Source organism: Protopterus annectens, chromosome 6.part0 (assembly GCF_019279795.1).
Source record: "Protopterus annectens isolate FY-2018-M chromosome 6.part0, PAN1.0, whole genome shotgun sequence".
NCBI classification, from domain to species: domain Eukaryota; kingdom Metazoa; phylum Chordata; order Ceratodontiformes; family Protopteridae; genus Protopterus; species Protopterus annectens.
In genome coordinates, this window is record NC_056737.1 from 1949697705 (window position 1) to 1949841883 (window position 144179).

Consider the following 144179-nt stretch of genomic DNA (forward strand, 5'->3'; position numbering starts at 1 on the left):
ATAAGAGTGCAGACTTTGACCCTATTAATTTAAAATGACTGGTTTGGAGCCCAAGTGTTAAGGAACCACATACATATGCCTAATACCAATTAAGAAACACTAGATACTATTTCAGTGCAGAATAGTAGCCATTACAGCAGTTCAAAAATGCAACTTTAAACTTTAAAGAAGTGCAAAAGAAAAAAAAAAACAATAAAAAGCACAGTAAACACTCATGCTATAATGAAAATAAGAAATGTTTCCAGATGTTTACATCTGTAGAAGGCACTGGCATTGCAAACACCTCTGTGCAAATGTGCTGAATTTATACCAGCACTAGAAATATAGAACACTGACTACTGAGCCCTATGGCCAATAAAATGACTACACTAAGAGCCCTTTTGTGTGCTTCCCAACCGAGATAGACCATGCAAATACCTAATGCCACTAGTTGAATATCCTAGTCCTCTTAATGTAAAAGCACAGTAAAAGAGTGACCGGAGCTAAACACTACAGCAAAGAAACTTAAACTTAAGGAAAGGCAGTAAGTAATTCAAGATAAAAGCAGTGTACTTTAGATAGCTTATACAAGTGTGATTATTCAATAATTCTCTTTGTAGAAATGATCCAAGAGCCACTCAATTGTGTAGAATTTGTAAAGTCACTAAAAACAAAGTATGCTGATTAATAAGCCCTCTGGGCAATACAACTACTACATGCAGGAATCTCGAGCATGTTTCCCCAACCTATACAGACCAGGCTACTACCCACTACTACTAGATGGAAAATCTTCTGTCCACTAGATGCAAAAACCTAGAAAAGAGCTTACTAGGGTGTAAAAATATACTGCTTAATCCAACAGCTAGTTAAGTAATGAATTCAGAGCTACTAAAATCAGTAGAACAGACAATAAGAGGCAAAGTGCACTTTTTATCAAAATAAGCACAACGAAAGGCAAATAAATAATTTAAGATATCAACAGCAGTGTAGAAAGTAATGAGCTTATAAAACTCAATTTGCAGTAAGGGTGAGTAGCTTAAAAATCATGAAGATTAAAAAAACACATCAACGAATGTAAGTGTAGGTTTCTAAAAAAAAACAGCAAGGAGTCACCAACAATCCTTGTAGTTTTTGCAGGCCATGAGTCTTATCAGAAAAGACAAGGCCACAGATATACTCTGTGCATATAAGTATCACCCAAGAAACAAATTAACCAATTTTAAAAAGCATGTGAAATATGCAGCCTGTGTAATTTATGTGTCTGTCTGTCTGCTACATAGAACAAAAGCAGCAGGCCAAGCAGATTTTTTAAAAAAGAAAACAAAATGGAACAGATAAAACAGAAAGAAACTCTATCAGTTTAAGCAACTCAAAGACAAAAAAGGGATTAATTTCCTTACCAGCAGGGAGTCACCAACAGTGCTTCTAGTTTTTGGTGGCCTCGAGTCTTATCAGAAAAGTTGAGTTTTTATTATGGGCATCTGGTGTGATTCCAGGCACTCATATGTGCAGAGCAGAAAGAGTTGCTAACCTTTTTATTTTGATGGCTCTGCCATTTCTCTTGTCTGGTACTGTGAGAAGATTTATAAATTTGTAGAAGATTCATAATAGGGCATTGCAGCCAGTTTCATCTCTTGAATCCCACTTTTTCTTAAGTTTCCCAGTATAAGCACTTACAAATGGTGCTGGTAATCAGATGATTTCAGTTAGTTAGAAATAGGTTGTGATGCCCACCACTGCTACCAATATGTGATCGCCGCCAATATACACTGGACCAGTAATCAAGGAGCCTTAATCCTCACCACTGACACTGGAGAGGGACATGCATTTGGAATACAGATGGATACACTCAGTATTTCCAGATGCAGACCTCTCTGCATCAAGTACAATTTCCCTTAAGACCATACAGAAAACACACTCAGCTCAGGGTCCAGATGCCTCTATATCTGTCTCCCTCCAGGTCCCCATTAAGACTCCCCACTGGTACACCTGTAGGGTTAGATCTTCAGCTGAGTGTCCAAGCCAAGTCCTCCAGCACCCTTTCTGTAAACCAGTGCTTCATGCCCCTGCCCCAAGTAGCTGACATACTAGATTTGGACACACACACGCACACACACACATACAAACACGCACACACACACACACACACACACACACACACACACACACACACACACACACACACACACACACACACACATTAATACTAATACAAATGGTAGTAGCTCACCAAGAAAGCTAGGCCTTCTGCAGTGACCCACACAGTGTCACCAAATAAATATAAGTACTCTCAAAGGTTAGATACTTTCTACAAAGACCAGCCACAATAAACATTTTAAATATATTTAGCAATAAATAATAAAAACATGAAAATAGTGAGCCCTTTTGTGTGCTTCACAGCTGAGATAGACTTCAACAATTGGCTAAGCTTCTGGTGCCATTCTAAGGGGATCCAGTATCTGTCTGCCTGGGATGACATGGTCGACAGACCACGATGCTTTGCAAGAGATGGCCTGCACCTGTCGCCCCTGGGATTCCGGATACTAGCTAAGGCTCTTGCCACCCCTATAGTGCCTTTTTTAGGCAAGGTTCAAATGCTAAATTCACCACTGTAACAGGTACAAGCAAGCAAACTCTAAGGGTAATGCTACTCAATGTTAAAAGTCTAAACCTCAAAATGCACTCACTTGAGACCCTCCTTAAAATGGAGAACATCGACATCTGTGCAGTGAAAGAGACCTGGTTCAAGGCTCCAGAGAACACCCCTGCATTACCAGGCTATAATTCATATCACACCTTTCGGCCACCTAACCTGGACTGAAACACTAAATGTGGAGGTGTGTCCATATTTTATTTTTTTTTATTTTATTTAACATTTGTTGACCGGGAAAGTCCGACTAGGTTCCACAGATCCTGTTTTCAGCAGAGGCCTGGGGAAAAACACTCCAGAAGCATGTCTTTGGAATGTGGGAGGAAACCGGAGTACCCGGAGGAAACCCACGCGAACACAGGGAGAACATGCAAACTCCACACAGAAGGCGCCCCAGCTGAGAATCGAACCGGAGAACCTCTTGCTGTGAGGCAACAGCATTAACCGCTGCACCACTGCGCAGCCCTAAGGATATCATATGCATTAAGGATATCCACACCTCCAGGCTAGTTGCTCAATATAATACATCTGAAATTATCCAAGGGCAACAAACACAATCCAGGTTGTAGTTTGTTACAGATCCACCACCATGCCCCAGGATTCCCACTCTTCATTTCTTAAGATACTGGAAAATATCAAGATACAACCCAATACCTTAATTATGGGTGATTTCAACTGTCCCACCATCAACTGGGAAAACTACTCATGTACCAACTCATTCGCTCAACATTTTCTGGAATTCATAAATTCCAATGCCTTGGATCAGCTTGTCCACACCCCTACCAGGGGCAGCAATATCCTGGACCTGGCCATTGCCAATATGAGTAACCGGAGTTCCACACCAGAGGTCAACTCCTCACTGGTCAGATCTGATCACCAGCTAATCACCGTAGACATTCATATCCAACCCCCACCCACCATTAAGGAAACCACCATCAAAAACTACTCCAAAGCCAACTTCGTGCTTCTTAAGACAGAAGTGGCAAACTTCACAATGCCCATGCAGATAGAAAATAGAGGTACAACTGCTGACTCATACACAAATGCACTGTATAAGCATATACACAAGTGCATGGGTCATGCCATCCCCAACAGAACCAAGACGCTATCCTAAAAAAAGGAACCCATCTGGTGGTCCCCTGCCATAAACAAACTCTACAACAGAAGGAAGAAGCTGTTGCAAAAAAGAGTAAAATGCCAAGATTGGAAGAACTCCCTGGTCAGCTTCAGCAAGAAGCTGAGATCCCTCATAAAATCCTCCGAAGCCAGTTATGAAAATAAAGTCACCACTGATTCCAAAGATAACCACAAAGCATTCTACAGCTATGTCAAGAATCTCAATGGCAACACTCAGATTGGCTCTGAGCTACAGCACAATGGCACTAAATATACAGAACCAACAGATATTGCCAACATCCTGGCAGATAGGTTCCGTGCTAACTTTACTCCCCTCTCACCCTCCAAAGGGCCCATCTTAATACCAGAAGAATGCAAAGCCCCTGTAATCATGGATGAACAAGTAAAGACCACACTCTCCAAAGCCAAGAACACAGCATCCATGGGACCGGACAACATCCCAGGCTGCATACTGCATGAATTACAGAATGAACTGGCACCCCACCTAAGTACCATGTTCAATCATAGCCTCACCTCAGGCTATGTGCCTACTGAATGGCGCACAGCAATGGTTATCCCACTCCACAAAGGGGGTGCCACCATAGACCCCAGAAACTACCACCCCATTAGCCTGACAAGCTTGGTCTGCAAAGCCATGGAACATATTCACAGATTCACAGATTAGTACTAGGATAACTACCCTTGCGAGCCATTTTAAACCTAGACAATTATCCCTTGTGAGACTCAAACCCTGCACCTTATGTTTGTAAGGCAAACACCTCAACCATTAGGCCACCCTCCCAACCCTTGGTCACCCTGCCAAACCTTAATCATCTTGGAGCTTATAAACAAAGACATAGGTAACCTCCAAACCCTGGACCCCACTCAGTTTGGGTTTGTAAAAGGTAGATCATGTCTACTAAACCTGATTGACTTCTTTGAAGTGGTCACTAGAGCCATAGATGAGGGCAAGGTAGTGCACACAGTCTATCTTGACCTCACCAAGGCTTTCAATACCATCCCCCCAATCTGGAATTATAGATAAACTCACTAAACTGGGCATAAATCCCTGTCATAAGATGGGTGGCCAACTGGCTCAATGACAGAACCCAAACAGTAAAAGTAGCTGACTCCAAGTCTGACCAGTGACGAATGGAGCACCACAGGGTTTGGTCCTGGACCCTCTCCTGTTCAGAATCTACTTCCCTGAAGTGCAGGCCAACACAGAAAGTCTTTGGCTAACAAAGTTTGCAGATGACTGCAAACTGGGAGCCATAATAGAATCACCTAATGATGTAGACATTCTACAAAAGGACCTCACAGAGACAGATGCTTGGTGTCAAAGTCATGGCCGCAAACTCAATGCCAAGAAGTGCATTGTCATCCCCTTTGGGAAAAACTCAGTACCCGTGAATTACCACATAGGCGGTAGCTCAGTGAACACTGAAAGTGTGATAAGAAACCTTGGGACACAGGTGGACAATAGTCTCTCCTTTGATAACCATAGCACCACAGTAGTCAGGAAATCCTTCTATGTGGCATACCTCATCACAAAAGGGTTCTCCTCTAGAAAAAAGGAGGTCATTGTTCCTCTCTACTCATCCCTCATCCGAACCATTATAGAGAACAATGCCCCGTTGGCATGTATCTCACAAGACACCTACAACAATTGGAATGGCCACAGAAATATCTCACTAAGAGGATTACTGGCCTCAAACAGATGTCATACGCAGACCATCTCAAAAAACTCCAGCTGTACTCCATCGCATATCACCTACTCAGAGGTGATCTCTGCCTGACATACAAAGCTATGTCAAACCCAGACTTGTTGGACATGCTGCACTTAAAGAAATACCAATCTCTCTGAACCACATGCTCCAGGGACCTAAACCTTGTCATCACAATAAACAGAACATGCTGGGGGATAGATTTCTGTCCCAGAGACTTCCCATACTCTGGAACAAACTTCCCATTCATGTCAAGCAAAGCTCCTCATTGGCCTTCTTTAAGAAAAATCTTGACGACTGGATGGGAAATAGAAACTTCACCCTGGGGATCACTTCTGCAGCATTGCTTGACAGAGGCACAGGAAAATAATTTTCTTCAGTGGCAAAAGCCAGGGAAACATTTTGGCTAGGCTTATATAGGCCCCAGGGCCAATAGCCTAATACCTACCTATGAACCTATGAACTTATATATTCACAGTAAACCACAGATTTCAAATCACAAAAAAAATATTAAAATTAACATTGATGGACAGACACTTACAAATAAAAACATTTGCTAAGCTAAGCTTCACTATATTCCTGACTGAATTTAAGAGAATTTTACTGTTCCCTATTTACGTTACTTACTACTGCAAGATAAGATGTTGTGGGTGAGGGTCTTTCTAGTCAGGCTTCCAAAACAGAATACTCAATACTCTGATATTTCTCTTTGTAATATCTGAAATATAATTTTGAAGAGGCCTGGCAGAATGACCTCATCTGGTCACCTGACTGTAGGTTCTCACAGTACTCCCATATGAAGTTGAGATAGGAAGTTAACAGAACCAGCTACAATACACATCCATATGTTTATGGCAGTGCCTGGGGTCTCTTGTCTTTTCACTCAGCTAATGAACAAATGCTCTTCCCAAGATCCAGTGACTCCGGTTCTGTTCAACACTGTGGAGTACCTTTTAAGGGTTTAACAGCTCATCTTCATTTCCCTTATTTTCTTAAAGTTAACCTCTGTTGTGCCAGTATCCTCTATTAAAACATACATTTAATTTAGCTGCAATAATGCATGTACATTTCTCTTCATTTCAGCAGGGTGCATTGTTGCTACATTTCAGCACAAGCAAAGCTCACAATTACATTTTCAGCACAAGCATGTGTAGAAAAGCAGTTTGATATACATATAACATACAGGTATAATACATTTGTAACACAAGCATCTTGTATAAATCAGTTTGATATTCAAAGGACATATCATTTTTTACAAACCTCCAGCTGCCTATGCTGGCACTTGCCCACATCACCACATCCTCCCCCCAAAGACTCAAGCTAGTTTTTTAAGTTCCATTTTAGAAATATGGCTTGAAAGAAATAAGCCTATCTGGGAATATATTACCCCATTCCCTGTCTTGAGAGCCCATCTGCATTGGCATTGCTGACTCCACTACGGTGTTGTACTGTCATGTCATATGCCTTCAATCCTAAGCTCCATCTGAATAACTTGGCATTTTGTTGGCTAGCTCTATGTAGCCATGTTAAGGGATTGTGGTCTGTAACTACAGTGAATTTTCTTCCATACAGATAAGGCTGAAGTTTCTGCAGTGCCCATACTATGGTTAGACATTCCTTTTCTACAGCTGCATAACATTCCTCCCTGGGTTGGAGTCTATGGCTGTGATATACCACTGGGTGCTCTTCTTTTTCTGAGGAAACCTGGCTAAGTGCAGCCCCCACCCCCATGGTTTGAAGCAGCCACCTGCACAACAAATTATTTTCTGTAATCTGGACTGGGTAACACAGGGGGTCTCCTCAAAGCTCATTTAAGCTTCTGAAATGCTCACATGTTGGGGTCCACACTACCTTATTTGGCTTACTTTTCCTTGTCAGGTCTGTGAGGGGAGCAGCTATGGTACTATAATTGGGGACAAACTTTCTATAGTACCCCACTGTCCCTAAGAATGTCCTCACCTGATTTTTGGTAACAGAGGTAGACCATGCCTGAATGGCTTTCACTTTTGCAGGTTCTAGCCTGATCTTGCCACTCCCTACTCTATGCCCTAGGTAGGAGATTATGCCATACCCACCTGACACTTACTGGGCTAAATGGTCAACCCTGCCCTCAGCAGTCTGCCCAGCACCTCCCTCCTCCCTGACATGTTGAAGGTGCGCTTGCCAGGAATGGCTCTAGATGGCAATATCATCCAGGTAAACAACGGCATATACAAGCCAAAAGGAATCACAAAGGCTGACCTCTCTCTGGCATTGGGAGTCAAGGGCACCTGACAGTAGCCCTCGCTAAGATCAATAGTGGTCAGATACTTAGCTCCACCCAGCTGCTGTAGGGCTTCATCTGTTCTAGGCATGGGGTAAGCATCTGACTCTGTGTGACTATTTAGTTTCCTGTAGTCCACACAGAACCTGATGCTGCCATCCTTCTTTGGTACCAGCAACACTGGGGAGGCCCAGGGACTGCTGAACTCATGGATTACTCCCAGTTCCAACATCCGCTGAATCTTCTCCCTCAGAGTCTGTCTGACTCACTCAGGCACACAGTAAGGGGCCTGCTTTATAGGTGTTTGGGACCCTGTATCTACATAGTGTTGCACCAGGTGGGTGCACCCTGGTTTCCCAGTGAATATGTCCCCAAACTCCTGTAACACTGCTTGGATTTTTCAAACCTGGGTAGAGGATAGTCACTGGGACATTGTTACCCATTCTACTGAGGTGTCAGTCTGAGCCTCATTGAGGAGATCCCCCCTCAGACTCTTCCTGCCATCCACTGGAAATTCTCAGCACAAGGGCCTCTCTGTAATGGTAAGGCTTCATCATGTTAACATGGCACAATTTGTGCCCCTGCCTCCTGCCTAGCACTTCTACCATGTAGTTAACATCACTGACCTTCCTTACCACCTTGAAGGGTTGCTCCCAATGTTCCTGCAGTTTATTGTGTGTGACAGGAATGAGAACAATCACCTCCTTCCCCACAGCATATGCTGTGGCTCAAGCATTCCTGTCAAAACAGACTTTTTTCTGCTGTTGGGCTCCTGGCAGGTTCTCCTGAGCCAAGCCCATGAGCTCTGTAATCTTGTCTTGAGGTTTAGGACATATGCCACAACAGGCTCCTTGCGGGATTCACACTCACCCTCTCACTCATCATGAATCAAATATAAAGGCCCCTTCACACTATGCCCATACAGCAACTCAAAGGGTGAAAAACCTGTGGATTCCTGGGGTACTTCCCTGTATGGAAATAAGAAATGGGGCAAATATTTGTCTCACTGTCTTTTAAACTGGTCTGCAAATGCCCATAGCATGGTATTTAGCGTAGAGTTTAACCTCTCCACAAGACCATTAGTTTGGGGTGGTAGGGGTTGACTTTAGGTGCTTCACCCCACAGCACCCCCAAAGACAAGCCAGCAGGTTTGGCATGAAATTGACACCTCTGTCAGTCAATATTTCTTTTGGGAACCTACCCTGCTGAAAATCTCTAGCAAAACATTTGACACTTTCTCTGCCTCAATGGAGGCCAAAGCCACCACCCCAGGATATCTAGTAGCATAATCCACTACCACCAGGATATACTTCTTCTCTGTGGAACTTGAGGTATTCAGAGGACCCACAATATCCATAGCTACCCTCTCAAATGGCTCCTGAATCACAGGCAAGGCATCAAAGGAGTTTTGACCTTGTCTGCTGCCATACCTACTTTTTGGCACTGCTCACAGGTCCTGCAGTACCCTGTTACATCCCTGGCAATCCCAGGCCAATAAAAGGTCTGCATAATACATCTCTTGTTACACTTTATGCCTATATGACCTGCTAAAGGAATGTCATGGGCAATGGCTGAAAGTGCCAGATGGTAGGTTCTGGGCACTACCAACTGCTGTATCACCTCACCTTCTAGCCCTCTCTCAGGGATCCAGTCTCTTTGCAGTAACCCTTTGGTCCAGTATACAGAATCCCCTATTCCATGAGACTCAGGAACCACTCTAGCTACCTCCCTCAAGCCTTGTAATGTAGAGTCTGAGAGCTGAACCTGCCTCCACCCTCTCTCTTTGTAATTCTTCCCAGCTCCCCTTCCATATGAAGTCTGGTATCTTTTGACAGTGGTGCCTCACTGAAGCCTGGGTACTACTACTCACCTCTGCCCATGCAGTCACTCTGTCCAAGGGAACATCAGTACCCACCAGTAGCTGTGGCTCACCTTTAGTTTCACTGTTACAGGGTAGCTCCCTCCCTGAAGTAGCCACATTACCAGTCCTGGGTGCAGGTGTGCAGTCTGTCTGGGTTTCTCCCCAGGCTACCAGACCCACATGCCTGTCTCCATGCCTGAATGCATGTCACTGCATTCACACAAGGTACTGCATTATTAAAATCATTCCATATCAAGACATCTGCAGTGATATCCTCAAACACATTGACTTGTTTACTTCCTTTTCTACCCTCCCACTCAAGGTGAACCCTGGCCAAAGGCATTTGGAATGGGATCCCTCCTAAAGCTCTGACTGGTGTGGACTGCCCAAGCAAGTACTGCTCCTGTTTAACCACTGCAGGCTTCACAATGGTTATATCAGATGCTGTGTCTCTCTTGGCATTGACCTGTTTCCCATCCACCAAGATTGAATATAAACTCTGCTGGTAGTTTGCTACCCCTGCTGTCTCCAGACAACTTAACAGTGGAAATATGTTATTCCCGCTTGCTGACTCCCCCATCTTTTGTTCCCCACTTTGCATCTGTGGACATCTATATGCTACATGACCCCACTGGTTACATTTAAAACATTTACCCCTTGATCCTTGCCATGAACTAGTGGCTTTTCCTGTTACTGGCTAACTCTGTTGGGATGGTTTAGGCTGCCCACCATAGGTTCACTTATATCCACGTTCAGCAGTGGGTATCCTTTTCCTGTGCAGTGATTCCCCGCTTGCTAGGTATAGAGCTCCCTTTTCCCCCAACTCATCTGAAGAGTTGCATTCCCTGTTTTCCAACCAAATTCTTGTGTCCTCAGGCAAAGTGCTTAGGGCTTATTCCCCTCACCAAAGGGTCTGCCAGCCCTTGGAAAGTGGTGACCTGACACTCACTTATCCATGTATGAAAATAAGTGCTTAGTTCAGCAATACAATCACATACACTTTCATCTACCTTGAGTCTGTGCTCACAAAACTTTTTTCTGTAAGCTTCAAATGTTAACTTAAAACATTGCAATAAACAGTGTTTCACTTTTTCATAATCTAAACAATCAGTATTAGATAATTTAGAAACAGCAGTTACAGCTTTACCATGGATTAAGTGGGTGAGGAACTGTACCTAGAACCCTCGGTCAACATTATATTGTTTGCATACTCTTTCAAACATATGAATAAAACTATCAAAATTATCACCTTCTTGGTATTGAAGAAGAAGTTTACTGACATTTATTTCTTCTGAGGTATGGTTACTCCCTTCCCCATTACCTCCATGACCGCAATGAAGAGTCAATCTTTGCTTTTCATGTTGCCTATGCCTCTCATTTTCTTCGGCTTCCAGATGTCTTAGTCTCTCTTTTTCTTCAGCCTCCAAATGCTGCAGTCTCTCTGATGACTCTAGTTCCAAATGTTTGGCCTCCAGTTAAAGTATCTTTAACTCTAGACAAATTTTTAAGTCCTCTGAGGAAAAGTTGAACTGTCCTGTTTCTGAGAGGTGCAAGTCCCCATCAACAGACTGGTTATCTTCCTGGTTGCTCTTCTGTGCTGTAGCTGTAATTAAGGCTGCATTCTTTTCCCCTTTAGTCAGGTTGACATGCCCCAGTCTTTTGGCTTGGCATATCTCAGCCAACTGCTTCCTTGTCAGCTTGCCATAATCCTTTGCTTACATCCTTGCCTACTCTCCCTGACTGAGCTAACAAAAAGTAAATAAATAAAGCTATTGTGATATGAAGCTCTGAATGTCTAGTGTGTGACTGCTTGAGAGTACTAGCACCTTCTTTAGCGACCACTGCTTACAGGCTACAGGAATTCAATATCCACACCACTGTTCAGCAACATGTGAGCATGCGATCGTCTCACCACTGCCAACCAATATGTGATGCCCACCACTGCTACCAGTATGTGATGGCCACCAATATACACTGGGCCAGTATTCAAGGAGCCTGAATCCTCACCACTGACACTGGAGAGGGACATGCACTTGGAATACAAATAGCTACACTCAGTGTTTCCAGATGCAGACCTCTGTGTATCAAGTACAATTTCCCTTAAGAGCACACAGGGAACACACACAGACCAGGGTCTGGATGTCTCTATATCTGCCTCCTTCCAGGTCCCTAATAAGACTCCCACTAGTACAGCTGTAGAGTTAGGTCCTCAGCTGAGTGTCCAAGCCAAGTCCCTCCAGCACCCTTGCTATAAACCCAGTACTTCGTGCCCTGCCTCAGGTAGCTCACATAAACGCACACACACACACACACACACACACACACACACACACACACACACACACACACACACACACACACACACACACACATCTATAAGGTAGTCATCACCATCACCAGACACTCCCAAATCAGCTACCCTAAGGCCCTTAACAAAGGGTGTCCAATTATACTGTGTAATATTAATACTAATAAAATGTTAGTAGTTCACCAAGACAGCTAGGCCTTTAGGAGTGGCCCACACAGTGTCACCAAATAAATATAAGTACTCTCAAAAGTTAGATACTTTTGACAAGGACCAGCCACAATAAAAGTTTTAAATATATTTAATAATAAATAATAAAAGCATGAAAATACTGAATATATATGTACACAGTAAACCACAGAGTTCAAATCACAAAAAATACTGCAATTAATATTGATAGACAGACTCATACAAATAAAGAAAAAACTCTTTAAGCTAAGCTTCACTATATTCCTGAATGAATCTAAGAGAATTCTACTGTTCCCTAGTTAAGTTACTTACTACCACAAGGGAAAATGCTGTGGGTGAGATTCTTTGTAGTCAGGCTTCCCAAACAGAATACTCAATACTCTGAGACTTCTCTTTGTAATATCTAAAATATAATTTCGAAGAGGGCTGGCAGAATGACCTCATCTCGTCACCTGATTCTATGTTCTCACAGTATTCTCCTTTGAAGCTGAGACAGGAAGTTAACAGAGACGGCTACAATACACATCCAAATGTTTATGGCAGTGCCTGGGTCCTCCCCTCTTTTCACTGAGTTAATGGACAAAGGCTCTTCCCCAGACCCAGTGACGCCGGTCCTATTCAGCACTGTGGTATACTTTTAATAGTTTAACAGCTCATTTACATTTCCCTTATTTTCTTAAAGTTAACCTCTGCTGAGCCAGTAGATGTTGCTCTTCATTTCAGCAGGGTGCACTTTGATACATTTCAACACAAGCAAAACTCACAAATACATTTTCAGCACAAGCATCTGTACAAAATCAGTTTGATATACAAATGGCCTACAGTTCTAATACATTTATAACACAAGCATCTTATATAAACCAGTTTGATATTCAAAGGATGTATCATTCTTTACAAAACTCCAGCAGGCTCTGCTGGCACTTGCCCATATCATCACATAGGCTATTCTGGAGTAACTGGAAGAAGATATCAAACCCAGAATAGTTTTCTTCCTCCCATTCTTAGATCTTCAAGAAAGATTCATTCTACTTCTGTACTGAACAGCTCAAGAAAAGAAAAGTATGGCTAAATTAACGTTCTTTTGGCAGTGAGAGAGAAAAAAATACTTTCAGAAACCCTGCATCTTCCTTTATGTGCTCTATTTTTTATCCAGTTACTAAACTGTACTCTGGGTATAGACAGTTTTAGCCAGTACAGCAGAACAATTACTTTAGAATTCACATAGTCCTGGCTTGGAGAAGGCATATCGACTTGAATAAAACATATGACAAAGTCCCAAGAAAGCTGATTTGGGCAGTTCTGTGATGGTTCAAAGTCCCAGAAACATTCATACAATTAGTGCAGGCTATGTACAAGGACCCAATGACTCAAATATGAACAGTGTTCAATCTCACAGAGAGGTTCCCAGCGGGAGTGGGTGTGCACCAGGGTTCATTTCTGAGCCCACTGGTGTTCATACTGGTGATGGATTACATTAGGAAACAGGATGGAGGGGACAGATCAACAAAGTCGCCATATACAGATGATGTGGATTCACAAGCAGACTCTGAGAAAGAACTTCAGCAAAGGATAGAGGAATGGGATGCAAAACTGAAGGCAAGTGGGATGACATTAAGCATAGATAAGACAGTGGTAATGGCAGCAAACTGGGGACATCAGAAAAAGCTAAGGAATGAGACAGAAGGGAAGATAGTGGAACAAGTTAACAGCTTCAGGAATCTGGGAGGGGTGTTTAAGATGAGGGGAAATCAGAATGAGGAAGTCAAAGCTAGAATCTGAAGGGCTGCAGCCAACTGGAATAGAGTCTCAGGTGTAGTCTATGACAGAAGACTGCCAAAGAAGCTGAATAGTAAGGTGTACAAGATAGGGGTGTGACCAGTACTACTGTATGTTACAGAAACCTGGGCAGTAAAGGCAGAGCAGATGAAGAAGCTAGAGGTAAAGGAAACAAGGATGTCCAGCAACGAGGTGGATGGATTGTGTGAGAGAAGATCTGCGACAGTCAGGCATGAGTGTCGAAGAAGGCAGGAGTGTGGCATTGAATTGAGACAGATAGCAACTGTTAACATGATACCCCAACCCCATGTAGAAAATGTAAAAAGAGGGGACTGATTATGATGAATGATGATCATATAGTCCTGGGTCATAGGTGACCATTGTTATATTTGTAGCAACAGTGGCATAATGAGGTGACCATTGTTATATTTGTAGCAACAGTGGCATAATGTTAACAAGAGTGTGACATAACCAGACATTGCTTCTTGATTACTGCTGAAAAGGGACTTTGCATGCAATGGGCCTACCAGGTTAACAAATAGGTATTCATATTCATATTCATATTATTATTATTATTATTATTATTATTATTATTATTATTATTATTATTATTATTATTACTATTACTATTACTATTATTATTATTATTATTATTATTACTATTATTATTACTATTATTATTACTATTACTATTATTATTACTACTATTATTATTATTACTATTATTATTATTACTATTATTGATCATTATTACTTTATTAATGTCTGTCATGTGTTTTGTGGCATCTGTGTCAACAGGAATTCCCTAATGAGAAGTTTGGGTTACACTGAATTAACCTCTTGATTTTGTCCCACTTTCATTAATAGATTTTGCATGCCTGAGAAGCATACAAAATGCATGAAGCAAGTTTTTAGTCCTTTTGAAAGAGAAGGCATCAGTCCTTCCTGCTTTTCAGTCTAGAACCCCTGCAGAAAACAGAGGTAGTTAATTGCTTCTTGGATAATAGAAGATTGTCATGATGGGTGCCAGTTGCATAAATAATCTTTTATATGTTTGCTATTTGCATGTCAGATACAATTCCTTACTAACTGACTCTGCCTTTCAGCTAGATAGACATGCAGCACGATTGAAGTAATCACTGTTTTTGTATGACTCAGTCCAAGAAATATCACTTTTTCTCTACTTTTTTATTTGCTTATATTTGTAGTTATTTTTTTGCAGTTAGTATTATCAGTATGAGAGATGATATGAACCTTAAACCCCTAAGGGACTGTCTCTTGCATATTGCTTGGAGGCTCAGGAAAATGAATGAAGCCACTCTTTTGCTTTTCCTAGTAGCAGAAACACTGTGTGTGTGTGTGTGTGTGTGTGTGTGTGTGTGTGTGTGTGTGTGTGTGTGTGTGTGTGTGTGTGTGTGTTATCCTGCAGTCTCTCATACAGTGTGGCAGAATATAATAGCACTAAGTGTTCTATCTGCATGTCTTTGGAATTTATGAGGAAACTAAAAACACCAGCAAAAACCTCCACAAATGTGGGGAAAATTGTATTTATTTATGTGACTGGATTTTTTAATTGAAGCATAACCTCATGAACCGATTCAATCAAATATGCTCAAATTTGAAAGTACTACAACTTACCATGAGGTTATATAACACTGAAGTTTGTTATATTAATTGCGGGATGAATGGAACATTGTCAGTGGGGAGCTTTTCCAGTACCACACAAAATAAATTTGTTGGTTTTAGCTCATATGATACAACAAGCTTGTAGGATTATGGATCACTGAACCGTACATCAGTCAACATAACCACAACTAGGGGGAAGATCTAAACATCACAAAGATGGTATCCCAGCAGAGAATTAATCTCTGGGTTTCAGAATTGTGAGGCAGACACAGTAAGCATTGTGCAGCTATGCTGCCCCCCCCCAACTTGCAAAGAAGTATAGTGTCTGAGTTGTCACCCTTTGCAACTTTGGATGAATAATCCCATTACTGCATTGTGAAACAAAGTATTTGCCTCATTCTAGTGTGCTGGCAAGTATTGCTTGAATTATGTTGTACGGCAATCATCCAAGAATGTGTAAACTGACATTTTCATAGATCATAAGTGGACAGACCTCACAATTTTCCCTATTTTGGAGGAACATCCTTACTTTTAGGCCTAATTTATCCTTGCACATAATGCACCTATATTAGGAGGTACAGTATGTCTCTATTTTTAGGCTTTATTTACTCCTTGAAACAATTTTCTGAATCTCTTCATCACACATGATTTTTGAGGCTGTCTGTTACACAGAAAACTACATATTCCTTTAAATTCCTCCTCTGTTTATTGAGCCAAGAAATGTCTCTGCTGCCTTGACAGATAGCTGGAGTCAACAATTTCCTTCTTAACTGTTATTAGTAGAGTAGATACAAAGGCCGTCTTAAGTTATTGAATCTTATATGGGATGCACCATCATATACCCAAAGTTTTACATTTGGTATGGTATGTGTCTACATTATGCAGATTGCTTTGTATACAGAAATAATTATACATAGCAATTGTCTTTAACCTCTTAACCCTTCGAAGAACAAATGCATCCCCAAGAGCCCAGTTAAAGGAAATACATCTTCATTAACAAATAAATAAGGCATGTTGACATGATAGATTCATGTGTTTCCATCTCTGGAACAGACATCCACTACATCAAGCATACTAGCACAATTGCCACCTTCATTGCAAACCTACATACTTGGATGTGTAGCCTCATATTCTCTCCAGGTCTATCATGTATTGTCTTCTTTGAGGCAGAAGGGCTCTTTTGAATACATGTTATTAACTATGCTTGTGTCTGAAGAATGATTGCCTAGTGCATACCTACAAATCTATGAGCCTTCAGTGAAGTCAGTGAGTCCCAAGTACATTACATATCCAGTTCTTTACACATCAGGCACACGTCTTTGGTAGAACAAATGGAATACTTTCATTTAATTCTAGTAAATCAGCAATACTCCTAGTTTTCATATATCCAAAGATCATTCAATTAAGATAGCCAGTGTGTCTCAGGTCAGCCATCACTGACAAGGTCTTGCAGTCTTGACTAGAACCTTTCCATATTACTTCCATTTTGACTGACTACAAAAACTGCTTTCTTCCTTTCTAACATCTTCTTAAAGACCAATAAAATGTTCATTTTTTTCCTTCTTACTTATTGTAATGTGGTTGTAGAGTCCTCTGCAATATGTGCCACATGCAATGAGCCCTAATCGCCCTCATGGAGCTGTGGCTGGAGCTTACCTTCTGGTGCATAAAATGTAACTGCTTTCCCAGGATGGTTAACTCTGAAGCATGCTAGATACAACAGTTTAACTGTGTAATTCTCTCTCCTGCACAGCTTCATTGCATTATGAAAAGATGCTCTCTTTTGCCCTGCTTCAGCTGAATAATCATAATTATGCCACCCTCTTGCTTCTGCCAACGTTATTTCTTTTCTAAGAACCTACACTTTTCACAAAAATCTGGAAACAAAAAATGGATCTAGGAAAGTTCACACAAAGTTACTGTGGAATAAAAAGCTCTTCTGCCAATATATCTTTCATGAACTCTACACGCAATTCACTCCCTCAGCCCTTTCAAGAATACCTGTGAAGCATAGATGTTTACACCTGTGCACGTCCTCTATACCTACAATTTTAGTCCATACAAATTCTAGTATTGCTTCAAGGAGGATATTCTGTGTTTCTCCAACATCATGCCCCCTTGAAATCCCCCGGCTGGTCAGAAAGATAACGCAAGGGCTCAAGGCTACTTCCATTTCTTCCATCCTCTCATTTGACCTTTTCTTATAGTCCAGTAAATCACTATTAATCTTGTGCAGATCTAGCATTATTGACTCAAATCTACGCATCTTCTCCCATTCTGCACATCGCCTTTTAGTCAACAAATTCTCCATGTTACTTACGAGACAGTCCTCCTTGACCCAGGAGCCAGCCTGACCTTGTTGTATCTCCAATCTGCTAAAATCATTGGTATCACTTTTTTTTGATTTCTTTTCATCTCATAATCAGAATTAATAAATTGTGGCATGATAAGAGCCCCAAAGATGAATTTATATTGGCAGTTTCCATCTTACACCATCAGACTTACAGTTCTGATCATGGAGGGATGGAGAACACTGCTCAATCTCACATGTTCTTTGCTTAACAGGCAGTCTCTAGCTGTGCTTAATTTTGGTTTACAGTCCCTGAGCTTGGTGGATTATATGAAGCATTTGACTGTTACTAGAATGCTTGGGTGCCAGATGAGGATTCTTAACAGTTATGGAGAAGAGATATAGCTCCAGAAAAGGGATCTGTTAACCTTATCTGTTGGAAGAGCTTCAATTACTTTTATTTTTTTCTGTATTACCATTTTTATCTGCTGTTCATACAGTGATGAGCTCAGGTTTACAAAATGCTAGGAGAGCATCTCCAAGGGATTAACAAGCTGTTACACTGGTGGGATGTCATAATGTTGCAGAAGTGAGCATTGCTTTTTCTGAACAAACTGAAGACTAACCATATTAAAAAGGTTTTGAGCAAAAATCTTAAAAAATATTGCTGTAGGGAACATTGTAACAATGTGGATATTTTATCCCACCTCATTTTTTACCAATCCTTAGTGAAGGGTAGCTATGTTGACCTAGTGAAGTAGAGTCATTTTATTGAACTTATACAGTGAGGAGGAAGTTGGACCTCCTGGGAATTAATGGGGTACATTAGATTAAACAAAACGTATACGAAATACTCATCCACTGTCAAGAAAGAAAGCAAGAAAGAAAAAGAGAGAGAAATACATATAATCTTTGACAAGTTAAAACCATATTTTTCAAAAGGGCCACCTGACTTGCAGAGGAAGAAGTGATTATGGAATTACTTTTTTTGCACAGTACCTGTCATTTTTTTCGATTCCAAAGGCAGTTTGGATAATGACATATTTCCTTGTCTTCTGGATACAGACAATAGAGTTTCAGAGACCAGGTGGTAAACAGCTAGGATTAGGTATTAAGAGCTTCAAAATGGTATAGACCAGCCATTGGGGATGCACTGGAGTCAGCTGATAATGGTCATACAAGCTTGCAAGAGAAAACAAGAAATACATATCATAGCTCTCCACGTACGAGGTAATATCGTAGGTTTGGTGAGCAAAAAAGATCCGGCCTTAATTATATTAAGGGATATTTAAAGAACAGGTTCCAGGTGTAGTAATCATCTCATCTAGAATCATTCCTAGGAGAGTGCAGAAGAAGGCTACTTGTTATAATGGTACAAAGCATGTCTGCTACTATATCAGTAAGTTTATTGTCAGGGACCTGATCCCACAGCAAAGAGTGAAAAACCCGTGACTCAACCAAATGGCCAGTGTTACACTACTGGCACTGTACTGAGGAGCTGGGAAGAGTATGGCAGTTAGATGTCAGTGCCAGCTCACCTATCCTGGGATACAAAAAGGTCTGCTTGGCTCACTGCATTGATGACACCTGTAGAAATGCAGATGTCTCACTTCAGCATGAAGAGTCTAGCCTTCTTGGAATGCAAGCAGTTTGCTGTTTGGTTGAAAAGTTGTTCATGAGTGGAGATACGCATACACCTCACAAAGACAGCTATAGTGAAGCTTGTAGGTTGATGAGGGTTTAAGAATGCAACAGTCCACAAGGTCTTTACTCTTGCATATTCCCTAAGAACCAAGTCTCACTCTCACTGGGGAACAAATGGGCTGGAGGACTCTCACCACTTCAGAGGAATGAACGTGTCGATTGGATTCAGGAAAGGGAGCTACTGGACAAAGATAGATAGATAGATAGATAGATAGATAGATAGATAGATAGATAGATAGATAGAGAGATAGATAGATAGATAGATAGATAGATAGATAGATAGATAGATAGACAGATAGACAGATAGACAGATAGACAGATAGATAGATAGATAGAGACAAATAAATAAACGGATAAATTAATAAATAAATGAAAGCAAGAGTATTACTAAGGAGGCTGAATTTGCAGGCTGTACAGTCTTGCACCATTGGGTTGCAGAAACATTTGGCCTGGTATACACTGACTGCAATATTTATGATGGCGATAGGGCTGCATTTGTTTGTCTTATAGATTCACTTTCTTCTTCAGGAATGTAAGAAGATCTGGTAAGGTACAGTGTAAGAAGGCATGGATAACTTGGAAACCGGGGATTAAAATAAGAAAAATATAATTGAAGAGCGGTAGTAGAAAATTTTACTGGGAATCAGTCCACAGTTCTAAGAACCAGTTCTAACCAGGTGCATTGGATGCGTCAGTGTACATTTGCCAGAACACTTCCCTTTTGCTTAATAATACCTTCCTATTACCCCCTCGTGGACCTATTTCAACCTGCTCAATAATGGCAAATTTAAATACATGTGTCGCTCCACAATGGGCAATGTGTCTATAAAGAGCATCCAATGCACCTAGTTTAAATGAATATATTACTATTAAACCTGATTTACTAATTTACTATCAAGTTGAATGATTGTTTTAACCCATATATATCAAATGCAAATGTTTAATTTTGATAAATGCATGAATTGAGCACTCTTTAAGTGAATGGAATAGCCCTAGATGAGATGTATTAGAGACACATAGGAATATATCAATAGTTATTATATCAAATATGCAAATTTTAATATTATTAACTCTGTATAATTTTTTAACTTTTTAATTCTACAACTTTCTATAACTTTTATAGTTTCACAACATATTTTACAGTTATAATTGATGAAATGCCAATTATGTAATTGTTTAATGCATTTTTTGGCGCCTTTTTAAGTATTTAAGGGTATAGATTAGATGTTAACATTCTGAGGAAGTCTACATTATCTGTGGATGAAAGCGCTTAATGTGTTTGAAATTTTGTAAATAAAGTGTTGGAACCGCAGAGCAGCGTCCACACTTCCTTTCCAGCGTGTTGAGATATTCTGGTGAAGGTACATTGTAAATTGATGTTATTTTCCTGTTGATTGAAGTGCTCTGGAAAGGAACAAAGATAACTGTATTAGCTTGAAGTTCAAAACCAGAAGACTGAATAAGACCCTGTAATGTCATATTTTAAGTCTAAAAACTTGTTAGGATTGTACATTTGGAGAATTCATAGTACAAAGACACCATCCAAAAATTCTGATGGGAAAGATTTGTTTGTGTGCATGTTTCTGTGTATTTAACTGGGAGCCCTGATACACTAACTGAGTTTTGTTTGTATATCACCTTTGTCTCACCTAGGTTTGGACCTGCTGTGCAAAGCACAGCAATGCAGGAGCTAACACTGAGTTGTATTTGACTTATGGCACCATGATAGCAAATTTCACACTCTTAGCTTGGAATTATCAGGTGTGACCTTGGCTTTTTGTGTTTTTTGCTAATTTTATAGCTCCTTTGAGTTAAAACTGATTTTTTTGATATGGTTCATTTGCTTAATTGTTGGACATTTCAAAACTCCTTCTGCGTAATCATTGCAATAGTTCACCAGTTAGGTACTCACAAATATCTGGCTGTATACGGATTTCTGTTGACAGGAGTTTATAGTTTGTTCTGCCACATTTTGTGGCTAGCCTGCTTGTTTTAGGATCTTTGAAACAGTATAGGAACTCCTTCATGCTTACTGACAATCAGAGCTGTCATTTTCTGCTGCTACTCGCGAGAGGTAGGAATATTTGCTAAATTTGGTGCCTCTCCTCTCACATACTACATATGTCAGTAAGTAGCTTAACTCTACATTTCAGCCATATAACATGTTGTGAAACCATCACCTATGTTACTGAGACCCTATTTGAAAAAACTCAACCACATGTCACATAGGTAATGCCACTCAATGCTAGAAGTCTAAACCTCAAAATGCACTCTCTCAAGGCACTCCTAAAAATGGAGAACATTGATATCTGTGCAGTAACTGAGACCTGGTTCAAGGCTCCAGAGAGCACCCCTGCAATACCAGGCTACAATTCTTACCACGTGTTTCGGCCACAAAACCAAGACCGAAAGGTGGAGAAGTGTCCATATTCATCAAGGATATTCACACCTCCAGGCTAGTTGCCCAACACAATGCATCTGAAATTCTCCAGGTGCAACTAACACTAGGTAAGACTGCAATCCAAGTTGTAGCTTGCTACAGATCCCTCACCATGCCCCAAGATTCTCACTACACCTTTCTAAACATACTGGAAAATATTAAGATACAACCAAACACCCTAATACTGGGTGATTTCAACTACCCTGCCATTAATTGGGAAAACTACTCAGGTACCAACTCCTTTTCCCAACGGTTCTTGGAATTCATAAATTCCAACACCCTGGATCAACTAATCCATTGTCCCACCAGTGGAGCCAATATCCTAGACCTGGTCATTACCAACATGGGAGATAGATGCTCCACACCAGTGGTCACCCCCTCATTGGTCAGGTCTGACCATAAGCAAATCACCTTTGACATCCACATCCCACCCCCACATACCAGTAAGGAAACCTCCTTAAAAAACTTCTCCAAAGCCAACTTCATGCTACTGAAGTCAGAAGTGACAAACTACACCCACGCAGACAGGATCTGGAAGTTCGACTGCAGAATCTTACACTAAGGCACTGCATGAGCACATCCACTCGTGCATGAATCGTGCCATCCCAAATAGAACCAAGATGCTCTTCTCCAAAAAAAGGAAGCCAATCTGGTGGTCCCCTGCTATAAACAAACTATACAACAGAAGGAAGAAACTGTTGCAGAAAACAGGAAAATCCCAGGATGCAAAAAACTCCCTCACCAGCCTCAGTAAGAAGCTGAGATCCTTCATAAAATCCTGAAAAGCTAGTTATGAAAATAAAATTGCCAAAGATTCCAAAGACAACCACAAGGCATTCTATAGTTATGTCAAGAATCTAAATGGCAATGCTCGGATCTGCTCTGAGCTACAACAGAATGGCATTAAATATACTGATCCCAGGGATATTGCCAATATCCTGGAAGATCGATTTAGTGCCAACTTCACCCCCTCATACCCCCTAAAGGGCCCATCTCAATACCAAAAGATTGCCAAATTCTGATAATCATGGCTACACAGGTAGAAACTGCACTCTCCAAAGCTAAGAATATAGCATCCATGGGACCAGATGACATCCCAGGCTGTGTACTACATGAACTACAAAATGAACTGGCACCTCACCTAAGTGTCATGTTTAATCATAGCCTCATCTTAGGCTTCGTGCCCACTGAGTGGCACACAGCTACATTTATCCCGCTCTACAAGGGAGGATCTGCCTTGGATCCTAGAAACTACCGTCCCATCAGTCTGACAAGCCTGATCTGCAAGGGCATGGAACGCATTATCATGGAACTTATAAACAAAGACATTGGCAACCTTCAAACACTGGACCCCACCCAGTTCGGGTTTGTGAAGGGCCGATATTGTCTCCTGAATCTGATTGACTTCTTCAAATCAGTCTCCAGAGCTGTGGATGAGGGTAAGGTGGTCCACACAGCCTATCTGGACCTCGCCAAGGCCTTCGACACCATCCCCCACTCTGGAATCATAGATAAACTTACTAAGCTGGGCATAAATCCTTACGTCACTCGATGGGTTGCCAACTGGCTTACTGACAGAACCCAGACTGTAAAAGTAGCCAACTCCAAATCCATCTCCAGACATGTGACAAGTGGAGTACCTCAGGATTCAGTCCTGGGACCACTCTTGTTTGGCATCTACTTCTCTGAAGTACAGGCCAACACTAAGGCACTCTGGCTAACAAAGTTTGCAGATGACTGCAAACTGGGAGCCATTATTGAATCCCCAAATTATGTGGATATTCTACAAAAAGGCCTTACAGAAACAGATGCCTGGTGCCAGAGCCATGGGCTCAAGCTTAATGCCAAGAAATGTATAGTTATCCCCTTTGGAAAAAAAAATTTACCCATGAATTACCACATAGGTGGCAGGACGCTAAACATCGAAAGTGTGATGAGAGACTTAGGGACACAGGTGGACAGTGGTCTCACTTTCGATAACCACATCGCCACAACAGTCAGGAAATCCTTCTATGTGGCACACCTCATCACTAAGAGCTTTTCATCCAGAAAAAAAGGAGGTCATTGTCCCACTGTACTCATCCCTCATTAGACCCATTATAGAGTATAATGCCCCGTTTGGTATGTACCTCACAAGACATCTGCAACAGCTGGAAAGGCCACATAAATACCTCACTAAAGGAATCACAGGCCTAAAGCAGATGCCATATGCTGACCATCTAAAAAAACTCCAGTTATATTCTGTGGCATATCGTCTACTCAGAGGCGATCTCTGCTTAACATACAAGGCCATGTCAAACCCTGAGCTGTTGGACATGCTCCACTTAAAGAAATCCCAATCCCTCAGAGCCACACGCTCCAGGGATCTAAATCTTGTCATTACAATGAACAAAACATGCTGGAGGGATAGGTTCCTGACCCAGAGATTCCCCATACTCTGGAATAGACTACCCATATATGTCAAGCAGAGCGCCTCATTGACCCTCTTCAAAAGGAACCTTGATGATTGTATGGGAGATAGGAAATTCACCCCGGGGATCATGTCAATCACCCTGCTAGACAGGGGCCCAGAGAAGTAAATATTGTGGGAAGAAATATCCAGGGAATTGGGAATTGTTATGGTTAGGCTTGCATAGGCCCTAGGGCCGATAGCCTAGTACCAACCTATGAACCTATGAACCTATGAACATAGTACTACTTATGCAAACATATCTTCACATATACCTTCACCCACAGTTACAGTGATCCACACTGGAGCCACATCTACTCCTATAAGGACTCCTGAGGCTGCAGCTACACATGGTAATGTATTAGCAATAGGTAATCCTATAGTTAGGCATACTGAAGCTCAACCCACCATGCTGTGCATGGATAATGTCACGGCCAACTGTTTGTCTGGAGCCAGGATTCAAAATGTGACCAGAACAGTCCCCTCAGCCAAATATAAATACACTTTTGTTCTTGCCCACATCTGGGTGAATAACCTCAGATGCTCCATGCTGGGGATGATGCAGAATATAGTTGAGCTCTATATGCATGTGTCTGAGGCAGGTAACACACTTGCCTTGGGCAGTATCTTGCTTTCTCTGCGAATGATGCCACAATTTTATACAGAAATAATTGATTTCAACAACTGGATTAATAGCTCATTCAGTCCTGGGCAAAAAGAGGCTAATTAATTCCTTTGTTTCCTAATGTCTTTTAAGCAAGGGAATCACTAGCTTCCTGAGAGGCTTTTCTCCCAAATTGTCTATTAAGAGTATAATTCAAATGATTTGCAATACCTCACAAACAGTGCATGTTATTAAAATAAATAAATAAATACATAAAATGCAAAATATGAGACAGTGAGCAATGCATATGTATTATTCTCAAAAGTCTGCTGGGAAAATTGAATTTATATTAAAATGTGTTGAAGAAAATGGCATTTTACTTGGTAATATTTATTAGCATAATGCTCAAACAAAGAGTTATAGTTTAGTTACCATGGAAGATAGACCTAATATTTCAGTGAGTGAATTGCTTACCTGTTTAAGAGCTTTCCAGGGATGTGTAACAAAATTGGATAGCATACTTCTGTTCTGCAATATTGCACAATCAGTGCAGATTATGTATGTCATATTTTTACAATATTTGAAAAGAACAATATTAATCTGGAGAGCTGTGTATGCTAGATAGCAAAATTGCAAACTTGTGTGCCATAATTTTATGTATAATATAGCATCATTTATTTGGCAGTAGACTACAAAAGGTTTTGCAAAATGGCAACCCACCACTGGACCAGTAAAATAAAGGAGCCTCAATCCTCACCACTGGCACCAGTGGAGGATGTTCACTGGGAGGATAACAGGTATACACACAGTATCTCCAGATGCAGCTTTCTGCTTCAAGCACAATCAAGCACGATTTCCCTTAAGAGCACACAGGGAACACAGTTAGTCTGGGGCTGGTTCCTCTCTCTTTCTCCAGGTCCCCAGTAAGACTCCTCACTGGCACAGCTATAGAGTTGAGTCATCAGCCAGGGTTCCAAGCCAAGTCCTCCAACACTATTTCTGTCCAACCAGTGCTTTGTGTCCCTGCCCAGTGAACATCCCCCACTGGTGCCAGTGGTGAGGATTGAGGCTCCTTTATTTTACACACACACACACACACACACACACACACACACACACACACACACACACACACACACACACACACACACGCCTGGGAAAGGCTAGCAAAGGTTTACTGCTATGCCCCCTTTTGCCCAGGCTATAAGGTAGCTATCACTTCCACCAGAACCCCTCACCATCTACTTTAAGACCTTTAACAAAGGGTGTCCAATTTTATTGTGTAATATTAATACTAATACAAATGGTTGTTTGACCAAGAGCAAGGTTATTAGGAGTGGCCCACACAGTGTCACCAAATAAATATGCAAGTGCTCTCAGTACTTAAATATCTCTACAAAGATCAGTCACAATGAAAGGTTTAAATATATTTAATAATAAATAATAAAGAACAAGAAAATGCTAAGTATATATTCACAGTGACATCAGAGTTCAAAACATGGGAAATATTTAAAATAGCACTAAAGAACAGGCTCAGACAAATAAAGAAAAACAATATCTAAACTAAGCTTGACTATATTCTTGACTGAATCTAAGAGTATTATACTATTCCCTAATAACTTACTTAATAGAGCAAGACAGATGATGTGATGAATGGTCCTTATTGTTGCCAGGCCCAAGACATAATACAAAATGCTCTTTCTCACTAAGAGACTTCTCAAAATAATATCTAAAATATTACCTCTATGATAGCTTGCAGAATGATATCACCCCAGTCATCTGACTTCTAGTTTCCATGCAAAAGCTTCATTGCTAGAAGTTGGGAAGACTTAGCACCTACCTGTAAAAATACACACACAAGGGCTTTTGCTCAGATCTTTGGCAGGTTCTGGAAGTCATAAAATAATTGCATTTATGTCTCTGGCTGTGTTGAAACATGTGAGATAGCATCTTTATGGCCTAGTCTGTAACATGATTTAATTTCAGATATTTTTTAAAGTTTGCTGGACGGAGGTTAACCCTCCAGTTTCTTCTATTAAAACATATACATTTAAACAATTACAATAGTGCATGCACATTTCTGTTCTCTCCAGTAGGGCACACTGTGGATTCATTTCAAACACAAGCACTTTACAAATACCTTTTCAACACAGACATCTGTACAAATAAGTTTGATATACACATGACATACAGTTCTAATACACTTGCAACACAAGCATCTTGTATAAATCAATTTGATATTCACAGATGACATATAATTATTTACAAAATTCCAGCTAGTTGTGCTGACAGTACCTCCTTTAGTCACATGCAATATTAACACAGATAGAAAAATGTAGCTAGTATTTAATTGCTTTACTAAACAAACATTTACTTCTCTGGAAACTTTCACATTAACCACTATGCTTTCATGTCACATTTTTAACTAGCACCCATGATTTACCACTCCGCAAAATGGCATTATTATACTCCAAATCTGCATAATTAGTGTAAATATGGAAAAATTCATAGTTTTCATAACGTCTTGCAAAACACTCTTTGTTAACTCAACTCCTCCATCATGTAATCCATCACACACACTTTGCATGGGAAAGCTCTTCCCATTCCCATTCCACAAATTATATAAAATCAGAACCAATAATAAGATACTTGTGACTATCATGATGGCCATTGAGAATGTCCAACAACCAACATAACACACACTTTGGACATCTACCATATCCTTTCAACTTGCAAGAGACCACCTTGCTTCCTAAGGTATGACGTGTTGTTCATGAAATATTAGTGTTTATATTAGAATGATGGCAACATTAATAGTGTACATTCAATACATATTTGCACTTTTGCAGTGTTCCCTTTTCCAAGTATGTTTAGTGCCGTTTGTTTTATAATACTGCTCATATAGCTGCCCCTTCCCAAATGGCTGCACCACACACAATTTTTGATCTGTCAATGCAAATATGGAAAATATCGCATAATTTTCATAATCATTGGAAAACACTGTTCAATAATACAGGTCCTTTATGTCACACAGGGATACCCTATGAATGCCTATCGCATCCTGTCAGCTCATATATGCTACCCTTCTTCATAAAGCAGAACCTAATTTATATGCAGTATTAGTCTAGCATTAGAATTATGTTAATATTAATACAGTTTTAACTTAAAGAAATAGTAATGCTTTTGCTGTGTTTCTGTTACCAAGTTGTGCTTAATGTAATTTTTTCCTAATATCCGCTGCTTACATAGTCACCCTGAAACATGACAGTATCATGCTCCATTTTGATTTATTAATGCAAATATGAAAATGTTAATGTTTTTTATAATCTTTTGCAAAACCTCTTCTTTAACTCCAGCCCTATGCACTGCTTGCATAGTCCCTCGCCCCAAATTTGACAGTGACACATGAATGTTGGCCTGAAAAAAATGCAAAATATACACATTTGTTTTGAACTGAATGCCAAACATACATGCACACCCAGATTGCTATATTGGACTATTGGTGGTATGTAGCAATAATGGACCAGGCCTCTAACCATACTCACTGTTTATGCAATTTCTCAGAATAATACATCAATAATTCTGTAAGCCAGTTTATAACCCACCACCGCCACCCCACACTCCATCATGCACACTTTGTAGGACAAAGCACATACACAACAACATTTCTAATATTCAACAGTGCCATAAAATCAGCTCCAATGATGAGATGTTTGCAGCTACCATTCTGGACACTGAAATGGACAATATCCACACTAATGACAGTAAGTAACCCTTGGACTGTAACCTCCCTCCACATCATACCCACAATGCTTCCAAAGGAAACCATGTATGCTGGATAATGTCAGTCTGTGAGTCTGAACCAGTTTGTGCATAAATGCAGTAGGACAATGTAGCAGTTTACAGTAAAAATAATCTCAGAAAATTGTAATTGGAGATTTGGGTACAAAGCACAATCATGAATGTGATTCTTTATTTTATTTTACAGTTTGATTATTGGGTAGGTGGACTGAGGTATTGACCTTTTTTAGCCACGTCTCACATACAGGATAGCAATAGACAATTTGTTGAACAGTTCTGTAGCCTGTAATACACATGGAACAAAAAGAAAATATACGAGTGGGAAAAATAAACACATATTCAGATTAAATATATACACTATTTACAAGAAACATTTATTTTCTTACGAATACTTGCTGTTATAAGTCACAAAAACCATACAGACTCTATAAAGCAAATGCTCTTGGTTTCATTTTGCAAGTGTTGGCTTACGTTGATTTTTGAATGTCTGAAAGTTATTGATATTTATTATGTCAGCAGGTATGTGGTTCCATATAGTTGTGCCAAATCTCAGAGCTCTTTTTCACCTTTGGCTAGTTTGAATTTAGATCTGATTAAAGCAAGTATTTTATCTTGACTTTTTGAAAGGGAGTAGATTTGTTTCCTGATTATAAGTAACCACTTGGGAGGACAGTAGTAGCTAAGAAATGGAATTTTGTAAATTAGAGCATGGAAGAGAAATACAGATCTGTTGGTAATAGGCAGCCAGTAGGCTTTTTCATATAAGGTACAGCACTGGTTATTAGAATCATGGAACTGAACACATCTGAGTATTTTATTTTTAGTGACTTGAATTTTTTTGTGTGGCAATAAAGGGAATAGTTCTGTCTTAAGTATTAGGACTCTTTTAGCTAAAGTCAGCCTTTGAAGAGAGAAGGTGGGAGAGTCAATAACATAGTTTTAGTTGGATTAATACCTTGTCAGTAATGTTGTCAGTATGAATATTGAATTTCAGTAAGGGTTCCAATGTTATTGTGCCAAGATATTGTAGCTTGACATTTGGTATATAATTCATTTTTAATTCTGTTAAGATTAAGGGACAAGGTGAAGTCAATATTTAGCTGTAGCAAAGAACATATGACATTTGTTTGGCATTATTAATTTGTAGTTTATTATTGTAGAGCCAGCTGGCAAAGAGTGATTGACTTGTTTGTTGTAGTGTTTGGGGGGGGGGGGGGGGTAGTGAAGGTTGTAAGGTTCATAGAAAAGAATATCATGTGCAAATAAAATTATTTTTGTTTGAGTAAATCATATGTGATATCATTCAGAAATAGATAGAAGAGGAGTTGTTCTTGGACTGAGCCTCAAGGAGTCCCAGTGTTTAATGTTCCCTTTTCAAAAAGTACACTGTTAGCAAAATTCTGAAGTGGTCTGCCTAGCAAGTAGTTTTTAAACCAGTGTATGACATTTTCACAAGTTTATTTAGTACAAGAGAATGATTAACTGTCTCAAAGGATCTTGTCAATTCTACAAAGATCTCATTATTATTGCTATAAATGCTATCTGCAGCTGATCACAAAGTTTTATTTATTTTTTTTTAAGAAGAAACATCTTTATTAAATTATCTCATATAACATATGCAATCGCACATTTATATAAATGAAAACCAACCATATTGACATAATTTTAGTTGTAAACATTATACATAACTTATAATCTATCCAGTCATTTTCAGTCAAACATTACATAGCTGTTTCAGTACTAAATGAGTTTGTAAGCCCATGCTGGTGGTCACAAAGCTGCCCATAGCTATTTATTTGTTTAAACTACTGCTAATTAGTTTTTCAAAGATTTTAGTAACATGGAGAGGATTGAGACTGGGCTGATTAAACTTTAGGTGTGGGAAGAATGACCAAGTTTTTGAATGGAAGTCGAACTACACCTGTAGTTATTTAGAGATTAAAATGTACCAGTGGCTTTGCAATTTTTTTCTTCAGAATCTTTCTGGAATTTGGGGTATAGTTTGATGAATTTGGCAGCTGTTGAGTTTAGTTTAGTAAATAAGGACTTTGTTTTTCAGTTATGGCTTTGAAGTCAAAGATTGCAGTATAACTTACTAAAGGACAGGGATCTGGAGGGGTATCACTGTTTAGAAGAGGGGGTAAAAGAATAAAGTTGGCATTTTTCATGGTTGAAAGGAGGCAGTTAGTGAAATCATTAGCAAAGGAGTTAGTGTTATGTGACTGGATGCTGGCTTTGAAAGTGGTGTCAGCAATCTATTTATTTTATTTATTTATTGACATTTGTTTACTGGGAAAGTCCACTGGGTCAAGAGCCCATTTTCAGTGAAGGCCCAGGGAGAAAAGCTCCATTACAATGAAAAACAATATAATGATATAAAATACAGGTTTACAGGGTATAAAAATATGAACAGCAAATAAAATTGCAAAGAGACAAACCAGGGTCATCATACATAGTTTTACAAAGTAAACGATATAATCCACAAGATAGAAAGAGATCCAAATTAACCAAAGGAGCAAATTATGAATGAGTATAATACACCTAAGCAGGAAGACAAAAGGTACAAAAATTGTGCCTCTAGAAATTAAATTGTGGGAGGTGTAGGAATAGGAGCAGATAGAATACATATTATCAGTAGCAAATTAGAAAATTACAGGATGAATAAGGTTAATAGCAGGGGGGAGGCTGGTAATACAAATACAGTAATAGTACAAGAGAAAGAGTAGTTAGAGAGGATTAGATAGGGTAGGTGCAATACAAGGTAATTAGGTTGATTGTAAGGCTGGCAGCAAGGCTGGGATTGAGATCCCCGTGCAGTTACAAATCCAATTAGAGAGGAGATGGTTATGAAGGGCAGTTTTGAAGTTTGAAGAGTGTTGTTTACTGCTTACAGAGGAGGGGAGGTTAGTAACATCAGCAGTCAGATGTTTGTTTTATTTCTTTCCAGAAGATTTTACATTGAGATGAGAAAGTCTTTTGCACTATTGGTTAGAATTATGGCTTATTTTCTTAATGCAATCTACTGTAGATATAGCTTTAGTCTGGTATATTCCTATTTCCAGATTATCCATGTTTTACCTATCTCTTTGATCTTATGTTTCAGTCCATGTCATTTGAAAGCCAGGGGCACTTTTGCCTTCTGAGACATATTTGCATTGTAGTAAAGAGGGTTTCCTGAACTGCCAGGGTATTAATGAAATAGTCTAGAGCAACTAGAGAATTTGTTTGGCAGTAAAGGGTGTTCTAATCTAAATTGTCCAGATAGCTTGCAAGCAGTGGTTATTTGATCTGCAGAAAGCGTCTGCCAGATGTTATGACTAGTGGACTTCCTTAAGTTTTAAAGGACCAAGTGGAAATTGGTGGGCAGTGATTACTGATGGAATTGGACTGAACATCTGCTTGCAGACATTTTTTATTGAATTTATTATATGGCCAAGTGGTTAATATGTGTGGCCTAGGAGGTTGTTTTACTAGCTGTTCTAGACCTTCGGTATTTAGTATTGTATATAATTTTGACCCTTCTGGACCACTGACACTGAGATTAAAATCACCTAGTAAAAGTGTTTTTTTTTTTATTTATCTTTGAGGGGAACATCTCACCGATTGTGTATTGAATAGTATTTATAGTAGATAGAGGTGGACTGTATATAACCCATAATGAAGAGATTTAGGTGGTTGCCCAAAGTTAAATAATTTGTGGCATTCACCTCTCTCTTCTGAGCTTATGCATATTGCTTAAAACCTTTTCTACCTTATTGTTCCTTTTCTAGGTAAGGTTTATTCTTTAAAACCTTTTCTCCCCTATTGTTCCTTTTCTAGGTAATGTTTATATTTTAAAACCTTTTCTACCCTATTGTTCCTTTTCTAGGTAAGGTTTATTATGTAGACATTCGGGCCTGGGAAGCTATAATCCAGTCTACATCAAAGTGGCTGTGCTCAGTTTTAGGAGTCTAAACATTAAGTTGCCTTATTTGGAAGCCTTACTGATGCTTAAGCCTTTCAGGTATGTGTTGTTACAGAGACTTGATTTCATTGTTCTGATAACACTCCCTCTATTGCAGGATACAGTGCACTTCTTTCTTGCAGACCATCTAGCGAAAGAGGGGGTAGGACCACTCATATATTAATGCACATCAAATACCTAAAATTTCTAAATTCAAGGTTTTTGACAATCTAGTCACATTTGATAATGTCAAGTATCATATAATTGTCAGTTATAGATCCCCTTCACTGTCATCTGAGCATAGCTGTCCTTAGGCATAGGCTAATTAAGCGGCCGCCTAGGGTGCTGCTCTATCAGGGGTGCTTTTCCAGTATTTATTTGATATAGGTAGACCAGGATGGGGGTACCAGGTGATGTGGGTGGGCACCATAGTGCCCTTTTGTCTAGGGCACCAGTTGACCTAAGGCTGCTCCTACATCTGAGGACCACAGTAAGTTCCTTGACAAGTTGCATTTCATGTCTGTTAGTCTCAACATCCTAATTCTAGGTGGCTTCAATTATCTATCCATCATATGAAAATTGTATGCAACTAGCAATGCATACATTTGGTGTTTCCTAGATTTCTTTAATACCAACTCCATAGATAAAAATTATCCATTTTCCCATGACAGGGAAAATGTACTTGACCTTGTCAGACTGCCCTTATGAGTACTGCCTTTGCCCACACATCTTTTAACATAATACCCTCCTTGATCAAATCTGCCCACCATGCTCTTACTTTTTCCCTCAAGATTAATAAAAAATTGCCACTAATTCAGCTACATTCAGGGCTTACTCCATAGCCAGCCTTATATCCCTGTCTGATGGCTTAAAACTTTCTAAAAGTGCTCTACCCACTGTTGACCTGATCTCAAACCACCACATTTACCTTTGATTTTTACAGCCATCTCCACCAATGCATGGACAAGTCACTGCCTATTAAGGCATAAGTACAGTAGGAAATTTGGGGGTAAACCCTTAGAGTGGAACTCAAGGAAAAACAAACTTTATAACAGGAGGAGACAATTATATGGTTCATATAAAACAATCACCATCAATCAGAAGGGTTATAAGCATGCCTGCAGGAATCTTAAATGTATCAATAGGAAAAGTAAGACTGACAATAATTATAGGTAGCTAACTGTCTGAAGGATAACCACAAGGGTTTTTTTACACTGTATTTGGAATATTAGAAGTAAATGTCTAGGACTACACTGAACTCATAGTGAAAAACACTACCTATTATGATGCAAAACCCTTAGAAAATTCCCTGACTGAATCATTTAGCTAAACACCCCCTCCTCCTTATTCACGCCCCACTGTCCCCTCCCTTGAATGTTTTAACAGTGCTGCACCAATTACCACTATACAGCAGATCCAGGAAGATAACACCAAAATTAAAAATAGCATCTCCTTGGAGCTGGACAATATACCAAGCTGCATTATAGCGAGAACTAAGCACGTTACTGCTGAACTCCTCCTTAACTTTTAAGTCTCATCTTTTTCACAAGATATGTGTCTGAGTTCTGAAGAACAGCAGTTGTGGTGATTTTGTATAAGGGCACTCTTGTAACTTACCCTGGAAATTATTGCCCCAGTAGCCTCACCTACATTTTATGAAAAATCATGGTGAAGCTTAATGTGTCTCATTAACAGCAAAATTGATAACTTATAAACATTAATTTATAGTCAGTATGGTTTTGTGAGGATAGGTCCTGCTTGCTGAATGATAGTAATCATCATAGGACGCTCAAGGTGACTGAGTCTTACAGCCATTACAGCTTGCCACTTTCCACCCTAGACTGTACCTTCCTTCCTAAGGATGGCTAGGTTAGACAAGCCCTGGGTGAATTTATCAATACCCATCCAGTTATCTAGGTCCTGTTTAAAGAAGATAGTGTATCAAACTGGTTTATCTGCAGACTGCAGAGGGTATCTTTTTGATAGATAAGGTAAATGCAGGTAATGAATCTGTCTGTCCACCTAGTTTTATTGATCTGATGAAGCAGGTTTGCATCCTTTATTTTGATATTTGTGGGATTGTTTGATTTGTGAAGGTACATGAGATTCTGGACTCATGCTGTTTAACCTCTAAGCTCAAGAAAGCTGGATAAAACCAAACTTAATGGGGGGACAAAAGCCCCAAAATCGGGACAAATGCTAAACATTGCTCTTATAAATGTAGAAAGTTGCTAGAAAAAGTATTGTTTGTGTGCATTACCTGATATATATGAAATCTGAAAATGAGATGACAGTCGTTATTTAATGACTTCAATACTTAATGATTTGCAAGAAAAATACAAATTTTATGAGGAATAGTCCAAAAATATGAGGCAAAAAATCTGGACATTTGAGAGGTATTCCTGGACTCCTGGGTCTGTGATTGATCAGTATGAAAGGCACAGTTCTCCTCGGAGCAGCCTATAACACATTGAAAAGCGAGGGGGGGGGGTTAGTGCTTCCAAAAATGATTAGTAGGATAGGAATTAGAAGCCATTGATCCTGTTTGTGAAGAACCTCTGGGGTCTTTCCAACTGTGCGAGATGTCCGGTGAGCTACATCACAAAGGGGGAATTGTGTTCTATATGTGGCCTGATCAGTCCTGCATGCAAGGGAACAATGTCATCTTTAGATCTGGATGATATTCCCTTGGTGAGCAGCTGTACCAGGTAGAAGGATTTCTTAGCAACCATTGGTACATGGTGACTAAAAAAGAGGGAGTTATCAACTCAGTTTTCCCATTTCATTTTCATTTGAAGTGGGATTTTTTTCAATAGTATATGGTGGAGCCATGGTCTGCCTGTCAAATACAACAATATTGCATGACTTAAAATTTAATTTAAGCCCATTTTCAATACAGCAGGCATTTATAAGTGTACGTACATGCTGGTGGGCTTCTGTTCAAGAGGGGTATTAGACAATGACTCCCAGTTTGCAGTCATTAGCAAACTTGGTTAGCCGTAGGTATTGGGTTTAGCATGTAGGTCAGAGAACAGATTCCTGCTGAAATCTGAAATCTGAAAAAAATCAGAAAATGCCAAAGAGCAAATATTGAACATTGTTCTTCTCCTTTAAACTTTGTTTTGTTTTTGCATGGGGACAAGCCTCACGCATTTTTCAGACTTATATACACCAACTACAAATTGGCTATAACTCAGAGAAAAGGGATATCCTTGAGAAATGGACATCTCAGACTTGATATATGCAAGTCCAAATTTTAGGTCATTTTGTCTCCATATTTCTTGACTCAGTGAAGCAGGTCCTGGGGTTCTATATCACTTCGTTGAAACGGCAGAAGTTCGAACACCATATGTTCAAACTTCTAACCTTGAAGTGCAAAACCATCGAAGGCTTAGAAATCACTGTTCTAAGAAACACACACACAACACAAGCACACCAAAAAAACAGCAATCCACACACATACACTTAAAATCCTACATCTAACCCTACACTAAACTGTGCATGCACTACTATCTATCCACTTACCTTAACCCAAACCCTAACACTAAGGTCCATCACTAGCGCACACTCACCTGACCCATGCCCTAACCCTAACTCACCTATCCCACCCTAACCCTAAAGTCTGTCACTATCGCACACCCACCTCACCCGTGCCCTAACTCACCTAACCCGCACCCTAACCCTAATGTCCACACAATCGCACACTTACCTGAACCTGACCCGTAACTTTCCACCACAGTGCTGAAAATTGAGAAGCCACAGAAATGGCCCACCAAATTCTTTCCCTGGGAAAGAATTTGGTGTTCCGAGGCTTCGCGATAATCAGTTTTCAAACTTCACAGTTCGAACATATGGTGTTCGAACTGCTGACGTTTCAACAAATTGATAGGAACCTGGTCCTGCTATTTCAAATAGTTGCCCAGAGAAGTAAATATTGCACAGATGTGGTCTCAACACTGAGCCTTGTGGGACAGCACTGGCCATCTTCATGTTCCCTAACGCTGCCCCTGCTACACATATCCTGTAGGTTTTGTCTGTTGGACAATCTACTAGCCACCTTATTACATGCGTATCTATTTGTAACATATTTAGTTATTTTTTATGCTAGCTTGGGGATGATATCAAATGCCTTGGCCAAATCAAGGTAAGCCGTGGATATAATGCAACCCTGTCAACAGCTTGTGTTACCTTTTTAAAGATTTTTATGAAGTTCATTAGATAGGATCAAAAATATCTTTCAATGTCTACTTTATTTATGTCAGTTAGAATGCGTTTCATGGCCTTACAAATGAGACTTATCAGGATGATGGACCTATGCTTTCTGGGGTCAGAAGTACGGCCATATTTATGGAGTGGTTTTGTCAGTGCTGTATTCAGCCTCATGTTAAATAGCTTATGGAGACATTCAGCAAGGATATGTTAATACTATTTAACAAACAACCCAGTACATGATCTTGTCCCACAGAGGGAGTGTTTTTAGTCTTGAACAGCACTTTCACAAAGTGTTTTTAGTGATGATGGTGGCGGGTGAAAACTACAGAGATCATAGGTCTATGGATAGTCATCTTAGGAGTGAAATTTGCATTAAATTTAGTTGCTAGTGTATTGTCAATGTATAACGAGTCTGAGAAGGTTTTGTCTTTTATTATGAGTTCTGTGCACTTTGAGTGTTATTTCTTAGTTTTCTAACATAACTTACAAAGGGTTTGTAATTGTCCTTGGCTTTAGATGCAAACCTGGGTTCATCAAACATTAGTAGATAAAATAGAATTTTTTAAATTTTTAATCAATTTCATAATATTTTCCTTGACTTGGAGGTCTTTAGATCTGTTTTTCCTTTTATTGTACATTTTATTTGTTAGTGTACCATTTGTGTTTAAATTTCCCATTATATTTGGATCTAGATGGGACTATCAATTATATATTTGTACTTATGTGGGTATAAAACTCCTTTGTAAATCTATTTGCTGAGGCAATGTCTGAAGTGCTGTTGCTATAAGTGTATTTCGTGACTTCATCATAAACTTTGAGGGTATTTGTGTGTCTGAAGTATTTGAAATCTGGTATAATTAGTTTCAGGGGGGGTTAGATAATTTGATGGAAAAGGTTACAAGCTTATGGTCTAGCTTAATTGTAAAGGGAGTTACTAGTGAAGTTGTATATGATGACACTACATTTGTAAGTACTAGGTTAAGAATATTTTGTCCTCTACTTGAGCTACTAACAGTAACAATCTGGTCCGCTGAGCTTTTACTTATTAGATCTAAAAACTTCTGTTCATATCCTTCTTTGAAGTGTGTGTACTCCAGTCAATTAATAGATAGATAAAGTTTTCCAGAATGATAGTATTCTTATTTATGGAGAGTTCATTAATGAAGTTTAGGAACTTGACTTGACTTTTTGGGAGGATGGCATAATGGTTAAAGTGGTTACCTTAGAAACACAAGGTGCAGGGTTTGATTCTGACATGGGGTAAATGGCTAGGCTTAAAATGGCCCATAAGGGCAGTTAGCCTAGTACTAACCTATGAAACTATCAAAGGTGTCATGTAACCTGCGATAAACTGATATTTGATTTTGTTAAATGTGATTTGAAATTCAAGAAGTTCCTTTTGTGGATCTCTGGGAATCTGTCTAGAGGTGATATGGTCTCTGAAAATATGCACATGTCATCACAGTTGTCCATGGGTCTGATCTTATAGTAAGTGCTAACCACAATATGGATAGAGTGCTTTTGGGGCATTTAAACCAGGTTTCAGTGATTGTATGCATGTATATATATATATATATATATATATATATGTGTCCACTTTGTAATTTCGAAATACTGAAATCTTGAATTTCAGTATTCTGAAACCACAAAGCCGAAAACCCAACCACAACTCACAAACTCAAAAACACACAACCACGAAATTCAAAATCCTGTACTCACGCTACACATACAGTACACACATAAACATACACAAAACCCCCCCCCCCACAATCAAACAAACTAATGTAAACTACATATAAGCAGGGAGGCAAGACCCCCTGCACCCCCCATGTGGGGGGCTGTGCCCCGCCACACCCCCCACTTATATATTCTAACTCCGAGATTGCACAAACAGTAACACAAACGAAACTCACACACACACATCTTACAGTTCCTCAAACACACACTTATACACACTAAACCACTAACCAACATACTTACACACACAAACTTACCAAAATTAAACCCAAACATCCACATTCCGTACCAGTGGAAGCAGAAATTTGAAATATCCGTACTTCGGTATTTTGAATTTTGCGCTTCTGTCGGTTTTGGAAATATGACTATTCGGCTTTGTAAGTTCGAAATACTGAAATTCAAGATTTCAGTATTTCGAAATTACAAAGTGGACCCATACATACATATATATATAGATATATATATATATATATATGTGTGTGTATATATATATATATATATATATATATATATATATATATATATATATGGGTCAAAATTTCAAAAGGCCGAAACCCATATGGCCAAGGCCATATGTTCGACTCCTCACACACCCCCACACCCCCTTAACTTTAATATACCAACTCCAAGATCACACTACAGTGCAGTAAGATGGAAATTCTCCCATTCCGCGCAATGAGGATCTGTCCGTTCAGAATGTTCGAAATTTCAAAAGGCGAACATATGGTCTCGGCGATATGGTCTTCGGCTTTTTGGAATTTCGAACATCTGTAGGGGACCTATATATATATATATATATATATATATATATATATATATATATATATATATATTTATGTCTATATATGTTGATTTTTGCTGAAAGTTAGTCCTTGGTCTAGGACACTTAGGTAAGGATTTCTTTAAAGTATCAGCATATGATATTAGATTATGTGTCAGAGTGTGGTACATAGCATGATGTACCTTAGTGCATTGCTCATAAACTGTGTTTTTTGTGAGACTGAGACCTCCATATCTTTTAAATAATTATGTACCAACATTCAGGTTGAGGGTATGTCTGATGCATATACTCAGTACACAGACAAGCATGTTACAATTCCTTGTGCAAGCATTATTGACTAAATTGCATGCTTAAATATTAACCCCCTTAAGACTTGATGGACTGCTAGTTGGCTTCTTGATCATATGCACACAATGAGAATTGGTAATACCTTCTCATCTAATGGATTAACCAGTAATGGAGTACCTCAGGGGTCAGTGCTGAGTCCTCTTCTCTTTGGTATTCGATGTGAAGGCAGATGTCCAAGGTTTGTGGCTGACAAAGTTTGGAGATGGCTACAATCTCTTTGCCATTATTGACACTTGCCTTCTCCAAGACACACACCTGTTGTTTTGACTATGAACTTAGACTTAAGACAAAACATTTTCTGCATTTGAGAAACAAGTTTTTTCCTTTGGTTACAACATAAATGGAAACCTGCATAATGTTGATATAGTTTCTAAAGGTCTAGTCACTTTTTAATCAACAATGAATTGTCTTTTGATAATCAAGTATAAAAAATGTAGACAAATCAAGTGGCCAAAATATGGAGAATTTTTAAATATTGCTCTTATTAACTTAGAACATTGATAAAATGACAAGTCTTGCATTAACACACATTTTCTGAAGCATGCAAAGTTTAAAACTCAAATGTCTGTCATTATTTAAAGACTTCAATCCTCAATGATTTTTTTAGAAAACTCCAAATTTTATGAGCAGCAGAGCAAAAATATAAGACAAAAAGCTGGACAGTCTGAAAAAAACCTGGACAGTTGAGAAAATCTGGATAGTAAGGATTGTTTTTTTCATTGTTCAGTTAATTATCAGTGGTATATCCTCAAGATTCAAATAGGTCTTAGTCCCATATATTCCTCTCTTATTAGGCTGATTGTTCTACATAACACTCTCATTGATCCATATTTTATCAAATTTATATCACAGCTTGAAAGACTTAAATGTTTCTTAATTATGATAATCAAAGAGCTGTCCAGATAGATAAAAAAGTTTTTCACTTTTTTCTGTTTCTTCAGAATCCTTCTTAAAGATATCTGCCTTGCCTTTTGGGCTACAAAAGACCATGTTTTACTAGACCTTCTGTACCAAAGAAACATTGACAATGTTGGCAATGTTTGAAATGTTTATGTGAAATGTATACTATGTATTTGTATTTTTTTGGAGCTTTTCTCCCCAGGACTCCATTGAAAACAGACTTCTTTGTGGACCATCCTGGCAAACAAACTGCAAATAATAAATAAATATATTGGAATAGTGACTCTGAAACTGTCAACTTCTATCAGAAGATAAATATGACTTCTTTGAAAGTTGGATTCATTATTTAAAGGATTCCCTATCTTTGGAACAACCCCCACTTGCATGTTAAATGGTGTAACATACTAGTCTCCTCCATGTTAAGGCTTGATGATTGGATTGGTTTGTGTAAATTTGCCATGGAGTTTAGTAGTCTGGCCATTACCAAGATGAGCGGTAAACCTACTGGTGATACTTCCTAAGATGCATGGCTAAATTACCTGCCTAATACTAACCTATGAACCATATATACAACTGCAAATAAAAAAAATATTTTGGATGGACAATGGCAGATCAATATATATGTTATCTAGGGGGAAAAGGGCAGGATAAAACAGGATAAAGCTTGTTTAGGATGAGACAGATGATGGGCAGATCAGTTGGTTTCCAAAGAAAGTGGGTCAGGATGTCATCTTTGTGTGGTGACAGAGGATGATGCTGTAGTTCTTCCACACCACACACGCACATGCATACTCACACCTATGGCCAATTTAGAGTGTCCAATCCACCTACTGCATATGCTTGGAATGTGGGAGGAAAGCAAAGCACCTGGAGGAAGCCCACATGAACACAGGGAGGACTCCATACAGAATGTGTTGCAGCAAGTACTTCACCTAAATAAAGACACCTATGATTTTATTGATAAAAATTAGGCCACTAAAAATCATAGCCTCTATCTATTTGGCAATGATTAATCTAGTACCTTTATATACTATTATTCCTAAAAATGAAAGAATAGAGTTAGTGATGGATTTTTGGACAGGTTTGAAGACAAGGTATTTATTTATTTATTTTTTGTTGATTATCTAAGAGCCATGTTTTGACTGATGAGAAGGTGTCTTGAGTGAGAGCTAAAAGATCAGGAATACTATGGGCATTGGTGATAAGAGTGGAGTCGTCAGCATATTGTGGAAGCATTTAGAGGTGACTAGCAGAATATAGCTTGTTAGTGAAAATATTAAACAAGAGGGGGCCCAAGACCTTAAGGAACACTGGTGTTGACTGGAAGGAAGCAGGCGAAGACAGTTTGCCAACGAATGGAATGCTGCCTGATGGATAGGTAACTAGAAAACCAGTTTACAAAGGAGATAGAGAAATGGAGATAAGAACATTTCGTAAGACGTATAGAGTGAGAGACAGTGTCAAAGGCCTTAGAGTGATTGAGGAATAAATAGGAGACAAGCATGTTGTGATCACCGGCCTCTGTTACTGTTTGGTTGAAAGAATGTAGTGCAGTGGAAGTGCTGTGGTGGTGTCTAAAGCCATGTTGGGTGGAAGTTAGCAGGTTATTATCAAGCAAATATTTGAGTAACTGGGTATGGGTACACTTTTCCAGAATTTTGAATAAGGGAAACAAGATAGGAATGGGCCTATAGTTAGAAGGATCAGTACAGTTTCCACCTTTGTGAAGAGGGATTGTGTAGAAGCATTTCCAGAAATCTGAGACATGGCCTTTGGCAATGGAATGATTTATGATTATAGAGACAGGGTAGGCAATAGAATTTGAAGCGAGTTTAAGAAAATAGGATGGTAGTTTATCAGTGGAGGGGGAACAAGGCTTAAGTTTGTTTAGGAAAGATTTAATGATGGTGGTGGGAACTGGTTTGAAAGAGAAGGTATTAGAGGGAAGTACATTGGGAGGTGAAGGAAGGGTAGAGGAAGTAGTACTATTTTGTGTAAGTTTTTGGATTGTTTCTATGAAATAGTTGTTTAGAAGGGTGGCAGTTTCAGTAGCTGTGTTATGTGGGTGGGGTTAGGAGTTGAAGGGTTGCCAGGGTAAAGAAAATTATTAAAGTTAGTCCAGAATTTTTGGGGATTTTTGTGTGGGCTGCATTGGTTGGAACAGAAAAAAAATGATCTCATCTTTGTTGACTAGTTTTTTAGACATGTTTCTAAGGTCTTTGTATCTTTGAAGTAGGAGAGGGGATTTATTTTTAACCCAGTCGTTTCAGACACTGTCTCTTTCATGCATAATGGAGCAGATATGTTTTGTAAGCCAGGGAGCAAAGTTAGATTTTATTCAGATTTTTCTGGAAGATGCCATGGAGTTGAGTATTTCAAGAAATATGTTACTGAGAGATATTAAAGCCTCACTGAGAGAGAGGTGATATAGGAAGGACCATTTAATGTTAGACAATTTGGAGTTAAATGTATCTGGATTAAAATGGGTAAATTTGCAACATTCCATGTATAGGTGGTCTTTGGGATATGTTGGGAAACTCTATGGATATAGGTAGGGGAATGGTTAGTTAAAGAGTTAGAAAGTGTGCCAGGGTTATGATAAGGTTGGGATCTGAGGTAAGGATCCAGTCTAGGATAGGCCCAGAAGTGGAGTATTTATTAGTCCGAGTAGCGGAGGATATGAGTTGGTGGAAGCCATGAAGACTGAGACTGTGACTAGGAGATGTGGTAGAAAGTTTAGACCAGTCTATGTTTACATCACCAAGAAAAAATGGTTTTGTATGGAACATATTGAGTGAGCCAGGAGAAAAAGTTCTCAAGGATAGGAATATTATCCCCGGGAGGTATATAAATAGAGGCTATGGCAATTTTTTTTATGAGGGTTTAGGTGACAGTTTACAATAAGAATTTCTGCAGCTGTAAAGCTAGGTATAGAAACTGAAAGTGGAGAGAGATTAAGTTGTTCAGAGTAGAGGATGGCAATACCTCCACCCCTCTTACTGGTTCTGTCAGAGTGAAAGATGTTATAAACTGGAAGTAAGATTTCTATGTTAGAGATATGTAGTTTTTACCAGGTTTCTGACAAGGTTAAGATATGGGGGAAATGTTAGCAATCCAGGAATTCAGTTCTGTAATTTTATTTACAAGGCTTTGAATATTTACATTGAAGATATTTAATGATTTAAAAGAAGGGGTGAGGGCATAGAGAGGTAACTGGGGGGGGGGTGGTGAGGTATGAGGTGTGTATTTGTGAGAGGTAGAGCCAGATGGTCCAGGGTTGGGATGGATGTCCCCGTCTTGGAGAATTGTATCAAAGAAAGTAAAAATATATGTGAGTAGGTTCAAAGTATCAGGATTTCTTGATTTCAGAGTAGTGGTGAGAGATGTGCTTGGAAATGTGTTAATCTTGAAAAGATGAGAAGGTGAGAAAAGAAAATGAGATGGAGAGATTAGTTGTGAGTGAGGGATGGTGTTGGTGATGGAATTGATGGGGAGAGTAGGTGAAGGTGTTTGATAGCAGAGTGAAGCATGGTATGAGGTTGACAGTGAAAGGAAGAAGAGAAAGGTGGCAGAAAGATAAAGAGGCAACATGTTGAAAGATAAGTAGAGTTTGAGAAAGAAGTGAGAATTTGAAGGGTTGAAAGTACTTTGCACTAGTAAAGAATACTGAGGAGAATGCAGGGACTACTTATAAGAAGTAAGTGAAGAGGAGATAAAGGTAGGTGGCTATAGGGAGGGAAAGCAGTAAGTACTGTGACTAGAGGAGAGGAGAGTGTGGTGGGAGTGGGAACAGCAGAGAGGAGTCGTTAATTGAATGGGACGGCTGATTGGTTAGAGGGAGGGAAGAGGTGTGGCATAAACAGTATAAATGTAATGAAAGTAGCGGTGGGTGGAAATCGGGGTAGGGGAGTGGAGTGAGCTGGCCCGGCTGGAGGAGGCAAGTGAATGGAAAGGGAAAAAAACTATCAGTTTGATTGAATTGTGAACAGATAAGCTACAGTTATTCAATTATAAATGTAAAAAATATAAGTGGGGAGAGCAAAAAGTAAAATTTACAGCACATAGGTTGGTGTTCATATGACAGTGTTGAGCACTTTAATTGTTAGTTGTATCTTTTGATTTTTTTTAAACACTGCCTTTAGGTAAAATGCAAGAAACAGCATTTTAATTGTCAGCTGTAGCCTTTGAGTTTTTTCGAAAACACTGCCTTTAAGTAAAATGCAAGAAGCACCAAGCAAATCAGCCTGGGCAAACTGCTAGGGCTCAGTAAGTTAGTGTGTCTTATGAAATGCTGTCATCTGGTGGTCATAAGGAGGAATTATGACTACAAATACAATAAGAAGCAGGAGGGGAGAAAGAGTGTCCCCTAGATAGTCCCTGTGAGTGTGCAAGCCACAAAACTATTAAAAACAGAAATGACAAGGTTTGATAATACAGTAGACATGCACCTACGTTGTTTCACAGAGGGGTACTCTTTCCATTCAGTTGTTTCCCAGGTTTTCCCACAGGGGGCAGTCCAACATAAAACAGCTTGGTGCAGGCTGGAGGGACAAAGGAGAACAAATGACGTTCGGGTATTGAGCGAGCTGAAAGAAAAAATAGGTAAGCGTAAGTAATGATACAGATGCACAAAAGGTTGTAGATATAGATGGAGACAATAGGAGAAAGAAAAGAGGACAATTATTAACTGTATGCCACAACAGGGCTAGAGAGATTTGTGTGGAAACAGATTCTGGATCAAGGGACAGCGGAAGTTGTGAGTTTACAGTTCTTGAGTAGAGAAAAGGAGCATATGAGGTGTAGTGTGAGAGAGGAATGTCGTTCAAAGATAAATCTACAGGTAGAGAACTATGGGGGTCAGAAAGTGCAGTTGAGAAATTGGGGCAGTAGCAAAGTCAAAAAAGGGAGAAAAAAAGCTAGATTACAATTAAACATCACGCATGGTCTAACTAGCAGAAATGTGGCCATGGACAAAGCAACCTATAAGAATAGTGTAGGTATGGTTTCACTTTCTTGTCCATGCAACAGTATTATTAAATGTACAAGTCCTAGTTCACATGTAGCTTTAAAAAAACAATTCACACAGCAAATTAAACAGCTACTGAAAGATGTAGCACCTATTTATAGATTAATATCAGTGAGATCACTGGGTTAGCTTAAGTCTAAGTGTTGTATCAGGCTACACTGTAAGAAGAGTTAATTAAATAGAGAGCATGTAGTGAAGAGAGTGGTAAAATTCACATAAAGCAATAATAACACATTGTTACAGTAACGTGTCAATAATAACACATTGTTACAATAACGTGTCAATAATAACACATTGTTACAGTAACGTGTCAATAATAACACATTGTTACAGTAACGTGTGAATAATAACACATTGTTACAGTAACGTGTCAAGCCACAAGAGCTATCTTCAGTTACATCAGTATTGGTAAACAAGTGGCAGCATTAAACAACAGCAATATAGCCAAACAAAACAAATAAAAAATCAGTTGGTAATGTAGGAATGTTGACAAATACTGGTCATAAAAACTTACTAGCAAGCACACAGTGCAGATTGAAAAGGAGAAGGATTCTGTAGAGGGAGTAGTGATTTAAAAATGGTGCCAGTCCATGCAGACTCCTAGATGTAGATTCCTGTTGGGATGGGTGGGAGGAGAGAGACATAGACAAGATAGGCAGGGTGGGAACAGGTAATGAATATGCATGAGACAGTGCCTGGCCCAGCTGGAGGAGGCAAGTGAACAGAAAGGAAAAAAAATATCAGTTTGATTGAATTGTGAACAGGTAAGTTACAGTCATTCAATTATAAATGTAAAAAATATAAGTGGGGAGAGCAAAAAGTAAAATTTACAGGCACATAGGTTGGTGTTCATATGAAAGTGCTGAGCACTTTAATTATTAATTGTATCTTTTGATTGTTAGTTGTATCGTTTGATTTATTGGTTGCAATGTTGACCTGTTGTGTGCATTAATAAAGGTATTGCGGATGATTTATGATTATTATGATTGAGGATGAAGTGCATCAGCAAGTTACTGGAGTATCCATGGGGGTCCTGATGGCCCCAATACCTGGGAGGAAATGGCTGGTGTGTGTATTTTACTGATGACATTTTCATTTTCTAGGAAGCCCCAGCCGAAACATTTTGGAATTTTTGCAAGTTGGCCGAAGGAGAAGAGGAGGGCGAAGGCGTGCCCGAAGGCAGGAAGATAGGAGGAAGGTTAGGAGTGTAGCAGTGAGGGTAGGAACTTTGAATGTTGGCAGTATGACTGGTATAGGAAGAGAGCTAGCTGATATGATGGAGAGACGGAAGGTTGATATATTGTGTGTGCAAGAGACCAGATGGAAGGGAAGTAAGGCCAGGTGTTTAGGAAACGGGTTCAAATTGTTTTATCATGGTGTGGATGGCAGGAGAAATGGGGTAGGGGTTATACTAAAGGAACAATATGCCAAGAGTGTTTTAGACGTGAAGAGAGTGTCTGACCGAGTGATGTTTATGAAGCTCGAAATTGATGGTGTAATGATGAATGTTGTTAGTGCATATGCTCCTCAAGTTGGGTGTGCGATGGAAGAGAAAGAGAAATTTTGGAGTGAGTTGGATGAAGTTGTGGTGAGTGTACCTAAGGGTGAGAGACTAGTGATTGGAGCGGACTTTAATGGGCATGTTGGTGAAGTGAACAGAGGAGATGAGGAAGTGATGGGTAGGTATGGTGTTAAGGAGAGGAATGCAGAAGGTCAGATGATTGTGGATTTTGCGAAAAGGATGGACATGGCTGTGGTGAATACGTATTTTAAGAAGAGGGTGGAGCATAGGGTGACGACAAGAGTGGAGGAAGATGCTCACAAGTTGATTATATACTATGTAGGAGGGCCAGTCTTAAGGAGATTGGAGACTGTAAAGTGGTGGCAGGGGAAAGTGTAGTTAAGCAGCATAGATTGGTGGTATGTAGAATGACGTTGGTGAACAAGAAGAGGAGGAGGAGTGTGAAAGCTGTGCCAAGGATTAAATGGTGGAAGTTAAAAATGGGTGATTGTGAAGTGGAGTTTAGGGAAGAGTTAAGACAGGCACTGGGAGGCAGTGGAGAGTTACCGAATAGCTGGGTAACTACAGCAAAACTAGTAAGGGTGACTGCTAGAAAGGTGCTTGGTGTGACATCTGGACAGAGAAAGGAGGACAAGGAGACCTGGTGGTGGAATGAGGAAGTACAGGAGAGTATACAGAGGAAGAGGCTGGCGAAGAAGAAGTGGGATTGTCAAAGAGATGAAGAAAGTAGACATGAGTATCAGGAGATGAGGCCGATGGCAAAGAGAGAGGTGGCGAAAGCTAAGGATAGGGCATATGGAGAGTTGTACGAGAGATTGGACACTAAAGAGGGAGAAAAGGACCTGTACCGATTAGCTAGACAGAGGGACAGAGCTGGGAAAGATGTGCAGCATGTAAGGGTGATAAAGGATAGTGAGGGAAAGGTACTCACAACAGAGGAGAGTGTGTTGAATAGATGGAAAGAGTATTTTGAGAGGCTGATGAATGAAGAGAATGAGAGAGAGAGAAGGTTGGATGATGTGGGGATAGTGAATCAGGAAGTGAAACAGATTAGCAAGGAGGAAGTAAGGGCAGCTATGAAGAGGATGAAGAATGGAAAGGCTGTTGGCCCAGATGACATACCAATGGAAGCATGGAGGTGCTTAGGAGAAATGGCAGTGGAATTTCTAACTAGATTGTTTAATGAAATTTTGGAAAGTCAGAGGATGCCTGAGGAGTGGAGAAAAAGTGTTTTGGTACCTATCTTTAAGAATAAGGGTGATGTGCAGAGCTGCAGTAACTACAGAGGGATAAAACTGATTAGTCACAGCTTGAAGTTATGGGAAAGAGTAGTGGAAGCAAGGTTAAGAAGGGAGGTGATGATTAGTGATCAGCAGTATGGTTTCATGCCAGGAAAGAGCACTACAGATGCAATGTTTGCTCTGAGAGTGTTGATGGAGAAATACAGAGAAGGTCAGAAGGAGTTGCATTGTGTCTTTGTAGACTTGGAGAAAGCATATGACAGGGTGCCTAGAGAAGAGTTGTGGTATTGTATGAGGAAGTCGGGAGTGGCAGAGAAGCACGTAAGAGTGGTACAGGATATGTACGAGGGTAGTGTGACAGTGGTGAGGACTGCAGTGGGAGTGACAGATCCGTTTAAGGTGGAGGTGGGATTACATCAAGGATCAGCTGAGTCCTTTCTTATTTGCAGTGGTGATGGACAGGTTGACAGATGAGATCAGACAGGAGGCCCCGTGGACTATGATGTTTGCAGATGACATTGTGATCTGTAGTGAGAGTAGGAATCAGGTTGAGGAGACTCTGGAGAGGTGGAGATATGCTCTAGAGAGCAGAGGAATGAGGGTCAGCAGGGCTAAGACAGAATATATGTGTGTCAATGAGAGGGAGGGTAGAGGAATGGTGAGGATGCAGGGAGCAGAGTTGGTAAAGGTGGACGAGTTTAAGTACTTGGGATCAACAGTTCAGAGTAATGGTGAATGTGGAAGAGAGGTGAAGAAGAGAGTACAGGCAGGGTGGAATGGGTGGAGAAGAGTGTCAGGAGTGATTTGTGACAGACGGGTATCGGTAAGAGTGAAAGGGAAGGTCTACAAGAGTGTAGTGAGACCAGCTATGTTATATGGGTTGGAGACAGTGGCATTGACAAAAAGGCAGGAGTCGGAGCTGGATGTGGCAGAGTTAAAGATGTTAAGATTTGCAATCGGTGTGACTAGGATGGATAGGATTAGGAATCGGTATATTAGAGGGTCAGCTCATGTTGGACAGTTTGGAGACAAAGCAAGAGAGACGAGATTGCGTTGGTTTGGACATGTACTGAGGAGGGATGATGGGTATATTGGGAAAAAGATGCTAAGGATGGAGCTGCCAGGTAAGAGGAATAGAGGAAGGCCTAAGATAAGGTTTATGGACGTGGTGAGAGAGGACATGCAGGCGGTTGGTGTGACAGAGCAAGATGCAGAGGATAGGAAGAAATGGAAAGAGATGATCCGCTGTGGCGACCCCTAACGGGGAAAGCCGAAAGAGAATGATGATGACTCATCTGAGATGAAATAAAGTCTGAAGGAACACAATTACTTTGATGTGACTGTAAGTATATATATTACGTATCCTACACAGCAACATTTATAGAAAAGAGGTAAGGGGTAATAAACACCGTGATTACACTGGTATGCACCCGACGCATGCCAGTGATTGGTCAGTTTGTCAGAGCAATTAAATTAGCTCCAGAAGATGCAGTATTTCTTGATAAGTGGCATGAGATCATTCATTTTTTAGGGAAAAGCTCTATGGCAAACACATTGTAAAAGAAGTTCTCATTTCAATATTTAAAACAAGATGAGCTACATACGCACCTGTAACTTCAAAAGTGTTTATTATGTTAAAGAAAAAGAGACTGCAAGACAGTCTATAATATCAGTTGATCTTACTTATACTAATGATTTCGAGCATGTGAAAGGTATTATAAGAAAATACTCAGTTGTTTTGAGAGGAAGTTAGACACTTAAGGATAGTATAGGGAAACACCACATTTTGTAGACAAGAGGACTAAGAATATATAATGTGTTATAAATGCCAAAAATATTGCAGAGAAATGAATTTATTTTGTTTTATTTCACATTTATTGACCAGGGAAGGCTAGCTGGGCACAAAGGCCCCTTTTCAGCAGAGGTTCGGGGAGAAAAGCTCCAGTATAGGCAATATGGATAAAATATTTTTAAGTTATATAGTATCAACAATGTCAGGCAGAATACAACTAAAATAAATTTTACAATGTCAAAATAGATAAGATAGTAGCTATATATACAGTAGTAAGGCTTTTTATACTGATTATACTCTATAAAGATATAGTTAAATAACTTTGCAGTAGGATAGATGTGGCAATACAGAGTACAAAGGGTGGAAAGCAAAAGGTTGGTTTGATTATGAGATATAAATGAAATGAGTGGTAAAAGAGTTAAGAGGGGCATAGGAAGATGGTGTGATGGGTGAAAGAGTGATAGTTGGTAGTGCAGTGAAAAGCAGAGGTGTAGTAGAAGAGGACAGAGTAAGTGGAGGTGTTATACTTATTCTGGAGAGGTGCAACTACAGAGCTAGTATGTTGAGACATGTTTTTTTAGATCTTTTTGAATGCCTGTTGGTTTGCAAGAAGCCTGAGAGCATGTAGGAGGGTATTCTATGGGGTAGCTACAGAGTTAGAGTATAAGGAGGCTCCCAATGCATTTTGGGCTTTAGTGACAGAGATGAGAAGTTTGTCTTTACAGCAAAGAGCTTTGCTAGGGTGCTACTGTTGAAGTATGCATTTAGTGCAGGATACGTATCAGGATAGAATATTAAAGTATGAGCTATTAATAGCTGACTATAGTGGATGTGATTTGGGAGTTCAGTCCAATTTAGTTGTTTAGGGGCAGAACAATGATGAGTTCTAAAGGGGTAGTTTGCAGCAAAGTGAGGTATTTTATTGCAGCATTGTGTGGATGTTTGTAGGTTAGGAAAGGGTGGGGAAGCAAACAGAAGACTAGGTAGGAGGTACGTTTTAGCTACATTTTCTCAAGTTCTAGAGTTTTGACCTATACAAAAGGCTAAAAGTTTGTATTTTTTTTTTTAATAACGGTTTGGAAGTGTACTCAGTTTGGTGTTACGGACCTGTTTAATAAGGGTGTTGTTTAATGTAATTTTTAACAAGAGCTTTGCTTTGGGAGAACATGTTTGGGGTGAAAAGTAATAATTTCATTATTGGAGGGTTAAGTAGGAGATGTGAGTTGTCTAGCCAGGATTCTGTGGACACAAAGGATTCTTGAGTAATTTCTTGAATATTTTGTAGGTTAGTGGTTCTGCAGATGATTGCATCTTCATATTGTACAAGAGTGGCATACATGGAAGCAGTGTATAGATCATTTATAAATATGTTAAACAGGAGGGGTCCAAGTATGGAACCTTGTGACATTCCTACAGTAACGGGTAGAAGTGATGAGTAATCTTATTGACATTTGGCTGCTTTGAATCTATCTGTTACATATCTGTTAAACCAGGAGAGAGAGAGAGGAGGGGGAAAGAGTCAATGAGGAGAGTTTTACTAATAGTTTACGGTGAGAGACAGTGTTGAATGCTTTGGACAGGTCTAGGAAGAAGAACAATACTAAGTTTTAGGTATTTCTGTTTTTATTAATGGTTTTAGCAAAGTAAGGCAGTAATGACACTATGGTTTGCACAAAAAACATGTTGTGTGGGGGAGAGATTGTTTATGGTAAGGTATTGAAGCAATTGGGAATGGATACAATTTTCTAATATTTTAGATAATGGTGACAGGATGGCAACTGGTCTGAAGTTGTTGCAATTGCAGGAGGATCCCTCTTTATGAAAAGGAAGTAAGCCTGCTTTATTCTAAATGACTGGGACATAAGATTCTAGAATATATCTGCTTATTAGTTTAGATACTGGATATGACAGCACTTCAGCTGCAATTTTTAGGAATTCTGGAGGAAAAGTGTTTGCAGAAGAGCTTGTAGTTTTTTTAGTTTTAGGAAATGTTTCCTTATGGTTTAGGTAGGCACATATTTTGGTGAGAAGTGAATTTCCATGGGTTGTGATGGTTGTGGTTTGGTTTGATGGAGGTGTTGTCTTTGATAAGTAAAATTACAGCTTGAAGGAAGTATTTGTTTAAATTATTAGTGACTTTCGATGATTAGGGAGAAAGTGGGTTGTTGACTTTGGCCTGGATTTAGTAGATTTTGGACTGATGACCAGAATTTTTTAGGATTATTTTAGTGTTCCTGCTGTAAGTTAAAGTAGTGGAGTGTTTTGTCAAGCTTTATACTGTGTTTAGTTTTATTTCTTATCTGTCTATAGTGTAGAAGTTTTTCCTGGGATTTTTTTTTTTGGTGTACCATGCTTTCCAGGCCTTGTTGCTAAGCACCATAAGTTGCCTACTGCTTTTAGATAGCCATGCTGCTGGACTAAGTTTTACTCTTTTTTGCGATGGAAGCATGTTCATTCACTATTTTGGTAAAGCCTTTGTTAAATTCAAGAGTGACTACATCTAAAATGAAGATTTATTAACATATTCCTATTGTATTGCTTGAAAGTGGAGATGAAACTGTCAGCATTACAACTGGATAGGTTATGTGCATTCTTATATATGTGATATTTTACTGGATTGCATACAAGTCTGTTTACAAAACTGGGCAAGTGGTGAGTTAGGTTGTCAGATAGTGTGCCACAGCTATAGATGTTGCTGCGTTTAGTTGGGAGAATCTAGTCTAGAATGGAAGCCTTAGAAGAAGGTTGTTATATCTTGTTGATGTACCGGTGAGCTTAAAGAAACCATACAGGTTAACACTGGTAGTGGGGGTATTAGATACAGTATGGTCCCAGTCTTTGTTAAGGCCCCCAAGGATGATGGTTTCTTGGGATATATTTGTAGATGCCCAGGACAGTATGTCCTCTGCTGTGCTGATGTTATTGCCAGGGGGAATACATATAAGGCTGTGATACATATGGTCTCATAAGAATTTAGCTTGAGTAAGACAATATGAATCGCTGCATTATTGACTGAGAGATGTTTTTTTCTGATAAAGAGATGTGATCAAGACCTTTGTGTATATAGTAGCTATTGTACCTGATTTTTTTTTTGGATATCTGGTATGCAAAAAGGATACTCTATGCTGGAGGGAAGAGTTCAGTGTTTTTGACTTCAGCTTTTAGGCATGTTTCTGTTATACTGAGGATTTCAGGGTTGTAGTTAGGTCTAAAAGCATGCAATTCAATTACTTTGATACAGATACTTCTAAGGTGAATGTTTTTACATTTTAGACTTACTTAACCTGAGTTGTACAAGTCAGGTGTTGTATTATTAATGGTTGTATGAGCCATTATGGAAGAGGCTGATGTGGCTGGACCTGGGTCAGGATGAATGTTGCCACATAGTTGCAGGCTGGGTTGGGATAGCTGGAATATACAATAACACTTGGTTTTAAATTTGTTCTTTGTGAATAATTTGCGGGTTGGGTTACTTACTTTTATATACACTTGTTTGAAAAGATAGATGTGATAGGTTGTTAAAGTTGTGGACTATACTGAATGACATATGAGAGTAATTGCCATTGAAAGCGATGGACTGAGAATTGGGAATAAGACTGGTGTTGTAAGGTTTATGCAGCTGGTAATCTGTGCAGGAAAGAAAAGGAGAGGGATATTAATTGTACTACTTTTAATAGTGTGCTAATTGTTATGAGAGTGTTTATTTAGTGAAAATGTAAACAGGAAACTGGTAGAAGGCTGAATATGGTTTGGCTGTGGTTGTGTGAAGTAGAAGGGATTGTGCAGTTACAATGTAGAAGAAATCCAGCTGAAAGCAAGGAAAAAGGTAGGAAGTGGTTAGTAGGTATGTGAAGGAAGCGGAAAAGTATAGATTATAATCTATTTTCTGATAGGCTGTAATGTGGTGGGTGGAGATTTGCATAGGATAAATGTAGGTAATGAAGGTGTGATTGGGAATTGCAGGTACAGTAGAGAAGTGCAGTCCTTCTGTCTCCTATTAAGTTCATTTCCAAATATGTTTCATAGCTCTATAGATGCTGCTGATATTAATTAATGATACTCTGTTTAAATGTTGTATATTTGTTGATTAGTTGTATACCTTTGTTGATTATCTGTATACCTTTCTTTACTGTGTTCTTTATGTAATGTTTTTTTCTGGTGTTTTTCTCCTTAGCAAGAAAGAAAGTTTAATAACTCATTATATGATGCTGATACTAATTAATGATACTCTGCTTAAATGTTGTATATTTGTTGATTACTTGTATTCTTCTGTTTACTATGTTCTTTATGTAGTGCTGGAATTTTTCTGGAGCTTTTTTTGCCGGACATATGCTGAACAGGAGTAGCTTTCTGCTCACTTAGACTATCTCAGTAAACAAATGCAACAAATAAATAAATTAATTAATTAATAAAATATTTTACTGGATTTATAATAAGAAAATAACCTGTCAGCAATCAAAAACGGAAGTTTAATGAAGGTCCACTTTGAAATCCATGTTAAAAACTACACATGGTTAAGTGCTTTCATCAGTAAGACATCTTTAGAACCATGAGGAAAACTGAAAAAGCAAGCTTTAAAAATAGTGGATAAACATGGTTTACTATCAAAATATCGACGTTCATATACATGAACAGTCGATATTCCAAAACTGACGTCATCCTGCATGCATACTAATGAGTTACAAGGTCAATGCTGTTGATTGACATCAACAGATTCGACATTAATATCAAAATTCAAACATAATGGCAGTATAGGTGCAAATGTACATTAAACATCTACACTGTCATTAACGTTTTAGGAGGGGGGTGCCCCCCACACCCCCTGCAAATTAAATATTCTAACTCTAAGATTGCACTACAGTGAGGAAAGAGATACATTTCCCAATCCACACTGTACTGTGAACCTACTCACAACATCGAGGCCAAGAATACATCTTCTATGGGACCTGACAGTATCCCTGGCTGTGTTCTACATGAACTACAGAGTGAACTGGCACCTCACCTGTGTGCCCTGTTCAATCACAGCCTCACCTCAGGCTTTGTCCCTACCAAATGGCACATTGTTATAGTCATCCCACTCCACAAAGGAGGTGTGACTACAGACCCTGGGAACTATCGCCCCATTAGCCTGACAAGTCTGATATGCAAAGCTATGGAACGCATCATCATGGATCTAATAAACAAGGATATAGGGAATCTCCAAACTCTGGATCCCACACAGTTTGGTTTTGTGAAGGGTAGATCATGCCTGCTCAACTTGGTTGACTTCTTTGAGTCAGTCACCAGAGCTGTGGATGAAGGCAAGGCAGTTCATACAGCCTACCTTGATCTGGCCAAGGCCTTTGATACCATTCCCCACTCAGGAATCATAGAAAAACTCACTAAGCTAGGCATCAACCCCTATATCACTAGCTGGGTTACAAACTGGCTCACAGATAGAACCCACAGTGTGAAAGTAGCTGACTCCAAGTCAGACTGCTGAACAGTCACGAGTGGAGTCCCACAGGAATCAGTCCTGGGTCCCCTTCTGTTTGGTATCTACTTCTCAGAAGTCCAGTCCAACACAAACGGACTCTGGCTGACAGAGTTTGCAGACAATTGCAAGTTGGGAGCCATTATTAACTCCCCAAGTGATGTTGACATCCTACAGAAAGGCCTCACGGAAATCAACGACTAGTGTCAGAACCACGGCCTTAATTCAATGCCAAAAAATGTGTCGTCATCCCCTTTGGGAAAAGTCCAGTTCCCATGAACAACCATATCAATGGTAGTCCACTGAACACAGAAGGTGTTATAAGAGATCTGGGAACACAGATTGACAGTAACCTCTCTTTTGACCACCACACTGCCACTGTGGTCAGAAAGTCCTTCTATGTGGCACATCTCATTACTAAGGGCTTTGCATCCAGGAAGAAAGAGGTCATTGTCTCCCTCTACTCTTCCCTCATTAGGCCAATCATTGAATACAATGCCCCATTTGGCATGTACCTCACAAGACATCTACAACAACTGGAGAGGCCGCAAAAGTGCCTCATGAAGAGGATCCTAGGCCTTAAACACTTGTCCTAAATGGACAGACTCAAAAAACTCCAACTATTCTATGTCTCATATCACCTACTTAGAGGCGATCTCTGCTTGACTTACAAAGCCATGTCTGACCCAGCTCTGTTAGAAATGCTACATCTAAAGAAATCCCAATCCCTCCACACCACACGCTCCAGAGACCTCAACTCATTACCAGAATCAACACTACATGCTGGAGGGTCAGGTTCATAACCCAGAGACTGCCCATGCTATGGAGTAGACTTCCCATACATGTCAAACAGAGCACCTCAGTGGCCCTCTTCAAGAGAAATCTTGATGAGTGGATGGGAAATAGAAAATTCACCCTGGGGATCACTCCAGTGGCTCTACTCGACAGGACCATTAGCCTAGTACACACCTATGAACATATATCAGCAAATGCACACTTGCATTTGCTGATATGTCAGCTCGATATCCTAATGGTCGGCAACACGGAAGTCGACAAACTCATGCTCGACTGACCCAAACTTCAACATTTTGATAGTAAAGCAGATAAACACACACCCCCATAACAGAACCAATCAATATGATGAAATAGACACCAATCAGGTAAATAAATGCAAATGAAATGTAAAAAAGAACCAATTGTAAGTCTTTTCTCAGTCTGAATGTCAAAATACTACTTTCATCCAATAGTTAAACTCTCACAGGAAGAACCAACCAATGGGATTATGTTAAATACCCAGTGATCAGATGAAAAAATGCTAATCAGAAGTAACAAAGAATGTATCACAAGTACCAATCAGAATGTAGAATTTATGCTTATATCCAATGGTTAGCATCTCTCAAAGAAAACCAACCAGAGTCCAAACAACTTAATGTCAACAGCCAAGAAACACACTCCCCGGGATTCAATAAAGCTAAAACTCTGTGCAGGAACAGTGCAGCAGTTCGTGCATTGAGTTCGGCCACCAAGTGATTCAGCAAACAGCTTATGCAACGTGTATGAGCCTGTCTACAGAGTTACTGCATGGAAGACTGTACGGCATGCTAATCACCTCATTTGCCGGTGAAAAACCATGCAAATTAGGTGAATTAGTGATTCAGGAAGCTGCCAGGTCTCTGTCCAGGAACAGTGTCAGTGCAAAAATGTGTTCAGTTACTAACTGAACACATTTCTGCAAAAAAGAAAATGGAGGCATGACAGCACAAATAAAAGCACATATACACATCTGTAGGTATGCCAATGACCAAATATATGGCCATCGGCATGAATAAATGTTTAATTTTAATAAAAAATAAATTTTTTTTGTGGCCGATCTCGGCCATTTAAGCATAGTGCAGTGGGACACAAACATGATTGTGCCAAAATTTAAAAAAAATGTGAAAACCCAAGTTTAAAGAAAATGTTGCCATTATAGTCTATGGCTTGCAGAATCAGGGGACAGTGGTTGTCAAGGGGAAAGGCTCCGTGTCAGTGCAGTATCTATGGGCTAAGGCTGTGGGGTATGCAAATGAGGGGAAATTTACGGATCACAAAATATTCCAAGTCCAAAACCTGCACCAAACTGTGTAGGTGCTAGAACAGGATCATGTAGGTAGGAGGAACAACTAACATGAAAAAGGGGTGTGTCATTCTTGCTGTAAGCACACTGGAGCACTGTTGCCAAGGTTAGCACTTATCTAAGCCCAGTTGAGCAAGGGGGCGTGTCTGAAGTTGTATAACTTTGCTTACTCCAGCTAAACATGTTTGCGCTGCGCACACCAGGTCTTAAACAAAAAAAAAAACAAGAAATGGCAGCAATGTGTATATGTAAGCAAGGGGGTGTGTCAGAGGCTGTATAGCCTTGTTTACCTCACCTAAATGGATGTGCGTGGCACACACCAGGATTTAAACCACAAAAATAAAAAATACAGGAAATGGCAAGTGGAACAAAAAAAAGGGAAATAGCAGAATAGAGGCACTCAAATACAAGTAATAGAGCTGGCAGGTGGAATGTATCATACTCAGTCAATCACAAAGGCAGCATCTGCAGCATACCACTATAAACTATGCAAACACCATTCAGTCTGTTTCTTTCCCACAAAATCTACACCACTGGTGTACACAGATGGGGAAATTCTACCTGATAAAACTAACAAAATGTTAGGGGCTGTTGTTGCTCTCATACATCAGTATGTGCAAGAGGCTGAGGGTGGTGAAGAGGACAATGCTGACAACCGCTCCAGACTTATGAGGAGAAGGAGAAGAGTGTTCAGGCCCAGGGTAACCTACCAGGGACTACATGATCTGGAGATATTAGAGCACTACAGGGTGGACAGGGGACATACTGCAGCAAATTGTGGAGCTTTGCCAGCCTCGCCTCACATCCAGAACAAACAGAGGGGAACTCATTCCAGTGGATACCAAGGTATGTGTAGCTCTAAGAATAATAGCTACAGGTACATTCCAAAGACCAACTGGGGATATCATGGGGGTCTCACAGGCATCTGTGTACAGGATACTCCACCAGTTCCTGGATGCCATGCAACCACATGCTGAGGAGCACATTAAATTCCCCACCACCCATGAGGAGAGAACCCGCAATATGCTTCTCTTCCACCATATAGCAGACTACTCAGAGGTACTGGGTGCCATAGACTGCATGCACATCCACATCAAAGCAAAACCTGGTCACTAGAGAAGGGTCTATATAAACCGCAAGGGGTTCCACTCCATCAACTGTCAGGTCATGTGCGATGCCCAGGACATTATCATGAATGTGAGTGCTGGCTGCCCTGGAAGCTATGACTCCCACATCTGACATTTCTCACAGCTGTATCAGTGGTTTGCCAGGGGGGACATCACATATGGCCATTTACTGGGAGCTGCTGGCTACGCACTGGAGCCGTGGATGATGACACCCATCAGAAATGCACACACACCCACACAAGAATGCCATAATGAGGCACACATGCAAACCAGGATTATTATAGAGTGCGGGTTTGGAATGCTCAACTCATGGTTCCACTGCCTTGACATATCCGGTGGAGCCTTCCAGTATTTTCCAGCCGCATGTGCAGACATGGTCATAGTATGTGCCATGCCACACAATATGATTTTGTGGAAACAGCTGTGGCAGGAACAAAATGGGGAAGGGCCACACAGCCCCCCACCATTGCCAAGGCCTCCACAGGCACAGAGTGAATTGGAGGAGGAACATCCTGAGCCTGCCCCTGTAGGCAGATGGAAGCATGCCCAGTATGCCCTGGCCTTGGCAAAGAGGCAACATATAGCACATATACTGACACTGTAGGGCCCCAGGGACTGATCTCTCTCTGTCTGACTCGCACACACATTAAAATGGATTCCAAACATCACACCACCTATACCTGAACATGTATAGGCAGTGTATTGCATGCATCCAACATAGTCAGCCCTCCAGCACCACCCTCTCAACAACTGCAGGCACAGGGTAAGCCAGTCTCAGTAACAAAATAAACTAATGGAGTGGAATTCTGTGATAGCATATCTATGGTATTGATCAGGCATGTAAGGAAATGGGGTGTGTTAAATAAAATTAAGAATTCAATACACAGGAGGTTCAGATTCAAAAGTTTACTAGTGTACACCAGGAGGGAAAAAACGTACAAGTACAGAATTTTGTCTAACATGAAACAGGAAGCACACAAGTTTATATAGGTTTAACATTCAAGCTGTGCCCACCTTACTGACGTGATATGTCACAGGGCATCTACATCACTTTAGCTTACAGTCCTCTATTCATAAAAACTGCTGATGCTGTATATTTTAAAAAAGATTTCCTCTGGTAACAATACGGCCTTGCTATCCACCTGGTCAGACATAATGTCTTTCTGTAAAGTTACTTCTTCAAGGTTTCATATCAGTTCGAATACAATAGCAGATTCAGTCTTTTAATACACATCTTTGTTTACTGTTACACTTTCCCACCAGCTGCATGCTATCTCAGTAACACATATACAATGCCAAATCATCCCAGCAGGAAAGAGCAGAATATTTCATTATTTCACATATCTAATTTCCTGATCCAGCAGATAATCATTTGTGAAAAGCATAAACATTAAAACTTGCTAAGCTAACATCTGCCAGGGTTGAAGGTCAGCTTGCTTCAAGCCACACTGCAGTTTCAAAACTACTTGCATTTACACATGAATTTATCCTTTCTGTTTATATGATCAATAGAATAAAATGCATTACATACTACTTTGCTTTTAAATTAGCATTTCTCATATATTCAAATACACATTTTTCTAACATTTCCCCCCCCTATTAATACTTTTTATTCTATTTCGAAGTATGCATAGTGTCATTTCATCTCCTAACCTTTTCCACTTAGGATGTTCAGCTAGGTGAGTCATTCAATCTATACTTCAGAAAAAAATGTCATCTGAGATCAATTTTTCAATCTCAATATCTTGATACAAAGTTTCAGTAACAGATACATCAATAAAATCTTTGATTAATCTTTTCATGCAGGGAATTCCACAGCAAACACATGCTCCTATTAGGAGTATACCCACACAAATGGCAATCAGAATATTCATTAGGATGGAACCCCACCCCCAAACAGATTCTGGAAAAAGTCCGTCAGTGGGTTTGGGCCTGGTTCAGTCATGGCTGATACTTGCTGAATTACCTCTAGGTGATTATTAATTTCATGCCTGTTGTCTGGTATGTATGCACAGCATTCTTCTTTGATAAGCACGCACGTACCACCTCTCGCCACTAGGGTGAAGTCAAGAGACATTCGATTTTGTAGCACAACAGTTCTCATTGCATTCAGTTCATCAGTCACCAGTTCTAGGGCAGAAAAAGTTGCATTACTCATTACTTTGAGAAGTTTCGACAACTTCCTCAGCTCCCATGTTGATTTGACTGCTCCATAGGCTGGAAATATTCCTGCCCAAGATATAACACTGTCACTTAAGTCCATATGAGTCAATTTACTTTTGTCTTTCATGGTATTGTGATCTTTCCAGCCAGCTTCGATCTTTCCAACTGGATTCACAGGTTTTTCAACTGGACTTTCGGGTATTCAGGCTGCTTCTCTCACATTTCGTATCTTACCCAAAGGTAATTCTGCAGTATGTCTTATTGCCGGAACCAAATAACCCAAAAAACAACTGCCGGACCAATTCTCAGGTAACCATTTATATGCCTTTTTCCCACAAATAAAATAACAGTTTTCTACTTTAGTACTAATACGCATTAGCCCTGCATGAAACATTTTCTGATTTATAACTGACAATTGTGTAAACAAAACAGGATTCTTGCGAATGTCATTCATGGTTGTTTTCAATGAGTTCAAATATGAGTCATAATTAGTATTGCAAAAAGTATTGCCATTACTATTCTTAATATAACATCGGTAAGATATGGTTATATTACAATTGCTCCAGCCCACCTGGAGAGTATCATTTTTGTAAAAACATACAATTCCTTTTTGTGTGACAGGTAAAAATAAAGCTATTTTGTCCTGTGATCTCACAGTTCTGTATCAAAGAGTAAATTCTCCCAAGTCTCATTTATCCCCAAAGGGACAGCGGACATTATCAGTCCTCCATATGCTGTTGGTATAGCTGTACAAACCCAGCAATTTGAAATGTTCATAGTCTCTGCATATACTTGCTTCATGGCTAGGTATGTGTTAAAATTTGGATGCCAGTCTATAGACATTTCGTCACGCCTTCCCACTTTCACTTGTGTGGTTGTGTGTAGGATAACCCACAATAAGAGGAAAATTGTCACAATTACAGTCAATAAATGTATACTCAACAAAATGATTATGCAACATCTCTGGGGTTGATCTAAATTTCTATTCGCTTTGTTTTTGGCCATCTTGGTCTGGTTGTGTATCAGTCACAAAGTTTTTATCAAGTTGAAAGTTCTTTACTGGTTTGCAGTGTGTAAAATGAACCCAGGACGTCCTCTCGGCCACTCTAACTGCAGTAGGCATTGCCAACAGAACCTGGTACGGTCCTTCCCACTTTGGACTCGCCCAATTCTTCCTTTTCATCACTTTCAGCCACACCCACGTCCCGGGGGCCAAGACTGCTTCTACCGGTCTGGTCTGTTCCTTATCTGAAAAAGAGTTAAACTGCAAAACAGATTTATTTATTAACAGTTTCCTCATATAACTAGCTAATGAACTGTCAGCCTCTTGCTCTGCAGGCATGAGAGCTTTCCACTGAGGCACATAATATGCTCTCCCAAAAATCATTTCAAAGGGAGTCAAACCCTTCACATTTGGAACCATTCTCATCCTCAGCAGTGCCAAAGGCAGACAGTGTATCCAATTCTTTTGGGTCTCCTCAACTAACTTCCTAAGTTTATTCTTGAGGGTACCATTGTACCTTTCCACCAGTCCTGCTGACTGTGGGTTGTAGGCACAATGGTTCTTTAAGGAGATACCAAAAAATCTCCCAAGTTGCTGAATTGTCTGGTTCACGAAATGTGTGCCGTTGTCACTATAAATCCTTTCCGGAATGCCAAATCTAGGGATTACTTCTTTTATCAGGGTTTTCGCCACTGTTGCTGCATCCGGGTTTTTGGTTGGAAAAGCTTCTACCCATTTGGAAAACATGTCTACAATAACTAAACAGTATTTCTTCCCTTCACACTTACTCAATTCTATGAAATCCATACAAATAGTATGGAACGGATATGGTGGTATAGGAAAACTTCCTTGCTTGGTTTTAAATGCCCCTTGTGCATGGTGCTTGTTACAAGTATGACAAGCTGCACAAAAGTTTGTGTATCCATATGTTTGGAATATTCAGTTTACTAACTGTACCATCCCCCCTGTTGAGACATGGCACTGCCCATGGATCAACAAAGCTGCATATCTAAATAAATTAGACAGCAATATCGGTTTTCTCTCTTTGGAAATGTACAGTCCATTCTCAAGAATTGCACCTTGTTTTACCCATTTTTGTTTTTCTGCTTTTGTAGTAAGTGTCTGCATTGTTTTTAACATATCTAAATCTAAAATCTCAGAGGGTTGTAATTCCTCATTCAAAAGTAAAGTTTCTGAGTCTGAGGCTGCTTGCTTTGCAGCTGCATCAGCTCGTGCATTGCCTTTCGAAATCTTATCCTGTTGTTTTGTATGAGCTACACATTTACAAATAGCTACTTTGGTAGGTAACTGAATAGATTCTAATAACTCCAAAATAAATTGCGCAGGATTAATAGGTTTTCCACTAGTTGTTATCATTCCTCTATTTTTCCATTGTTGTGCAAATACATGTACTGTAGAAAAAGCATACTGACTATCAGTATATATGTTTACACACTTGTTTTTTGCTAAAGTACATGCCCGCGTCAAAGCTATCAATTCTGCTGCTTGTGCAGATAAGTTATGTGGTAAGGATTGGGCTTCTAGAATTTCAGTGTCTGTAACTACTGCATACCCTACCAGATTCTTTCCTGTAGGACCCTTTCTGCATGAGCCGTCCACGTAATATGTCACCTCGGCATTATCCAAGGGCATATCTGTGAGATCTTGTCTAGGTAAAGCTAACTGTTCAATTTCCTGCAGGCAGCTGTGTGGTGTGCCATCTGCAGAAGTTGGAAGTAATGTTGATGGATTTAATGTCGTACATCGTTCAGTTGTCATATGAGGTTGGCTCAGCAGTATAGTCATACATGAAAGGTGTCTAGCAGGAGAAAGGTATGCCACTTTTTCTTGCAGTAAAATTACTGCAACTACATGAGGCACTCTCAATGTGAGAGGGTGGAATAACACCATTGAGGCTGAAGCCTGTACTGCCATTGCAGCTGCAACTACTGCTTGTACACAGTGAGGCAAAGATCGCGCCACTGGGTCTAACTGCGATGAATAGTAGGCTATGGGGTGTTGCTTGTCCCCATGTTGTTGCGTCAATACTGACGTTATATATCCTTGCTTGCAATCTACAGTCTGAAAGAACCGTTTGTGATAATTTGGAAGTCCTAAAACTAATGAAGAAGCTATCAACTGCTTCAACCTGCAGAAAGCTGTTTCTGCTTCAGGTGTCCATTGTAAAATATCTTGTGCTGCCATTGGTGTCTTATATATCAAGTCCGTCAGTGGAGCAGATTCCAAAGCATAATTTGGTATCCAGCTCTGACAGAAATTAGTTGTACCCAAGAAAGACATCATTTCCTTCTTGGTTGCAGGTTTGGGTGCTTGCAAGATTTCTGTTTTTCTCTCCTCGTCTAATATTCTACCTTCATTGGATATTACATACCCTAGGTATCTAACTTGTTTTTTCCAAAGTTGTAACTTACTTTTGTTTACTTTGTGTCCTTGTGTTGCTAAAAATTTCAATAACGCTACAGGATCCTCCCTGCATTGTTGCTGGGTGGGGGCTGCTAGCAAGATGTCATCTACATAAAGTAGAATTTGGCTACCTCCTGGTGGGGTAAACCCTGCCAGGTTGCTAGCCATTTCTTGTGCAAATATTGTTGGACTCTCACAATATCCCTGTGGTAGTCGAGTATATGTATACCTTTTACCCTGAAATGTAAATGCAAACCAATATTGACTATCAGGATGTATAGGTATTGAAAATAAAGCATTGCTGATATCTACCACAGAGAAATACTTCTGTTGCGGTTTTAAATTATTTAACAAAGTATGTGGGTCTGGCACCGTTGGTGCCCTGGGTATTACTGCATTATTTACAGCTTGTAAATCTTGAACCATCCGCCATTCCCCATTTGCTTTCTTAACAGGAAATAGGGGTGTATTACATGGTGAATCAGGAGATTCTACCAGTACTCCTTCTTTGAGTAATGCTGCTATTATAGGCTTAATTCGTATTTCTGCATCCTTTCTCAAAGGGTATTGTCTTTTCTGTGGTCTAAAAGCTGACTTTGGGGTAATTGTAACTGGTCCTGCTGTTCGAATAAGTCCTACATCTGACTTGCCTGTTGACCAAAGAGTTGTCGGAATTTCACATAAGGCCTTTTCTTCTTCTTCTAATAAAAATGCTAATCAGCTGTCCTCGCTAGATTGCAAGTGAACAGCTGGATGTGTCTGTGTCAACCAATTCAGTTTTTGTTTTTGTAGCCCTTGTTCTGATAGTTCTAAATCAGTCTGTTTCTCCCATCTTGTCACCTTTTCTCCTAAGTCTGCCCATTTTACAATTTTGTTCTTTGTCAAGCTGACATGTGGTAATCGATTTGATCTATATAATGCAAGGAATTCTTGAGGTAATGAACAGCTAACTACACTGTTCCCCTCAGTATCCCAGTACAAAGTACGCAATACTAGTCTAGTTGCACGATTTCTGAACAATTCTTGCTCATACTCTCTATCAGGTCCTGGTGTAGTACAGTAGCATAGAGTACACTGTAACAAATGCTGTCGATCAGTGTCGAGGGAGGGGGCTTTACTGATGGCTATGTTCATCAGTTCCTTGGTTACTGCCCCTGGACCAGTCGTGACTAGGTCCTGGCTGTACCAGTAAAAAGTTTCACCCTCCGACTGCACTACAAAGGTATCCATTTGTCTCTGTGCCTCCATACCTTGTACAGTTGGAACTACTGCTATGCCAAATATCTGCATAAGGTCCCTGCCCAATAGGGTTACTGGACACTTTGCAGAAACAACAATTTTACTTCTCTGGGTCATACCTGAAACAGGGTCAGTTATTGCTATGTAATGGGAAAGTGGTTCCCTGTATAGCTGTCCATTTGCGGCTTTTACTACTATATAATCAGGTGATTCGGAATGTTCTGGTAACTTGGAGGGGTGTATCAAAGTCCGTGATGCTCCTGAGTCACACAGGAATTTGACTTCCCTTCCCTCCACCAGAAGTGTAACTTCCGGTTTCGTATCTGCTAAGTAGAGCTCTAAGCTCAATAATGCTAAGTCCAAAATTTCACTTTCTTCATCCTCCATATCTACTTGCACTTCCTCTATTCCTTCTATCACATTTACATTCATTTTTCGTTCATTAACTTTTCCTGATGATTTCTGACTTTCGCATGATGTATCCTCATTATCATATAGTCAGTCCTCATCTCCCTTATCTTCTGTTATTACCTTTTTGTTTTGTTTACAATCCCTTGCTAGATGTCCCTTCTTCCCGCACTTGAAGCATTCACCTCTCTTTTTCCTCTCTTCAAAATCTTCTGATCGTTTGTCAGACTGTTTGTTTCCCCTGAGCATTCTTCTTGCCCTTTTTACCTGATTGTAACACAAATACTTCAGCTCCATCTTCAGCAGTGAAGACTTGTGCCTTCTTTTTCTTTTTACTATTAAAATGTCTTTCAGCATGTCTAGCGTATTCAAGTAAGGCTTGTAGCCTCCCTGTTCGATGGTCTATCATATGCTTTGTAATGAAGCTACTAATAGGTGCAATGCAACCTTTCAAAAATGTATTTTTTAATTGTTGTTCATACGGGGAATCATTCATTTGGTTCTCAGGAACCGACATACCGCTATGATTATTAAAACATTCTAATAATCTAGCATAGTACCCATCTATTGTCTCATTTTCCTGTTGTATGCATTGATTAATGCAAGTCCAGTCTGCTCTAGGTTTCCATTTCTCAGAGATTCGGTCTGTTAGACCTTTCACTCTGTTGTCTAATTCTGCGTCACTATGTGGGAGGGGTTTAAGCTCTGCATTACGAGGATTCCAGGTGCCACAAATCATGTGCCAATCTGGACCTATAATTTGTCTTACTACTTTTTCTACTTCTTCCCCATTCAAGTGGTAACTCAACCTCATGCCTTGTAAATCTTCTAAAAATTTTGTAAAATTAACTTTCGGATGGGGGATTCCCTCAGTAGCTTTCCGGATATCCTCCGGTGTCCATGGTCTATATACTAAGAGTGTTGGGTTTTGCCCTTCCTGTCCTGCCTGAGGATTTGGAACTTCTATAAGTGGGCATATTTCTTCCTCACTCTCATCCTGTAGGTTTCTCTCTATTTGATATGATTCTGCATCCCTATGTATTTTACGTGTTCGGAACCTAGTTTCAATAGGATCTCTAACAAACGGTTGTGGTCTTGCTGAAACTTCAGGATAATGTGGAGGCGGACCAGCCTGTCCACTCACTTCATATCCTGAAAAGGGTAAGGGAGGGGGCAAGGGAGGAGGAGGAGGAGCTGTTGCTATTACCAAATTATTATCTTCTTTGTCTAAAAATAATGTTTTTGAATTTTAAGCTTCTGTTCTCTACGATTTGCTTCCTCAATCCACCTATGTGCCTGAGGAATGCCTAATTGGCGATGCTTTTTTGCCTGACCTCCTGCATCAGATTTAAGCTGCTTAAGGAGTTTAACTAGTGAAGTCTTATCTAGTTTACCATCAAATTCATATTTGTTAACCCATTTCGTATAATACCTAACGTTATCGGAATGTTGTAATTGCATGTATTTTGTGTCTTCAGTTAGGGGTGGATCTCGCGATGTTTTAGTGCACTGATTTCCCATGGCAAAGAAAATGTTACGTAACCCTTTTTTTATCACGTGATATCAAGTTCACAGTTCCTTTTCACAGTTTATCTAGAATAACTGCTTACCTTATTCTGTTACCCTGATCTATGACCAAATATACAGTACTTCCTTTTGCCCCTGATCTGCAAAACAAATCCTGACAACAATATACTGTAACCTAGTCCCTGATCTAAAACAGAAAAAAGGCAAATTCTTCCTACCTGAGCCTCCGGTATTGAATCGTCCAATAACCGCTCTTCGGCCACAGATCAGAAAGTGGCCAACCTCTTTAAACGACAATTCAGTCGGAGGTTTTTTCACCCAAGAAGAACCATTTTCGGTAACTTCTCCTGCGCAGTATTCGACCACCGGTAAACTCTGATCTGCAGCTGTCCGAGGGAATTTCTGGCTAAGAAGGACCAAACTGTTAAATAAAATTAAGAATTCAATACACAGGAGGTTCAGATTCAAAAGTTTACTAGTGTACACCAGGAGGCAAAAAACGTACAAGTACAGAATTTTGTCTAACATGAAACAGGAAGCACACAAGTTTATATAGGTTTAACATTCAAGCTGTGCCCACCTTACTGATGTGATATGTCACAGGGCATCTACATCACTTTAGCTTACAGTCCTCTATTCATAAAAACTGCTGATGCTGTATATTTTAAAAAGTTTTCCTCTGGTAACAATACGGCCTTGCTATCCACCTGGTCAGACATAATGTCTTTCTGTAAAGTTACTTCTTCAAGGTTTCATATCAGTTTGAATACAATAGCAGATTCAGTCTTTTAATACACATCTTTGTTCACTGTTACACTTTCCCACCAGCTGCATGCTATCTCAGTAACACATATACAAGGCCAAATCATCCCAGCAGGAAAGAGCAGAAGATTTCATTATTTCACATATCTAATTTCCTGACCCAGCAGATAATCATTTGTGAAAAGCATAAACATTAAAACTTGCTAAGCTAGCATCTGCCAGGGTTGAAGGTCAGCTTGCTTCAAGCCACACTGCATTTTCAAAACTACTTGCATTTACACATGAATTTATCCTTTCTGTTTATATGATTAATAGAATAAAATGCATTACATACTACTTTGCTTTTAAACTAGCATTTCTCATATATTCAAATACACATTTTTCTAACAGGGTGTCTAACTGGGGTAGCAGCAGACAACTGACAGCTCTGTTGGACAGCAGGATGTGTATCCCCAGTACTGCCTTACCCACACCATGCAGTACCACCCCAGTCAAAAAATACCACTGCAGTATATGTGGTGAGCAAAATAACAGGTGGGGGTCATAGGTCACATGCATGGATTGTCAAAGTTGGGGTCCTATACCCACCACCAACCCCACACAGCAGATCAGCTGTAGATAATGATACATAAATGCCTGGCAAAGGCCCCCACATGGCGACATACATGAAATCCCCACCCACAGACCTTTACACGGTGATATCACAGCAGGTCTGGCAGTGGCAGTATGGCTTTGAATGGTAAGAAGTCCGAAACTGCAAATGTCTATGCCAGAACAATCTGACCTGTGGTTAATACTGTTATGCCTATGGTTTGAAAGATAGGGTACACCAATATGCTACATGGGACCAAAATGTTAAGCAAATATCAGCATATTCTGTGCAGATGTATATCATATACAGTCGTGTCACCCCTCCCCAGTCCCATAGAAATGCAACAACATGTTCCTAGACTTAAGCAGCATCCAGCTGTCACCCAGAGTGATGGTGCAATAGTAAGAGAAAGCAACTGTCAGAAACACCCACAGTCAACTTACTGGTGCCATCCCTGGTGGCAGCCTGGGAACATATGATCATCAGAATGCACTGCCTTGCTACAGATGGCCTGCATCTGTCACACCTAGCCTACAGGCCTTTGGAAAATGCCTATGTCTCACCCACAGTGCCCCTTAGGGAGTGTCATGGGGTCCATAACACAAACATAACACAGTCCACAAAATGCAAAGAAAGGCCATGCTGACAACTGCTAGGAGCAAACCTGCCAGCGTCAGGGAGACAGAAATTGGGACAAAGTCATGAATAATGGGGTTGTGATGCCCATGCCCTGACCCAGCAATCAAGGAGCCTCAATCCTCACCACCAACACCAGAGATGGTGTCTCATATGAGAGGAAAGGATAACAAATACACACAGTAAAGTGCAATTTCCCTTAAGAGCACACAGAGATCATAGTCAGTTCAGGGCTGGTCACTCCCTTGCTCCCCAGGTCCCCAGTAAGCCTCCCCACTGGCACAGCTATAGGGTCCAGATCTCAGCCTAGCTGGACCAGCTAAAATCTCCAACACCCTATCTGTCTAACCAGTGCTTCGTGTCCCTGCCCAAGTAGCTGACACACCCACACTTTGAGATAAGAATTTACACAACCACACAGACACTTCTGGGGAAGGCTGGCACAGGTTCTCCCAGCTGTGTCCCTTTTACCCAGACTATATGGTAGCAATTACTGCCACCACCCAGTTAATATTTATCAGCTACTCAAAAGCCCTTAAAAGGGTGTCCAATTACTGCTGTGCAATATTATTATCCAATTGGTAGATGTGACTAAACAGTCAAGGCTTATTAGAGTGACTTGGTACAGTAATCACTATAAATATGCAATGTACTCTAGAGCTTAAATTATCTCTACACAAACCAGCCACAGTTAAAAGGTTTTAAAATATTTAATAATAAATAATTAAAACCACAAGACAATACTTTCTACTACACAGTCAGTGCTAGTCAAGAGTTCAGAGATCACACATAAATACTTAAAATAATTCAGTAGTACTGTTCTAACCTCACAGAAAAACACTTAGTCTAATATTTCTAGCTTCTAGCTATCCCTCAAAGAAAACACAAGTCTAAGATAACTTACATGTGAGCAAGAGACAGTGCTGTGAGTTGGATGATCTAGACAAAGTATGCTTAATAATCCCTGGTTCTCTCTGTTTAAATTGAAACTGCAGTTCTGATAAACATTGCATCATTCTTTCAATTTCCTGGAGTTCCCAGGCTACACATTAACTGCATTTACATTCTTAATATCTTCCTTTTGTTATCTTGCAGCTGGTCATGAACAGAGCAATAAAAATACATCTGCATGTTTAAATCTAGCAATTTAGCTCTTGGTTAAAACAATAGAAAGAATTTCTTCATCTAGACTTTTCAGCACTACTGTCTACTTCAAAGGGTCACCACATGCTTTACTTTGGTAGGTAGAGTGCACTGTTGTCACATTTATTTCCAGTTCCACATGTAACAGTATTTCTTTACATTTAAGACAGCAAGCCTGTAGTTTACATTTATATTTACAAATGACAGAATTATCTGCACAATTCTATCTGGCTAGGCTGGAAGTGTTCACCATTCTCTATCAGTCTTCACATTTCTCCCCTCTGAAAAATTCAAGCTAGTTTCTCAAGTGGCCCTTGAGAAAAGCTGCTTGAGAGGGTTAGGTCTATCTAAGTACACCTACCCCATTTCCTGTCTTGAGAGCCCATCTGCATTGGCATTGCTACTCCCACTGTGGTGCTGCACTGACATGTCATATGCTTGCAACCCCAGGCTCCATCTTAGCAATTTGGCATTTTGCTGGCTGTCTCTGTTCAACCATGTTAGGGGGTTGTGATCTGTCATAACAGTGAATTTCCTTCCATACAGATAAGGATGAAGTTTCTGCAGTGCCCACACTATGGCTAGACATTCATTTTCTACAGCTGCATAGCATTTCTCCCTGGGTTGGAGCCTATGACTGAGATAAATCACTGGGTGCTCTTCTCCCTCTAAAGAAATCCAGCTAAGTACAGCCCCACCCCATGGTTTGAAGCATCCACCTGTACAGCAAATTCTTTGCTGTAATCTGGACTGGCTAACACAGGGGGTCATCCCAAAGTTTCTTTAATCTTCAGAAATGCCTGCTCACATGCTGGGGTCCACACTACCTTATCTGGCCTGTTCTTCCTTGTCAGGTCTGTGAGGGGAGCAGCTATGGTACCATAACTGGGGATGAACTTTCTGTAATACCCTGCTGTCCTTAAAAATGTCCTCACTTGCTTTTTAGTAACAGATGCAGGCCATGCCTGAATGGCTTCCACTTTGGCAGATTTTGGCCTTATCTTACCACTTCCCACTCTATGCCCTAGGTAGGAGTCCTCCACCATACCCATCAGCTTAATGGTCATCCATGCTCTCTGTAGTCTGCCCAGCACCTCCCTGACATGCTGAAGGTGCTCTGGCCAGGAATGGCTGTAGATGGCAATATCATCTAGGCAAGCAAGGGCAAACCCTCCTGTTCCTGCTAGGATATGATCTACCAGCCTCTGGAAAGTCGCTGGGGCATTCTTCATCCCAAAGGGCATCTTTGTGAACTCATACAAGCCAAAAGGAGTCACAAAGGCAGACTTCTCTCTAGCACTGGGAGTCAAGGGCACCTGCCAGTAACCCTTGGTAAGATCAATGGTAGTGAGATACTTAGCCCCACCCAGTTGCTTTAGGGCCTCATCTGTCCCAGGCATAGGGTAAGCATCCGATTCTGTGTGACTATTTAATTTCCTGTAGTTCACACAGAACCTGGTGCTGCCATCCTTCCTTGGTACCAGCACCACTGGGGAGGCCCAGGGACCGTTGGACTCTTGAATCACCCCCAGTTCCAACATCTCCTGTACCTCCTCCCTCAGGGTCTGTCTGACTCTCTCAGGTACCCTATAAGGGGCCTGTCTAATAGGCCTTTGTTGTCCTGTATCCACCTGGTGCTGCACTAGGTGGGTGTACCCTGGTTTCCCAGTGAGCATGTCCCCGAATTCCTGCAACACTGCTCGAATTTCTCGAATCTGGGTAGGAGATAGCTGCTGGGACATTGCTACCCTTTCCACTGAGGTGTCAGCCCGAGCCTCACTGAGGAGATCAATCCCCAGATCTCCCTCAGACTCCTCCTGCAATCCACTGCAAATGCTCAGCACAAGGGCCTCTCTATCATGGTAAGGTTTCATCATGTTAACATGGTACAATTTGTGCCCCTGTCATCTGCTTAGCAGTTCCACCATATAGTTAACATCACTTACCTTTCTTACCACCTAGTAGGGTCCCTCCCAAGCTGCTTGCAGCTTGTTGTGTCTGACAGGAATGAGAACCATTATCTGCTACCCCACAGCATACTCTCTATCTCAAGCATTCCTGTCATACCACACCTTTTTCTGTTGTTGGGCTTCTGCCAGATTCTCCTGGACCAAGCCCATGAGTTCCCTGAGCCTTGTCCTGAGGTTTAGGACTTATGCCACAACAGACTTCTTGTGAAATTCACACTCACCTTTTCACTCATCTTGAATTAAATCTAGAGGCCCCCTCACCCTATGCCCATACAGCAACTCAAAGGGTGAAAAACCTGTGGATTCCTGGGGAACTTCTCTGTAAGCAAACAACAGATGGGGCAAATATTTGTCCCACTCCCTCTTAAACTGATCTGCAAATGCCCGTAGCATGGACTTGATTGTAGAGTTTAACCTCTCAACAAGACCATAAGTCTGGGGATGGTATGGGGTGGTTTTCATGTGCTTCACCCCACAGGATTTCCACAGACAAGCCAGCAGGTCTGACATGAAATTGGCACCTCTGTCAGTCAGTATTTCTTTTGGGAAACATACCCTGCTGAAAATCTCTAACAGAGCATTCACCACATTTTCTGACTCAATGGAGGACAAAGCCACTGCCTCAGGTTATTGTTTAGCATAATCCACTACCACTAGGTATACTTTTTTCCTGTGGGACTTGGGGTACTCAGAGAACCCACAATATCCATAGCTACCCTCTGAAATGGCTCCTCAATCACAGTCAAAGGCATTAAAGGAGCTCTCACCTTGTCTCCTACCTTGTCTACCTTTTGGCACTGCTCACAGGTCCTGCAGTACCCTGTTACATCTCTGGAAATTCCAAGTCAATAGAAGTTCTGCATAATATGCCTCTTTGTACGTTTTATGCTCATAGGACCTGCAAAGGGAATATTGTGGGCTATGGCTAGAAGTGCCAGATGGTAGGCTCTAGGCACTACCAACTGCTGTACTCTCTCACCTTCAAGCCCTCCCTTAGGGGTCCACTCTTGGTATAGTAACCCTTTGTCCCAGTATACAGATTCCCTCTTTCCTTGAGAATCATGTGCCTCCCTAGCCACCTGCCTCAGGTCTTGCAATGCAGGGTCTGAGAGCTGAGCCTGTCTCAACTCTCTCCTTGTAACCTCTTCCAGCTCCCCTTCCACAGGAAGTCTGGCATCCCCTGACAGTGGTGCCTCACTGTCAGCCTGGGTACTACTACTCACCTCTAACTTTTCAGTCACTCTGTCCAAGGGAACATCAGTACCCACAAGCAGCTGTGGCTCAACTTCAGTTTCACTGCTATAGAGTAGCTCCCTCCCTGAAGTAACCACCTCACAAGTCCTGGCTGCAAGTATGTAGTTTGTCTGGGTCTGCTCCAGGCTACCAGACCCACATTCTTGTCTTCTAGCCTGACTGTGTGTAACTGCATAAGCACATGGTACTGCCTCATCCAAATCCTTCCCTCTCAGGACATCTGCAGGATGGTAGTTTAGTGCCCCTGTTGTCTCAAGACAACCTACTATTGGCATTTTGTCTTTCCCACTTACTGGTTCCCTTACCTTTTGTTCCCCACCTTGCCTCCATGGACACCTGTATGCCACATGGCCCCACTGGTTGCATTCAAAACATTTAATCCTAGCTCCTGGATGTGTACCTGGACTAGTGGCTTCCCCTGCTACCGGCAGATTCTGTTGGGGCAGTCTGTGCTGCCCACCATGGGTTCCTTTAGACCCATGAGCAGTACTGGGGGTCCCCTTCCTGTGCAGGGCTGCCCTGCTTGCCAATTACAGGTCTCCCTCCTTCCCCAACACATCTAAAGTAGCACATTGTCTATCAGCTAACCAGATCCTCATGTTCTCAGGCAAAGTGCTAAGGGCTCCACTCACCCACGTATGGAAATAAGTGCGCAACTCAGCAACATATTCACACACACTTTCATCTGCCTTGCGTCTATGCTCACGAAACCTTTTCCTATATGTTTCAGGTGTTAGCTTAAACAGTTCTAAAAGACATTTCCTACCAGTGGTATAATCAAAACATGCAACATCAGACATATTGGACAGAACAGTTACAGCTTTACCATGGAGTACAGGGATCAGGAACTGTATCCAGAGCCCTTGGTCAACTTCATACTGTTTACATACCCTCTCAAACATATGAATGAAACTATCAAAATTATTCCCCTCTTTAAACTGAGGAAGACATTTACTGACCTTTTGTGCTTCTGGGATCTAGTTACTCCCTTCCCCATTACCTCCATGACTTTGGCAAAGAGTCAGCATCTCCTTCTCATGCTGCCTTTGCCTTTGTTGTTCCTCAGCTTGCAGACATAACAGTTCCTCATTCTCCTTAGCCTGCAAACATTGCAGTCTCTCATTTGCTTCTTATTCCACATGCCTGGCCTCCAACTCAAATCTCTTTAGCTCCAGCTAGATTTTTAAGTCCACTGCAGAAAGGTTGAAATGTCTATTCTCCGAGGGAATTATATCTCCACTGCCAGTTTTATTGTCCTCCTGGTTGTTGTTTTCTGATGCAGCTGTAACCACGGCTGCAATCAGGTCTGCCGTAGTCAGGTTTCCATGCACCAGTCCCCGAATCTGGCACATCTCTGCCAGCTGGCTCCTTGTCAGCTTTCCATACTCCTCTTCTGACATGCTACTTGCTCACCCTGACTAACTAAGCTAACAAAAGAAATAAAACAATTGTGATCTGAACTCTGAGTATTCACTGCATGGCTGTTTTAGAGTACAAAATACCTTCAAAGCTCACTGTACACAAGCTACAGGATTCATTCTACCCACACCACTACAAGCCAATTAGTATTTGCCAACTAATTAATATGTGATGTGGATATCCCACCACTGCCAAACGTTAATATGTGATGCCCGTGCCCTGGCCCAGCAATCAAGGAGCCTCAATCCTCACCACTAACACCAGAGAAGGCATCTCATATGAGAAGAAAGGATAACAAATACACATAGTAAAGTGCAATTTCCCTTAAGAGCACACAGAGATCACAGTCAGTCCGGGCTGGTCACTCCCTTGCTCCCCAGGTCCCCAATAAGACTCCTCTCTGGCACAGCTATAGGATCTAGATCTCAGCCTAGCTGGGCAAGCTAAAATCTCCAACACCCTATCTGTCCAACCAGTGATTTGTGCCCCTGCCCAAGTAGCTGACATACCCACACTTTGAGATAAGAGTTTACACAACCACATAGACACTTCTGGGGAAGGCTGGCACAGGATCTGTCAAAGGAAAAAACTTCAAAGACCAATTCACGTAAGGTTCAAGCAAGGCACCCTTTATTAACTTGCAGCAAGGAGACAAAGCATGCTGGCAGAATTGTTTGTCTGAACTTTAATAATTAGAATGGTATTTTTATACAGTTCTTTCCATGTCACACAGAAATGTTACTTCTATTGCTGACGTAGTTAGACACAGCTTTCTGTATTGTTCTACAGAAAATGTTACTAGATTAATTGCTGACTAGTTGAGAATAACTGCTGATTTACAAAACATTTGAGAAAAACAACCTGGCCTTGGGGCTTATTTTAGCCCACCACAAACTTTCAATTCTTCAATTGTGCAGTTCTAATATATATATGTATTACATTTTGCCTAGATTCAAGGTACATTTCTAGCTTAGGTACAAGTAATGCGTTTATACTTTCAAGCATCCATTGTGTTCCTTATCAAAGCTTCTAGCAGCTGTATACTTTCTCATGGCATAAGCAGGAAATCAATAACTCTTTGTTAAGTCTCATGATACTAGTAGAAATGAATTACTTCTTGTTATTTGCTGACATTAGCAGAAAATAGAATGCTTCTTATTAAGTTTCTAATAGCTGTGCAGATTCATACAGTGTGAACAGAATAAATGTATTAACCCTTTTAAACCTCGAATACTTATATTACTAATAAATATTTTTCTAACATGTCCCCCCTTTTAATACTTTTATTCTACTTTCAAAATAAGCATAAACAGTTTTTTTTCCTTCCCCTAACCTCTTCCTACTCAGGATTTGCAGTTAAGAGAGTCATTCAGTTTAAACTTATGAAAGCATTTTCAATTTTTTAGCAATTCTTCAAGTTCAGCACCTTGGTATAAGGTTTCTGAAACTGACATGCCTATAAAGACTTTAATCAGTATTTTCATGCAGGGGATGCAGCAGCACACACATACCACCAGCAGGATCATTCCTACACAGATGGCAATCAGGATGTTCATTAAGATACTGCCCCACCCCCCAAACAATCTCTGGAAAAAGTCCGTCAGTGGATTTGGTCCTGGCTTGGTCATAGCCAACACCTGCTGAATTACCTCAAGGTGATTGTCTATCTCGTGTTTGTGGTCAGGAATATACGAACAGCACTCCTCCTGGATTAAATCGCAAGTACCTCCTCTCGCCGCTAGGGTGAAGTAAAGAGCCATGCGGTTTTGAAGCACTACAGTTCTCATGGCAGTCAGTTCATCAGTCACAAATTCTAGAGCAGAAAAGGTTGCATTGCTCATTATTTCAAGAAGTTTAGATGGTTTTCTCAGTTCCCAGATTGATTTTTTTGCTTCATATGCTGGCAGTACATCTGCCCATGAGATGATGGTATCACCCAAGTCCATATGTGGCAGTCCATTTTTCCCTAGGCTCACAGCATGATGGTTTTTCCAGCCCACATTGATTTGCCCCACTGGATTGCCAGGCTTCTTGATTTCTCATCGAACATTCTGAATTTTCCCCTGAGGTAAAACTGCTGTGTGTCGTATGGCCGGAACCAGGTACCCCAAATAACAACTGCCGGACCAGTTGTCAGGTAACCACTTATATGCTTTCCTACCACATACAAAGTAGAAATCTTCTACTTTGGTAGTAACTTTACTATGTCCTGGCTCTGGATGAAACATTTTTTTGTCAACTATAATCACTTGTTTATAGAGGTCAGCATTATGTTTTACTTCATCGGTTGTCCTATGCATCAGTTCAAAAAATGAATCATAGCCTGTGTTGCAATAGGAACCTGGGTTATCAGTTTTATTGTAGCATCTATAGGGAACAGTCACATTGCAATTGCTCCAACCCACCTGAACTGTATCATTTTTTTTGTAAAAACACACAGTCCCCTTCTGTCGAAACAGACAAGTGCAATGCTACTTTATCTTGTGATGTGACATCTGATGTATCATAGACTAAGTTTTCCCAGGTCTTTTTGGCTCCTAGGGAGACTGAAGTTAACAATAACCCCCCCGTATGCTGTTGGCAAAGCTGTGCAAATCCAGCAATTCGAAACATTGAAGGTCACAGCATACACATATTTGATTGCCTGGTAAGTGTTGAAGTTTGGGTGCCACTCTACGTGCAACTCTCCACGCTTATTCAGTTCAGTTTGTGTGGCTGGGAAAAGGAATGGCCACAACAAAAAGATTATTGTCACTAGTACAGTCAACAGGATGATTATGCAATACTTCTGAGGAAACGGTTGTTCTGCATTCCTGTTTTCTCCGACTCTTCCGAGTATGTGTATTTGGATTTTTCTGGAATCCATCATTTTTGCTTTTGACATGTGATCTTACTCTCTGCCCTAATAGGACCTTCAGCACCGATGGTTTCTTCACTGGGGTTGAGACGGATCAGTCCTATTGATCTGACCCCCCTTTGTAGCCAGACTTTGTGCTGAGGGCCCCGATGGAGAGGTAAGATTTTTGCCCAGTTCAAAGTTCTTAACTAGTTTGCAGTGCGTAAGGTGGATCCACAAAGCTCGCTCTGCTATCTTGACTGCAGTGGGTGTCAAAAGAAGCACCTGGTATGGACCTTCCCACCTTGGTGACAACCAATTCTTCTTCTTTACAACTTTTATCCACACCCAGTCTTCGGGTGTCACTGCCACTTCTGATGTCTCGGTTTGTTTTCTATCTGAAACAGAATTTGACTGCAACAGATGTTTAGAATTCATTAACTTCCTCATATATTCAGCTAGTGTAAAATCAGCTTCCTGGTCTGAGGACATGAGAAGTTTCCACTGGGGTGTATAATAAGCCCTTCCAAATAGTTTTTCAAAAGGAGTCAAATCCTTTTGCAGTCGGAACAGTTCTCATGCTCAACAGTGCCAGGGGCAAACAATACAACCAATTCTTTCCTGTCTCAGCTATTAACTTTCTCAATTTGTTTTTTAATATACCATTATGCCTTTCAACTAGCCCTGCAGATTGCGGATGGTATGCACAATGATTTTTTAAAGAAATACCAAAATGCTTACTTAACTGCTGTATGGTTTGGTTTACAAAGTGTGTACCATTGTCACTGTAGATCCTTTCTGGAATGCCGAATCTAGGGATGATTTATTTGACAAGTACTTTTGCCACCATGGCTGCATCTGGATTTTTGGTTGGAAAGGTTTCCACCCATCTGGAAAACATATCTACAATGACAAGACAATACTTCTTATTTTCACATTTGTTCAATTCTATGAAATCCATACAGATAGTGTGAAATGGATATGGTGGTGTAGGGAAACTCCCTTGCTTGGGCTTTAATGCCCCTTGTGCATGATGTTTGTTGCAAATTTGACACGTCAAACAACATTTTTTAGAGTAGTTTGTAAATCCGTACGTTGTGAACATCTGGTTCACCAGTTGTACCATCCCCCCTGTTGAGACATGGCACTGCCCATGGCTCAACAAAGCTGCATATCTAAACAAATTAGATGGTAGTATCGGTTTCCCTTCTTTAGAGATGCACAGCCCCTTTTCGAGAATTGCTCCTCGTTTTACCCATCTTTGTTTTTCAGCTTGCGTAGTGAGTGTCTGCATTGTTTTTAACATTTCTAAGTCTAAAATCTCAGAGGGTTGTAGTTACTCATTTAAAAGAAATACTTCAGAAGCTGCTTGTTTTGCAGCTGTATCAGCTCTTGCATTACCTTTTGAAATCCTATCTTGTTGCTTGGTGTGAGCTGTGCATTTACAAATGGCTACTTTCTGAGGTAACTGAATAGATTCTAAAAGATCTAAAATAAACTGTGCATGATTTATAGGTTTTCCAGTAGATGTTATCATTCCTCGGTTTTTCCACTGTTGCGCAAAAACATGTACAGTAGAAAAAGCGTACTGGCTGTCAGTAAAAATGTTTACACATTTACCCATTGCTAAGATACATGCCCATGTCAAGGCAATCAATTCTGCTGCCTGTGCAGATAAGTTGTGTGGTAAAGGTTTTGCTTTTATAAGCTCAGTGTCAGAAACTACTGCATATCCTACTAGGTTCTGTCCTGCAGGACCCCTTTTGCACGAACCATCCACGTAGTATGTCACCTCAGCATCATCCAAGGGGACATCTGTGAGATCTTTTCTAGGTAGTGTCTTTTGCTCAATTACCTGCAGGCAGCGGTGCGGTGTGCCGTCTGCAGGGGTCGGGAGCAGAGTAGAAGGGTTCAAAGTCGTGCATCGCTCAATTGTCATGTGAGGTTGGCTCAACAATATAGTCATACAGGAAAGATGCCTAGCAGGGGAAAGATATGCCACCTTTTCTTGTAGTAAAACAATCGTGACTGCATTAGGCACTCTCAAAGTAAGAGGGTGGAATAAGACTACTGAGGCCGAAGCCTGTACTGTCATTGCAGCTGCAACTACTGCTTGTACACATTGGGGTAATGACCGTGCCACTGGGTCTAGTTGTGATGAATAGTAAGCAATGGGGCATTGCTTATCCCCATGCTGTTGTGTTAACACTGATGTCATATAACCCTGCTTACACTCTACAGTTTGGAAAAAACATTTATGGTAGTTTGGTAATCCTAGAACAAATGAGGACGCTATTAACTGTTTCAGTTTGCAGAAAGCAGATTCTGCCTCTGGTGTCCATTGTAACAAATCCTGTGCTGCCATAGGCTTCTTATATATAAGGTCAGTTTGTGGTGCAGATTCCAAAGCATAGTTTGGAATCCAGCTCCGGCAAAAATTAGTTGTACCCAGGAAGGACATCATTTCCTTCTTGGTAGTGGGTTTTGGTGCTTGCAAAATTGCTACTTTTCTGTCCTCATCTAATGTTCTACCTTCCTTGGATATTACATATCCCAGGTATTTGACTTGTTTTTTCCAAAGCTGCAATTTATTTTTATTTACCTTATGTCCTTCAGCAGCTAAAAATCGTAATAGCACTATGGTATCTTCTCTACAATCTTGCTGGGTGGGGGTTGCCAGCAAGATGTCATCAACATAAAGTAAAATCTGACTGCCTCTTGGTGGGGTGAATCCTGCCAAGTTGCTTGCCATTTCTTGTGAGAATATCATTGGGCTTTCACAATACCCCTGTGGTAGTCGCGTATATGTATACCTTTTCCCCTGAAATGTGAATGCAAACCAATACTGGCTATCAGGATGTATCGGTATCGAAAAGAATGCATTGCTGATGTCTACCACAGAAAAATACTTCTGTTGAGGTTTTAAATCATTCAACAGGGTGTGTGGGTCTGGCACCGTAGGTGCCCTTGGTATTACTGCATCATTTACATCTTGTAAATCTTGGACCATACGCCATTCTCCATTTGCTTTTTTAACTGGAAATAAGGGTGTGTTACATGGTGAATCGGGAGATTCTACTAGTATCCCTCCTTTAAGTAAGGCTGCTATAATAGGCTTTATCCCTGCCTCTGCATCTTTTCTTAAGGGATACTGTCTTTTCTGTGGTCTAAATGCTGACTTTGGCGTGATAGTTACTGGTCCCGCTATACGAATAAGTCCTACATCTGATTTTCCTGTTGACCAGAGAGTCTCTGGTATATTTTGTAAGGCATTCTCTTCCTCCTTTAATAGGAGTGCTAATCAGCTGTCCTTGCTAGACTGCAAGTGCACGGCTGGGTGGGTCTGAGTTATCCAATTCAACTTCTGTATTTGTATTCCCTGTTCTGACAGTTCTAATTCTGTCTGTTTCTCCCATCTCATGACTATTTCTCCTAGGTCTGCCCATTCTATATTTCTGTTTTTGGTTAAGCTAACATGTGGTAATTGATTAGATTTATAAAGTGCAAAGAACTCCTGGGACAATGAACAGCTGGCTACACTGTTCCCTTCTGTGTCCCAGTATAGGTTACGCAATATCAATCTGTTTGCATGATTTTTAAACAATTCTTGCTCATATTCCTTATCAGGTCCTGGTGTGTTACAATAATACAGGGTACAGTGCAACAGGTGTTGCTTATCAATGTCAAGGGAGGGGAAATTGCTGATGGCTACATTCATTAATTCTTCAGTCACAGTCCCTGGACCAGTTGTAACCAAGTCCTGACTGTACCAATAAAACATTTCACCCTCCGATTGCACTGCAAAGGTATCAATTTCTCGCTGTACTTCCATACCCTGCATGGTTGGGACTACTGCTATACCAAATAGCTGCATGAGGTCTCTGCCCAAGAGGTTTACTGGGCATTTTGCAGAAACAACAATTTTGCTTTTTTATGTCACTTCTGAAAATGGATCAGTTATTGCAATGTTACGGGAGAGGGGCTCCCGATACAGCTGTCCATTAGCTGCTTTTACCAGTATGTAATCAGGTGACTCCGTGTTTTCTGGCAGTTTGGAGGGATGTATCAGGGTTCGTGATGCCCTTGAGTCACACAAGAATTTGACTTCCCTCCCTTCTACCAAGAGTGTAACTTCTGGTTTCGTGTCTGCTAAATAGAGCTCCAAGCTCAATAAAGCTAGGTCTAATATTTAATTTTCTTCATTGTCACTTACTTCCTGCACTTCCTCTACTCCCTCTATCACATTCTCATTTGTCCCTTCTTCGATAGCCCCTTCTAGTGATTCCTGATTACCATATAGTCAGTCCTCACCCTCCTTGTCTTCCGTTTTTGCCTTCTTATTTTTCCTGCAATCCTTTGTCAAGTGTCCCTTTTTACCGCATTTAAAACATTCTCCCCTTTTCTTTCGCCCTTCAGAATCCTCTGATCGTTGATCAGATTGTTTGTTTCCCTGTGTATTTTCCTTGCCTTTTTTCCCGGACTGTACTACATAAACTTCTGCTCCATCTGCTACAGAAAATACTTGAGCTTTCTTTTTCTTTTTGCTATTAAAATGCCTTTCGGCATGCCTGGCATATTCAAGTAATGACTGTAACCTGCTTGTATGATGGTCTACCATGTGTTTTGTAATAAAACTGCTTATAAGTGCAATACTGCCCTTTAAAAATGCATTCTTTAACTGCTGTTCATATGGGGAATCTTGTGTTTGATCTTCAGGAACCTGCATTCCACAGTGGTTATTAACACATTCTAATAGTCTGGCATAATACCGGTCAATAGTTTCACCTTCTTGTTGGATGCATTGATTAATGCAAGTCCAGTCTGTCCTAGGCTTCCATTTTTTCAGAGATGCGGTCTGTAAGACCTTTTACTCTGTTGTCTAATTCTGCGCTGCTATGTGGGAGGGGTCTTTGTGCAGCGTCACGGGGATTCCAGTTGCCACTAATCATGTGCCAATCTGGCCCCACAGTTTGTCTAACTACTTTTTCTACCTCTTCTCCATTTAGGTTATAACTCAGGCTCATTCCTTGTAAATCTTCTGAGAATTTTCTAAAATTAACTTTTGGATGGGGAATTCCCTCAGTGGCTTTCCAGATATCTTCCGGAGTCCAAGGTCTATACACTAAAATAGTTGAGTCTTGATTGTCCTGACCTGCCTGAGGGTTGGGTACTTCTATTAGTGGGCATATTTCTTCTTCACTCATAGATCGTGAATTCTTAACCATTTGATATAACTCAATGCCTTCATTTGAGTTACCTGCCCTTGTTCGAGACCTGGTCTTGATGGGATCTCTAATATACGGTTTTATTTTCATAATGCCTCTTTCTTCAGTGACCACAGGATATCATGGGGGTGGACTAACCTGTTCACTTACTTCATATTCTGGTAAGGGAGGTGGAGGGGCCGATGCTATTACTAAGTTATTGTCCTCCTCATCTAAAAACATTGTTTTTGAATTGTTCTTTTGTTCCCTGCGGTTTACTTCCTCAATCCACCTGTGTGCCTGAGGAATTCCTAATTTACGTTGCTTTATTATGCAACCTTTGGAATCGGTTTTGAGCTGTTTAACAAGTTTGATAAGTGAGGATTTTTCTAATTTTCCATCGAATTCTTACTTATTAACCCATTTTGAATAATATTTAATATTGTCAGTGCACTGCGACTGCATGTATTTTGCATCTTCTGTTAACGGCGGATTTTGGGGTCTTTTTGTGCAATTATTACCCATTTTATTCTACCCTTTTGATCGTTATGTAACTTCTCTTATTTTTAACGTGGTACCACGGATTTTGTTATAGTCTCTACAGAATGACTGCCTACTTATTCTGTTTCTCCTGATCTATGACAAGACAGTAATCTTTTCTGTCCCTGACTTGTAAGCAAAAATACAGTCTTGACAGAAACAATACAAATCTGGTCCCTGATCTAAAACAGAAAACAGGAAAAAGTAGATTCACCTTACCTGAGCCTACATGATTGATCACCTGATTCGCGGAGACCCGTCCTTCAGTCGCAGATCAGAAAGTGGCTGGCCTCTTTTGAACGATAGTTCAGTCGGAGGACTTTTCAAATAAGAAGAACCGATTTGGTTTCTTCCCCATACGGTTTCAACCACCTGGCCCATCTGATCCGAGGTGAAGAGAGGATTCCGGTCCGAAGGACCAATCTGTCAAAGGAAAAAACTTCAAAGACCAATTCACGTAAGGTTCAAGCAAGGTACCCTTTATTAACTTGCAGCAAGGAGACAAAGCATGCTGGCAGAATGGTTTGTCTGAACATTAATAATTAGTATGGTATTTTATACAGTTCTTTCCATGTCACACAGAAATGTTACTTCTATTGCTGACGTGGTTAGACACAGCTTTCTGTATTGTTCTACAGAAAATGTTACTAGATTAATTGCTGGCTAGTTGAGAATAACTGCTGATTTGCAAAACATTTGAGAAAAACAATCTGGCCTTGAGGCTTATTTTAGCCCACCACAAACTTTCAATTCTTCAATTGTGCAGTCCTAATATATATATATATATATATATATATATATATATATATATATACACATATATATATATATATATATATATATATATATATTACATTTTGCCTAGATTCAAGGTACATTTCTAGCTTAGGTACAAGTAATGCATTTATACTTTCAAGCATCCATTGTGTTCCTTATCAAAGCTTCTAGCAGCTGTGTACTTTCTCATGGCATAAGCAGAAAATCAATAACTCTTTGTTAAGTCTCATGACACTAGTAGAAATTAATTACTTCTTGTTATTTGCTGACATTAGCAGAAAATAGAATGCTTCTTGTTAAGTTTCTAATAGCTGTGCAGATTCATGCAGTGTGAACAGAATAAATGTATTAACCCTTTTAAACCTCGAATGCTTATATTACTAATACATACACACAGGTTCTCCCAGCTGTGCCCCTTTTACTCAGACTATACGGTAGTAATTACTGCCACCACCCAGCTAATATTTATCAGCTACTCAAAGGCCCTTAAAAGGGTGTCCAATTATTACTGTGCAATATTATTATCCAACTGGTAGATGTGACTAAACAATCAAGGCTTATTAGAGTGACTTGGTACAGTAATCACTATAAATATGCAATGCACTCTATCTATACAAACCAGCCACAGTTAAAAGCTTTAAAATATTTAATAAATAATTAAAACTACAAGACAATGCTTTGTACTACACAGTCAGTGCTAGTCAAGAGTTCAGAGATCACACAGAAATACTTAAAATAATTCAGTAGTACAGTTCTGACATCACAGAAAAACAGTCTAATATTTCTAGCTTCTAGCTATCTCTAAAAGAAAACATAAGTCTAAGATAACATGTGAGCATAAGGCAGTGCTGTGTGTTGGATGATCAAGACAAAAATGTTTAATAATCTCTGGTTCTCTCTGTTTAAATTGAAACTGCCGTTCTGATAAACATTACATCATTATTTCACTTTCCTGGAGTTCCCAGGCTACACGTTAACTGCATTTACATTCTTAACATCTCCCTTTTGTTATCTTGCAGCTGGTCAGAAACAGAGCAATAAAAATAAATTTGCATGTTTAAATCTAGCAATTTAGCTCTTGGTTAAAACAATAGAAACTTTTTTCATCTAGACTTTTCGGCACCACTGTCTGCTTCAAAGGGTCACCACATGCTTTACTTTGGCCAGTAGAGTGCACTGTTGTCACATTTATTTCCAGTTCCACATGCAACAGTATTTCTTTACATTTAAGACAACAAGCCTGTAGTTTACATTTATAGTTACAAATGACAGAATTATCTGCACAATTCTATCTGGCTAGGCTGGCAGCCTTCACCCTTTTCTACCAGTCTTCACAGGGGTAATGAAGGTCCAAAGTGAAGGACACCTGTGAAATACTGTTCTAATAGTGTTATAAAGTTGATGGAATGATTTGTAGTAGCATCGACTTTCTGATGGGTATGAAGTCTGAAACTGCAATGCCAACTGTCAGTAATATCTGACTTCAACCCTGAGTGATTTGCTAAACACTTTTGTAATAAAACCACACTTGTTTGGGTAACCAACAAGATATAGGAGTCATGTATGTGACATTCTGTTATACTCTGTGCAGTCGACAGGCAGGGCTAGGAGTTTAAACATGGGAATGCACTCATTGCAGGCAGGACTAACCCTGGAAGATGGTGACATGTCTGCACCCACAGAATCCTGGGCCACAGCCATGGAGAGTAACACGTCCCTCCCTGATCACTCATCCTATACAACATCCTGACCCCAACATGTGGCCATCCAAGCAAAATGAGTTGGGTCATACATATATGTGTGACCAACACACACCTCCAGGCTGGTCAAACAGTCTGACACACACAAGACCCTCAAAATGCAGTCAACCATTGAGGAGAGCCCAATACAAAGTACTGGTAGCTATAGGCAAACCTATCTGCTGAGGACACCCCCACATATCCTATCCCCTAGAAATCTATCTGGATTCTGCCTGTCACCCTGATACTGCCTGACTTATATTACCCAACTGTGGACTGGAAATCAGACCAGGCCAGAACATAAATGCACAGAGATTCCACCATTGTAATATATCACCAAGGTGCTGGACCATTTCCACAGCACCAGCAGTCAACTGCTTGTAGGCACACCCCTCAACAGGCTGAACTGTGCAGGAATGTGTTGCATTTGGCCGATAAACCTTGTGTTGTGCATCATCCATCCTGTATTCCTTTGGTAAATCACTGTGATGATCTGAGGAGGTATGTCACAAGGTACTGAAACAATACATGACAGTGTCAAATGGCATATAAGACAGATGTCTGCTAAAGCAAGCCCTGTAACCCTAGCAACCCATACATTACTGAGAGAAATTGTCACAATCATTGTATGGCCCATTGTCCTCAAATTTTGATAGGCTATCCCCAGATATCCTGCACCAACAGGTTGAGAGGTATGGCTGTAGCCCAAAACAAACTGGTCTGGAGTACAACAATCCCAGGAATGCAGTCCCACATGTACTATAGGAGGACACACTCTGCATGCTCATACACTTAGAGAAATGTCAGTACGATCTAGGAATGAACAGGCCTTCCCCACCCAGTTACTTTTGATAGTCCTAGCCCCATAAGCTAATCTCAGTCCTGGCAAGTGTAAAAGTCTGCGTATATGTGTGTGTGTGTGCATGTGCGCGTGTGTGTGTGCGTGTGTGTGTGCGTGTGTGTGTGTGTGTGTGTGTGTGTGTGTGTGTGTGTGTGTGTGTGTGTGTGTGTGTGTGTGTGTTCAAAACTAAAAGCTTTTGGGTCCATTCAAACCTAGTACACTTCCCCTTTCTCTAATTTAGCAGTCCTGTAGATATCAGTCATCTTCAAAGTGCCTTCGATCAGGCCTCAGCCCCATAAGCTCTGTGGTGCATGCGATAACTGCATAACAAGACAGTGCAAATAATTAGTTAGGTAGGAGTTCTAATCTCAATCCTGGCAAATGTGTATTTACAACTAAACGCTTTTGGGTCCATTCAAACCCAGTACACTTCCCCTTTCCCTACTTTAGCAGTCCTGCAGATATCAGTCATCTTAGAAGTGCCTTCTGTCAGGCCTCAGCCCCATACGCTCTGTGGCATGTGCAATAACTGCATAACATGGTAGTACAAATAACTAGTTAGGTAGGAGTTTTAATCACAGTCCTGGCAAATGTAGATGTGTGTGAGTGTGTGTGACAGTTGTTTATGCAAGACTGAGGGAGTTGTGTGCTTGTTTGTTTATAGGTGTAACAGTTTTATGCCATTCCCACCCACGACACTTCAAAGTGCCCCACCTTATCATTCCAGATGATGTCAGTCCCTTATCTGCAACCTTGGCCAGCTGTCAGTCCTGTCAGCTCAGTAGTGCATGTGATAAATGCTTAACACTATAGTACAAATGCCTAGCTTGGCAGGAGTTCTACTCTTGTATCCAGTAAATGTGTGTGTGGGTATGTATGTTTGTAAGTAGAAGTATTTTGATATGTTTTCCACCCACTGCCCTACTTTATCAGTCCTGCCGATGTCATTCTCCATATCAGCACCTTTGGCCAGTTCTCAACTCAGTATATTCTGTAGTGTGTGCAGAAACTGTGTAGCACTATAGTACAAATCACTAGTTAGGTAGGCGGTTCTAATCTCACATCTGGCAAATGTGTGTATGTGAGTCTGTTTATAAAACAAAGTGTTTTGATAAGTTTAACACTGACTGCACTATTTTATCAGTCCTGCTGATGTCATTCCCATTATAGGTTCACATGTGTGTAGTATTTAATGGCCCAGGAGCCTTAACAAGCCTAACACATAGAAGGGCCTTGCCATTGTGCCACCCGATGTTATGTCCCAATGTCTGTATCAAGTATAGCCACTGCAGTGGACCTTGGGTTGAACTGTATATTACCCATGCACTCATCAAGATTTCTCTGGAACAGGGTCAGCTAGGTGCTCTGCATGACATGTATGAGAAGTGGATTCCAGGGCATGTGCAGTCTCTTGGTGAGGGACCTGTCTCACCAGCATGTTGTGGTGATTGTGGTACTGAAGTAGAGGTGTCTACAGTGTGTGGTGTGGCTGGATGTATATGTAGCATTTCTAAACAGCTGGGTCAGACATGCCTTTGTAAATCAAGCACAGCTAGTTGCTAATTAGGTGATATGACACAGAGAATAGCTTGGGTCTTCTGAGTCTGTCTGTGTAGGATGTGTGGTTAATGCATAGGAACCCCTTTGTAACCCCTTTGTGAGGTGCTTCTGTGGCTTCTGCAGCTGTAACAGGTATCTAGTGAGGTACATGGAAAATGGGCCATAATACTTGGGGAGTGGTCTAATGAGGGAATCATAGACAGAGGTCATTACCTCTGTCTTCCTGGATGCAAAACCCTTGGTAATGCAATGTGCCATATAGAAGGACTTCCTGACCACAGTGGCAATGTGGTGCTTGAAGGAGAAGTTGCTGTCAACCTATGTCCCCAGATCTTTTATAATCCCTACAGTGTTCATTGGGCTCCCACTGATGTGGAACATATTGGGAATTGAGTGTCTTACCAAAGGGGATGATGATGCATTTTGTGGTGTTAAGCTTCTAGCAATGGTTTCCACACCATTGATTGGTCTCAGTGAGGCCTTTCTGTAGGATATCTGCATCACTTGCGGAGTTCATAATAGTTCCCAGCTTGCAGTCTTCTGTGAACTTGGTCAGCCAGAGTTCCTCTGTGTTGGGCTGGACTCCTGAAAAGAAGATGCTGGACAGGACACTATCCAGTACTGATCCCTGTGTGACTCCACTCGTGACTGCTTGCCAGCCTGACTTGGAATTTGCCACTGTCACACTGTGTGTTCTGTGAACCAATTTGCAAACCACCCACTGATATAGGGTTTGATGCCTAGTTTGTTGGGGTTACCAATAATCCCTGACTGAGGAATGATATCAGTAGCCTTGGCCAGATTGAGGTAGGCTGTATGCAGTGCCTTACTGTCATACACAGCCCTGGTGACTCACTGAAAGACATCAACCAGGTTGAGCAGGCATGATCTGCCATTCACAAAGCCAAACTGTGCGGGTTCCAGAGTTAGGAGATCACCCATATCTTGGTCAATCAGGTCCCTGATGATGCGCCCATACCTGTACATAATAGACCTAGCAGACTAAGGGTCCAATAATCCCCAGGGTCTGTAGATGCTACCCCTTTATGGAGAGGGATAACTGCAGCAGTGTGCCATTTTGGAAGGACAAAGCCTGAGGTGAGGCTGTGACTGACAAGGGCACACAGATGTGGTGCCAAATCTTTTTGTATGTCATGTAGAACACAGCCATGGATATGCTGGGGTCCCATGGAAGCTGTATCCTTGCCTGTGGACAATGCAGGTCTAACCTGGCCCGCAGTAATGCTGGGTGCCTAGCATTCATCTGCCATTGTGATTTTCCCCTTGAGGGGAGGGGGTAAAACAGGCATGGAATGTGTTGGCAGGACTGTGGCAAATATCTGTTGTGTCAGGCTAGGAATCAGCTTTGTGCAGTAACTCGCAGCACTTGTGGTTATTTCTGTGGAGGTTGTTGATATAACTATCAAAGGCTTTTGTGATTGTTGTCAGTGCCTGCTGCAAATCTGCCTTCATAGCTGCCTGTAGGTGATTCCATGAGGGATCCCAAGTTGTGTTTGAGGCTAATAAGCGGGTTCACCAGTCTTTGGACACTACCATTTTCTGCAACAGTGTCTTCCTTCTGTTGTACACTTTAGTAATGGTAGGGGACCATCACAATGGCTTCCATTGTTTGGAGGACAGTGTCTGTGTTCTGTTGGCTATGGTTAGTACCATGCATCCATGTACATGTGTGTGCAGTGCATATGTGTATGATGCGACAGTCATGCAACTATTTCCCATTGGCATGGGTGCAGTGAAGTCATCCACCCCTGTTTTTATGACTGCAATGTCAGCACTGGAGAGGTTTTGCAAGCTGTTTACCTTTGTGAGGGGTGTGGGTGAGATGTTGAGCTCCATGTTGATTACATCATGTTTGGATCTGACCAGGTAGGGATTAACAACTGTGGTTGAGCAACAGTCCCATATTTAAGTAATCAACACAGGTCAAGGTTGTTGTATCCTCTACTGGGGGTCAGTATGAGCCAGTCCAGGGCAGTTGAACTGATGAATTCCATGAAGCATTGGACCAGTGTATTGGTGCTTGACTACTTTCCCCAGGTGATGGAGGGGTAGTTGAAGCATCGTACTATGTCAGTGTTGGGTTGGACCTTCATAGATGCCAGGGTGTTGAGGAATGTGCATTGATAGTCTAGGGACATAGCTGGGGACTGATAGCAGGCTATGATGTGGATTGCATTATTCCCCAAAGTCAATTTTACCGGTAGTACCTCAAATGCATAATGCTGGGATACTATTCTGGAGGAGTGCATATCCATTATGAATATGGAGACACCACTTGTGGAGGTGTGTTCCATGTTTTGGTGCTGACAGCTGTGGAATGCATCATGGCCTGTTAGTGCAAGGCTGCTGTCTGCTGCTGTGAACCACCTCTCCATTACAGCACAAATGTCAATGTCCTCCACTCTGAGGAGTGCTTTGAGTGACTGCATCTTGACAGTTAGATGTCTACTGTTGAGAAGCATGACCCTCAGATTGCATACATGTCTAGCTATTACAGTGGTAATTTGATTTGGAACACTGCATAATAAGGCACTATAGGGGTGGCAAGACACTTACCCTGTACCTGAAACCCAGGGATGACAGATTTAGGACATCTCTGGCAAGGCATTGAGGTCTGTCAATCATGTTATCCCAAGCAGAGAGATACTGGATCCTCTGAGAATGACACACAACATGTAAGCCAATGTTGCAGTCAATTATCTGTTGATAGTACTGCAGCATCATTCTGGGTGATGGCAATATACTGCTCAGGGCTACTGTCACACCTGCCTGGACCACATAATTTCAGTGTTCAACCATATCTCTTGTCATGTAGCCCAGGGAGGTGTGTCTCAGGTCATTCACACCCACATGGATAATGACGGAGTGATAATTGTAGTTGTTGTGGAGGGCCTGACTGGGTATGTCATGTGTTGGATGCTGGCACGTGATAGACAGTTGGCTGTTACCTCCTCCATAATCAACACAATGAGTGGGACATCTGTGTGCTGCAATACTGAGTCACCCATGATCACTGTATTGTGCAAGGTGGTCAGCCTTAGGAGCTTAGGTTGAGGGGCACACTGCGTAGGTGAAATATGTGTCCTTTGGCATGTGCTATTTCATGGTGTCTCAGTAGGTGTCTGCCTTGCTGGTCTGTGCTGTTTGTGTAAATGTCCATTGAGTGCCTCTGTGAAGGTGGGTGTGTGGCTTTTCAGTGTATGTCAGGGCTGTCATAGTGGGTGTTGTGGTGAGCTATGTGGTCCACATGGTCTGGTGCAGGTGTTGATCTCATCCTCTTGACCAGCTAGTCCAGTCTTTGCTGGATAGTGCATATTTCCACATTTGGTGATATAGGGGTAACTCTCACTGGTCTGAGTGTTTGGAGTTTAGAGGAGAGGGTTGTCTGTATACATGAGGCAGTTGCAACAGTGCCTCAGAATGGACAAGTGCACTAGGTTAATGGGTGAAAGCACAGAAAACTGCACTTCAATCATGCCAGGAGGGGTGGTCATAAGTAGTAGGTACTGAGGCTAATTCCATGATGAACGAGTACTGCTGATGGCTCCCAGGTGTGATACACTTATTGATACAATAACTTGTAGAAGTGCAAAGCTATAATGCTATTTGAAGTGCAAGAAAGAACTAGCAAGATGTATGGGAGAAACTGAAGGCAGACTTCCTGCCACCTGTAATACTTTACCTCAGCTGTGCCGTTATCAGACCTTTGGCTGGTTGCAAGTTCAGTAAGCTCTGTAGTGCATGCAGTAACTGTGTGTGTGTATAGTACAAATAACTGGATAGGCAGGGGTCTAATCTCAATGTTGCCAAGTGTGTGTGTGAGAATGATGTACTGTGTGGGTTATACCATTTTGACTTGTGTACCACCCTTTACACGTCCACTCATTCCAATTTAGTAGTCCTGTTGATGTCATTCACCTGAGAAGTACCTTTGGAGTTGGTAAAATTGTATAAGCTCTGTGATGCATCTGACACCTGCATAACACTATCATAGACATAACTAAATAGGCAGGAGTTCTGATCTCAATACTGGCAAGTGTGTGTGTGTGTGTGTGTGTGTGTGTGTGTGTGTGTGTGTGTGTGTGTGTGTGTGTGTGTGTGCGAATCAGATACTTATGCCATTTTGATTTATGTACCACCCATTACACTTCCTCCATACTACTTTATTAGTGCTGTTGTTGTCAGTCACCTTAGAAGTACTTTTGGAGAAGCTGAAATTATGTAAGCTCCATGGTGCATCTGATAACTGTGTAACACTATAGTAGACATAAATAGATAGGTAGGAGTTTTAATCTCAATACTGGTATGTGTGTGTGTGTGTGTGTGTGTGTGTGTGTGTGTGTGTGTGTGTGTGTGTGTGTGTGTGTGTGTAGATCATATCTTGTGTAGCTGATGCCATTTTGATGTGTGTACCATACATGGCAGGTGACCACCTCCTGATGCCATTACTTTATATAGTGTGGTAATGGCATCTGCCTCACATGCAGCATGTGAAACCATTGTACAGCCTATACCAGTCCTCTGTACAGATGTGTCCGGAACACCCGCATGTTTGGAATCTATTAGTGCTCTCTCTGCCTTACCAATGCCCATGTATGTGATACAGTTGCAAAATATGCCAGAGTGAGTGTACTGACACATATGGCAGCATCAGGTTTCATACCTGACTGAAACAGCATACTGATACAATGTCTGCTACCCTCACACTTCTCCAGGCTTGTAATTTCAATACATGAGTCCAGATGCTTGGTTTTACAAGTGAATTGTTCATGTCATGGGACACATTAAATATTGAGAAAGGTGTGACTGACATATTGTGGTCTCACTCAGTATATATCAGAAACAAATGCATCTTAACAGGTGTGTGTGTGCATTTTTATATCCACTGTATAGCAGTAATGTTTCACACATGTCCTTACCTTAGTCAGTTTGTCCAACACATTTTGCTGATGTCTGTCCAGATGTCTTGCACTGACAGGTTGTGAGGTATGCTATAGGAATGTTACATTCTCTTCAGATAGGCCCCTGTGGTGACTAATGTGATGCAATGCAATTAACCCCACCACACTTGAACATACACATAAAGCAATATGGCTATTAGTCATAGTTGTGTGCATGGTAACTTGCATGCCTTCCACCTGCCTGGGGTATTGCCAAAGCACAACTGAACAATTCCATACTCACCAGCTTCATGCTGCTGTCCCGTATGCAGACCAGAGTGACCTATGTTGTTCTGGGAGAGAGGTATTTTCAGCAGACTCACATGTGCACTTGGTAAAGGATGGATGCACCATGTCTGCACATTTACAGTACAACACCTAATACTACACAATTCACTGTCCTTCACCATAGATTTGCACTTCTGTGCATTAGAAATCCCCATCCACAACTGCAATTTGACCTGGCATGTGCATGTAGATACTGTACAAATACAAGTATGACTCATACAGTGCTCTACTAATCCCCACTGGGACCTTACCTGCATGCTCCTTGTCCATTGCGTGTGTGCTACCCTCCTCCAGCATGTGGGACTTTGTACCCTGGTGTTGTGCTGTGATGGGTGGCCCAAGCTTGGCAAGGAGCTCCTCATTTGGTGTCAGTGGGGCTGCATGGCTGGGCTCCCACCTGTGGTTGTGGGGTCCCTGGCCATGGGGGTAGCCCTTTGCCAGGCATGGTGTATGAGGTTGGTGGCATGATGCCACACCTGTTCATATGTACGTGTGTGCAGGCCCACCTAATTTACCCTGTGTACAGGGTCATCCCACAGGGTGGTCCTCTCCCAAAGATGTTGCTGGTTTCGGCCCAACACTACTGTGTGGTTGTGTATTATGGCTTCCATTATCAGGTTGCATTCTGCTGGTGAAAAGGCCTCCTGGCAGTGATGTGACATTGCACCTGGTAGACACTAACAGGGAAACACATCACAGGACCTCATACATTTGGCAACAGTCTGTCCAGTACCTGCACATGTACCTTGAATACCAGTAGCCAACACTCACAACCATACCAATAGCCACCATTCACAACCACACCATACTCCTGTAATCTATCAGCACAGTATCAGCTTGCATTGCACTCCTGGTCTTGAGTCATATTGCCCACAGTGAGGGCAAGTTGTTTGCATAATCTGTCATTCCTCATTCAGGTCTGTGCAAATGGATGACATTAGCCATCTTCCATGCGGATGGTGCTGCCGCTTGGTGTGACTACAGTGTGTAATGCAGCTGGAAGCACATGGCTGAGTTCATGTAGGATGCAGACAGGGATGATATGATGTCCCATGGATACTTACATTTGTTGCCTTTCAGTAGGCAATATATACTTGCTCACTAGTGATGAGGGGAGGTGTGTGGATGCAGTACATATCCACCTATAGTGATGCTGAGCTGGGGGGGGGATGTTGCCCTATCCCTATCTACATCAGTTTGTGTACAGCTATGTTGTGTGTGTATGTGATTTAATTGGCCACCATTACATGTTGGGTTGGTATGTTGCCTCCGAGATTGCAGACATATGGGAAGATGGCCTTGTGATTGTCTCTGGTGGCTGTCTCCAATTTGTACTCATAGTTGGCCTTACAGTAATCCACCTGTGACCTTATATACTTGCTCAGACAATGGCTTACTTAATGCCAGGTTGGTTTCTGCCCCTAATTTTCCCTGTACAGCCACTATAGGAACCAAGTCTGTGGTTTGTGTAATGCTAGTGTCCAGCAAAGGGAATTACTCTATGTTGGTGAAGGCAAGTATGACAAGTAAGGTAATGCTGAGTCCATACAGCCATGTATGTGTTCAATCAGTTGTTTGTAGTGGGTATGGCAACAAGGTTATAACACAGTTGGACACCTCTCCAATTTAGTAATGCTAATCATGTTTATTGTACTAACCATGGTTGTGTCAGGACAATGCAACAACCAGTAGCTGTAGGAATGTCACTCTTTTGGGTGCACAGTAACTAAGATTACACACATGTACAACATGTACAGCTGTTTTAACTGATATTTTGCATCCCGTGTCTGTTTTCATGAGGTGGAAATATACACCCACTCATACTGACATGTGCATAGCTAATACCTCACATACATGTCTGTTCTAAGTCAGTATGGCACACTAAATTCACACTCTTGCTGTGCATTCATCCCTCTCAACCTGTTACAGCAGGACATCTGTAGGATGCCATGCCTACATGGGTGCAATGGGACACAATTAGTGACAGTGTCTCAATATTGCTGTAATATACTTCAGTCATTCAATAGCACAGTAGCCTTTGCACTGACAGGCATCCCCTGGAGGATGTCCAACAGTCATATGGCAGGGGAAAGGCTAGGAGGGTGGTATTGAGGGTAAGAATTGTTAATGTTGGCAGTATGAGTGGTATAGGGACCAGGCTAGCTGATATGATGGCCAGGGGATGGTTGATATATTGTGTGTGTGCTAGAGGCCACATGTAAGGGGATTATGGCTGGGTGTATGGTAGGCAGGTCACAATTGTACTACCAAAGTGTGGACTGGAGGTGGAAGGGGGTAGGGCTTCTGCTGAAAAAACAGTATGCCAAGAGTGTTTTTGGAGGATGACATAAATGTCTGATAGAATGATGCTTCTGAAGCTGTAAGCTGATGGTGTAATGATGACTGTCGTTAGTGCATATGCTATGCAAGCTGGTTGTGTGATGGATGAGAAAGAGAAATGTGATGTCAGTTGGGTGACATGGTGATGACTGTACCCAAGGGTGACAGACAATTGCAGCAGATGTCAATGAGCATGTTGGTGAAGGGAACAGAGGGGATACGGGATTGATGGATATATATATATATATATATATATATATATATATATATATATATATATATATATATATATAGTGTTAAAAGGAGTGGAGACAGTGAGATGGTAGTGGAGTTTGCAAAAAGGATGGACATGTCTGTGGTGAATATGCACTGTAACACGAGGAAAGAGCATAGGGTGACATACAAGAGTGGAGCAAGATGCACAGAGATGGAATATATGTAATGTAGGACAGACAGTTTGAAGGAAATTGGAGACTGTAAAGTGGTGACAGGGGAAAGTGTAGTTAGGCAGCAGAGAATGTTGGTATGCGAGATGATGTTGGTGATCAAGATGAGGAGGAGTGTGGGGTCAGCACTAAGGATCAAATGGTATGAATTTGAAAAGTGTGCTTGTGAGGTGGAGTTCAGGGAAGAGTTCAGACAGGCACTGGGTGGCAGTGACAATCTAACAAATATCTGGATAAGTACAGCAGAGCTGGTAAGGGAGACAGCTAGATGGGTGCTTGGGTTGACATGTGGAAGCAGTACAAGGACACCTGTTGGTGGACTGAGGAAGTACTAGACAGTATACAGAGACAGAGGTTGGGAAAAAGGAGTGGGATTGTCAGAGAGATGAGGAAAGTAGGCAGGAGTATGAGGAGGTGATGTGCATGGCAAAGAGAAAGGTGGCAAAGGCTGAAGATGGGCATATGAAGAGTTCAATGATAGGTTGGACACTAAGGAGGGATGAAAGGAATTGTACTGATTGGCTAGACTGATGCACTGAGCTAGGAAAGATGTGCAGCAGATAAGGGTGATAAAGGATGATGAGGTATATGTACTCACAAGCGAGGAGAGTGTGTTGAGCACATGGACAGTGTACTTTGAGAGGCTGATGAATGAAGAGAATGAGACAGAGAGGGTTGGATGACGTGGGTATGGTGAATCAGGAAGTGCAATGGCTTAACAAGGAGGATGTAAGGATAGCTATGAAGAGGATGAATACTGGCAAGCCTGTTGGTCCACATTACACACCTGTGGAAGCATGGTGTTGTTTAGGGGAAATGGCAGTGGCGTGATAACCAGACTGTTTACTGATGTCTTGGGAAGTGTCAGATTGCATGAGGAGTGGGGAGAAAGTGCTTGGGTACAGTGTTAAGAATGAGGTTGATGTGCAGAGCTGTGATAACTACAGAGGGATAACATTTACCAGTTACAGCATAAAGTTATGAGTAAGAGTAGTGGAAGCTAGATTACTCAGGGAGGTGAAGAGTACTGGTCAGCAGTATGCTGTCATGCATGGAAAAGTCACTACTGATGTGATGTTTGCTCTGAGACTGTTACTGGTAGAATACAGAGAAGGTCAGGAGTTGCTATGTGTCTCTCTGGACTTACAGAAAGCATATGACAGGATGGCTAGACAGGAGTTGATGTATTGTATGATGAAGTCATGAGTAGGAGAGATATATGTAAGAGTGGTACAGGATATGTGCAAGGGCAGTGTGGCAGCATTGAGGTCTGCATTGGGATTGACAGATGTGTGTAAGGTGGAGGTGGGATGACATCAGGGATCAGCTGTGAGCCCTTTCTGATTTGCAATGGTGATGGACATGTTGTCAGACAAGATCATACGGGAGTCCCCATTGACTATAACTTGTGATCTGTATTGAGAGTAGGGAACAGCTTTTGGAGACCCTGTAGAGGTGGACATATGCTCTATAGAGGAGAGGAATGAAGGTCAGCAGCACTAGGTCAGAATATCTGTGTGAATGAGAGGAAGGATAGTGGAATGTTGAGGGTGCATGGAGTACAGTTGGCAAAAGTAGATGTGTTCAAATGATTGGGAATCAACATTTTAGACTAATGAGGACTATGGAGGATAGGTGTAGAAGAGAATACAGACAGGATGGAGAGGGTGGAGAAGAGTGTCAGGAGTGATATGTAACAGAAGAGTACCAGTAAACGTGATATGTAAGGTCTACAAGAGGGTGGAGACAGTGGCATTGACAATGAAGCAGGGGTCAGAGCTGCACATTGCAGAGTTACAGATGTTATGATTTGCACTGAATGTGACATGGGTGCATAGGTTTAGCAATGTGTATATAGCAGACTCAGGCCATGTTGGATGGATATGAGACAGTGTTGGAGAGGCAGCATTACATCAGTTTGGACATGTGCTGAGAAGGGGTGCTGAGTATATTGAGAAAAGGATGGTAAGGATGTAGCTGCCAGGTAAGAGGAAGAGAGGAAGGCCTCAGATAAGGTTTCTGGATATGGTGAGAGAGGACATGCAGGTGGTTGGTGTGAGAGAGCAAGATTCAGAGGCTAGGCAGAAATGGCAAAAGATGATCCACTGTGGCAATCCTGAATGTGGAAAAGTCAGCAAACAACGATGGGAAATGTTGTAATGTCAGTCTTCACAGATTTGGCAAGGATTTGACTGACATAACACAGCTTTACGGGTAAAGGACTACAAATATGAGGCACACATATGGTCAGTTTGCAGAACACTGGACAGTTGAATGGTATGAGCTCAGTATATAACATGCAGTTCAACACACACAACTGCAGCAATACTTTGCTCTGCACATGCTCTGTATAACTATACTGGCCTAGTCACTGCAGACAGAGCCACATGCTATGGCCATCAGTGCTGTTCAGCAGTACATTAGTACAGCAAGTCTTGTTCAGATATATGCTTTCAAACCTCTATTTCCATTGTTACAGACCACCTACTGCATTCAGTTACATGCTTCCTTGTTTCACATACCTTTTTTGTTTTCTGGATATTTTACAGATATATCCTTTCTAATTTTTTTCTCACACTACTTCAGCTTTGCACTGATGGACTGTTAATGACAGAGGTGGTTTGAATAAATGGTAACTTGCCTTTTATAGGTAATGCTCATGATCATGTGATGGTCTGAGCACCAATTGGTGTTCCCCAGTTACTGATTACATGCACAAGAGCTGTGTAGTTATTCCATTAGCCAATGTCATGGCAACACACTCCTGTAAGTGAGTACTCCATGAGGGCATTGGCCCTTTCCCTTACCTGTGAGGAAGAGATCCTGGAAGTGTGTGACCTAATACCCTTTACAGAAAGACCTGTGGAGAGAAGCCAACTAAATGGTGGAGAAGATTCAAGACTTAGGGTCAGAATGGGAGTATTGCTGTTATATGTTTTGAATACTGCTTGTTTAATAGGGTTTGTCCGAACATGCTACTTCTGCATGGGTTTCAGTCTGACAAAGTTCTGTGTCTGCACAGCTCTCAACTGTAGGGCTATCCACATAATGGCCAGAGGTTTGCCTGTTATGTTTGGTCTGTTCCCCAGACAAATGTTGTCCTTGGAAAATCAATAGCATACTCTGGTGATTGCAATCAGTACATGCCAACATCCATTTGTGTTTCAGACTTTATATCCCTCAAAAAAGATATGATACAACAAACCCTGTAACACCAGCAATTTTCTCAGTGTATAACAGCAATATTTCAAGTATGGCCATGATTTTGGGCCTCAGTCCCAAATTATGTCAGGCTTGGTACAGATGCCATACAGTAGGAGGTTGATAGATAGGGTCTACCATTATTTTGTTCTGTCATTCCTGCTGAGGGGAAAGGGTGGACAACACGTGGGACTCTGTATATTCAAGAGGTTGGTGTATGGAGAATGCTCTTAGATGCCTTTGTCATCATCATCATCTTTCGGCTTTTTCCATTAGGGGTCGCCACAGCAGATCATCTCTTTCCATTTGTTCCTATCCTCTGCATCTTGCTCTGTCACACCAACCACCTGCATGTCCTCTCTCACCACATCCATAAACCTTATCTTAAGCCTTCCTCTTTTCCTCTTACCTGGCAGCTCCATCCTTAACATCTTTTTCCCAATATACCCATCATCCCTCCTTAGCACATGTCCAAACCAACACAATATCGTCTCTCTTGCTTTGTCTCCAAACTGTCCAACATGAGCTGACCCTCTAATATACTGATTCCTAATCCTATCCATCCTAGTCACACCGAGTGCAAATCTTAACATCTTTAACTCTGCCACATCCAGCTCTGACTCCTGCCTTTTTGTCAAAGCCACTGTCTCCAACCCATATAACATAGCTGGTCTCACTACACTCTTGTAGACCTTCCCTTTCACTCTTACTGGTACCTGTCTGTCACAAATCACTCCTGACACTCTTCTCCACCCATTCCACCCTGCCTGTACTCTCTTCTTCACCTCTCTTCCACATTCCCCATTACTCTGAACTGTTGATCCCAAGTACTTAAACTCGTCCACCTTTACCAACTCTACTCCCTGCATCCTCACCATTCCTCTACCCTCCCTCTCATTTACACACATATATTCTGTCTTAACCCTGCTGACCTTCATTCCTCTGCTCTCTAGAGCATATATCCACCTCTCCAAGGTCTCCTCAACCTGATTCCTACTCTCACTACAGATCACAATGTCATCTGCAAACATCATAGTCCAAGGGGCCTCCTGTCTGATCTCATCTGTCAACCTGTCCATCACCACTGCAAATAAGAAAGGACTCAAAGCTGATACTTGATGTAATCCCACCTCCACCTTAAATGGATCGGTCACTCCCACTGCAGTCCTCACCACTGTCACACTACCGTCGTAGATATCCTGTACCACTCTTACATACTTCTCTGCCACTCCTGACTTCCTCATACAATACCACAACTCTTCTTTAGGCACCCTGCCATATGCTTTCTCCAAGTCTACAAAGACACAATGCAACTCCTTCTGACCTTCTCTGTATTTCTCCAATAACACTCTCAGAGCAAACATTGCATCTGTAGTGCTCTTGCCTGGCATGAAACCATACTGCTGATCACTAATCATCACCTCCCTTCTTAACCTAGCTTCTACTACTCTTTCCCATAACTTCAAGCTGTGACTGATCAATTTTATCCCTCTGTAGTTACTGCAGCTCTGCACATCACCCTTATTCTTAAAGATAGGTACCAAAACACTTTTTCTCTACTCCTCAGGCATCCTCTGACTTTTGAAAATTTCATTAAACAATCTAGTTAAAAATTCCACTGCCATTTCTCCTAAGCACCTCCATGCTTCCATTGGGATGTCATCTGGGCCAACAGCCTTTCCATTCTTCATCCTCTTCATAGCTGTCCTTACTTCCTCCTTGCTAATCTGTTTCACTTCCTGATTCACTATCCCCACATCATCCAACCTTCTCTCTCTCTCATTCTCTTCATTCATCAGCCTCTCAAAATACTCTTTCCATCTACTCAACACACTCTCCTCTCTTGTGAGCACCTTTCCCTCACTATCCTTTATCACCCTTACTTGCTGCACATCTTTCCCAGCTCTGTCCCTCTGTCTAGCCAATCGGTACAGGTCCTTTTCTCCCTCTTTAGTGTCCAATCTCTCATACAACTCTCCATAAGCCTTATCCTTAGCTTTCGCCACCTCTCTCTTTGCCATGCGCCTCATCTCCTTATACTCATGTGTACTTTCTTCATCTCTTTGACAATCCCACTTCTTCTTCGCCAGCCTCTTCCTCTGTATACTCTCCTGCATTTCCTCATTCCACCACCAGGTCTCCTTGTCCTCCTTCCTCTGTCCAGATGTCACACCAAGCACCTTTCTAGCAGTCTCCCTTACTAGTTCTGCTGTAGTACCCAGCTATTCAGTAACTCTCCACTGCCTCCCAGTACCTGTCTTAACTCTTCCCTAAACTCCACTTCACAATCACCCTTTTTAACTTCCAAAATTTAATCCTTGGCACTGCTTTCACACTCATCCTCCTCTTCTTGATCACCAATGTCATCCTACAGACCACCATTCTATGCTGCTTAACTACACTTTCCCCTGCCACCACTTTACAGTCTCCAATCTCCTTCAGACTGGCCCTCCTACATAGGATATAATCCACCTGTGTGCATCTTCCTCCACTCTTGTATGTCACCCTATGCTCCTCCCTCTTCTTAAAATACGTATTCACCACAGCCATGTCCATCCTTTTCGCAAAATCCACAATCATCTGACCTTCTGCATTCCTCTCCTTAACACCATATCTACCCATCACTTCCTCATCCCCTCTGTTCACTTCACCAACATGCCCATTAAAGTCCACGCCGATCACTAGTCTCTTACCCTTGGGTACACTCACCACAACTTCATCCAACTCACTCCAAAATTTCTCATTCTCATCCATCGCACACCCAACTTGTGGAGCATATGCACTAACAACATTCATCATTACACCATCAATTTCGAGCTTCATAAACATCACTCTGTCAGACACTCTCTTCACGTCTAAAACACTCTTGGCATATTGTTCCTTTAGTATAACCCCTACCCCATTTCTCCTGCCATCCACACCATGATAGAACAATTTGAACATATTTTATATGGGGGAGAGTAACAAGGGTTTAAAACTAGGCTGTTAGAACATGTGAAACATATTACTGATGAGGAAGAAGACCGTTCTATAGCTGTACATTTCAATAATTCTCACCATGGGGGTAGTAGTCATGAAAGCAGATTTGTTATGTACAGAATCTTTTTAAATTCTTAAATGTGATACTTTTTCCCCTAGGCAGTTGAATGTGTAGTGTAATTGGAGGCTGTGTATATACATGTAATTAAGTGTAGTGGGTTACAAGGTACTGCTTTGGAAAAAGTCTGTTTCTCAGTTTGGTCAGACAATCATAAAAGAACAATTATGTACAGAATCAATGTATGTTTTTAAATGTGATACTTTATCTCCTATGCGGTTGACCGAGGAGTGTAATAGGAGGCTGTGTATTTAAGAACACTAAAGTGTTAATTGCTTCTTCTAATTAAGGCAAGTATTTCTTGTAATGTGTTACTCCCTGAAGGCTTTGGCAAAAACATCAGAGTAAAATGAACATGTGTGAATTACTGGCTGTTTGTATTTTTGCTTATTATCTTCACTCATTGTAGTTGTGTTGCTAAGAGATCACTGTATATGTCTGGCCATTGTGTATCGCCTATCATGGTTTTGTAGCAGCACACTGTTCACTTATTATTTGGACTGGGGGGGACAGATATGAGTGTCATGGGTCCTTTCATATCCAACTGTGCATGCTGCCCCAGTTTGGGTGGTCTATCAGCAGCATATGTTTGTATGTGCATTTAGAGACATGTATGCGTATATATATATATATATATATATATATATATATATATATATATATATATATATATGTATATATATATATTTTTTTTCATATACACATATATATATATATATATATATATATATATATGTGTGTGTGTACACATTAGTATTTCTTGGTAATATAATCTGTATATTGTTATACATATATATGTATCTCCACACATATCTGTCTATATATGTAAATATTATTATGTTTATAGATATATTTGCAGATAACAATCATTCCTGATTGCACAGTATCTTTCCTATTGTAAACTGACTGTACTGCATGATATATTGTAAAAAAAATCCTAACATCTCACAGCTAAGATGGCCTAGTGGAAAATTGCTGTGGATATGGTGTATAGCATTCTGGGTTCAAGACTAAGCACAGCTGATTATTTTGTTGCTGGCCAGAAGCTGGGATGCTGGATACAGAGTGATTAAAGCACTTTTAAGCAGTTGTAAGTGGGTTTGCGTGGGTTTGCGTGGCGCTAAGTGGCAGTAAAACAGGGTTAAACTGATAGGTGCTTAAACTGTGTAGGCTTCACTTACCGATGCTTAGCAGTGCGCAAATATTTCACATTTTAGCAATGTGTAAACCTGCTAAGTATAGCTCAACCCTGGTAACCGTTGCTCACATTCCAGTCTCATAAAATGGCAGAGTAATGACATCATGTAATAAGTTTATTTAATATCTTGTACATAACATGCTTTTATATGCTCTCATTACAGTAGCAAGGTGCATGAATATACTGTACAGGACACTTGGGTATACATGGGTAGTATCACTTTTTTTATTTACCAAACAGGAGAGGACCCAGGACCAATCTCAGCGGAGCTCCACACATAACTGGGTGGCAGTCTCACTTGGGCTCATCTACTTTCACACTGTGGGTTCTATCTGTGAGACAGTTTTCAAACCACCTACTGTTGTAGGAGTTGATGCATAGCTTAGTGAGTTTATCCATGAACCCTGAGTGGCCAGATTGAGGTAGGCTGTATGAACCACCTTGCCTTCATCCACAGCTCTAGTGACTGACTCAAAGAAGTTGACCAGGTTGATTGAACAGGCATGATCTACCCTTCACAAAAGGAAACTGTGTGGGATCCTGAGTCTGGAGATTCCCATATCCCTGTTTCTTACGTCCATGATGATGTGTTCCATAGCTTTGCATGACAGCCTTGTCAGGCTAATGGGGCGATACTTCCCAGGGTCTTTAGCCACTCCTCCTGTGTGGAGAGGGATAACTGTAGCAGTGCACCAGTCAGTAGGGACAAAGCCTGAGGTGAGGCTGTGATTGAACAGGGCACAGGTGAGGTGCCAGTTCACTCTGTAGTTCATGCAGAAGACAGCCAGGGATATTGCCAGGTCAAATAGAAGCTTTATTTTTGGCCTTGGACAGTGGTGTGTTAACCAAAGCAGCAGTGCTACTGGTTGCCTGGCAGTGTACTGGTATTGTGATTGCTCCTTTGGGGGTGAGGAGAGGGATAAAGTTTACACTGAATCTGTGTGCCAGTATATTGGCAATATCTGTTGCCTCAGTATAGGAGTTAACATTGTGCAGTAGCTCAGAGCACATGTTGGCATTGCCATGGAGATTCTTTACATAACTATAGGAGGCCTTGTGGATATCTTTACTGTGTGCTGCAATTCTGGTTTTGCAGCTAGCTTTAGAGTATTTGATGAGGAATCCCATATTTTTGTTGGGGCTGATAATGGTGGTTTTCCAGTCTTGGGACCTCACCTTATTCCATATCAGTTTCCTCCTTGTGTTGTAGAGTTTTTGAGCAGGGGACCACCAGATTGGCTTCCTTTTTCTGGAGGGGAATGTCTTGTTTCTATTGGGTATGGCAGAATCCATGCATTTGTGTATGTGTTTGTACTGCATTGGTGTGTGTTTGGAGGTGATGCAACTAGTCTCCATTTGCATGGGTGCTGTGAAGTTAGCCACCTCTGATCTTTGGAGGCCAAAGTTAGCTTTGGAATGGTTTTTCATGGTGGTTACCTTTGCAGAGGGGTGGGAGGGATGTGGATTTCTAAGGTGATGACATTGTGGTCAGATCTAACCTTGGCGGAGTTGACTATTGGTGTATAGAAACAGTCACCCATATTAGTACTGACTAGGTCAATTATGTTGCTACCTGTAGTGGGTGAAGAAATTAGCTGGTCCAGGCCATTGGAATGAATGCATTCCAGGTAACATTGGGCAAGTGCATTGATACATGGGAAGCTGTCACAGTTAATGGAGAGTTAGTCGAGGTCATCCAGTATGACAGTGTTAGGTTGTACAGTAATATTCCCAAGTGTGCTTAGGAACATGGGGCTTGATTCTTGGGACATGGTTGGGGACCTATAGCAGGCTATGACTTGAATTACTGTCTTACTCTATGTTAGCTACACCTGCAATATTTGTGATGCATTATGTTGGGCTACCCATGTGTGGACATGTGTGCATCCTTTGTGAATAAGGAGTGCTTCGAGTGAGTGCCTTTTGAAATTTAGACTTCTAGTGTTGAGCAGCATGACCCTCAGATTGCATTTGTTTGTAGCTGTTATATATTTAAGTATATTTATGTATATTTATGTATATTTATGCATACATATATATATATATATATATGTGTGTGTGTGTGTGTGTGTGTGTGTGTGTATGTATTTATATACTTTTCTATATATATGTGTATGTATATATGTATATATTTTACATGTATATCTCTATAGATATATTTTGTGTCTATATTTGTCCACATATATGCATCGCCATACATAAATACATGTATATATAGAAAACCTGTCTGATTCTACAGAATCTTTTTCCTACTGTTGAATGACTCTACTAACTGATACTTTTGGAAAAGCATCAGTATTTTGTAGAGCTCACATGGTGCAGTGGTACATTGCTCTGACTATGGTGTACAGGACCCTGGGTCCAAGACTTGGCAGGATTGGTACTTTTGTTGCAAGGCAGAACAGTTGCTGCTAGAGACAGAGGGATAAGGGCAATATATGAAATAGTTCCCTATTTGGGCCTATTGACCCCCATTTTGACATCCTTTAGACAGATTTGTTACAGTAAGAGGTTTGGGGTATGGATCTGATGTGCAACTCCAATACAAATATATGCAAACATATATCTATATGGATATACATATATATGGATATACATATATATATATATATATATATATATATATATATATATATATATATATATATATATATATATGTCTCTCTCTCTCTCTCTATATATATATATATATATATATATATATATATATATATATATATATATATTTATGTATATCTATATATTTTTATGTACACAGATATATCTGTATGTATTGATTTACTTTTTTATCTATACATGTATTTCTAAATGTATATATTTCAATGTATATCTCTACATAAATTATGCATTTATTTGTCCATGTATATATGCATCTCCATTCACATATGCATTTGTGTGTATATATATATATATATATATATATATATATATATATATATGCAAAACATGACTAATTCTACAGAATCATTTCCATACTGTTGAATGACTCTACTGAATGATATGTTTGAAAACCATTACACATATTTGCAGCTCAGATGGCTTAGTGGTAGTTTGCTGTGGCTATGGTGTGCAGGGTCCTGGTTTCAGGACATGCAAGGGCTGATTATTTTGTTGCTGGGCAGAACAAGGGCTGTTGGATACAGAGTGATTAAGGCATTTTAAGCAGTTGTAAGCGGGCTTGTATGGGTTTTCGCTGAACTAAGCGAAGGTTATGTCCACTTAAACCCGTGCTCATTTTAAATAAAGATAAAAACCCATGCTCATTTTAAATAAAGAAAAGAAAAAAAAAGGGAGACAGGAAAGTGGTGAAATGCAGACAAGCAGGAGAAAATCAAAATAAGAGTCAGCTAGGGATGTGCAGGACAGGTGTGGGAAAGGGCCATAGCTCTACATTTTTTTGACAGCAACAGCTGATATGACTGTGGGCAATTTGGAATTCAGAGCCTCACACCCCACAGGGAGAGGTGTAGGTGACATACAATAATGATAATTAGTGGGATAGATTGAGTAAGGGGACCGTGTCTCTGGGTGAAATTCAGAGCTATGTATGGGACATAATTACTTTTGGGACAGATGCCCTTTCTTTTTTTTAAAGTGATAGTTGGATGTTGGGGAAGGAGTGTAGGTAATTGTGGGTAAGAACATTTGGTAAGAGAGGTTGCATTTGTAGACAGATAAGACACACAAGACAGCAGACGGGGTGGTGTCTGACACATGGGAGATAGATACCTTGGACAGGGAGGGTGTTTGGGAATCGAATTCCCATGAGCCCCCTAGATGGTATTAGTGGGACTGAAGTCCCCACCCAATGGCAGTCACCACTACTCCTTCACGGCCACAAAGGTGGCTGTGCTTGGGGCTGAGCTGGAGGGGCTGGCTGTCCCTCAAGCTGCACCAGTCTGCCCTCCACCTGGCGCAGTCATTCATCCAGCTCCGACTGGAGGACACTGCGCACCATGCCACAGACCTTATGCGGGGTGACAAGATCCTCACCACACCCACGTGCAGGGGGAGCATGAGCCCTGTCCCCTGCAGTGGTTCCACCCGAGGGTGGTGCAGGACCAGCAGATGAGGGAGGTTCGGGTTGTATCCCAGACGTGCTGGGACCTGGTGCCTTGGCCAGGTGGGGTGAGAGACGTGTATCCACTGGGACTGGCCTTCCTGAACATGCTATGTAGTGAAAATTAACATTTCAACATTAGTCAAAACAGCATGCATGAGTGTTCCAGTTGACCCAGAACAATGGAACTGTAACAGTGGCATGGCAGACAGAACACATACAGAAATAGAATGGCAGTCAGGATTGCAACATCATGCTGGTTATATTTATGGCAACAAGCTAACAACAATGGTTATTCAAAAAGGTATGCTAGTATGCATACAGGTTGAAATATAATAACCAAAATGGAACAAAGGTCCCAACAGTAAGTTTTGGTAACAACATAACCATATTACATTTTGTGCAACTATTGGAGCAGATGAGTGGTGGGGGAAGAGAAAATAATTCCATTGACAACTGCATTCACTGATACTTCTCAATACACAACTGTCCAATACTCTACAGTTCTGCCCTCCCTTAACCTCTACCTGGGCAATGGAGCTACTACAGCACATACACACCTGTACATATGTGCACCTGGAGTGCTATGGGGCAAGGTATGACAACTCTATGTACAAAAGTATAGGGGACTCATACCTGTCATACTTACTGGTACAAGTAACAATGTGTTCCCTGTCCTGCTGTTCTGTAAGTGTGCTTTTGGCATACTTGTACTGTGATGTTATCTGGGTGCAGGTTTTTTGGCAACAGGGGAAACCATCTGTGACACGGTGACACTTGAGAGGCTTGTTTTGGCCAGACTGCAAAGTGTAGATGGCTAGCCTGCTTCTATTTGTAGGACTGGGGCTGCTCAACAGAACATTTGTACACCTTTCATACATATACCCATCATACCGCTTCTGCAAATACTTCTTTACCTGTGGGGAAAATATCTGTTCACAATAAATTACTGTTTCTACCAATATTCAAGTTTACAGCTGTAGAACTAGAAAGGCATGTTAGTAGCAGTCCCTGGATTCGAACTGTGATGTGTGTGTGTGCAAAAGGAAACTACAGACCTAGTTGTTATCAGACTGAGCTACTGGTGTCTGCTATTTGAGTGATTTTTGTCTAGTACATACTTTTCTACACATTCTACTTTTTTATCAAATGTCTTTTTATTTGTTTTCCATAATAACTACAACAAAAATCAGAGCAAAAAACTGTTGATGTTACTGTTTACATAATATGAGCAGATTTTTTAAAACTAGACATTTGGACATTTTAATAAAACATACTTCAATTTAGAATCAAGTCAACACACTCTACTTGTGTGGTCTGCACCTGTTAGTATCGCACACATTCCTGTACATTCAGATTACATACAGCTGTAATGCAATGCAGAAGTTAACACAAGGCAATGCTGGCAGGAACACAGTACAACACATTATTGAAGAAAATATTTACTTTTGCATTTTGTCAGTTATTTGAGATCCACATTCTGAACTATGCAGACAAACAGTGCTACATCACTTCACCTCAGTTACTGCATGCTGCAGCAACTACACAATTGTACTTTTCAGATACAAGACAAATGAAAGACAACAGTTTGTGGTAGTCAGCTTTATTATTTTTGACATAACAACACTTTCTATAACTGAAAAATTCATGGTTACTATTCCTGCATGATCTGCACAGGACTGCTTCTCATTTGTAACTATTACAGTAGCCCTGACACAGCAGTTTATTAGCAGGTTCTTTCAGACAGCCTAATACATATCCTACTCTTCCTCTCCTCAGCTGTACCTTGTTTGGTACATAACTCTGTATTACGCAGCAGCTGGCACTACTGAGTTCTAACACTGACAGCCTGACACATGCATTTATTCAGTACAGTTAGAGCACAATTATATATACAGACAGTACTACCTTTACTGTTTCTGATTTATTACAGCAGATATCATGAATATTTATGTAACCACCAAACTCTCGGAGCAGTCGGAACAAGCGCTGCACATTGCCATCAGTGTTCGCAGCCCTCTCAGCGGCAGCTGTATGGGGAAAGAACAGACATTAAGCACACCTGTGCAGTAACATATACATTTTTAAATAATTATTTACAAATACACAGACTGGATGCTTACAAACTTCTGGGACCTCCTCCACTCGTGCCTGTTGGATCCACTGGGCCAAGAGCTCACCCCTCCTATGCTTTAGTTCATCATACTGATGATGCACCTGCTCACCAGTTTGGGGAATGCCAGTGTCCCTGGTGAGATCATGTGCCAGATGGTCCCAGCCCTCCACTTTGTACTGGGAGGCCTGGTACTGGCCCTGCAGCAGTCTAGCTTCATGGTCTTTGATAAGGAGTCCAGCCATGACCCTGGACTCCTGGATGCCCCAGCATTGTGCCCGAAAGCAAAACCCTCTCTTATGCCTGACATTGTTGCTGCCCTGATCAGACTCAAAGAGATATGGCTGTATTCCTGCCTGTGCGGTTTAAATAAGGCCATTTTCCCTCACTTTTCTGTGACTGGCTGATTTTCAAATATGCTAAGATATGCTTAGCTCCGCTCATATCCACTTAGCAAGGCGTAAACCAGCTAAGCAAAGCTCACAGTTGCTAAGGATTGCTTATATTTTCATGCTTAAGCAATCCTTAGCTAGTTTCAGCAGATCTGCAGCAGGCTTAGCTGGCCACAAATAATTATTTAAAAAAAAAAACGAACATTTTTTTTTATATTTCCATATGGCATTTTCCCAGCCCTACACTACCATAAGTGAGGCACATGACTTACAAATATCATTCCACACATAAAATATATTGGCCAGAGCTGGGATTTGAACTGTGCATGTCTTATACGCTAAACCGCTCACCACTACACTACATCAGCAAGGAGGATTTCTCCTTCACATTTCTATTTGACTCTCATACAGCATTTAAGCTGAGTTGAGCAAAGCATTGCGGCACACAAACCCGCTGCGCTATGCTTAAACTTTCTTTTTTTATTGTAAAAAAATAAAAAATAAATATTAAATTATCACATATATTTATCTGCAGGTTGCAGGCATATGGGTCAGGGATCTGGCCATTCTGGGGACAGTCATGTACTGTGCGGGTGACGTCTTAGGGCTTGTGTGCCTACATTTTTTTTTTCTTATTTCAGTGTCGATGGACACTGATATGCTCAGTTTTATATTTTAGTGTCCACGGACACTGAAATGATGCATGACATTAGAGCCAGGCTCTAATATTATGCTACTTCCTTATTTGAAAGTCCTGTATGGCACTTCCTGAGTGCAGGGGGCATGTTTAAGTGTCCGTGCAGGACTTATACATGCCCCCTGCACTCGTACATGGATCGCGTAGATGTAGGAATGCAGCAGCGCACCCTCATTAATATGTAGGGCACGCTGCTGCTGTATTGCGACACAGAACAGTCTGCACAAGAATAGACTATTCTTGCACGGACTGTTTATGAATTCAGGGGACTAAGTTGTTTAAAGCTTTGATGCTCTTAATTTCAACTCATTGGTAATGGAAATAGCATCATGTAATCCTGGGAAGTTCATAGCATCCAGTCTCAGTTGCCAAAGCATTTCATGATGTAATAATTGATTTTTCCAGTCCCCAGAAAAAGCTGCAACATTACTTTTCTTTAGGATACAAAACATGAATATAGAGAAATTGTGGCAGCCAGCAGCATGTTTGGCCAACACAGTCTTGTCATACTTTCTCAAAATGATGTGCATGTGCTGGTAAATTATTTTATTAAAATTATCAGTTTTTCCAATATAAAATGCTTGACATGTACAGCACCTAGCCATGTACACAGCCCTGATGGTCACACAATGATAATTTTAATAAACTCTTCCAGTGAGAGTTTAACTATTGGACAAATGTAGTATTTGGCATTCAGACTGGGAAAGACTCATGATTGGTTCTTTTTTCACATTTCATTTGCATTTTTTATCTTATTGATGTATATTTCTTGAAACTGGTTGATTTTGTTATGGGGGGGGGGGGGGTTAACCACAATTTTTAAAGCTTTCCCTTTTAGTTTTACTCATGGTTCTGCAAATGTCTTATTGACAACAATAGTTAATGTGTGGTTTTTAATGTGGATTTTAATGTGGACCTTTATTAAACTTCCACTTTTGAATGGTAACTGGTCATTTTGCTATTTGTTTGGTGTACTTTCCAGTGCCGGTTTGGAAGTTGTTTTTTCATTTTAATGGTTTTACAGAAGGTTCCCAGTACAGATCTTCCTCTGAGGCTACTACCATGTTCAATGTATTACCTTTGAAAGTTCTGCATAGTTAAAACCAAAAGAAAATTGAAGGAAAGGGTAACAGCTTAACAGAGCTATCAAAAATAAAGACATGAGAAATCTTCTTCTTCTTTCGGCTTTTCCCAGTTAGGGGTCCCCACAGCGGATCACCTGTCCACTCATGATTGGCAGTGGAGTTTTACGGTGTCGAGTTGCCAGCCCGGCACCCAACCTTCCAGAGAAGGCACACACATGCACAAACTCACACCTAGGGCCAATTTAGAGTGTCCAATCCACCTATAGCATCTCTTTGGGATGTGGGAGGAAACTAGAGCACCCAGAGGAAACCCACGCGACCACAAGGAGGACATGTAGACTCCGCACAGAAGGCACCCCAGCCGAGGATAGAACCAGAGAACCTCTTGCTGTGAGGTTGCAATGCTAACCACTGCATTACTGCGGCCGCCCCAAAGACATGAGAAATACATTAAATAAATGTACACACTTCAAGAATTTTAAAAGATTCATCTCTTTTTGTGTTGGAAAAAGTAGTTACTGACAAAATAGACTGTGGTTTCAATGGAATTCTATAAAGAAAAAAAAAATTTAGCATTTCAGTATAAATCTTTTCACATACCTTGTTTGAATAACAATGTGAATGCAACTTTTTTTAATAAGACATCTTCAATATTGAAGGTGCTAATAATATTAATTTTGTTACAATGTTTTGATTGGCTAGAATGTGATGATGCAATGAGATGTGTTAGTATTTGCTCAACCAAGTTTTATTAGTTGACTAATGAAGTTCATATGATCCACACTGAACAAAAACTTTTACCTTGTTTTGTAGTCAATACACGTTAGTGGAGGTTCAAGCATGTAGACTTCTTTACATTTGTTTTACACATTCAACATATTTGAATATCTGGTTTTCGGTTAATAAATTATTTCAATATAGATGCCAAGATTTACCTCTCAAGTTTCGATTAATGAAATTCTTGAGGTGAATATCTTAAAATCTGTATCTAGAACTTATAGCAGCTGGGTCATGATTACAGACCTGATCTTAATCCTCTATATAATGTTTATATGAATGTGCAAACTGAAGCCACTACTGTAGGAACAGGATGCTTAACCTTATCAATGAAAAACTAAAACCACTACTGGAAAAAACAGGATGCTTATTCTTATCGATAAGTAACTGAAGCCATTATTGTAGGAACAGGATGCTTATCCAGGTTCATATTATAAGCATGAAAACTGAATCACACAAACACGTATTGAGCGACACGTAAAGAGCAAAAATTCACAAAATCGAAGGTATGAACGGATACTGCCATAGGGAATTCTTCCCTTTGTTTCAATGGAGTGCGATCTTGGAGTTGGTATATTTAAGTAGGGGGATGAAGTGGTGCAGGGGGGCTTCTCCCCCGCATGCAACAGTTAGTGACAGTATTTCTTTGTTGGTTTTGTCATGTTTGGGATTCGATGTTTTGAGCTTTTGCCCTTTACGTGTCACTCAATACGTGTTTGCGCGATTCAGTTTTCGTGCTTATAATATGAACCCGCCTATCCCTATCAATGAGTAACCCAACGCCATTATTGAAGGAACAGGATGCTTATCCTTATCGATGAGTAAATTAAGTCACTAATGAATGAAGAGGATGTTTATCTTATGAATGAGTAATTGAAGCCGCTACTGAAGGAAGAGGATGCTTATCCTTATCAGTGAGTAACTGAAGCCATTACTGTAGGAACAGGATGCTTATCCTTAACAATGAATAACTGCAGCCACTACTGAAGGAACAGGATGCTTATCCTTATCAATGGGTAACTGAAGCCACTACTGAAGGAACAGGATGTATATAACATTGAGTAACTGAAGCTACTACTGTAGGCACAGGATGTTTATCCTTATCAATGAGTAACTGAAGGTACTACTGTAGGAATAGGATGCTTATCCTTATCAATGAATAACTGAAGCCGCTACTGAAGGAAGAGGATGCTTATCCTTATCAATGAGTGACTGAAGCCATTACTTTAGGAATAGGATGCTTATCCTTAACAATGAATAACTGCAGCCACTACTGAAGGAACAAGATGCTTATCCTTATCGATAAGTAACTGAAGCCACTACTGAGGGAACATGATGCTTATCCTTATCAAATCCTTATCAATGGGTAACTGAAGCCACTACTGAAGGAACAGGATGTATATCCTTAAGACTGAGTAACTGAAGCCACTACTGAAGGAACAGGATGTTTATCCTTATCAATGAGTAACTGAAGCCATTATTGAAGGAACATGATATCGATCCTTATCAATAAATAACTGAAACCACTACTGAAGGAACAGGATGATTATCCTTATCAATGAGTAACTAAAGCCAGTACTGAAGGAACAGGATGATTATCCTTAACAATGAATAACTGAAGCCACTACTGAAGGAACATGATGCCTCTCCTTATTGATGAGTGACTGAAGCCATTATTGAAGGAACAGGATGCTTATCCTTCTCGATGAGTAACTGAAGCCACTACTGAAGGAACAAGATGCTTATCCTTAACAATGAATACCTGATGTCACTACTGAAGGAAAATGATGCTTATCCTTATCGATGAGTAACTGAAACCACTACTGAAGGAACAGGATGCTTATCCTTATCAATGAGTAACTAAAGCCAGTATTGAAGGAACAGGATGATTATCCTTAACAATGAATAACTGAAGCCACTACTGAAGGAACATGATGCCTCTCCTTATTGATGAGTGACTGAAGCCATTATTGAAGGAACAGGATGCTTATCCTTCTCAAAGAGTAACTGAAGCCACTACTGAAGGAACAAGATGCTTATCCTTAACAATGAATACCTGATGTCACTACTGAAGGAAAATGATGCTTATTCTTATCAATGAGTAACTGAAACCACTACTGAAGGAACAGGATGCATATCCTTACTGATGAGTAACTAAAGCCACTACTGAAGGAATAGGATGTTTATCCTTATCAATGAGTAACTCAGGCCACTATTGTAGGAACAGGAAGCTTATCCTTAACAATGAATAACTGAGGTCACTACTGAAGGAAAATGATGCTTATCCTTATCGATGAGTAACTGAAGCCACAACTGAAGGAACAGGATGCATATCCTTATCGATGAGAAACTAAAGCCACTACTGAAGTAACATGAAGCTTATCCGTATCAATGAGTAATTGAAACCAATACTGAAGAAACAGGATGCTTATTCTTATCAATAAGTAACTGAAGGCATTATTGTAAGAACAGGATGCTTATCCTTATCGATGAGTAACTGAAGCTACTATGAAGTAACAGGATGTTTATCATTATCAATGAGTAACTGAAGCTAATACTGCAGGAACAGGATGTTTATCCTTATCAATGAGTAACTGAAGCTAATACTGAAGCAACAGGATGCTTATCCTTAAGATTGAGTAACTGAAGTCACTACAGAAGGAACATGATACTTATCCTTATCAATGTGTAACTGAAGCCACTAATGAAGGAAGGGAATGTTTATCTTATCAATGAGCTTCTAAAGCCATTACTAGAGAAACGGGATGCTTATCCTTATCAATGAGTAACTGAAGCCATTATTGAAGGAACATGATATTGATCCTTATCAATTAATAACTGAAACCACTACTGAAAGAACAGGATGCTTATCCTTATTAATGAGTAACTGAAGCTAATACTGAAGGAACAGGATGCTTATCCTTATCAACGAGTAACTGAAGCCATTATTGAAGGAACATGATATCGATCCTTATCAATAAATAACTGAAACCACTACTGAAGGAACAGGATGCTTATCCTTATCAATGAGTAACTAAAGCCAGTACTGAAGGAACAGGATGATTATCCTTAACAATGAATAACTGAAGCCACTACTGAAGGAACATGATGCCTCTACTTATTGATGAGTGACTGAAGCCATTATTGAAGGAACAGGATGCTTATCCTTCTCAAAGAGTAACTGAAGCCACTACTGAAGGAACAAGATGCTTATCCTTAATAATGAATACCTGATGTCATTACTGAAGGAAAATGATGCTTATCCTTATCGATGAGTAACTGAAACCACTACTGAAGGAACAGGATGCTTATCCTTATCAACGAGTAACTAAAGCCAGTACTGAAGGAACAGGATGATTATCCTTAACAATGAATAACTGAAGCCACTACTGAAGGAACATGATGCCTCTCCTTATTGATGAGTGACTGAAGCCATTATTGAAGGAACAGGATGCTTATCCTTCTCGATGAGTAACTGAAGCCACTACTGAAGGAACAAGATGCTTATCCTTAACAATGAATACCTGATGTCACTACTGAAGGAAAATGATGCTTATCCTTATCGATGAGTAACTGAAACTACTACTGAAGGAACAGGATGCATATCCTTATCGATGAGTAACTAAAGCCACTACTGAAGGAATAGGATGTTTATCCTTATCAATGAGTAACTCAGGCCACTATTGTAGGAACAGGAAGCTTATCCTTAACAATGAATAACTGAGGTCACTACTGAAGGAAAATGATGCTTATCCTTATCGATGAGTAACTGAAGCCACAAGTGAAGGAACAGGATGCATATCCTTATCGATGAGTAACTAAAGCCACTACTGAAGTAACAGGATGCTTATCTGTATCAATGAGTAACTGAAACCAATACTGAAGAAACAGGATGCTTATTCTTATCAATAAGTAACTGAAGGCATTATTGTAAGAACAGGATGCTTATCCTTATCGATGAGTAACTGAAGCTACTATGAAGTAACAGGATGTTTATCATTATCAATGAGTAACTGAAGCTAATACTGCAGGAACAGGATGTTTATCCTTATCAATGAGTAACTGAAGCTAATACTGAAGCAACAGGATGCTTATCCTTAAGATTGAGTAACTGAAGTCACTACAGAAGGAACATGATACTTATCCTTATCAATGTGTAACTGAAGCCACTAATGAAGGAAGGGAATGTTTATCTTATCAATGAGCTTCTAAAGCCATTACTAGAGAAACAGGATGCTTATCCTTAACAATGAGTAACTGAAGCCATTATTGAAGGAACAAGATATTGATCCTTATCAATTAATAACTGAAACCACTACTGAAAGAACAGGATGCTTATCCTTATTAATGAGTAACTGAAGCTAATACTGAAGGAACAGGATGCTTATCCTTATCAACGAGTAACTGAAGCCATTATTGAAGGAACATGATATCGATCCTTATCAATAAATAACTGAAACCACTACTGAAGGAACAGGATGCTTATCCTTATCAATGAGTAACTAAAGCCAGTACTGAAGGAACAGGATGTTTATTCTTAACAATGAGTAACGGAAACCGCTACTGAAGGAATAGGATGCTTATCCTTGTCAATGAGTAACTGAAACCACTACTGAAGGAACAGGATGCTTAACCTTATCAATGAGTAACTGAAGCCACAACTGAAGGAACAGGATGCTTATACTTATCAATGAGTAACTGAAGACACTACTGAAGGAAAAGGATGTTTATCCTTATCAATAAGTAGCTGAAGCCACTACTGTAAGAACAGGATGCTTATCCTTTTCAATGAAAAACTGAAGCCACTACTGAATTAACAGGACGCTTATCCTTATCAATGAGTAATTGAAGCCAATACCAGAGGAACAGGACGCTTATCCTTATCAATGAGTAATTGAAGCCAATACCAGAGGAACAGGATGCTTAACCTTATCAATGAGTAACTGAAGATACTACTGAAGGAAAAGGATGTTTATCCTTATAAATAAGTAACTGAAGCCACTACTGTAAGAACAGGATGCTTATCCTTTTCAATGAAAAACTGAAGCCACTACTGAAGTAACAGGACGCTTATCCTTATCAATGAGTAATTGAAGCCAATACCAGAGGAACAGGATGCTTATCCTTATCAATGAGTAAGTGAAGCCATTAATGAAGGAAGAGAATGTTTATCTTATCAATGAGTAACTGAAGCCACTACTGAAGGAACAGGATGCTTATCCTTATCAATGGGTAACTAAAGCCAGCACTGAAGGAACAGGATGATTATCCTTAACAATGAATAACTGAAGCCACTACTGAAGGAACATGATGCTTATCCTTATCGATGAGTAACTGAAGCCACTAATGAAGGAAGAGGATGCTTATTCATATCAATAAGTAACTGAAGGCATTATTGTAGGAACAGGATGCTTATCCTTATCGATGAGTAACTGAAGCTACTATGAAGTAACAGGATGTTTATCGTTATCAATGAGTAACTGAAGCTAATACTGAAGGAACAAGATGCTTATCCTTAACAATGAATAACGGATGTCACTACTGAAGGAAAATTATGCTTATCCTTATCAATGAGTAAGTGAAGCCACAACTGAAGGAACAGGATGCATATCCTTATCGAAGAGTAACTAAAGCCACTACTGAGGGAGCATGATGCTTATCCTAATCAATTAATAACTGAAGCCACTACTGAAGGAACAGGATGCTTACTCGTATCCATAAGTAACTGAAAGCATTATTGTAGGAAAAGGATGCTTATCCTTATCGATGAGTAACTGAAGCTACTACTGAAGGAACAGGATGTTTATCCTTATTAATGAGTAACTGAAGCTAATACTAAAGGAACAGGATGCTTATCCTTAGCGATGAGTATCTGAAGCCATTATTGAAAGAACATGATATCATTCCTCATCAATGAATAACTGAAACCACTACTGACGGAACAGGATGTTTATTCTTAACAATGAGTAACTGAAACTGCTGCTGAAGGAACAGGATGCTTATCCTTATCAATGAGAAACTGGAGCCACTACTGAAGGAACAGGGCGTTTTTACTTATCAATGAATAATTGAAGCCACTACTGAAGGAACAGGATGTTTATCCTTATCAATGAGTAACTAAAGCCACTAATGAAAGAAGTACCCCTCAGTTGGCTTGGGTCCTGCATTGGTTTCTGTCCCTTCTTCCATGATGTCAGGTCATCAGGGGTATAAAACATGCAGCCAACTCCATTACATCAGTTTTTCTTGCCCCAGATGTCTGGTGCCCCCTATAGGGAAGCAATTAAATCCATAATACAATGATATACCTCCAACAAAAAAGCAAATACCCCTAAAAGCTTTTTGAGCATAGTAAGTGAGAGTAGAGGTATAGCCAAAAGAAGAGAGGGGGCTGGAGGGTGGGTAACCAGGACTGCAACACTGAATACACTTGAACATCTACATTTATGGTAAGTGTACACAACTGTACTATGTTCTTTGTGTTTCACTGTTGCAGTCATTACATTTGGGTAGATTCCCAAAGCTAAGGTGGGAGGAGGAATTTAAATTGAATTAGGACCAGCTATAAGGCCCTGCAAGACTGCAGAGGCAAACCCAGCTCTGGATTTAGAGAAAATTGGCAAATGATATTGCTTGGTGAAGGTATGTACAGAACTCCATGTAGCAGCCTCTAGAATGTCCCTGGTAGGGACACCCCTGAGAAAGGCTGTAGAGGTAGATGCAGCCCTGGTTGAATGGGGTCTGATGCCCGATGGGATAGGTTTTCCATGGTGCTTATAGCAGAAATGAATGCAGTGGCCTATCCATTTTGAAATGGTTTGCTTTGAAATAGCTTTCCCCTCTGTCCCTGCAGCAAATGCCACCAGCAGTTGTTCAGATTTCCTTTGAGGTTTAGTCCTGTCCGAGTAGAATCTAAGTTGTCTGTGCACATCTAAGGAGTGTAGTATCTGTTCCCCTCTGTTCTGTGGGTTAGGAAAGAAAGTAGGCAAATTAATGGACTGATTAGGAGCCACACTGGATACCACCTTGGGCATGAAGGAGGGATTGGTTCTGAGGGACACCATGTCTGCATGAAAGATGATGAAAGGTTCCACTGCCATAAAAGCCTGTAATTCAGATACCTTTCTTGCAGAAGTGATTGCTAAAAGGAAAGCTGTTTTCCAGGAAAGGAATTTTAAATCTGCAGTAGCAGCTGGCTCAAAAGGGGGAAGAGTTAGTTTCTCCAAGACAAAGTTAAGGTCCCATGCTGGAGTAGGAGCTCTCCTGGGTGGCCTTAAATTTTTGGCCCCTCTGAGGAACCGCTTGAGCAGTGGGTGAGAAAAGAGAAAAGGCTCTGTGCTGTAATGAGCTGAAATGGCTTTGGCATGAATTTTGATGGAGGAAAAAGAGAAGCCCTTATGAAGCATCTCAGTCAAATATTGTAGAATCTGAGGTAAATTGGGCACTGCTGCACTCATCCCTTGAGACTGGTTCCAGGTACAAAATCTTCTCCATTTTGCAGCATAAGATTTTCTGGTACTAGGCCTCCTAGCCTCTAAAATGATATCCATCACTGATTTACTGAGGGGTGGTAAAGGAGATATTAGGAAATTAGCCAGGCTGCTAGATTTAGTGTTTGCAGCTGAGGGTGCAGAATCTGGTTCTCCTGCTGAGACAACAGGGAAGGAGTCTGAGGCAGGTGCCATGGGGCCAAGAGTGACACACTGTGCAGGAGGGGGTACCAGTGTTGGTGTGGCCAGTCTGTTGCAATTAAGATCATCTTTGGCTTATCCTGTTTGATTTTTAGTAGTACCTTAGAGAGCAGAGGCAGAGGAGGAAATGCATAAACTGATAGGTTTTTCCAGCTGAAGGATAGAGCATCCACTTTCCAAGCTAGTTTGTGGGGAATCCTTGGCAAAATGTGTCCAATTGATGGTTCTGGGGGGAGGCAAACAGGTCTATATCTGGGCTTCCCCATTTGCTTGTCAACATGTTGAAAATTCTTGGTTCCAGTTTCCACTTGTGTGGGTCCATGAGGTTTCTGCTTAGTCCATCTGCCAGTGTATTTAGTTTTCCTGGCAGAAATTGAGCATAAGGTTATAACTGAAAATTTTGAGCTTATCTATAACATTGTGGAGAAGCCTGAACAACAACTATAGTAACTTATGTCTCAAGACATTATTATGGACATTGGTCCATAAAGACGGTTTACATTATTATTACTTAGTAGGCACACTATAGGTCTTATAAGTGAGTATGAATGAACACAAGGCTCCAATAGTAGGCTTAGATATATATATATATACACACATATCGAGATTCCTGATGAGTTGGCTTATTAGTATATGAGTTGTAACTACGTTAGACATTCTTTGTATTATTCTACTTGTCTGTTTTTGTTTGAAGTCATGCATGATTATATATTCATTTGACAATTTAACCCAAGATGACATACCATTGAATTGTTTATGAACACATTTTAAAACATTTAATACGATGTCATGGAAAAACTGTGTTTATTCTTAGCGAAGTTAACTATTACTTTAAGAATTTTAAAGGGACACTATTGAGTTCTGATAGGCTAATATCAGAATGGGAAGTTATTTAAACTTGATTTTAAAGCCGGTTGTTTGTCTGAAGAAGTCTGGATACAATCCGGACGAAAAGCACTTTACATTTATGGTTTTTGTTGTTTACTTTCGCAGTTATTTCATTTAACATATGTCAGTACTTTGCACTTTGTTTTTAACCTGTCTAAGTGGTATCAGAGGAATAAATTGAGTGGAAACACTACTGTCATTTGGGACTCTGTACTATTTTGTGTTACAACTGTTGGAGTTTCATTTATTGGTGCTAGTTTGTTTTACTCGTTAGCACCGACGACTGATGAGAAGTATGGATGTTTCCACGCACAGCGACGAGACTGAGAAGGGTAATCTTACCCAGTTATTTGAATTGATGAATGAACGATTGGAATGACTAACAACTAGAGTGGACCTAGTTACTAGCTTTAATGGTAACATAGCCACTAATAATACTGACCAGGTGGAACCCATTGCACATCAGTTGCAGAAATTACCTTCCTCTCAACCGCAAATGAACAATTTAGGAAAGAGTTCGCACACTGGGGAGTCGAATGGGAGTTCTAATGCTGTAATAGTAGATAATCATGAAAGAACTCCCTTACCAGGAATAAACAACATGCACAACATCGCAAATTGGTTGAACAACGAAGTTAACTTGGACAATCCACAGGCAAGTAGAAACAATGACTTTAATAATGTAGGAAATTGTTCTCTGGTTGACAAATTTAAACTTTTTGATAACAAATTACTGAAAATCAAAAAATTACAGCTTGAATTAAACTATTTTAATAAATGTATAAAAGAAAAGATTGTACCGAAAGGATTAAGATACTGCTCATACCCTATGGGTTTGATTGAAGGATCCGAGTTCCATAAGGAACTTATACAACTCTTTAACAACCAAGGTTTAGAATTATTAAAATGTATGGTTAAACACTATCAGATTGCAGTTAATGAATTAACTTTAGAAGCCATAGCCTTGAAAAGAGAAATAAAAAAAGATACAGTATTTAACTGGTACCAGTATGATTACAGCATAATTTTTACCAGTATAGCACAACAACTAGAGAAGTTGAAGAACATTAAGTTCAAAAAACTGAAAAGAGATTTGGAAGCCTATGCAGAGGGCCTTGCATATCCAAAACCTCCGAGTTCACAGAATACCGTGAACCGAAATAGTAGAGAACAGCCATCTGACCAGAGACACCCAGATAGACAAGAACAATTTACTGTATCAAACGTGAGAACAGATGTACCCTGGACTGAAGGGGAAACCAACAGTGTGAATTTCATTAATGAGGGCGGTATTGTTAATGACATGCAAAGTGAAGAAATAAGTATGGACCATAGCCATCAAGGTCAACACCCATCATAATTTTATGACCAAAATTAGTGGCATTCACAGCAGCCACAAGAATACCATAAAAAAAACTACAGAGTGGGAGGGGGAACAGTTGGAAGCCCAACCCACAGTACCCCCCCCAAGAAGAGATACAATACTCACAGCAACAACAGGAATTAAGTCTCCCGCCATACAAAGTTTTACTGAATGGTGAAGGAGACTTCAAAATCTTTAATTACACAGAATGCCACATTGATGAGACTTTGGTTGAACTGTTCTCGAAAGGTCTTACATTTGTACCAACTAATAAGTGTAACCTTGCTGAATTACTGATTGACTTTAAACTGTTCATCCGCAAGTTAAATCTAACTGTTTTGATGGGGAACTCTTCATACAGTAACAATGAATTCAGGGTGACCAGTACTTTTAACCCACCAAGTAATTCTATTATTAGTATGTTTGAGTACTTATGTGAACATAAATTCAGGCAGGTAGTACATAACTACAATAAACACAGGAATATTGAAAACATCACCTTGGAAGAAAGACACTTGTTAACACTTCTCCGTATCCTCCCAATTAGGTTTATGAAACCAGATAAAGGAGGGGGTTTAGTAGTTATGTATAATGAAGATTACATTAAGAAAATGACATCACTATTACAAAAGGAAACATATGAAGAAGTGAGCTTAAGCCAACTGAACAAAGCATTTAATAGAATCAGGATGTTCATAAGCGATCTATTTACAGATGGCTTAACTGACATACACTTGAACCACTACTTTACAATGTTGTCCCCTAAAATACCACAGGTATTTGGTATACCCAAAATTCATAAGAACTTGACTGACCCACCATTTAGAGCTTTGGTGGATGCTAGACAGTCTATTAGATACTCCTGTGCAAAAGTTGTAGATTCAGTATTGAAGAGATTTGTGGAAAAGGAAAAACAAATTAGTAAGGACTCTTGGTCTTTTTTAGAAGAAATTAATGCATTAACATTCAATGATAAATACAACTTTCTCACAGTTGATGTTTGTGACTTATACTCAAGCATCCCGCAGAGCATGGGGACAGAATGGGTAGTCGAATTTGTAAAAAACAAGGGGGTAACTGAAAATGAAAGAATGCTAGTAGAACAATTGCTGGATATAATTTTGAAAAATAATTACATATCATTTAACAATAAGTTGTTCCTGCAGAAAATCGGAATAGCAATGGGATCCCCAGTAGGAGCACGTTTCGCAAACTTGGTTATGGCCTACTGGGAAACCAATTACATATTTCAAAGTCAATGGAACGAGAAAATGTTGTTTTACAAAAGATATTTGGATGATATTTTTATAATTCTTAATGGAGACAGTGTTCTAGCGGATGACCTAGTTACCTTCTTTAACTCAACTAGCCTTTTTCTTAAATTTACCAAAAATTTCCAAGAATGTAAGATTCACTTCTTGGATGTGGAACTAAGTAAAAACACCCAAGAGGGTAGATACACTGCAAGAATTTATAGGAAAAGTACTTATTCAAATTCATTTTTACATTTTACTAGTTCACACCCCCAACATCAGAAAAAATCAGTAGTGAAAGGTCAACTTGTACGTGCAGCTAGAATGGTAACTACAGAAAGGGATTTTGAAGATGAATGTAAACTTTTGTATGATATGTTCACTCATAGGGGTTACCCGAAATGTTTTTTGACAGATATTTTTTTGAAGTGAAAGTTAAAAGGAGAGCAGGCATTTACAAACTGATTTTGAATAACTGTGTAGCAATAAGAGATAATACTGTAAATGTTGAAGTAGTTAACATTGTTCAGGAGGACAGACTGACAGTTACAGGATTGGAACAAGTTACACACACAAGAAATAAAAGCTTTACCCTTGCATTCACTTTCACATATAGCCCAGTAGCATTAGATATTCAGAAAACAATAAGAAAATGTTGGTATTATTTATCACTAGACAAGGATATTTTCAGTAAGATAGGTGAGTCCCCCATTATTACATTTAGACGGGGTTTTAACATGAAAAACCTCTTAGAAAGCCAGTATAAAGCCAAGAAGAACGATGCGGGTACACATAAATGTGGAGCATGTAAATATTGTAGGTTTATAGGTAGTGGGAATTATTGCACAGTTAGAGATGAGACATTCGACATTTATGACACTTATAACTATAACACAAGATCAGTTGTATATTTGGCCCAATGCCAACAATGTCCAGCATTTTATGTTGGTAAAATCGACCGTCGTTTAAGAGACAGAATTTATGAGCATGTATACACAATTAACAAGAAGAACAATGACAACACTTTAGCAAGACGTTGTGACCAAAATGCTGGACATACCTTTAAATTTAAGATCATTTCTAAAATAGGCCAAAGGACGGGAAATATCTGTAAAAATGAAAAATACATTAACGACTGTTTTCTTAAGTTACTATTAGAGAAAAGTGAACTCAATTGGTAACTACGATTAGAAGTGTGTACTTAGCCAGGATTGAATGAGACGTGCTCTATAGCATGTGTACTTAAACTAAGAAGTTTACTTAGGTAAAATGATTTTACATTTCTTCTTACAATGGAGTTTGGTATATACTTCTACACTTCTAAGCTTGCTGGGTTTAAATTTGGTAAGAGTGATCTTATAGATTTACTTTGACTGTAAACTGATTGATTACAGTAGGACTAAAAAATATTGTTAAAAAAACTTTTATGATAGACTCTACCTTGACTGATATCTTATGGTAATGAATTGAACGAATGTATAAAATTAATGCATACAACCAGATAAACTAAGTTATCATTAACAATTGAATTTAGTAGGGAAAGTTTCATTACCACAAGCAGTGGCGAACAAGTACAAATTATTAGTTCAAATTTTGGAAATTACCTACATTATTGGTAAGAGCTAAGTGAGTTATGAACTAGGTTATATCAATAAGTTTATATCTTATTAGCTAGTGTACAGTATTAACTGCTCCTAGTATATGTATGTCACTGGGGACAACTTTACGTATAGCTAGGAATGTAAAAATAGATTATTTTGACATTGGTCTATAAAGATTTTGCATACTATTTTTACTTGGCGGGTACAGTATTGGTTTTAGAACGAATAAGAGCGAACATAAGGTTATAACTGAAAATTTTGAGCTTATCTATAACATTGTGGTGAAGCCTGAACAACAACTATAGTAACTTATGTCTCAAGACATTATTATGGACATTGGTCCATAAAGACAGTTTACATTATTATTACTTAGTAGGCACAGTATAGGTCTTATAAGTGAGTATGAATGAACACAAGGCTCCAATAGTAGGCTTAGAGATATATATACACACATATCGAGATTCCTGATGAGTTGGCTTATTAGTATATGGGTTGTAACTATGTTAGACATTCTTTTTTTTATTCTACTTGTCTGTTTTTGGTTGAAGTCGTGCATGATTTTATATTCATTTGACAATTTAACCCAAGATGACATACCATTGAATTGTTTATGAACACATTTTAAAACATTTAATACGATGTCACGGAAAAACTGTGTTTATTCTTAGCGAAGTTAACTATTACTTTAAGAATTTTAAAGGGACACTGTTGGGTTCTGATAGGCTAATATCAGAATGGGAAGTTATTTAAACTTGATTTTAAAGCCGGTTGTTTGTCTGAAGAAGTCCGGATACAATCCAGACGAAAAGCACTTTACATTTATGTTTTTTGTTGTTTACTTTTGCAGTTATTTCATTTAACAAGTGTCAGTACTTTGTATTTTGTTTTTAACCTGTCTAAGTGGTATCGGAGGAATAAATTGAGTGGAAACACTACTGCCATTTGGGACTCTGTGCTATTTTGTGTTACAACTGTTGGAGTTTTGTTTATAGAGGCCACAACATATTGGACCTGGTCATCACCAACATGGGCAACAAGTGCTCCGCACCGGAGGTCAACCCGTCACTTGTTAGATCAGACCATAAACTAATCACTCTGGATGTCCACACCCCACCACCACCCCCAACCGAGGAAACCACAGTGAAAAACTTTTCTAAAGCAAACTTCACCTTACTTAAGGCAGAGGTGGTAAGTTTCACAGCCCCCATGCTAAAGGATAACACTGCCCAAGATGCAGAATCCTTTATAATTGCACTCTATGAGCACCTACAAGGATGCATGGATTCCCTAGTAAGTCCAAGATTCACTCCCCTAAGAGAAGGAAACCAGTCTGGTGGACTCTTGCCATAAACAGGTCATACAACAAAAGGAGGAAACTAGTTCAGAAAAAAAGCAAATCCCAAGAAGGAAAGACATCCCTGATCAGTATCAGTAAGAAACTAAGGTCCCACATAAAATCATCCAAGGCTAACTTCGAAAGAAAAATAGCCAAGCATTCAAAAGATAACCACAAAGCCTTCTTTAGCTATGTCAAGAATCTAAGTGGCAACTCACAGATATGCTCTGAGCTAGTGCAAAATAGCAGAAAATATACTGAACCTACTGATATTGCCAACATCCTGGCATATAGATTCAGTGCAAACTTCACCTCCCTCTCATCTTCAAAAGGGCCCACAACAATACTGAAAAAGTGTAGTGTCCCAGAAATCACAGAAGCACAGGTGAAAACAGCCCTTTTAAAAGCCAAAAACACAACATCAGTGGGGCCAGATGGTGTCCCAGGCTGCGTCTTGTACGAACTACAGAACAAACTAACCCCCCTCCCACCTAAACACGCTGTTCAATCTCAGCCTCTCCACAGGCTATGTGCCCATAGAATGGTGTACAGCAATGGTTATTCCGCTCCACAAAGGAGGGGCCACAACTGACCCTGATAACTATCGCCTCATAACCCTGACTAGTCTGGTCTGCAAGGCTATGGAGTGCATCACCATGGAACTCATTAACAAAGACATTGGGAACCTCCAAACACTTGACCTGACCCAGTTCGGCTTTGTTAAGGGCAGGTCATGCCTACTAAACCTGATTAAATTCTTCGAGACAGTCACCAATGCCATAGACAAGGTAAAGGTGGTTCACGCAGCCTACCTTAATCTCGCCAAGGCATTCAACACCATTTCTCACTTGGGTATTATAGAAAAACTCACCAGCCTGAACATAAACTCCTATATCACAAGAGGGGTTGCCAACTGGCTTACAGACAGAACTCACACAGTAAGAATAGCGGGCTCCAGGTCCGACTCTAAACCAGTCACAAGTGGTGTCCCACAAGGCCCGTTTCTGGGACCCCTACTGTTCAGCATATACTTCTCAGAAGTACAGGCAAACACAGGAGGACTATGGCTAACCAAATTCACCAATGACTGCAAACTGGGAGCCATAATTGACTCTCCGGCTGACACGGACATCCTTCAAAAAGGCCTTACTGAGACAGACACCTGGTGTCAAAGTCATGGCCTCAAGCTAAATGCCAAAAATTGCATAGTCATCCCATTTGAGAAAAACAAAACACCCACGAATTACCACATAGGTGGCAGCCCCCTTAATACAGAAGAGGTAATAAGACATCTGGGGACCCAGGTAGATAGTAATCTCTCCTTTGACAATCATATTGCCAAAGTAGTTAGGAAATCCTTCTATGTGGCACATCTAATTACTAAAGGGTTCGCATCTAGAAATAAAGAGGTTATAGTGCCCCTCTACTTGTCACTCATCAGACCCATCATAGTGTACAATGCCCCATTTGGGATGTACCTCACAAGACACTTCCAACAGCTGGAAAGACCACAAAAGCACCTCACCAAGAGGATTACTGGCCTCAAACATATGTCCTATGCAGCCCAACTGAAAAAAATCCGGCTGTACTCAGTGGCATATCGTTTACTCAGAGGTGATTTCTGCCTGACTTACAAAGCCATGTCCAACTCAGAATTGATGGATATGTTCCACCTAAAGAAACCCAAGTCACTGTGAGCCACGCGCTCTAGTGAGCTAAACCTCACCACAACAATAAATAGAACATGCTGGAGGGATAGATTCCTGTCACAGAGACTCCCCATGCTTTGGAACAAAACTCCTAACTACATTAGGCAGAGCCCCTCACTAACACTCTTCAAGAGAAACCTTGACGAGTGGACGGGTAACAGAAAACACACCTCTGGGATCACTTCATTGGCTGTGCTTGACAGCAGCTCAGTTAATTAATCAATGGGGTGGCGAAAGCCGGCACACTCTGGCTAGGCTTATAAATGCCCTCGGGCAGATAGCCTAGTACCTACCTATGAACCTATGAACCTAATGGCCAAGGTTGCATAAGTGTAAACCTTCTTACCCCATCTATCCAGTACCCTGGAGTCTCTATCAGAAGGGGCAGGATTTTTAGCAGTAGAAGCCTTAATGCCTTTGGGTCCCTGTGAAATAGTCTCCAGATCCTCAATAGGATTTTTAAAAATGAATTTGTGTGAATCAGGAACCCTGTAATATCTGCCTGGTTTTCTGGGAGCAGGAGGCAAAGAATCAGGGGCCAAACTTGATTCTGAAAAAGCATCATCAACAATGTCTAGTACAGGAGGAATAGCTAAAGCCCTATGTTGAGGCAGGAGTAAGAAATCCCTAAGCCTCTTTTTTGAATCAGAAAAATCCTGGCTTTCCCAGTGGAAATGCTCCCTTATAGTATGTAAGGTTTCACCAATAGAGAAATCCTCTGGAGGGGAAGCAGAGGGAATAGAATCCTCTGTATCAGAATCCTCATAAGTAGATAAGGGCAAATCCAGATCATCAGAAGAATCAGAAAAATCAGAATCCTGGACAGAAGATTAATAAACAACTTCAGTCCTAGGTCTCTTAGAAGGGGGAGGTTGGCTTCCCCTGATTAGAGTTATAAGATCTTCAGCCATTCTTATCATTTATTTTTTAGGCATAGAGGCCTGAGCATATGGTCTGGGCGTCGTTTTTTTAGGCATGGATCGAGATTTAGGCCTAAATGAAGAAGAAGGCGTTGGTTTAATATGTAAGTCCGTAAGCCTGAATACACCCTCAGAAGCCGGTGCCTGCACAGTGGCTCCAGACCCATCCAAGGTAGAGACATCCACGGGTTCCATAGTTGAAGCATCTTGCAGCATACCGGTCTCTGAAAGGGTCTCAGTAGAGGCCTGCGAATCAGAAGTAGCGGGTATCAGGGGCTGCGAAAGCACCTCACCGAGTACCGGCGAACTGGCGACTGGCTTAGGAGAAGCATCGTCGGCAGTTTTGGACTTCAGCGGCCTGTCTCTGTCTTTATCTTTGTGTTTTTTTGGAATTCCGGTAGTCAGATGCCTAACTGACGACATTTCTGGATAATTAAACCGAGAACCAAAATATTTAGAGGCAAAAATATACCGACGACGGATAGTGCGCCGATTAAATAAAGCACAAAACTCTCAGCAAGATACATCGTGGTCAGGGCCTAGGCAAGGAATGCAGTACGAATGAAAATCTTTATCAGGTATTTGCTTTCCAAAGTAATGCAATTATTAACTTTTAATGACATCGGTAAGGAGCAAGAAAAATTTCCCCAATGGGGTACTTAGCTTTAGTTAAAGACTTCGGTTCTGAAACTCGAAAACGAAAATTTCAGGAGTCGGCCGACCGGCACTTGTGAACTACTTCTGCTTCAAGCACCGCACGGCAAGAAAGACTGATGTAATGGTGTCTGCTGCATGTTTTATACTCCTGATGACCTGACGTCATGGAAGAAGGGACAGCAACTGACGCAGGACCCAAGACTTTGTTAATCAGGCCAACTGAGGGCTACTGCAAGCAGATAACTGAAATGTAATGACTGCAACAGTGAAACATGAAGAACATCAAGATACTTACTGGAGCCACTACTGAAGGAACAGGACGCTTATCTTTGTCAATGAGTAACTGGAGCCACTACTGAAGGAACAGGATGCTTAACCTTATCAATGAGTAACTGAAGCCACTACTGAAGGAACAGGATGCTTATCTTTGTCAATGAGTAACTGAAGTCACTACTGAAGGAACAGGATGTGTATCCTTAATGAGTATCTGAAGCCACTACTGAAGGAACATGATGCTTATCCTTATCAATGAGTAACTGAAACCACTACAGAAGGAACATGATATTTATCCTTATCAAGAGGAAACCTGAAGGCTCAAAAAGTACTTCCATGTGAACATAAAAGTAAGAAATACAAGATTAAATTCCATTCACAGCTACTATGTAGGTCAAAAATATCCAGACTATTGATTTACTTAAAGATTATGAAGATATGTTTACTAGCTTGGGTCACTGACCAGGAGTTTATGACGTTCAGGTAGAGCTTTTATTGTTACTAGTACAGACTGCTCCAAAAAAAGTTCCACTACAGGAACAGAAATGAGGTTTTAAGTTGCATAGTGCATAGACCATAATGATGTGATTAGGAAGCAGACTGGACCTGCTGATTGATTATTAGTATAGTTAGTGTTACAATAGCAGACACAACTTGTATTTGTATTGATCCACAGTTTCATGAAAATCTATCAAAGAAAAGCAATGTCTGCTTCATGCAGTTCAACAAGTGAAATCCACTTGTTAGGAGCAACATATTTCTGTGTTTAATGCATTCAGTGGATTCTAGCAATTTGTTTCTGAGAAAATATTAATTCTTATGACTTCATTTTGGCACAATGATTTCAGAAAATATTTTTGCAGTAAATGTTTGCAAATCTTAGAACACCTTACCAGATAGTGCAGCATATGTCAACATTTCTAACATGTATTAATGTGATGCAAAAACCCCATTGTACACAGCTAGGAAACATATAAATGTCACCCACATTAGAATAATATTAAAACACTTCTTAAAGTTAGATAAAACTGTGAAACTATATTCATAAAAATATTTTGGTATATGAAGCTATTAGATAATAAAACTATAAGGTATTTGCGTATGAATTTTTAATTTAGAAAATGATAAACTACTTTTCAAATAATTCTAACATGAAAACATAAACAAACATCAAAAACAGATAATATTTTAGTGACCTACTAAATGAAACTTCAGACTCTGATGCCCGAAGCCAGAAGAAAAGCAAAATCCATGACAGCAGAGGCTGGTAGGCAAATTGTTATCTACTGTATGTTTTTAGGTGAATCCTTGTTATCAAGAACAAAACCCATCCAGCATAGCTGAGCTCACCCAATGGGACAAAGAAGGCAATACATTATTTAAAATTTGTCAGATTTTGTTCATCTAGTGCTCCATAAGTGATCAGGATTTTGAATATATATTTGTTCACCACAAGAAGCCAATGCACATCTACAAGGATAGTGTATTATGACTAATACATGAAATTCCAGTCTAAAGATGAGATGCAGAGATCTGTATTCTTTGAAAAATGGCCTAGATCTCTGTCACTAAGCCCAATATATGGTATACTGGATTAGTCCAAAATACACAATACTATTGAATGACTAGCAATTGCAAAATCCAGTTGACTGATCAGATGTTTAGTCAAGAAATGAGTCCAGGATGGAAATATAAGGATTATGCCACTGCTGACAAATGATCTCTAAATGGCAATGGCTTAGCCATGAATACTCTAAGAACTCAGCTCTTAGAAGTGAAGTACAGACTTGTTCCAGCCAGAAAAATTAAAGACATGCAGGTATGTAGTATGTGAAGGTCACATGGTAGCCATGAATTAACAGCATCCCTGACTCTGAAGGATTATTTATTTATTTATGTATTTATTTACTTATTTTATTTACATTTGTTAACTGAGTAGTGTCTGGCTGGGCAAGTAGCCCATTTTCAGCAGAGACCCGGGGAAATAAGCTCCATAACAATAGTACAAAAAAAGATTACAAACATTATTGCAAAGATTTACAAACAATACACAGCAAGTTTTAACAGTTGCCTACAATCACAATTCACAAAAACAGAATGTAAAACAGAAAACATTACATTTTCTAAGCCTTACTACAGTCAGTAATATGAACTAAGTTAGGTACATAACATAACTAAAATAAAGTGTTGTGGTATTTTCATTTGGTAAAAGTAAGACAAGGAGAATATAGCAGAAAAGAACAGCTGACTGATGGCATGAGAAACTAGCCAGGAGCATAGCCATTGTTGAGTAAGGTATTCCTTTAGGAGTTATTTGAAGTGATGATTATCTGTGTTGTTTAGGATATTCTGGGATATTATGTTCCACTGTCTGGCTACTTTATAGGAGAAGAAGGAGTCGCCAAAGTAATTATGGAACTTTGTTACCTTGAGTATAAGTTTATCAGATGATGTAAGGGTCCTTGGGTTGGTATTTATTTGCACTAGGTTGGAGAGTGCAAGGCAGGTTTCAGGTTTGTGGATAATGGAGTGGGCATTGATGAGCTGATTATGCGATGACAGATTGAGAAATTCAAGCCAATGTAGTTTTTGTACAGCAAGACAATGATGGGTCCTGTTAGGTATATTAGCAGCAAATTTTGGTATTTTTTTATATCAGGAATCAAAAAGATGGAAATCAGACATGTGCAGGTTAGTGAAAATTTGAGGACAGTAAATGAGAGTAGATAGGAGGTGGAATCTGAATGTGGCTTATACCTCTCAACCTGGAAACATCAAAAATTTGGACAAGGCCCATGAAAAATAGGTACAAATCTATATGTTGATTAACATAAAATTTGCATACATAATTACATAACCCTGCCCACTCCAATGGAATTGTGGGGTACCAACTTTCAAATGCAAACTGAAGAACAGACAACCAAAATATAGCACCAGAGTCCCTTGCAGCCATTCCAATGTCCCATTACCTGGCTATTTCAACCCATTTACCATAAACACTAATGTGTGCATACTGCTTTACTTCTACAATGATTATTTGGATACTTTTACATTTTATAGCACATTACACAAACACTAACAGACATCTACTAAACAAAGCAATACTGTCTCACAATGAAAATAGACTTGGCATTAAAACTTCTCTGCCCTAGAAAGTCACATTCATTGAAACAGCATTGAAACTCACACCATATCCAAAGAAAATGCATCTGGCCAGTGGTGGATAAAGATTACCTTTGGGCTGTTTTCAAATCATAGGCTCCTTGCACACAAAATAAGAAACATACATGTGTTCTTTGATACACCTTTCCGACTTTATTAAATTATATTCCTTGTATAATACAGCACCCTTGTTAGACTTGGAGCGCATTTTAAATTTATTGCTTGAATATTTTTCCAGTAGGCAATGAAACAATGCATGAACCAATTTCCAGTAGGCAATGAAACAAAAAGCATGAACCAATGACAAAACTGCCCAATTCAGAACATTTCCATCATATTTGTTGCTCTTTCCACTGAGGCACAAATGCCCTTGTGCATGACATTTTCCTCACTTCTGTTGTATCTGTAGCTACACCCTTGACTTGTTACACCTATCCCCTTTAAAAGTACAACAACACAGTACAGTATCAGCAGCAATGCATTTACATACTCTGGGAGCAGAACCCACAGCCTTCTGCATCAAAAACAAGCATGCATTCTACTTGTTAGCTATTAGCAATGCAAACAGACTTGCCATAAGCAGCTAAACTTCTCTTCCCTTCAGCTCCTTGTAAAATCCACTCAACTGTATTTCTCAACTTTGCAGCACAAGAAATCTGGAAAAAGCCAAAACTTAGGGGGGGGGGGCAAAAGCCCAAAAACTAGGTAGGGATACAATTTAAATTTTAAACATTGCTTGTATAATCTTGGACATTTGCTTGTTACCACCATGTGTTTCCTGAAAGATAGGCAGAGTGAAACTTAAATGGCTATCATTTAGTGAATTCAGTTCTCACACACATAGTCAGCAAGGGCATAATGAAGAGATGAAAGAGAGTGCATCCCCTAAAAGTTTCTCAGCTGAATCATAAGAAGTCACATAGCATACACCCACTACTGGTAAGTAACTGTCTCCAGTGCATGTCTCTCAACTAACCCTACCTTTTCAGGGTTTATCTAAAACCCTGTGATTGTTTTTAAATAAATTGTAGTTTCCAGTCAACAATTAATAGCAGTCAGTCATGGACTTGCTTTGCTTCAGAAAATACACATAAATTAAAGTCCTGTTATTCTATCAGTTTTACAGCCAGTAGTACTGATATTTAAAAAAATACCTCTAATTTGTCTCTAATTATATTTTGCCATGCCCCTGAGTCTGGAGATAAAAATTTAAGAGCTATAGGCTGCTGTATCATTACCATCATCAAGAATTTATCACCATTCAACCTGCATCAGCAATAAAAGAAACACTGACCAAGCTAACAAAAAAAAAAAAAAGAAAACAGAAAAACAAAATTGCTTCATGCACTCAGCACACAAAATACAAGACACTCAAAGAAATAACACTTCTGACATAGATCCAAGACTGTTCAAAAATTATTAAAAATACATCAAGGACTCCATTCATAAAAATTGATAGAAAATATGTAAAGCTTTTTACAGCTGAGAACTTAATTATGGCTGAGGCACAGTGAAAGCTATGGGAAACAGTAACAAATATAAACAAAAAATGTGAAAATGGACAAGTAGAACACATGATAAATGAAATATCTTGTCTTGTTATATCAAGGAAATCTGTTCTGAACTCATATCTCAAGTAGACTTGAGTAACAAAGTAATTCTGGTGCTGACTGGCAAACGTACAAGTCAATTAACACAGAGCATGACCGATTACCTGCTTCAAAACAGAAGACAGTGAAAAGATGAGCTGCAACATTGAATTTGAGAATCAAGAACCTTGTAATTCTATGGGATACCTTTACTAAAGACGGTGGCAGGCACTCCTGCGAGGCTGAGAATGATTTTATCAATGTGACTGCTGAAGTTCCCATGAGAATCCAGGGGCTCCGTAATTTACACTACAGTTGATTTACTTATGCAGTTTAACACTGGAGTGCGAGTCACACTTTGCTTGTCTGAACCAAAACAAGCATGAGAGAGAGGGAGAGAGAGAGACAATGCAGCCAACATTAAACCCGTTTGTAACGAGTACTGAGGTAGATTATTTATTGTTAGAAGAAATATGGTTCTAAAGTACAAAAGACTGGTATACAATTGTTACCCTGTAAACCACTCACACGAAAAATACAACCTTGATTCCTTAATGCCTTGGTACTGGGAGCAGTAAGCACTCGTTTGTTTACATGACATAAAGCGCACATTATTTTATTACCTAAATGCACCGGGAATAATAGCAATTCATCTTATACTTAAATTGTGGTGCTTCAGGTCATCAGATTCATGATCATCTTCAATTATTATCCTTCGGTAAATTTTCTCTTTAAAGCTGTATATGGGCAGTTTGAGATCAGTCACTTTCTGGAAATTCATTCATTAGACACTAAACCTTAAGTACAATATTTTTCAAGTGTAAAAATATAAAAAGTACTACGCATTTTCTTTTTTTTTCTATTAAACACATACACACACACACACACACACACACACACACACACACACACACACACAAAATGCATGGAAGAAAAAAGAACCACTCAGTACAGAATGTAAATTTGCATGGAAGAGAGCCATTCACACTAACGCTTGTGTTAGAAAAGAACTGCTAAGCCACTAGTAAAAGAACCAAATTGCTCTTGTGTTGAGTATAAATTATGCTTGTCCTTACCTGGAGCAGCTGGGAAATATGAGCCTGGAAAAGCATGCATCATGGCTCACACGCTATTTTTTACTGCTGCTGGCTGAAAGTACATTTGAATCCTTCGAGCCCAGTTCCAACAGGCTAGCAGGCTGTTCACGGTGCTGACATCATTGCGCACACCTCTGCACGTTTTGACGTCAGCCCCCCAAAAAAAACTTTAAAAAAAACCCGGGAAAATCGGAAATTAATGGGTGCCACTTGGGAATTGTTACACCCCATTATTTGGATGTCAAAACTTGTAAAAAATGAGAAATTCGGTACGGTTGAGAGGTATGATGTGGCTAGTCTGGCATTTTCAGTAAGTTAAGGTTTGGCCCTATATAGTGCACCAAGTTTGATGGGAACTTTTTAAATTGTGAGTGATATGTGTTTATCAAATGTTAGGTTATCATCTATTATGACACCAAGTAGTTTTGTTTGGTTAACAGGTTTAATTTTAGTGCCATTAGTGGAGTAGATGGAGAGAGGAGGTGGGTTGGATTTGGATTCCTGTTGGAGATCATTAACTTTGTTTTGTTTGGGTTTAGGTTGAGTTGAATTTCATTCAGGTAATTTTTGATATCTAGAAATGATTTTTGCAGTTTATCTTGGAGTTCTTGGGGTGTGGGAGCAGAGCAAATAAGGGTAACATTGTTGGCATATTGAATGATAGAAGAAGATTTAGTGGCAGTGCTTAGACTATTTGTGAAAATAATAGAAAGAAGAGAACCAAGGATGAAACCCTGAGGAACCCTAACAGAGACTGGGAGGAGTACGGAGAGTTTCTTATCACATTTAGTTGCCTGTTGATCATTAGTAAGGTAGCTAAAGAACCAGTTGGGAGCTGTAGAGTTGAGGTTGAAGGAGGCTAGAGTGTTGAGTAGTAGTTGATGGGATACCTTATCAAAAGCTTTGGACATATCAAGGAATATAGTAGAGACTCTTTGTCCATTGTTTTTAAGGAGGTTGATGTAGTTAATGAGACTTATCAGGGCTGTGGAGGTACTGTGTTTTGGAGAGAAGCCATGCTGTGCACTAGATAAGAGGTTATTTGTAGTGAGGTGGTCTAGGAGCTGCTTATGGATACATTTCTCTTAAGATTTTGGGTAGGGGTGAGAGAATGGCAATGGGTCAATAATTAGAGAGATCTTTTGATGGGCCTCCATTGTGGAGGGGGATGATATGGGATATGTTCCAGAGCATGGGGACATATTGTTCTGTGATGGATTGATAGACTTGGATAGATACAGGATAGGCAATGGAGCTTGCAGCAGTTTTTAAGAAGTCACTAGGGAGTTGGTCAGCTGCTAGACAGGTAGGTGTTAGTTTTGATAGGAGTTTTTTGATATAAGAGGTTTGTATGGGTTTAAAAGAGAATTTGGTTTAGAGTTAGTGGAGATAGGCACTGTAAGTGGTTGGTTAGATTTGTTGTTGTTTAAAAGTGAGGTGATAGTTGTGAGGAAATGAGAGTTAAATTGGGATGCTAAGCATTCAGTGCTATTTGATGTAGATGGTGCAGGAGTAGAGGTTTTGCCAGGGTTGAGGAGGTAGTTAATGTTTTGCCAAAACTTTTGTGCGTTATTTATGTGTTTTTGCTGACAGGCTAGAAAATAAGATTTTTTTTTGTCAGATCATATTTTCTTCTTAGTTTGGTTTCTTAGTTGTTTGTAAGAGGTGAGGTTTTTTGAGGTCTTGGAGGTTTGATAAGCAGTCAAGGCTTTATCCCTTTGTTTAATAAGAGATTTAGCATATTTAGTTATCCAACATAGGTTTTTGGCTTTGTAGTATATTTTTCTTGTTGGAGAAATGTTATTAAGGATGTTGAGGAAGGTATCGTTAAAATATTGTACAGCTTGGTCTAGGTGGAGTGATTTTAGAGGTGACCAGTTTCAATTTTGAAGTAGGGAATTTAAGATGGTAGGGAAGAAGTTTCTTTTGTTGCATATGTGTTTGAAAATGACATTACAGGGGAGTGAATGTGTTTTCTTAGTAGAAATGTGGGGGGGGGGGTGATCACTGAGAGAATCAACGAGGTACCCAGCATGGTGGGCAAGGTTTGGCTTATTGGTTAGTATTCAATCTAGAATAGATTCTTTCTTAGAGTGTTTATCAATTCTAGTGGGGGAGTTTATAGTTGGGTGAAATTGAATATACTGATAAAATTGGAGGGGTTGCCAGATTAAGAAGATAGCCAGTTCAAGTTGAAATCGCCTAGCACTATAGTTTCTTGGTTGAGAGGATGCCCAGGATAGGAGACTTTCAATGGTGGGTAGATTATTTCCTGGTGGTAGGTAGGAGGCAATAATTATGACTGTTTTATGTGGATTTACTTCAAATCGGGTAGTTAGTATTTATATTCTGAGGACATTTTTTGCACATGATGGCAATCCCTCCACCATGCTTGTTCAGCTTATCTTGCCTAATAACATTATAATCACTAGTAAGTATTTCCTCATCTTTAATGTGGGGTTTTAGCCATGTCTCAATAATAATTACTATATCAGGAGTATAGGTAGCTAGGGCTGCATTAAATTCACTAGTTTTTTTGTGATACTTCTGAGGTTAAAATTAGTTTTGAGTATGTCTGATTTGGAATGTTTAGGGGAGGAAGGTGGAGGATAGTATTAACAGGTGTTGTGGGTGTTATTGGGTGGAGTGGGAGTAACTCTATGGGCCCTGGGTTAGGATGTATGTCTGGATGCATGGACATATTTATAGTGAAAGAGTAATATGTTAGAGATAATGTAGAGATTAGAACAGATGTGAAAATGAACATTTGATTTTGTATAGTATGTAATAGTAGGGAGTGTAGAGGGGATAGTGTGTTATGTTTGATGTGATGAAGGTAGTGAAAGGCTAGGTAGAAGGTAATGAGCAGGACAGAGTTGCTCAGAAGAGTGGTAATAATTGACATGGTGATAGTAGAGAAATAGGAGAAAAATATGGGTGGATTGGTGTGTGAAGTTTAGTAGAGAGATAATGTACTGATAAAGTGATGTGGTGGGCAGAGAGTGTTGTGTGAGGGATGAAATAATGGCTAGTGAGGTGGGAGGGGAGAAAATGAAAGAAATAATTGATTGTGGGTGTTTTGGATGAAGTAGCTGCAAGCTATACGATAATGAGTTAGAAGGTGCAATGTAGGTTAATTATAAATTTAAGGAAAGTGAGGGTGGGTGGGAATGGGAGTAAGGTAGGGGAGGAGAATGAGCCTGAGCAAAGCAAGGGTGAACAGAGTGGGTTGACCCAAGCCCAGAGGTAAGCACAGTCCAGAAGCAATCAGTAAAAATATTTAACAGGAAAAAGGCTTTATATTTTTAATAGTAAGAAAAAGAGTTTTGAGTTTTGAGTTTTGCTGTGTGCTGCTATCAGGTAAGAAACATCTTAAAGCAGGCTAATTAGTCCAGCATTTAACACCAATAAGTTTGTTGAAGCTAATAGAGAGGCTTTTAAGAATGGGGGGGGGGTTCCTTGCTGCTGAGCTACTTTACAGCATATAACAAATGGAGCAACACAAGCCAAGTAAACCAAGAAAAGGAAGTGACACCAGGCTAAAACCAAAAAGATGTTTAAAGTCCCGAATGCTGGTAGCGTATCTTCAGGACTCCTCTTGTTGAGAATGAAGATGGTGTTATAAAATACAAATCCAAAAAAAGGCAGTTTGAGAATTCCAAACGCACACAGCTTCCACGTATTCCTTTTATTTTACAAACCATTCTAGAAAAAGCCTGGAATTGTCCAGGCGAAAGCGCTTGGTTATACTTGACTGTCTTTTATCTGGTTTGTAAAATAAAAGGAATACGTGGAAGCTGTGTGCATTTGGAATTCTCAAACTGCCTTTTTTGGATTTGTATTTTATAACACCATCTTCATTCTCAACAAGAGGAGTCCTGAAGATACGCTACCAGCATTCGGGACTTTAAACATCTTTTTGGTTTTAGCCTGGTGTCACTTCCTTTTCTTGGTTTACTTTACAGCATACTGACTTGCTAGAGAGTAGAAAATGACTTAAATAAGTATATTTTAAAGCTTAAAACTAAGCCAACATAATTTGCAGATAAAAGAGATACACTGCAAGGTGAGAGATAGCAGAGCTAAATATTGAGCGATTATCGTTGCAGCCGGTTATTCAGTATGCAGGACGTTAAACACTACACTGGCAGTACGGAGAGGAAAAAGAAATAAAGGTTAGCTGATAGCTGAGGAGAGAAAAAAACACAATAGAAATTATCAATTTATTTTGCTTAACATGCGAATGATAGATGGAGGTATTTTAGAGAGGAAAGAAAGAGAAGCTCAAACAATAAAACGCAAACTGTTAAGACTTCCAAATTAGCATTTGTTGCAGCACTGTAGTACAAATGGAATGTAACAAAAATTTAGATGTAAAATGTTGCTAAAGTTAATAATAAATATACTTAGAAAAAACATAGTTAACATACAGGTGTAACAGGGTGGAATTTGTTACATTCATCAGGACATAGCAGAACCATAACTAGGCAGCAGGCTATTATAGCTGTTGCAGTAAGCATTATTTACTTAAGCATAATTGAAATCTATGACAAGAAAAAATATAAAGTCACTAAGAGGAGTTAAAACAGTAAGCAAACAATTGCATTAACCAATGGATGAAAGACCTGTCAAGATAGCTTAGTCCATGGTAACACAGCTAAATACTGCAGTTGAACCAGGCATAAATTATACAGTGCAGCATTTACATTTCCGAGTTTTAAAAGACAGAGTATGGATCTAGTCTACAAGTCTAAGTAGCTGTAATCATAAAAATATGAAAAACAAGTAAAGAACTTACAGAGCAAGCTGAGGGAACACTGCTAAGGAGTCAGCAGCAAGGAGGAAACATTTTGAAAATGGTGCCAGGAGTCCCAGTAGGTAATATCACCTCCTGCAAAGGTGTGATAGCTGGCATGGGGGCTGTGAGAGTTTACAACACTCTATGTAGGCATGGCTAGAGCCAAGCCTAGAGGTACTACTGTCCAGCAACAATCAGTAAAAATCTTTAACAGAAAAAGGCGTTGTATTTTTAATAGTAAGAAAAAGAGTTTTGCTGTGTATTACTATCAGATAAGAAATGTCTTAAAGCAGGCTGACTCTGATGGATGTCAAGCAGTTGTGTATGATGCTAAACCAGACTTCTTCTTTAGATTAAAGAAGAGGTAAAACTATATTTTCATAACTACGATAATCTATCCTTTGTCATAGATTATAGAAGAGGTAAAACTGTATATTTTTATAAATATGATAATCTATCCTTTGTCATAGATTAAAGCAGAGGTAAAACTGTATATTTTCATAACTATGAAAATCTATCCTTTGACATAACATGATATCTCTAAGTGGAATCAGGTACCCAGAAAGTAACAATGGTTCCAGGGTTAAACGTTGAGGAATACTTCAACTTATTGAGTATCTTCATGAAGACTTAACCACAGAGACAATTGGTTGAACATGCCTTGAGTGATAAGAGGCAAGCCACTCAAACATTGTGGAATTCTGGATATTTTGTGTCTGTACATGGTTTGGCAATTTCCAGTGGGCAGTGGTGTCAGATGCCACCAAGAGATGAAGGATAAGAAATCTGGAATACCTCTACGGGTCTTTCATCATCGAGAATTTATTCATTACTCAGAGAAGGACAGCATCTATTGCTGAGCAGGGAGAATTGCAGCTCCCATACAAATTTAACAGAAACATCTGTATTTTCTGTTCAGTATCATTAATGTGTTCACGACAAGTGCCTGCAGTGTTAAAACCTTTTGTTTTTAATTTGTAATCCTACGGTGTAGAAGTGAAGTGCCTGCAATTGCAACAGACGTACTTCTTTCTAGTCCTTATGTTGACACTGATATCTCCCCATTATGATTGTGTTCTCCATCACCCAGTTTGCTAAATTCTGCCCTTTTAGGTAAACATGTAATTAAAAAAATGCAGCGACCACTAGTGCTGACTTTTTAGGTAGCCTGTTCATGAGTTACTTTAAGCACTTGCTCAAACACGATACACTTTGCCTGCTTACTGAACAAATGATTTTACTGAACATATAGTGTTTCATAGGAAAATTAAAATGAGTAGAATATAAAAACTAAAAATATGACTGGAAAACTGTAATCACAGCAATGGAAACATTCATCCATTGCAGCACTACAGATTCTATTAATCAATTAAAACATGCAACTCACTTGCTAGATAATGTTTCCTTGTTCACCTGGCTCCTTCTCAAAATAATAAATTAACTAGAGAAAAAGTTAAAGATTTCTATGATCAGTAGATGGCAGTATTGTGACACTATTATCATAATTCACAAATGAAGATACGGTACATTTAAAGGGCACATTTACTGTAGCAAGACAAGAGCCAGATGGGATATAACTATTCAAATTTCACATGTGTAATCTACAGTAATGCCAGAGTGCAAATACAAAACACTTATTCAGCAGCCTATGTAATACAGAAATACACACACCAGTCAGTGATCAGAGACACACAGACATAGACAAAGACAAAGACAGACAGACACACACACACACAGACCCACACACACACACACACACACACACACACACACACACACACACACACACACACACACACAATCACACAAACACACACACAAGCATGTGCATACATACACATGTCAGCATACACAAAAAACACAAAGTATTTCAACTATTATTCAGGAAGCAAATCTACGACATACCCTACCCCAGCTCTGGGGTTTGTGCCACAACACCATTTAGAATATTCTAAATTCAAAGTCATCACTGCCAAGATCAATGACTCTAAGGTTGTGTCACTTCATTTAAAACTTTAAGAATTCACACAAATAATCAAAAATGTGGTCTCCAGCTTGTGACATTCGTTTTAGAATTAGTCAAAACACCTATGTATCTCAGTAGAAAAAAAAATACGTGTGTCAGTGATGGCAGACTTGTTATTCATTTAAA